The sequence below is a fragment of the Lissotriton vulgaris genome, chromosome 9 (genome assembly GCF_964263255.1).
Source record: "Lissotriton vulgaris chromosome 9, aLisVul1.2, whole genome shotgun sequence".
NCBI classification, from domain to species: Eukaryota; Metazoa; Chordata; class Amphibia; order Caudata; family Salamandridae; genus Lissotriton; species Lissotriton vulgaris.
This window is the reverse complement of record NC_141697.1, coordinates 34,667,362-34,811,540: the sequence shown is the minus strand read 5'-3', so window position 1 is coordinate 34,811,540 and position 144,179 is coordinate 34,667,362.

Below are 144,179 nucleotides of genomic sequence, written 5' to 3'. Positions count from 1 at the left end.
CCAGGGCCCTCCATGTACTGTACCATCCATGGGTGCACACATACACCCAGTCCATGCACACAGCATACACCCACTGTACAGTACTGTACCCTCAATGTACTGTACCATCCACAGGCAAACACACACCCAGTCCATGGGAAACAACACTTACAACGCAACTTTTACAACGCACTACCTTTACAACGAAACTTTTACAACGCAACATCCATTACAACGCATACCATTACAACTCAACCACTACAACGCATGTCATTACAACGCAGTCATTACAACGCATACCATTAAAACGCATACCTACACTATCCAACACTTACCCTACTGGTGCACCCCCTGGAGTTAGAATAATAATTTTTACCCCTACACTATCCAATACTTACCCTACTGTTGCACCCCCTGGAGTTAGAATAGTAATTTTTACCCCTACACTATCCAATACTTACCATACATGCAATGTAATTGTATGCGTTGTAGTGGAATGCGTTGTAAAGGTAGTTTCAAAGAATTAGTTGTAATGGCATGCGTTGTAATGGAATGCGTTGTAAAGGATGTTGCGGTGTAAGAAATGCGTTGTAAAGGTATGCGTTGTAAAAGTATGCGTTGTAATGACATACATCCCCAGTCCATGCACACAGCATACACCCCCTGCACAGTACTGTTCACTCCATGTACTGTACCATCCACAGGTACACACACACCCAGTCCTTGCATACAGCATACACTCCATGCACAGTACTGTAGCCTCATGTGCTGTACCATCCACAGGCACGCACACACCCAGTCCATGCACCCAGGATACACCCCCTGCACAGTACTGTTCACTCCATGTACTGTACCATCCACAGGTACACACACACCCAGTCCATGCACCCAGCATACACCCCCTGCACAGTACCGTTCACTCCATGTACTGTACCACTCATAGCCACACATACACCCAGCACCTGAATTTACCATGCAAACACTGACCTCCTTATGTATAGTACCACTCCCAGGCACACCCGCCAAGCACCTGCACTCATCCTGCACGCACTGCCCTCCTTATGTATTGTACCACTCCCAGGCACACCCGCCAAGCACCTGCACTCATCCTGCACGCACTGCACTCCTTATGTGTTGTGCCACTCCTGGGCAAACACACCTAGCACTTCCATTTCTACTGCACGCACTGCATTCCTTATGTATTATACCGCTCCCAAGTACAACTACACCCAGCACTTCCATTTATCCTGCATTCAATGCACTCCTTATGCATTGTACCACTCCCAGGTACAAATACACCCAGCACTTCCATTTATCCTGCTCGCACTGCACCAGTTATGTATTATATCACACCCAGGTACAGATACAACCAGCACATGCGCTTTTCCTCCATGCACTGCACACTTCATGTATTGTGCCACTCATAGGTACACCTCTAGCACATGCATACAACATGCATGCACTACCCAGTACTGCATTGTCCCTGTATGGGAGCTTCCCCAGGCACTCATACACCTGGCGCAGATACAGCTTCTGAGCTGCACAGCACTTCACACCCAGCTGATGTGGTCCAAGGGTCAGTTAAGCACACAGCAGCCTAACTTAAGAAGGTGACACAGGTGAAAAAGGGCCAGTTCACTCCTGCTGATCACTGCATGGTATGGTGACTCCACCGCGCTCACGCTGCTTAACTCCTGGTGAAGTCAGAAGCCTTCCCTCTCTGTGAGGGTAACCCTCTGGGTGACAAGGAGGCAATCCACCAGACAGGCCTGCGTCATGGCGCACACATATGAACCAGCATTAGGGATCCAGACATCGGTAAAGTGGGTCACTCCGGGCAGGGGTGCACATCCATTACCATACAGTGGATCACCCCGGGTAGGGGTGCACGTCCATTACCATACAGTGGATCACTCAGGGCAGGGGTGCACGTCCATTACCATACAGTGGATCACTCAGGGCAGGAGTGCACTTCCAATACCATACAGTGGATCACCCCGGGTAGGGGTGCACGTCCATTACCATACAGTGGATCACTCAGGGCAGGGGTGCACATCCATTACCATACAGTGGATCACTCAGGGCAGGAGTGCACTTCCAATACCATACAGTGGATCACTCCGGGCAGGGGTGCACGTCCATTACCATACAGTGGATCACTCAGGGCAGGGGTGCACGTCCATTACCATACAGTGGATCACTCAGGGCAGGGGTGCACGTCCATTACCATACAGTGGATCACTCCGGGCAGGGGTGCACTTCAAATACCATACAGTGGATCACTCAGGGCAGGGCTGCACGTCCATTACCATACAGTGGATCACTCAGGGCAGGGGTGCACGTCCATTACCATACAGTGGATCACTCAGGTCAGGGGTGCCATCCATTACCATACAGTGGATCACTCAGGGCAGGGGTGCCATCCATTACCATACAGTGGATCACTCAGGGCAGGGGTGCACGTCCATTACCATACAGTGGATCACTCAGGGCAGGGGTGCACGTCCATTACCATACAGTGGATCACTCCGGGCAGGGGTGCACTTCAAATACCATACAGTGGATCACTCAGGGCAGGGCTGCACGTCCATTACCATACAGTGGATCACTCAGGGCAGAGGTGCACGTCCATTACCATACAGTGGATCACTCAGGGCAGGGGTGCACGTCCATTACCATACAGTGGATCACTCAGGGCAGGGATGCACATCCATTACCATACAGTGCATCACTCCGGGCAGAGGTGCATGTCTAATACCATACAGTAGATCACTCAGGGCAGGGGTGCACGTCAAATACCATACAGTGGATCGCTCAGGGCAGGGGTGCACTTCAAATACCATACAGTGGATCACTCAGGGCAGGGGTGCACGTCCATTACCATACAGTGGATCACTCAGGTCAGGGGTGCCATCCATTACCATACAGTGGATCACTCAGGGCAGGGGTGCCATCCATTACCATACAGTGGATCACTCAGGGCAGGGGTGCACGTCCTTTACCATACAGTGGATCACTCAGGGCAGGGGTGCACGTCCATTACCATACAGTGGATCACTCCGGGCAGGGGTGCACTTCAAATACCATACAGTGGATCACTCAGGGCAGGGCTGCACGTCCATTACCATACAGTGGATCACTCAGGGCAGGGGTGCACGTCCATTACCATACAGTGGATCACTCAGGGCAGGGGTGCACGTCCATTACCATACAGTGGATCACTCAGGGCAGGGATGCACATCCATTACCATACAGTGCATCACTCCGGGCAGAGGTGCATGTCCAATACCATACAGTAGATCACTCAGGGCAGGGGTGCACGTCAAATACCATACAGTGGATCGCTCAGGGCAGGGGTGCACTTCAAATACCATACAGTGGATCACTCAGGGCAGGGGTGCACGTCCATTACCATACAGTGGATCACTCAGGTCAGGGGTGCCATCCATTACCATACAGTGGATCACTCAGGGCAGGGGTGCACGTCAAATACCATACAGTGGATCGCTCAGGGCAGGGGTGCACTTCAAATACCATACAGTAGATCACTCAGGGCAGGGGTGCACGTCCATTACCATACAGTGGATCAGTCAGGGGAGGGGTGCACGTCCTTTACCATACAGTGGATCACTCAGGGCAGGGGTGCACGTCAAATACCATACAGTGGATCGCTCAGGGCAGGGGTGCACTTCAAATACCATACAGTGGATCACTCAGGGCAGGGGTGCACGTCCATTACCATACAGTGGATCACTCAGGTCAGGGGTGCCATCCATTACCATACAGTGGATCACTCAGGGCAGGGGTGCACGTCAAATACCATACAGTGGATCGCTCAGGGCAGGGGGGCACTTCAAATACCATACAGTGGATCACTCAGGGCAGGGGTGCACGTCCATTACCATACAGTGGATCAGTCAGGGGAGGGGTGCACGTCCTTTACCATACAGTGGATCACTCAGGGCAGGGGTGCACGTCCATTACCATACAGTGGATCACTCAGGGCAGGGGTGCACGTCCATTACCATACAGTGGATCAGTCAGGGGAGGGGTGCACGTCCATTACCATACAGTGGATCACTCAGGGCAGGGGTGCACTTCAAATACCATACAGTGGATCGCTCAGGGCAGGGGTGCACTTCAAATACCATACAGTGGATCACTCAGGGCAGGGGTGCACGTCCATTACCATACAGTGGATCAGTCAGGGGACGGGTGCACGTCCATTACCATACAGTGGATCACTCAGGGCAGGGGTGCACTTCAAATACCATACAGTGGATCGCTCAGGGCAGGGGTGCACTTCAAATACCATACAGTGGATCACTCAGGGCAGGGGTGCACGTCCATTACCATACAGTGGATCAGTCAGGGGAGGGGTGCACGTCCTTTACCATACAGTGGATCACTCCGGGCAGGGGTGCACTTCAAATACCATACAGCGGATCACTCAGGGCAGGGGTGCACGTCCATTACCATACAGTGGATCACTCAGGGCAGGGGTGCACGTCCATTACCATACAGTGGATCACTCCGGGCAGGGGTGCACTTCAAATACCATACAGCGGATCACTCCGGGCAGGGGTGCACGTCCATTACCATACAGTGGATCACTCCGGGTAGGGGTGCACGTCCAATACCATACAGTGGATCACTCCGGGCAGGGGTGCACATCCATTACCATACAGTGGATCACTCAGGGCAGGGGTGCACGTCCTTTACCATACAGTGGATCACTCAGGGCAGGGGTGCACGTCCATTACCATACAGTGGATCACTCCGGGCAGGGGTGCACATCCATTACCATAGAGTGGATCACTCCGGGTAGGGGTGCACGTCCAATACCATACAGTGGATCACTCCGGGCAGGGGTGCACATCCATTACCATACAGTGGATCACTCAGGGCAGGGGTGCACGTCCATTACCATACAGTGGATCACTCAGGGCAGGGGTGCACGTCCATTACCATACAGTGCATCACTCCGGGCAGATGTGCATGTCCAATACCATACAGTAGATCACTCAGGGCAGGGGTGCACGTCAAATACCATACAGTGGATCACTCAGGGCAGGGGTGCACATCCATTACCATACAGTGCATCACTCCGGGCAGGGGTGCATGTCCAATACCATACAGTGGATCACTCAGGGCAGGGGTGCACATCCATTACCATACAGTAGATCACTCAGGGCAGGGGTGCACGTCAAATACCATACAGTGGATCACTCAGGGCAGGGGTGCACGTCCATTACCATACAGTGGATCACTCAGGGCAGGGGTGCACGTCCATTACCATACAGTGGATCACTCAGGGCGGGGGTGCACGTCCATTACCATACAGTGCATCACTCCGGGCAGATGTGCATGTCCAATACCATACAGTAGATCACTCAGGGCAGGGGTGCACGTCAAATACCATACAGTGGATCGCTCAGGGCAGGGGTGCACTTCAAATACCATACAGTGGATCACTCAGGGCAGGGGTGCATGTCCATTACCATACAGTGGATCACTCAGGGCAGGGGTGCATGTCCATTACCATACAGTGGATCACTCAGGGCAGGGGTGCACGTCCATTACCATACAGTGGATCACTCAGGGCAGGGGTGCACGTCCATTACCATACAGTGGATCACTCAGGGCAGGGGTGCCATCCATTACCATACAGTGGATCAGTCAGGGCAGGGGTGCACGTCCATTACCATACAGTGGATCACTCAGGGCAGGGGTGCACGTCCATTACCATACAGTGGATCACTCAGGGCAGGGGTGCACGTCCATTACCATACAGTGGATCACTCAGGGCAGGGGTGCACGTCCATTACCATACAGTGGATCACTCAGGGCAGGGGTGCCATCCATTACCATACAGTGGATCAGTCAGGGCAGGGGTGCACGTCCATTACCATACAGTGGATCACTCAGGGCAGGGGTGCACATCCATTACCATACAGTGGATCACTCAGGGCAGGGGTGCCATCCATTACCATACAGTGGATCAGTCAGGGCAGGGGTGCACGTCCTTTACCATACAGTGGATGACTCCGGGCAGGGGTGCACGTCCTTTACCATACAGTGGATCACTCAGGGCAGGGGTGCATGTCCAATACCATACAGTGGATCACTCAGGGCAGGGGTGCACGTCCTTTACCATACAGTGGATCACTCAGGGCAGGGGTGCACGTCCATTACCATACAGTGGATCACTCAGGGCAGGGGTGCCATCCATTACCATACAGTGGATCAGTCAGGGCAGGGGTGCACGTCCATTACCATACAGTGGATCACTCAGGGCAGGGGTGCACATCCATTACCATACAGTGGATCACTCAGGGCAGGGGTGCCATCCATTACCATACAGTGGATCAGTCAGGGCAGGGGTGCACGTCCTTTACCATACAGTGGATGACTCCGGGCAGGGGTGCACGTCCATTACCATACAGTGGATCACTCAGGGCAGGGGTGCACGTCCATTACCATACAGTGGATCACTCAGGGCAGGGGTGCACGTCCATTACCATACAGTGGATCACTCAGGGGAGGGGTGCACGTCCATTACCATACAGTGGATCAGTCAGGGCAGGGGTGCACGTCCTTTACCATACAGTGGATGACTGCGGGCAGAGGTGCATGTCCAATACCATACAGTGGATCACTCAGGGCAGGGGTGCACGTCCATTACCATACAGTGGATCACTCAGGGCAGGGGTGCACGTCCTTTACCATACAGTGGATGACTCCGGGCAGGGGTGCACATCAAATACCATACAAGGGCATTTCCGTCCCAACAATTGCACACCTCTTTCGACTCAATGACAAGTTGCTTATTCTGCAGAGTGACATACTGAACACTCATTGTTGTTTTGTTGACTAACTTGATGAAGTTTGTGTGACAAATTCCTTTTCACTAAGAGCAGGTTTCTCAAAATTCAGTATTAGACTTGTGATGTTGAAAGCGCTTGACAAACAAGTTTACCTTTTTGCAACCGTATTATTGGTAAATGCGTCCAAAATGTATAATTTGCTATCATTTTGTCATTTATAACTGCTGCTACTAACATATTTGTACAAACCTCGATCAGCCATAATTAACAGGCCTCTTGCATCCCTTGCAGCATCTGTAAACACCTGTAGTAAGTTATTGTTCTTGACAAGAGTCATTACAGAAACCAGACACTATGGGCCGATTCACAGAAGCATTTATGTGTTCGGGCGCTAGTGCTACTGACGTGCTCTCACACATACTCTGTCTCTTACTTGGTTTCTGTACCAGCCCTAAAACTCATAATTCCCTGTTACCAAACATGCAAAGAGGGCGCAGTCCTTTCTGTTTGCACAAGTCATGTATCAATGCTCCCTGGATATGGCCTTTTTAGATGTTTTAAGGACAATACACAAAGGCGTGTGGGAGTATGGAAGACGTTTCTTTTTGACTCAGTCCCTAAGAAACCAGGGGCAACTGGTTGCAAAATATGACGCATCTTCCGATGGTCACAAACCATTCATGACAATCGTCACTGTCAGAAAACTTTGAGAAAAGAAAACACATAAGCGGGATCTTAATACAGCCCAAGCAAAAATGTAAACACTGTCATTGTGATCTACTTTGCTGCATTTCCTAAAATCCGTGCACAAGATCAAAGCCGAAACTTGAGCTGGGAGTCAGAACACGTGGAATGAGTTCAGAAATATCATGGCCACTTCTGTAAAACTAAATATCCTTTGTGTAAAAGTTATCACAAGAAACTCACAACTGCAGCTTTCACAGAACAAAAGATGTAAGTATGCCATGGGTCGAGCCATGGACCTCCACGCACTGTCTGTGTCTTTCCAATAGATTCATCAAGCATCCTTTTTGCGATTCTTTATTAGCGAAAAAGAAGGATTCACTAATAAGGAATAGCAAAAGGCAATGCATGAAGAACTTGCTAAAAAAATAGCAATTTCTTTAAATTCCTTAATTGTGAGCCGCAATTAAGGAATACCCCTCTATTCATTCCTTTGGGCCTAGAGGCCTATAGGAATGAATGGGAAGACATTCTCAATTTACGATTCTCAATTAGAGAATCGCACATTGAGATTGCAATTTCAAGGGTGCCAGGGTGTCAAAAGGACACCCTGTTGCACCCCTGAAATCTGCATATGGGTACATCTTGCACGCACAGATGCCCTAAGAACATAAAATGGAACTTTGAAAAATGCACTTTAGTGCATTTCTCAAAGTTTTTGCAAATTACCATGAAGTTCAACTTCTTGGTAATTTGCTCCCCCCATTAGCGAAATCGCTTATTTTTTTACTTTAATGCATTGCATTTAAGGAATCTCAATTTGAGATTCCTTAAATGCAATCGCAATTTAAGTAATCGCAATTTTGCGATTTCTTAAATTGCGATTTTTGCAATTGGGATGATGCATCACAAATGCAAAACTACCGGTCGCAAAGGGGCAGATTCTGAGAATCTGCCCGTTTGCGACCGGTTTTTAGCTTGATGCATTCATGCCTTTGTCCCTAGAATGTTATACTTATGGGTGAATCCCCTTAATGTTTCTAGTCAGTACTGTCAATATCACATTGGTTATATTAAAGCCTACTTAACCGTGTAAGTTAAAAGTTATGGCTGTAAATAAATAGCAACAACACTGGAGAACATCCTACATGCACATGCATAAAATTGCAGGATACCATAAACTATCTTTCATTCCACATATGTTTATGCTGTGGAAGCTGGAAGAAACTAATGGTTTCTGAAAATGCTCCAGTGAGTAAAGGCCCGATGTACAAAATCTCTTTTAATCTTTGCAAACCCTCAGATTCGGTCAAGCCAATCAACGCTTTGGAAAAGGTTTGTAGAACATTAATAGTTTACCAACAATTCAAAGTTGGTGGTAAGCCATTCACAAACAGGAATGGGTGCCCAACAGGGCCCTTTCTCTTTCTAATTGTTGACAAAATATGTTTTTATGAAAAGGATCAGTGCCTACTCCTAAAAAGGATTGTGTAACTTTTCATGTTTTTAAATACGCCCAACGGACAGCATTAAAAAATTGCTTTATTTAAAAGCAGTCACAGACATGGTGGTCCGCTGATTCCAACATGCCACCATGCTTGTGGCCCTTGCCAATCATAGTGGGTCAGAATTGGTGACCTGCCTTATGCAGATTAATGAGGTTCGTCAATTTCGTCCCACTAAGATTCCGAATTTTGTGAACTAACTCATTAGTACATAGGCCGGTTTGCAAAATTCCTTTCCGTTTGCAAAAGATCGTTGTGCAATTAGAGACCGCTTTTAGCGAATGAAAAATTCTGACATCAGGTCCTAACCGCCTTCGCCCGGATACTCTCGCGGGTGACAAGAAGCGCTCTACAAATCTACTGATGGATTGATTGAATGTTGTGGAGCCGTGCATCCCGTACACTACGAGGGTCATTTACTGTACATAAGATTGCAGAATGCAGAATCAAAATCAAACTCAAGAGCATTAGTGGCCTTACCAGACAATACCCCTGTTCTTATATTCAATAATGACTTTCTGAGATACTGAAAAGTGTCAATATCAAAGAAAAAAAGTCAAAATAAACAAAAATAGAAAAAGCCAAATACTGAAATAGTGTTACTCTCAAATTCCCTTTTTATTTCTTGCCTCAATGGAGTCACTCCAACCTTACTCATGCACGCAGGGATGACTCTCCCCAGCCCTACCGGACCACACATCTTTCTCCCACACCTATCCCAGTGAACAGGGTAATGTTGTAGTCCCAGAGGGACACCTGAAGGTGATGTTTACTCTTCCATAAAACAATGAATAGGTAAAACATAACCAGGGACAGCTGAGTGCGGAGCAAAGGGCAGGAGTAGGAAGGGAAGAACTGAGCCCTCTCAGTCTGAAAACAGCAAGGAACAGATTTACAAAGATGCCAGGCAACGCCGTGCAGCACCCCACGTTCCTGCGCCACATTGAGTGACAAGAAGAGATCAGCAAAGTACCACTCTACTGAGATATGGCACTCTCCTCCCCTCTCCTAGCGCCAGCGCACACTCAGGCTGCCGGGCGCCGCACACGCACCCTCGCGCCATAATGCAAGGGTGTCTGCCCGAGTCTAGCATAGGCTTGGTACTGGAAGGGGACCCTCCCAATACTCAATACTATGCCTAGACAAAATGTAAAGCTTTTAGTAATGTATGTGTGTGCTGTACAGTGCAGCATGCATGCAAAGTTGGAAAAGAAAGGACAAATACACGTATTGCTCCTTTCAGTGCCTACTTCAAAGTGACGTGCAAAACCCTGTCTACGATTGATAATATATATGGTTTAGCATGGTGATAGCACAGGAATGCCCATATACCACCCCTGAAATGCCCCTCCGATGCAGAGTAACGCATAGGGGTGTGTTGCGTTGCTTTAATTTACTTGTAGGCAACTTTCCAGCGTGAAACGAGTTTTGCTCTGGAAAGTAAATCCAACAGAAAAAAAATTTGCGCTGGTTTGCGTCACAAAAGCACATAAGGGGCCTCATTTATGAAGGCTTTGCGCCGCCGGTGCGTCACTTTTTCCCCATGTTAAAAGTGATGCACCGGCGGCGCAAGGCCTTCATAAATAAGGCCCAAGGTTTTTAACTCTGGCACGAAGACCGCGTTTGTCTGATCCAGCCCTCAAGTATAAATAGAAAGTGCATGTGTATTTTATGTTTACAATACTTACTGTGCAGGGGCTGACCCTAGATTTATTCTTTAACGTTAAAAGTAGGCAAAATTAAAAATAAGACTCCTAGTTAAGTGGATTCATCCCCAGAACATAGACGAAAATGCCATTATTTTTACTTGTCTGCATTTATGTTTAAATGCCAATAAATACAGAATTGCATTGAACAAGGCACTCGCAGCCTTGCAACGCAGTCAGTCTACTGGCTGTCTGCCTAATCCCTGGGTCTCATGGTGAGTGTGATGGCAAACAAAGGAGGTGTGCACTGTTCAGAGAGGGAAAGTGTGGCTCTCCAGCCGCCGGTGTCTCAGATTCAGAAGGAGTTCCTTCAGATGCAGAAGCAGCCAGAAAAGTACACAGTCCAAAAATAAAAACATGAGGTGTATATTCATTTATGTACAATTTAAACATTATGCAGAAAATCTCGTACTAAAAAAGCACAGAACAAAACAATGGTGTCCTATCAAGGTGGGGCTAATCCCAGGCGCCCCTACTGCCTGCCTCATTGACACTTCCATCCTGAAGTGGATGAGGGAAACCTGCAGGATGAAAAGACCCCTTTCCGTTCTACAAATCTCCTTTTTGTTTTCCTTTACACTCCCCGTGACATCGGCTGTCACTCCTTAGAGGTTGTGTAAAGTTTTGCTTTCGCCAATCTTCGCAAATATATGTAATTATGCTGCCACCTTTTCTGTGATACACATATGTCTATCGATTGCCAGTGAGTTTTATGCAAATATGATACTCATAATAATGAAAGTATTTAATTTTAGCGAAATCTTTTCCTAGAGTCGTTTGTTTCAAAAGAGGTTTATTTGTTAAGATTATACGTAGCAGGCAGAGCATTTCTAAGGGTTCATGAAGCTTTAACACATTTCCTATTTGCACTGATCCAGTGGTAATTTCACAGTCATTTCTCAATGCAAAACTTCAATTACCTCTTGTTTACCGCTTTAAAGGTGATGGACCTTTGCCACATGTATCACCTTCAGGAGACTTTACATAAACACGAAAAATCAAAATGCAATTAATATTTAAGCCAATAAAGAGAGTTGTGAGTATTTGAAAGGGTTTTATTTTCTAGTCAAAAGTTAAGTTTCTCTGACCCTTTATTCACGAATCAATTTTCGATCAGGGTACAGAATTGAAAAATTGGAAAAATAGAATGAATACAGAACATATTATAGATTGCATACAAAGCACTTCATAAAGAAAAGGGAAACCCCTAATTCTATGTCAGTCAGAACTCTTTAAAGTTTTTCAGGAAAAATATAATTTAAGAGTGAGTTTTGAAAGCCTAATCAATGATTAATATTTGGCAAAAATCTCCCATAAAGAGAAATAAATGCATAAGACAAACACCTGTCCTGATCTCTCAGCTGCTTTCTCTTCACTGGTCTGTTTATCTCTCTCCCTCTCTAAGTCTGACAGAGAGGCTGTTCCTTGAAAATGCCCTCCCTTCAGAAGAATGTGATCTGCCTTGCCAAAAATATGACGTGCAAGGACTCTCGGAAACAAATATGGCAAGGCCCCCTCCTCCCTCTGTGCAATCTCCTCCCAGGCTGCCCCCGCGACGTTCCCGGACCTAAACCAAATGATGTCTGGCCAGATCTGCTCCTTCTCCTCTCCCCCTAACACTGACACTCCCCCTAAGGGGTCATTATTTATACTCTAATTCTTGGCTGACTATACTAATAATGTTGCAGTTTCAGTAGAAACTTGCACTGTGATTGGTTAGCACAGGTGACATGAGGGTCTCATCATCCTGTTCTCATTGCAAATCCAACTCATACCGGTTTTAACAAAGGAAGTGTGAAGGCTTAACACAGTCATATGTATCACCATCAATAATCATACAATATTGCAACATTTGATAGGAAAAAATGTATCAGTCTATTTCCTTCTCGCTTTCACATCGCACGCCGGGATGACACTCTCCCACAGACACTGGCGCGTTGGCACGATGACAGGAGTGTACAGTTCACTGTGGCATTGACCCATGTGTCTTCACTTGAGGCACTTGGCAGTTCAGGCAGCTGGCACAATCTTCTGCGCATGCGTCTCTCATTCAGCACACTGCTAACAATTCTCAGCCATGCTGGATTCCTAGGCAGCCATTTTTATTGTGGGCCCAAAAGCAAAACAAACACAAAAGAATATTAATTTATTAAATAAAACCCATTATGTGTCCCTCCCCCATACTAGTACCCAGTATTAGTTATTACCTAGCAAAAGTTATTAGTTTAAAGCAGCTTTTCCATCATTTGTGCACATCATGCAAAAATTTGCAATGTACAACATAGCATAAACATGCACTAGTGCTAATTTTCAAAGTGCAAACAATTAATACATACTCATAGCAACAGGCTCTAATGTTTTAAATAGCTTTTCATGCAAAATGTGTTTGCCCCACATATAGGGGTCGCAAATCGTACGTAGATCTACACTATCGCATAAGCACCGTACCCCTAAATTTAAGGGGAGCACGCAGGCGGTGTATGCACCGTACACGTACGACCTTGGGGGGGGGGTACGGACTGTTCCCCTCCGTACCGTACACCTACATTCATGGGGGTATGCACGGGGACATACGCACCGTACCCCTGTAATCCAGGGATGTACGCACCGTACCCCGATGCACCGTACCCCTGCAATGATAGGGTGTGCGCACCGTACACGGGAAGGTCCGTTTCGTACACATTGCGAGCCGAAATCTGGTATTCCGGATGATTTAAACTCCCGTAACAAAAGCGTAGCACGGAGTGCTGTCGACACGAATCGTACTGGCTGTGTCGGAAAAAGCTGCTTCGAATTGTACGGCGTGTTCCGAATACGATTCGCACGGATCATTTTTTTTTTTTTTTGTGAGCCTTTATTTGTAGCACATGCAGTTAAAAGTATGGGCCTACAATCATCTGCAAGCAATATGTATAGTTATAGCAGTTCGAAACCCGGGGTTATAAAATAACGGTACATAACTTGTAATCAGACACAAACAGAGTGAAATCAGGATTGAAGAAGTTCATTTTCAAATAAGAAACTAAGGAAGAGGTGTTGTACAGTCGTACACAGTCCCGCGATAGTGTGCAAGTCAGGATATTTACAAACAGTGTTAATACGAAGGAATATCGGGGGGGTAAGATATACAAAGCAGAAGAAATGCAGGCGCGACCCCAGCGTGTAGCAAGTTCAACTCCCGCCCCTCATCACCAAACATACCGCAAAGAGCGTGAGCGACGACAACACTAAAAAGAGAAGACAGACTAAAGGGCCATAGAAACAAATATCGCTCAGCCACCCATCCCGCAACCCCCCACCCTGCACACCCGCAGAAGGCCATGGCCTACCCCCCCAGCAGCGTGCCTGTCGCCCTAATAGAGACCCGAAATATAGAAAGATAGAGAAAGAGGAGAAGAAAGGAAAGTAAGCGGAGGAGGGCCCTCATCGTGCCACCCGGCCCCGCCCCTCGCCCCTACACTTCGGAAATCCCAGAAAGGAAGTAATACTGTAATGAAGAACAATAAATCCCAAGCACAATAGCGATGAATTATCGATCGAACATACCCACTGCACCATCTGTCCACAATAAAGCCAATAGACCATGAACCACTTCATCCCTGACCCTGTCTGGTAGCGGTACCGCCAGAAGTCCACTCATTAATCAATGTAAAGCAAAGTCCTCCTGAGGGTCCAAACAATATGGGTGGATCCGGGTGGGGCGCCGGCCCTGAAAAGCACAACAATCCAAGTCCATCGAAATACCGACAGCAAAGATCAGACAATATCAACTTCGGGCTCGGGAACTTCCAAAAGCTCACAGTTAATAACACCATCCAGGAGAGGAGAGTCACACAGTTTGGCCACTGCTGCGACATAACCAGGCCAGTCAACGAGGGAAAACAGCGCTCCATCCCCAGCCGCCAGTTGGACATGTGTCCCAAGGAGACATCCATACGAGCAATCAAGTCGGTCCGCGTGGGCACGGGAGCCCGAACCTTGAGCGGCCACGGTGCGTCAGTGGAGCTGGAACTTCCTCCATGGACTCAGCAGCAAGTTCATCGGCAGATCCCTGGAATCGGACCGTGGCCGTTAGAGAGGGCGAGACAGTAATGGCGTCCAGTCTTTCACCCAGGTCCCAGGCCTGGCAAATCATGGTCTCGTGCAAAACTGTTAGGGCAGCTAACACGTCCCAGGATGTAAACTCCTGCATATGTTGTGAGCATCCCGGCCCCATCCGTGCAACAGCCACCTGACGTGGACGCGGGCCGTAGAGGAGAGCACCAGCCGCCATCTTAATCCAGTCGGCCCCATCCCTCTTCACCACTGTCAGGGACCAGGCCTCACCTCGAGGGCGCCACAGGATGTGTTCCCGGGGCAAAAAGCTGTGAGGCAGGCTTCTGAAAGGAGAGTCACCAAAAGGCTAACATCCCTGCCGGGCCCCGGGAGTCGCCCGCCTATGTCAGGGGCAGTCCTTGGCTATACCCGGGCAACAAAGTTTGGGGAGGGGGCAGGAGGCATGCGCCCCCTCTGATCCTGTGCCACCACACTGCCCCTCAAGGGTCACCGCCCAGCGGACCGGGTCTTCACCGCCAGCAGCGGTCCTTTATGTCAACGGCACCCACCGGCAGGCCCCCCACCGCCATGAACGGCCGCTGATGCTGCAGCTTCGGCCGGAGGCCCTGACGAGTCAATGCCCCAGTCTCGTTGCCGCGTGGGCCGCGGAGCCGTCGGGGACGGTTCTCAGGATCTGCTGCACGCAGGAGCTTCGGGAGCAAACGGTAGGTGCCCGTTTTCTTTCTCCTATTAAGGTATGCCTTTGTGGCTCAGGATAGACGTCAGGATAGACGTGTGGGGCAAGAGGGCTCTCGGAGCCGGGCGACTATGCGGCCATTTCGAATGCCTGCTTGGCTCCTCCCCCTCGTACGGATCATTGAGTTGTACGGTCTTTGGTACGAATGGTACGATTCGTACAGGAAAAGCCTCCGTACAACGATTCGGACGGGATTTTACTGAATCTAATTGGAGTTAGTGGGGGTGAGCAACGTGGTGGGGTTGAGACAACATGAGACAACATGGAAGGGTGAGGGGGAAGATATTGCAGTTGTGGGGAAGCAACAAGCAACATGGCCATGGTTGGGGAGAAGATGGCAAGCAATACAGAGGGGAAGGGAGGAGAAGCAACAGGCAAGAGAAAGGGGGGCATGGGTGCATAAAGCAAAATGGAGGATGGGGGCGGGAAAGAGAAGCAACGGCCAAGAAAAGAACGTAGACCTTGTGGGGGAGAAGCACACAGCTGAGCACGGAACAGGGGGGACATGGAGTGGGTGGAGAAGCAAGGAACAAGAGAGGAGAGCATGAATGCAAGGTTGCAACACAGAGGGAAAGGGTAGGGGGAGAAGCGATGGGCGAGTACAGTTTTGGCAAGAGGAATTACACAAGAGAGAGATGGAAAACACATACACTTCCATGGAGTGCTTACACAAAAAGAAAATTAGTTTCCTGAAAGTGAGCATGAGAACCAGATAATCCAACACATAGTAAAGAGGCAATGCTCCTTGGGTGGGACAAACAGAAAACTGACAGAAAAGCCATCAAATAAGAAGCAGGAAAATGTGAGAAAGTAAGGCCAAGGCGGAGTAAGCAATGGGCGGGCTCCAATCCAAGCCCCTGTAAACTTGTAGTAAACCCACAACATGTCTAATAACAGATAATGCATGCACTGGCCAGTAGGTGTGACTTAAAATCTAGACCAAGTTGTTGCAAACCTGGAAAAGAAAGTAAATGTCCATCAAAATATAAAAGCTTGATTTGCGGCAGAGGTAGTGATAATTAATAGGTGACGTTGCAACTCATGCTATTATATCGCATGCCGTTGCAACGCAAACTTTTACTCTGACTTTCTGTTGGGGGGGGCGCTGGAAGTTGGAATAGATTAATTTTCTATTCCAACTCGTGTGTGCAACATTAGGTAAGGTGTTGGAGTTAAATCCAACACCTTCTACCCACTGCTGCACACCTTTTGCATTGCAACAAAATGCGTTTCCAAGGCATGCGTTGTAATAGTTTCGTTGTAAAGGCTGTCTCCCAGTGATTATTGGTCCAAATAGTTACTACAGTAAAACAGAATCACAGGATTAAGTGACAAGATAAGTGTATCTGAGCATTGCTCTGCCTGGAGAGGGCAGGTCCTTATGAGTGAGCTCTTATCAGACATAGGACACACTCCGTAAGGCCCTAGGGGGCAACGCCTCACAGCACAGTCACTGCTACACTACATGAAATCAGACAATAGTTATATGCAAAGTAATCTATCGCATCAAAAGAAGCGTGCGGTTTCCATCCAATAAACAGTGGAAAAGTACTAGACTTCACAGAAAAAGAAATGTGGATGAATACAAATGTAAAAATATAAATACCATAAAACTGGGTGCTATGATTATACTGCCCAATTGAGCAAATGTGACTCTTTGCCAAAGATCACACCACAGCAAATGCAGAGCCGCCCTTCAAAGTTGCATTTTCTTCAAGCTATGTTTCAAAGCACTGCGTTAGAGTTTACTGCAGAACTGGACCAGGGCTTCATGCCCTGGACGAGGCACTCCTGTTCCATCTGAAATGATGGATTAGGGGTGGTCAATACGTTTACATTTTAAACTCAGCTGACTCTATCACTGTCATTGAAATATTTAACATCTGCATCCTATTCAGGAAACCTGGGTGGTTAGGAGCTGGTTCCTGCTACAGCCACAAGTGGGCGCTGGCCAACCAAGCACTTGGGGGAGGATCTGAGACTGGGCTGCCTTCCTTCAATAAATCATTCATCACCACTTGAACTAGAATGAACAGACACCACACTTTGAGAGTGGTAAAGTTTGGTACCAGAATTTCATGACCTATATAGGATCGGACAAAAATAGTGTCCTAAATATTGTTTACAAAAACACCACCCATTGGTGTTGAAAATAGAAAGCCTGCACCCAGGGGAGTGACATTTTGGTAAATTATACTACAGCCACAACATGTATGTCAGGCAATATTTCTGTTATTGATATTCTGACAGACAGTTCAACAAAAGAGAGTGTGTTACCGGGCCCACATCAGCCAAGGACAGATTGACGGACACCCAGTGTGGTCAGCTGGGTCAGCTGCTACAGACACACCTCAATCAATCAATCAGGAGTTTGTTAAAGCGCGACTACTCACCCGTGAGGGTCTCAAGGCGCTAGGGGTGGGTGGGGAGGGGGGTGCAGGTTCCATTCCATCAAGGAGGGGGTCTGTCGAAGAGCCAGGTTTTGAGGTTTCTTGCGAAGATGGGGAGCAATGTTGTCTGTCTGAGGTGGAGCGGAAGGGTGTTCCATGCTTTGGCGCGAGGAAGGAGAAGGAGCGGCCTCCTGATCTAGTCTTTCTGGTGCGAGGGACCACGGCGTAGGCAAGCTGGGCTGATCGTATGGTCCTTTGGGGTGCATGGAATTTGAGTCGGCTGTTCAGGTATGCTGGTCCGGTGCCGTGGAGGGCCTTGTGTGCGTGGGTGAGCATCTTAAAGGTGATTCTCGCCTCGACAGGGAGCCAGTGGAGTGTGCGCAGGTGCTGGGAGATGTGGCAGTGTTTTGGCAGGTTGAGGACCAGTCTTGCGGCGGCGTTCTAGATGTTCTGTAGCTTGCGGATGAGGTTTTTGTTTATTCCGGCATAGAGTGCGTTGCCGTAGTCGAGTCTGCCGGTGACCAGGGCGTGAGTGACTGTCTTTCGGTGTTCGAGGGGGATCCATTTGAAGGTCTTACGAAGGAGGCGGAGGGTGTGGAAGCAGGAAGATGAGACAGAGTTTATTCTGGCAGTCCATTTTGAGCTCGGATTCCAGGATGATTCCCAGGTTGCGTGCGTGGTCTGTGGGGGTTGGCGAGTTTCCGGGGGCGGTGGGCCACCAGTTGTCCTCGTCCTTAGATATTATGCACACTGCCTCACTTTGTCTTATACCTTATGGACTTGTGGTCTTGTTTTTGCCAAGAGTTCACGATTCCGCGTGAGCGGGCAGTGCTTGTTTTCTGGAGGGTGTGGCGGGTTTTCTGGAGGGTGTGCACATGGCCGGTGCTAGGCATGGGCAGCTGCCCAGGGCCTCGCGCTCAGCTGAAAAACAGCAGGCCCGCTTCACTGTGAAATGCCACACTTTCACAGTTAGCCCACTTGCTCCTCCAGGCCCCCCTGTCGATCACAATAACAATGCAAATGCAGATGTCTTGACCTTGCTTGTGGGGTGTGGTCGCATTCCTGGGGGTGCAGGGGAGGGGGAAAGGACAAACAGAGTGGGGAATGCGCAGCAGCCTGGCCACAATTATGTTGTCTCACAGTGTCAGGGGCAGGGCAATGCCTCTGTTAAGTACCGGCCAATCCGTTTCTGCATTTTGTTTCTAGGCGATTGAAGGACCCTTTGTTTCCAGGACCAGCTGGACACAAGTAAGAAGAGGTGGGGGAGGGTAGGAGGGAGCAGCCAGTGCTTATTTTGATAGAAATCAATTCTGATTAGTAAAGAGAACCCCCAACCATGATATTACATTCTAAATTCAGAGTCTGTGTTTCTTCAGAACAATCATGAGTCATGTGACTCCTACACCTTGTAGTCCTTTGTCATATGTAACATTTCCTATACAGTGATTTACACACGTATGATTGATTGTCTCTGAGTATTGTGTGTGATATAATGTTCTCTGACACCCTACACTGGTATGAGTGGTGCTGTAAATCAAATCAAATGCATCTGAGCAAGAATGTGCTTATGGAGACTTGAGGGGCACTGTTAAAGGGTGGTAGTGAGGGAATCTGTGGCAGAGGTGGTCATTGGGGGCACCAACAAACATTGTCGCATAGGACTCCACCAGCGCTACTACCATTTCCTACAGTTCTAACACCAAATCAAAAATGTTAATTTGAAAACCCCTTGAATCTGCAGCATACCTTTAAGTCAATGGATGATTTAGAAGTGGTCTAGGTTGTTCTAAGTCTTTTTTTATTAATGTACAATCTTTATTTGTTCTGCAATGGTTTCTTGTAATTTTATATTATGTGTGTTGTGTTTTTGCACTTAACATAATTGTTAGAATTGGGGTTCTCTGGTTGGCACAGGTATGTACTTGTGACAAGCAGGGGCCCTCTCCTCTAAGTCAGGGCAAGCGACCTACTCTCAGAAATAACCTCTGCTCACCCTCTAGGCGGCGTGGCGCGAGCAGACAAGGCTAAACTACAGAGTACACAGGGTTAGGCATTTAGTGCAATACACACAATAACTCATCAACCCACCACACAGAGACACAAGACTGTAGTTTTATTAAAAAAAATATATTCTTTATATGTAAACTCTTAAGCAGGCTTGTAAATACAGTCTTTTGGTTTCAGATACAATTCCAGTTACTCTTTAAAATGTTGCCACAGTTCTTGAATATCATGGACAGTACTTAGAATACTTTCAATCACTCTAAAAACGGTTTCCCCGTACTTCCAAAGGGGTCAAGTCACTTTACCAATGATGCCACAATGTTCACAGTAAGATATGGGCCTTAGTTGCCAAATTCGGGGCCGAGAATGGGTTAAATACTTTCATAGCTGGCTCACTGGGCTTCAGGCATGGTTACGATGGTTTCTACGATCGATCGCACACCGCTAGCCTCTCCTCCGGATCTCCCCTGAGCACTCTGGTATATGAAGTGCATGTAGTTTGAAGAGTTGAAACAAAAGTTAATGAGTGGTTCACCAAAGTTGGTGCAAGTAAGTACTTGTGGTTCCCAGGATCTCTAGACCCGGGGCATGGCCCAGGTTTCGGGATAGTTTCACTCATCAGTAGAGACAGGATTTGGGGTGGATGAGAAGGCCGCCAAGTAACCGTCACAGGCCTCGATGCCTCTCCGGCGCGCAGGTGCGTCTCCAAAAGCTCGTCAGCTTATGGGCTCATGGGAGCCCTTTAACAGGAATCTACGATGGATCGCACACCGCTAGCCTCTCCTCCGGATCGCCCCTGAGCACTCTGGTATATGAAGTGCATGTAGTTTGAAGAGTTGAAACAAAAGTTAATGAGTGGTTCACCAAAGTTGGTGCAAGTAAGTACTTGTGGTTCCCAGGATCTCTAGACCCGGGGCATGGCCCAGGTTTCGGGATAGTTTCCCTCATCAGTAGAGACAGGATTTGGGGTGGATGAGAAGGCCGCCAAGTAACCGTCACAGGCCTCGATGCCTCTCCGGCGCGCAGGTGCGTCTCCAAAAGCTCGTCAGCTTATGGGCTCATGGGAGCCCTTTAACAGGAATCTACATAAGGGCTCCCATGAGCCTCCCAACCTGACGAGCTTCTGGACGACGCACCTGCGTGCGGGGCAACAAGGCCCGTGACGGTTACGAGGCGGCCTTCTCTTCCACCCCTATTGACTTTCTCTACTGATGAGGGAAGATATCCCGAAACCCGGGCCATGTCCCGGGTCTAGAGATCGGGGGAATAACAAGTATCCACTTGCACCTACATAGGTGAACCACTTACGAACTTTCAGTAATTCTTCGAACTTCAGGCACTTCACATACCAGAGTGCTTAGGGGCGTCCCGGAGGAGGGGCTAGCGGTGTGCGGTCCATTGCTGTTTTTTCTACATAAGGGCTCCCATGAGCCTCCCAAGCTGACGAGCTTCTGGACGACGCACCTGCGTGCTGGGCAACAAGGCCTGTGACGGTTACGAGGCGGCCTTCTCTTCCACCCCTATTGACTTTCTCTACTGATGAGGGAAGATATCCCGAAACCCGGGCCATGTCCCGGGTCTAGAGATCGGGGGAATAACAAGTATCCACTTGCACCTACATAGGTGAACCACTTACGAACTTTCAGTAATTCTTCGAACTTCAGGCACTTCACATACCAGAGTGCTTAGGGGCGACCCGGAGGAGGGGCTAGCGGTGTGCGGTCCATTGCTGTTTTTTCTACATAAGGGCTCCCATGAGCCTCCCAAGCTGACGAGCTTCTGGACGACGCACCTGCGTGCTGGGCAACAAGGCCTGTGACGGTTACGAGGCGGCCTTCTCTTCCACCCCTATTGACTTTCTCTACTGATGAGGGAAGATATCCCGAAACCCGGGCCATGTCCCGGGTCTAGAGATCGGGGGAATAACAAGTATCTACTTTCACCTACATAGGTGAACCACTTACGAACTTTCAGTAATTCTTCAAACTTCAGGCACTTCACATACCAGAGTGCCTAGGGGCGACCCGGAGGAGGGGCTTGCAGTGTGCGGTCCATTACTGTTTTTTCTACATAAGGGCTCCCATGAGCCTCCCAAGCTGACGAGCTAATGGACGACGCACCTGCGTGCTGGGCAACAAGGCCTGTGACGGTTACGAGGCGGCCTTCTCTTCCGCCCCTATTGACTTTCTCTACTGATGAGGGAAGATATCCTGAAACCCGGGCCATGTCCCGGGTCTAGAGATCGGGGGAATAACAAGTATCTACTTGTACCTACATAGGTGAACCACTTACGAACTTTCAGTAATTCTTCGAACTTCAGGCACTTCACATACCAGAGTGCTTAGGGGCGACCCGGAGGAGGGGCTAGCAGTGTGCGGTCCATTGCTGTTTTTTCTACATAAGGGCTCCCATGAGCCTCCCAAGCTGACGAGCTTCCGGACGATGCACCTGTGTGCTGGACAACAAGGCCTGTGACGGTTACGAGGCAGCCTTCTCTTCCACCCCTATTGACTTTCTCTATTAATGAGGGAAGATATCCCGAGACCCGGGCCATGTCCCGGGTCTAGAGATCGGGGGAATAACAAGTATCTACTTGCACCTACATAGGTGAACCACTTACGAACTTCAGTAATTCTACGAACTTCAGGCACTTCACATACCAGAGTGCTTAGGGGCGACCAGGAGGAGGGGCTAGCGGTGTGCGGTCTATTGCTGTTTTTTCTACTGTTACGATAGTTATTGCGGCTCATTCAAGGTCTGCTACTCCTGTCGCGCTCTTGTGCGCGTCGTGCGATTCCCGGAGAAAGGGGGCTCACTATCTCTCATGCGCCCACATGAGACGCGTACGCCGTAGGCAATACTAAACAGTAGTACGAGTCGTACCAGGCTTGTGCAGCTCGTACTTCGGTACGACTTCAGCATACTGGGCAAATTTAGCAGAGAGAGTGGTGCGAGTCGTTAGATGGGGATGAGACTCGCACTGCACACAGTTCGGGGCTCAGGATACACAGTACCTTATCTTGTGGGGGTACGAGGCGGACGGGTGAGGGGGCCAAGTTCCTGACATCGCGGTGACTTCCACGGAGGCTGCAGCTACGGCTCAAGGCTTTTGTAGATGCGGCGCAGGTCAACGGTGCGTTAAGGGGCAGGCGCACCCGCAGCATACGCTTCTACCCAGGAGGGGGAGCGGCTGCAGGTGGTGCAGGCGGGAGTACGGGTTATAGAAAATGGGACGTACTCTCTCACTGGACGCTCCGCAGCTGTGCGCTTCACAGCAGCGGGGCGCTCTCCTCAGTGCGGTCACCGCCGGGAGATAGAGGGAGGGCGGGGGTCCGTCTTTGCTTTATGGGCGGCGGCTCGGGGCCAGGGGCTCGTGGTGCTCGGACCGGACGGGTCCTCTATACTTTGCAGACGAAGGCTCAGCTTTACGCTCGGTCCAGCGAGGCTGAGCTTTACTTTGCTCCTGTGTTGCGGCCAAGCAGAGGTCACGGCGCTCAGGGGACGGGGGTGCACTGCTTCATGGAATATGCGGGAAGGCTTCCTCACACACTCTGCTTCCCGGGATCAGCACTGTGGGGTCAGATAACACAAACAGCAGCTCTTCCTTCAGGGGGTTTAGTGCCCAATGTTCCCGGGCCGCTGTTCAGGGGGCAAGTTCACCAGCTAGCCCTTGGAGATTGTCAAAAGGCACAAGTTGAATTTAAAAAGTCTTTTAGTCTTTTCTTCCTCTCTCATTCTTGCAGCAAGGCACCCACCACAGGCCAGTCTCTCAGGATTAGAGACAGTAGTCCTCCATGCAGTTTTCCCAGGTCCTTCTCTTCAGGCAGAGTTTCTTCTTGGCGTCAACGGGATCTAATTTCCTAGGAGCAGGGCTCCTTCTTTTATACACAAATTCTTTTGTCTTTACAGGCCAGGGGTCCAGAGGCTGGTTCAAACCAGTTTTGGAGCACTCTGTTGACAGGAAGCTGCCTTCTTCTTTCAGGGTGCAGGGCAGGGACATCAGACGCTCCGCAGGAGGTGGAGCCAGCATTGTGGTGGCAGAGCACAGCCCTATTCAGAGTCAAGGGGCACTCCTCCCACCTATCCTGGGTGTTATCCCTCTATTCACCACCTGGCAGCCCAGACTGTCCCCTGGAATTCCCCAGCCCTGTCACTCACAGAAACCAGACAGCAGATACACATCCTAGCAGAGGCGGGCTGAAATGGTCAGGCAAGCAAATACTAACTTTCTAAAAGTAGCATTTGCAAACACAGGATATTAACATAAACTTTACTAAAAGAAGTATCTTATTATTCTGAGTTCAGGCATACTAAACTTGACTTTCTACCATGTTCCCTGAGCCTGCTGGGATTATATAGTGTAGTAATTCCAGCAGCCCATTCTGGCCTATGAGAACAGGTAGCCTTACAATAGTGAAAAACGAAAAGGGCTGTAATTCACTATTAGGACATGCCACACTCATCAGGGCTTGTCCTACCTTATGCTTACAATGCACCCTGCCCTAGGGCCTACCATAGGGGTGACTCACATGAAGAAGTAAAGGGAAGGTGTAGGGCTGGCAAGTGGGGGCACTTGCCCAGCCATCATGACAGTACCAGACTGCACGCAGGTTCTGCAATGGCAGACCTTAGGCACATTTACTAGGCCGCTTCTGTGGGTGGCACAACCAGTGCACCAGGCCCACTAGCAGTATTGGCATTTACAAGCCCTGGCACTCCTGGTGCACTCTACTGGGGACTGACAGTAAATCTAACGAGCCAATCATGGAAATCAATCACATATACATTTTGCACAGGGAGAGCATATGCACTTTAGAACTGGTCAGCAGTGGTAAAGTGCCCAGAGTCATTAAACCAACAAAAACAGGTCAGGGAGAATATTGGAGGAAGGCAAAAAGTTCAGGGATGACCCTGCCAAGAGGGCCAAGTCCAACAATAATTCTGGCGAGTAAAGAGCCCACACACAAAAAAGATTGTTCTACGACTCTTAGCAGGTGCATGTGGGATACTGGTGAGAGGATTTACGTTAAAACAAATGACAAAGTATTAATGTCATCCTAAGGTGGCACAATAATGGCAGAGAAAGACAAAGGATCTCTCCCCTTTATGCGACAGAACTGGAATGTTTATCATGCACTATCTGGAAACTATCAGTTAACAAGGAGTAAAAAATAACCATCTTTGTAAGACCCACACCTAGCTTTTCCATCCAATGTGACAAATGTAATCCATTTAATACTGTTTTCATATATATGGACTTATTTCACTTGTATATTTATATTTTTGTCCATGTTACTGATATCCACGTTAGGTCTCTTCAGTGATGCCAAATAAGATCAATAGTCCTGCGATGTCACTTTCTGTGGTGTCACTTCTTGTGATGTTACATGTAAATTAGAGGGGCCTCACATCTTCCCTCTCACCCGGGGCCCCAGAAGTTCTAAGACCGGCCCTGGGTGTGCGTCCCCATAGACACGCTGGGCTGTTGCATACTTTACGCAACCAGCGCTGTGTGTAGGCTGCATGCGAGTGCATGTTTCCTTCTTGTCTCTGCAATGTGTATGTGTGTGCATTACTATGAGTATGTTTGCTTTGTGGTTATCTCTTTGCACTTGTGTCTTTGTGTTTGTGTTTATTACTATGTGTGAGGTGTGTGTGTGTTGTTGCATCAAATGGAGAGTCCCTGTCCGGGTGGGGAGAGCGGGATTGAACAGACCCTGTCTCTGAACACCCCACCCCCACAGCAGATGATGGCTACGATGAGCTGGATGTTAGGTAGGGCATTACCTGCATCAGAAACTGTTTCATATAGTGTGACCAGTTTTATTTGTGGAGAATTCCTGTCCCAAATGTCTCTGAAACTCCCTGGAGAATGCATCCAGGATATATAATGGGTATTTTGCAAGACTTACAGGAATTTCTGGTAGTGAAACTATCTTGAAGAGGGTCAATCTAGTTATTATTGAAAGTAGAAGTTTACACCAATGTGCAGCATAATCTAGGTATGGTGTTCAAGTGTTCTACTGTGTCAAGCTGAATCTCATCCCCAAACAATGACTTTCTATCCTTTTCCTCCTCATCCCTTCACTAGTAGGTCGCACCTAATCCAAAAAGCCCGGGGTGCAATAGACTCCCCTTGTGTGTCGTAAGATTCACATCTGTGTGCCTGTCTGCATCATAAGATTCACATCTGTGTGCCTGTTCGCTCCCCTTGTGTGTCGTAGGATTCACCTCTGCGTGCCTGCCTTCTCCCCTCGTGAGTTGTAAGATTCACATCTGCGTGCCTGTCTGCCACCGTCGTGTGTCGTAGGATTCACCTCTGAGTGCCTGCCTGCTTCCCTCGTGTGTCGTAAGATTCACATCTGCGTGCATGTCTTCTCCCCTTGTGTGTCGTAAGATTCACACCTGCATGCTTTTCTGCTCCCCTCGTGTGTCGTAAGGTTCACATCTGTGTGTCTGTCTGCTCCCCTCGTGTGTCGTCAGATTCCCATCTACGTACTTTCTGCTCCCCTCGTGAGTCGTAAGATTCACATATGCGTGCATGTCTGCTCCCCTCACATTTTGTAAGATTCACATTTGCGTGCCAGTCTGCTCCCCTCATGTGTCGTAAGATTCAGATCTGTGTGCCTGTCTGCTCCCCTGGTGTGTCGTAAGATTCACATCTGTGAGCCTGTTTTCTCCCCTTGTGTGTCATAAGATTCACCTCTGCGTGCCTGCCGACTCCCTTCATGTGTCGTAAGATTCACATCAGTGTGCCTGTCTGCTCCCCTCGTGTGTCATCAGATTCACATCTGCGTGCCTTTCTGCTCCCCTCGTGTGTCGTAAGATTCACATCTGTGTGCCTGTCTGCTCCCCTCGTGTGTCATAAGATTCCCATCTGTGTGCCTGTCTGCTCCCCTTGTGTGTCGTAAGATTCACCTCTGCGTGCCTACCTGCTCCCCTCGTGTGTCATAAGATTCAGATCTGCGTGTCCATCTGCTCCCCTTGTGTCATAAGATTCACATCTGTGTGCCTGTCTGCTCCCCTTGTGTGTCGTAAGATTCACCTCTGCGTGCCTGCCTGCTCCCCTCGTGTGTCGTAAGATTCACATCTGCATGCCTGTCTGCTCCCCTCGTGTGTCGTCAGATTCACATCTGCGTGCCAGTCTGCTCCCCTCGTGTGTCATCAGATTCACATCTGCGTGCCTGTCTGCTCCCCTCATGTGTCGTCAGATTCACATCTGTGTGCATGTCTGCCCCCCTCGTGTGCCGTCAGATTCACATCTGCGTGCCTGTCTGCTCCCCTCATGTGTCGTAAGATTCACATTTGCGTGCCTATCTGCTCCCCTCATGTATCATAAGATTCACATCTGCGTACCTGTCTGCTCCCCTCGTGTGTCGTAAGATTCACATCTGCGTACCTGTCTGTTCCCCTCGTGTGTCGTAAGATTCACATCTGTGTGCCTGTCTGCTCCCCTCATGTGTCGTAGGATTCACATCTGTGTGCCTGTCTGCTCCCCTTGTGTGTCGTAAGATTCACCTCTGCGTGCCAACCTGCTCCCCTCTTGTGTCATAAGATTCACATCTGTGTGCCTGTCTGCTCCCCTCATGTGTCGTAGGATTCACATCTGTGTGCCTGTCTGCTCCCCTCGTGTGTCGTCAGATTCACATCTTTGTGCCTCTCTTCTCCCCTTGTGTGTCGTAAGATTCACCTCTGCGTGCCTGCCTGCTCCCCTCGTGTGTCGCAGGATTCACATCTGTGTGCCAACCTGCTCCCCTTGTGTGTCGTAAGATTCACCTCTGCGTGCCAACCTGCTCCCCTCTTGTGTCATAAGATTCACATCTGTGTGCCTGTCTGCTCCCCTCGTGTGTCGTCAGATTCACATCTTTGTGCCTCTCTTCTCCCCTTGTGTGTCGTAAGATTCACCTCTGCGTGCCTGCCTGCTCCCCTCGTGTGTCGCAGGATTCACATCTGTGTGCCTGTCTGCTCCCCTTGTGTGTCGTAAGATTCACCTCTGCGTGCCTACCTGCTCCCCTCTTGTGTCATAAGATTCACATCTGTGTGCCTGTCTGCTCCCCTCGTGTGTCGTCAGATTCACATCTTTGTGCCTTTCTTCTCCCCTTGTGTGTCGTAAGATTCACATCTACGTGCCTGTCTGCTCCCCTCGTGTGTCGTCAGATTCACATCTGCGTGCCAGTCTGCTCCCCTCGTGTGTCATCAGATTCACATCTGCGTGCCTGTCTGCTCCATTCGTGTGTCGTCAGATTGACATCTGTGTGCATGTCTGCTCCCCTCGTGTGTCGTCAGATTCACATCTGCGTGCCTGTCTGCTCCCCTCATGTGTCATAAGATTCACATTTGCGTGCCTATCTGCTCCCCTCGTGTATCATAGGATTCACATCTGCGTACCTGTCTGCTCCCCTCGTGTGTCGTAAGATTCACATCTGCGTACCTGTCTGCTCCCCTCGTGTGTCGTAAGATTCACATCTGTGTGCCTGTCTGCTCCCCTTGTGTGTCGTAGGATTCACATCTGTGTGCCTGTCTGCTCCCCTTGTGTGTTGTAAGATTCACCTCTGAGTGCCTACCTGCTCCCCTCTTGTGTCATAAGATTCACATCTGTGTGCCTGTCTGCTCCCCTCGTGTGTCGTCAGATTCACATCTTTGTGCCTCTCTTCTCCCCTTGTGTGTCGTAAGATTCACCTCTGCGTGCCTGCCTGCACCCCTCGTGTGTCGTAAGATTCACATCTGCGTGCCTGTCTGCTCCCCTTGTCGTAAGATTCAGATCTGCGTGCCCATCTGCTCCCCTTGTGTCATAAGATTCACATCTGTGTGCCTGTCTGCTCCCTTTGTGTGTCGTAAGATTCACTTCTGCGTGCCTGCCTGCTCCCCTCGTGTGTCGTAAGATTCACATCTGCGTGCCTGTCTGCTCCCCTTGTGTGTCATCAGATTCTCATCTGCGTGCCACGTTGCTCCCCTCGTGTGTGTCATCAGATTCACATCTGAGTGCCTGTCTGCTCCCCTCATGTGTCGTCAGATTCACATCTGTGTGCATGTCTGCTCCCCTCGTGTGTCGTCAGATTCACATATGCGTGCCTGTCTGCTCCCCTCACGTGTCGTAAGATTCACATTTGCATGCCTATCTGCTCCCCTCGTGTATCATAAGATTCACATCTGCGTACCTGTCTGCTCCCCTCGTGTGTCGTAAGATTCACATCTGCGTACCTGTCTGCTCCCCTCGTGTGTCGTAAGATTCACATCTGTGTGCCTGTCTGCTCCCCTTGTGTGTCGTAAGATTCACCTCTGCGTGCCTACCTTCTCCCCTCTTGTGTCATAAGATTCACATCTGTGTGCCTGTCTGCTCCCTTCGTGTGTCGTCAGATTCATATCTTTGTGCCTCTCTTCTCCCCTTGTGTGTCGTAAGATTCACCTCTGCGTGCCTGCCTGCACCCCTCTGTGTGTCATAAGATTCACATCTGCGTGCCTGTCTGCTCCCCTTGTGTGTCGTAAGATTCAGATCTACGTGCCTGTTCGCGCCCCTCGTGTGTCGTAAGATTCAGATCTGCGTGCCTGTCTGCTTCCCTCGTTTGTCGTCAGATTCACATCTGCTGGCCAGTCTTCTCCCCTCATGTGTCATCAGATTCACATCTGTGTGCCTGTCTGCTCCCCTTGGGTGTCGTAAGATTTACCTCTACGTGCCTACCTGCTCCCCTCTTGTGTCATAAGATTCACATCTGTGTGCCTGTCTGCTCCCCTCGTGTGTCGTCAGATTCACATCTTTGTGCCTCTCTTCTCCCCTTGTGTGTCGTAAAATTCACCTCTGCGTGCCTGCCTGCACCCCTCGTGTGTTGTAAGATTCACATCCGCGTGCCTGTCTGCTCCCCTTGTGTGTCATAAGATTCAGATCTGCGTGCCCATCTGCTCCCCTTGTGTCATAAGATTCACATCTGTGTGCCTGTCTGCTCCCCTTGTGTCTCGTAAGATTCACGTTTGCGTGCCTGCCTGCTCCCCTTGTGTGTCGTCAGATTCACATCTGCGTGCCAGTCTGCTGCCCTCGTGTGTCATCAGATTCACATCTGCGTGCCTGTCTGCTCCCCTCATGTGTCGTCAGATTCACATCTGTGTGCATGTCTGCTCCGCTCCTGTGTCGTCAGATTCACATCTGCGTGCCTGCTGCTCCCCTCATGTGTCGTAAGATTCACATTTGCGTGCCTATCTGCTCCCCTTGTGTATCATAAGATTCACATCTGCGTACCTGTCTGCTCCCCTCGTGTGTCGTAAGATTCACATCTGCGTACCAGTCTGCTCCCCTCGTGTGTCGTAAGATTCACATCTGTGTGCCTGTCTGCTCCCCTCGTGTGTCGTAGGATTCACATCTGTGTGCCTGTCTGCTCCCCTTGTGTGTCGTAAGATTCACCTCTGCGTGCCTACCTGCTCCCCTCTTGTGTCATAAGATTCACATCTGTGTGCCTGTCTGCTCCCCTCGTGTGTCGTCAGATTCACATCTTTGTGCCTCTCTTCTCCCCTTGTGTGTCGTAAGATTCACCTCTGCATGCCTGCCTGCACCCCTTGTGTGTCGTAAGATTCACATCTGCGAGCCTCTCTGCTCCCCTTGTGTGTTGTAAGATTCAGATCTACGTGCCTGTCTGCTCCCCTCGTTTGTCGTAAGATTCACATCTGCGTGCCTGTCTGCTCCCCTCGTGTGTCATCAGATTCACATCTGTGGGCATGTCTGCTCCCCTCGTGTGTCGTCAGATTCACATCTGCGTGCCTGTCTGCTCCCCTCATGTGTCGTAAGATTCACATTTGCCTGCCTGTCTGCTCCCCTCGTGTGTCGTAAGATTCACATTTACGTGCCTGTCTGCTCCCCTCGCGTGTCGTAAGATTCACATTTACGTGCCTGTCTGCTCCCCTCGCGAATCGTAAGATTCACATCTGCATGTCTGTCTGCTCCCCTTGTGTGTCATAGGATTCACCTCTGCGTGCCTACCTGCTCCCCTCTTTCGTCATAAGATTCGCATCTGTGTGCCTGTCTGCTCCCCTCGTGTGTCGTCAGATTCACATCTCTGTGCCTCTCTTCTCCCCTTGTGTGTCGCAAGATTCACCTCTGCGTGCCTGCCTGCACCCCTCGTGTGTCGTAAGATTCACATCTGCATGCCTGTCTGCTCCCCTCGTGTGTCGTAAGATTCACATCTGCTGGCCAGTCTTCTCCCCTCATGTGTCATCAGATTCACATCTGTGTGCCTGTCTGCTCCCCTTGTGTCGTAAGATTCACCTCTGCGTGCCTACCTGCTCCCCTCTTGTGTCATAAGATTCACATCTGTGTGCCTGTCTGCTCCCCTCGTGTGTCGTCAGATTCACATCTTTGTGCCTCTCTTCTCCCCTTGTGTGTCGTAAGATTCACCTCTACGTGCCTGCCTGCACCCCTCGTGTGTCGTAAGATTCACATCTGCGTGCCTGTCTGCTCCCCTTGTGTGTCGTAAGATTCAGATCTGCGTGCCCATCTGCTCCCCTTGTGTCATAAGATTCACATCTGTGTGCCTGTCTACTCCCCTTGTGTCTCGTAAGATTCACCTCTGCGTGCCTGCCTGCTCCCCTCATGTGTCGTCAGATTCACATCTGCGTGCCAGTCTGCTCCCCTCGTGTGTCATCAGATTCACATCTGCGTGCTTGTCTGCTCCCCTCATGTGTCGTCAGATTCACATCTGTGTGCATGTCTGCTCCCCTCGTGTGTCGTCAGATTTACATCTGCGTGCCTGTCTGCTCCCCTCATGTGTCGTAAGATTCACATTGGCATGCCTATCTGTTCCCCTTGTGTATCATAAGATTCACAGGTGCGTACCTATCTGCTCCCCTCGTGTGTCGTAAGATTCACATCTGCGTACCTGTCTGCTCCCCTCGTGTGTCGTAAGATTCACATCTGTGTGCCTGTCTGCTCCCCTCGTGTGTCGTAGGATTCACATCTGTGTGCCTGTTTGCTCCCCTTGTGTGTCGTAAGATTCACCTCTGCGTGCCTACCTGCTCCCCTCTTGTGTCATAAGATTCACATCTGTGTGCCTGTCTGCTCCCCTCGTGTGACGTCAGATTCACATCTTTGTGCCTCTCTTTTCCCCTTGTGTGTCGTAAGATTCACCTCTGTGTGCCTGCCTGCACCCCTCGTGTGTCGTAAGATTCACATCTGCGTGCCACTCTGCTCCCCTTGTGTGTCGTAAGATTCAGATCTACCTGCCTGTCTGCTCCCGTCGTTTGTCATAAGATTCACATCTGCGTGCCTGTCTGCTCCCCTCGTGTGTCGTCAGATTCACATCTGCTGGCCAGTCTTCTCCCCTCGTGTGTCGTCAGATTCACATCTGCGTGCCTGTCTGCTCCCCTCTTGTGTCGTCAGATTCACATCTGTGTGCATGTCTGCTCCCCTCGTGTGTCGTCAGATTCACATCTGCATGCCTGTCTGCTCCCCTCATGTGTTGTAAGATTCACATTTGCGTGCCTGTCTGCTCCCCTCGTGTGTCGTAAGATTCACATTTACGTGCCTGTCTGCTCCCCTCGTGTGTCGTAAGATTCACATCTGCGTGCCTGTCTGCTCCCCTCGTGTGTGGTCAGATTCACATCTGTGTGCATGTCTGCTCCCCTCGTGTGTCGTAAGATTCACATTTGCGTGCCTGTCTGCTCCCCTCGTGTGTCGGTAGATTCACATCTGCGTGCCTGTCTGCTCCCCTCGTGTGTCGTCAGATTCACATCTGCGTGCCTGTCTGCTCCCCTCATGTGTCGTAAGATTCACATTTGCGTGCCTGTCTGCTCCCCTCGTGTGTCATAAGATTCACATTTACGTGCCTGTCTGCTCCCCTCGCGTGCCGTAAGATTCACATCTGCATGCCTGTCTGCTCCCGTCGTTTGTCGTAAGATTCACATCTGCGTGCCTGTCTGCTCCCCTCGTGTGTCGTCAGATTCACATCTGCTGGCCAGTCTTCTCCCCTCGTGTGTCGTCAGATTCACATCTGCGTGCCTGTCTGCTCCCCTCTTGTGTCGTCAGATTCACATCTGCGTGCATGTCTGCTCCCCTCGTGTGTCGTCAGATTCACATCTGCATGCCTGTCTGCTCCCCTCATGTGTTGTAAGATTCACATTTGCGTGCCTGTCTGCTCCCCTCGTGTGTCGTAAGATTCACATTTACGTGCCTGTCTGCTCCCCTCGCGTGTCGTAAGATTCACATCTGCGTGCCTGTCTGCTCCCCTCGTGTGTGGTCAGATTCACATCTGTGTGCATGTCTGCTCCCCTCGTGTGTCGTAAGATTCACATTTGCGTGCCTGTCTGCTCCCCTCGTGTGTCGGTAGATTCACATCTGCGTGCCTGTCTGCTCCCCTCGTGTGTCGTCAGATTCACATCTGCGTGCCTGTCTGCTCCCCTCATGTGTCGTAAGATTCACATTTGCGTGCCTGTCTGCTCCCCTCGTGTGTCGTAAGATTCACATTTACGTGCCTGTCTGCTCCCCTCGCGTGTCGTAAGATTCACATCTGCATGCCTGTCTGCTCCCCTCGTGTGTCGCTAGATTCACATCTGCGTGCCTGTCTGCTCCCCCTGTGTGTCGTAAGATTCACATCTGCGTGCCTATCTGCTCCCCTCGTGTCGGTAGATTCACATCTGCGTGCCTGTCTGCTCCCCTCGTAAGAGTACAGCCAAGAGTTGGCCAGCCTTATTCTGCTGCAAGTGCTCAGGGAGCATGTCTTGGCAGCCCCATGTGTCATGGAATTTCATTCAGAGGTGGCTCAACCAATAAACCTACAGTTGCAATGGCAACTCTCCCATTTCACATTCCATCATGAGGATTGTTTTTTGTTTCCTCTAGGGTGCATTCCTTCTCCTACTCCATCTGCATATTGTCGGGTATTGGCTTGGGCGTGTTCCCTGATTACAGTTCACTGTGTGTCCCTATCACACTCTCAGGTCGTGCCCTGCCTCTGGTAGTCTGAAAATAAGGCATTGTGGTCTCCTGAGGCCGATTAACCACATTTGTACCCCTAAGTCTGCATGAGTTATGTTATATGATGTTATGTTATGTTATGTTACATTACATTATGCTATGTTCTGTTATGCAGATTTCTAAAGTGCACTTGTAACCAAGATAGAAGATATCCTGGCGCTGAGCAGGTGAGTCTAGGCAAACCAAAGGCCTAGTGGGACTGCTCAAAAAGAGAGGACTTCAGCTTCTTGCAGAATTTAAGAAGTGAGGAGGAGACTCTGATGTGTTGCGGGAGGCTGTTCCACATTTTAAGAGCGATGTAGGAGAAGACACGACCACCGGGCCTGCTTTTCCACTTGCGTAGGATGTGTGCAGGCACTGTCTGGAAGGAATGTATGACGTTACAACGCATACTTTTACAACGCATACCTTTACAACGCATTTTTACGCAACATCCATTACAACGCATTCCATTACAACGCATGCCATTACAATGAATTTTTAAAAACTACCTTTAAAACGCATACCATTACAACGCATACCATTACATTGCATGTACGGTAATTATTGGATAGTGTAGGGGTAAAAATTACTATTCTAACTCCAGGGGGTGCAACAGTAGGGTAAGTGTTGGATAGTGTAGGGGTAAAATTATTATTCTAATTCCAGGGGGTGCAACAGTAGGGTAAGTGTTGGATAGTGTAGGGGTAAAATTATTATTCTAATTCCAGGGGGTGCAACAGTAGGGTAAGTGTTGGATAGTGTAGGGGTAAAAATTACTATTCTAACTCCAGGGGGTGAAACAGTAGGGTAAGTGTTGGATAGTGTAAGGGTACTATGCGTTGTGATGGTATGCATTGTAATGGTATGCGTTGTAATGACTGCGTTGTAATGACATGCGTTGTAGTGGTATGTGTTGTTGTGTCATGCGTTGTAATGGTTGCGTTGTAATGGCATGTGTTGCAAAGCATGTTGCGTTGTAAAAGTTTTGTTGTAATGGTAGTGAGTTGTAAAAGTTGCGTTGTAAAGGTTGTTTCCCGTCTGGAAGGTTTGTGAAAGCAGATGTAATTATTCAGGCACCCTGGGCCAGTGCTATATAGTGCTTTGAAAGTGCAGGTGAGAAGTTTCAATTGTGCTAGCCTGTGAGTCTGGAGCCAGTGGAGCTCTTTCAGGTGTGGTGTGGTGTGAGTGTGGCGTGGGAGGTGGAGAGTACTTCTGGTGCCGAGTTCTGGAGAGTTTTTCGTTGATCCTGCAATAGAATTTGTTCCCTCTGCTTGCGACCAGGGTGCAGAGCGGTCCGTGCAGGTAAGTGCTGTGGGGTGGGGCAGAAGGGGGGGAAGTTGACAGACAACAGAATAGGGAAATTTAAATTAATAAATAATTCCTATTCCGTCATCAGTCAACATCTGCCCCAACACACTTACCTGCACGGACCACTGCTTCCAGGGTGTGTGACACTTTTCCAGGTGCTGATTGGGGTCCATTTGCAAATCTTCATCATCTTCGTGGTTTGTAAGAATGAGGCTGTGATGACATAGACTTGGGCGTCCATGTCGAGTTTGCTGGGGATGGTGATCCCGAAGTTCTTGGTGCAGGTGGTGAGGGTAGGGTATTGGTCCTGGCTGTGTTGTCCACCAGATGGAATACCACAGTGATGCTCTCTTCCCTAAGATCAAGATTCCCATCTTGCCGGTGTTCAGCTTCAGACAGTTGGTCTTTATGTGGTCGGCAATTTCAGTCATGCAGGTAATGAACTCTATCCGGATGATAGGCGTCTTGTCAGTAAGCGCAAGAGAATACGTGGTGTGTCATTGCCGTGTTTTTTTCTCCCAGAGTTTTATATAGCGCAAACTTGGCCCAAATCGGGTATCAGAGCGCTTTACATAGCACCAGCATTACACCAGGACACATTCATTTTTGTTAGGCACGGGGAGATTGAGGGCCCGATGTAGGTAATCCCAGATTACCGATTCTTAAATACCGAATCATACCGATTCGGTATTTTAAGGAATCGGTAATCTACAGATTCCTTAAAATAACGATTAGGTAAATTACCGAATCAGTAAAATGCCTACCTACATCTCATTTCCCAAATACCGGTCGCTAACGGCCGAAATTACCAAATTTTGGCCGTTACAGACCGGAATTTGGCTACCTACATCTGGCACTGAGTGATTTGCCCAGAATCACAGGATGTTCAGTGTCGACCACTCTAGCTGTTTGGCCAACTCCTTTCCCCTAAGTATGACGTATGGGAGGATGTTGCTATTGTGAGAGCAAATAATGTCTCTGTATCTCTATCTACCACCTTGTGCATGTTGTGAGACATCTGCTCGTACTTCGCCAGGTTTAGCCTCTGGTGAGTTCAGGTTTTGTTTTCGGCTGGCAGTACCACTTCGGTTTATAAGGATGCTGGACGTGAATCTGCCCCCACCACCCAGAAGATGCAGCTCATCTGTAGCAGGCAGCTGGCAAGCCCTCGACTCGTCTTCTGAAGTGGAAGCGCCACTGCAGTGTGCATCCCTTTTAATGTATGACATATGGGGCATCACGGTATGTTATGGTGGAATGCACTGCGGTACAGAGCGCAGGCATATATGGCTTAGAGCATAAGGGATGACAGAGCAGAGTTTTAAAACGCAGGCCAATCAGGTAAAGAAAATTCATTAGTAGACAGTAGAGCTTAGTGCAGTATCGAGTTTTAGGGCGTGGGGGCTGCTTGCGGGTCACTAAGGGACATTTCAACCAAAGGTATTGCTGTATGACAATACACTATGGGCATATTTACACACCCCTTGCACCGCCAGTAGGTCCCTTTTTCCCATATTAAAAGTGACGCACCGGCGTCGCAACAGGGATTGTAAATAGGCCCCCATATTTCTGTAAATATGGCACTCTCCTCCTCTCTCCTTTTCACGCAGCAATGAGCAGCCTTTGCAAACGCTGCGCTGAGTGAGTTAGCGGTAATTCTGGCCCTCTGGGGCTTATTCTAAAGCTCCTCGTGTCACTTTATCCCACATTAAAATTGAGGCACCGACGGCTCAAGGGGCTTGTAAATAAGCCCGTAGAGGGCTTTCAAGCGTAGGGCACAGCAGTGGCTGAATGCAAGGTTCGGTTCAGTCAGGTCCTATAATTGTTGCAGAGATGTAAAGTCGTAAAGCTCAAAATACAGACAAATTAATCTGAGAATTAATTAAAAGATTATGATCTAGCTAGACTCCCGCCTCTTTCATCTTTTCTTCGCTAGGATATCTTGATTCAAAATGTCAGTGCTCTTTGGCGTGCGCTCTGTCTCCAGACATGGCCCCGCTGCAGCCGAAAGAGGGGGCCCAACTGCTGGTGACACGGACGATTTAAGGTGCGCTCAAAGCGGGAAACTGTCTTCCCTGCACCCTCAAGGTGCTGCTGCGAGGCAAGAGAGGCAGCCCTGAAGGGTGAAGGCGGTGTAAAAACAGGCTTTTTAAATGTCACCTTTTTAGGTCTCGCCAATTACATCTCGAAGGGATGATAGGCGAGATTTATAGTAAGCAGACCTAAAAGTCTACCCACTGCGGATCGCATACAGTTCATGTGAGCCAGGCGCGTGGACAGCAATTCGCTCCCCCTACCCCTCCCTCAAAGCAAGACAAGACAAGAACATCAAAGCGCACACCATCTGTCCGCCTGCAGGCTGTGGTAGCATTTTCGCGACCGCTTTGATGTTCTCAGTGAGCCGCGCGGCCACTGAGAACATCAAACGGCCGCGAAATTGCTCATCATTTGCCACCCACTTCCTTCATTGGCACTTGTTTTTTATTTGTGAGAGGCCCCATCCTTGCCGAGAGTGTGTTACAAAGCTCAAGGGAATTACCATAACCTGGCTGTGAGAATAGGGGCACTTACACTTATACTCTTATTTTAGATGCATGAGAATACAGCCTGCGTACACTTCTTCGACTCACCAGCGAGTGACATTTCACTTGTCCTAGCTACGTTCTTATTTAATTTCCGCGTAACAGTTTCTCCTGCATTTTTCCGACACATCAGAAAATCTTGTCCTTTTCAGCTTCCGGTTCCCGGTCCTCGCAGAGCGACAGCCTTCCGGTTTTTTTTTGACTCGGAGGCACAATTTAGTTTCCTATGTGGTGACGTCCCGGGGGCAGCGTTGCTCCGCTACAATGCAAGTGTAGGAATGTATCACTATACATCCTGCCAAACTAGAAACATTTGCTGTACACATGAGGAAAGGGTACTGGCCACATCACTCAGAATGTGCATGTGTTTGTTACAGTATCATCATATATGTTGCAACATTATAAAATTGATCCATGAGTATATGCAACCTAATGTATCTTTGCGTATGTTCTGTGTCTACACGAGTAACGCAGCGTCTCAATTTTAAAGAGGGCATGCTGTGCACACTCATTCTTTCCAATATCTGTTTTCTTTTATCATTAAGCTGACAGATTGTGCCGATACCGCATGATAGTCGGTATCTATGGCGTGCGAGTTTGGCCGCAAGCCTAGCCACTTTCCTTCCATACAGAGTCAGGGTGCAACCAGGTATTGACAGCGGGGTGGGGACTCTTTTGTTCCCGTCGGCAGATCTGTGAGCAAATCTGGATACTGTCTGGGAAGTATTCCTGCATCCAGTTCTGCCTCCCGATGCTGGGATTTGACCTCATTCAGAAACCTTTTAGCTGAATGGAGGAATTAATCGATGGGCCAAAAATAGCACGGTACAAAAAATAATGCCAAAAAGCTACATTGAACTTTTCTATTTCTATGTGGGATTGAACTGCGGTGTTATATATTTTAATAGTAAGTTTCCCCCTTAGAATAGAAATCTATTTGTGTGACTCCTTTACTGACTACACTTCACAGATTAGATTGCATCAGTTTTCTCCATGACTTGGTTTCTGGCAGAACACCGATCCAGTTGGGACTTTCGTTTCTCCCTCCATGGCTGTTTTACAGTTCTAAGTGGTGGTAGTTATTAGTGTATGGATTGTTCTAATCTGCAGAAGATTGATGAGGGTCGTAGTCATTTAGCAACTAATTTTTTAATGTGAAAGTTGAGCTTTAGTGTGGGCAAAGCTTTCCTTTTCACACGCTTTCTCTTCATGCCTTCTGGAAGCCTTGAAGGATCACCTCCTTTTGCTCTACCTATGGTAGAAGACAACCCCACCAAAATGGCTTTCAAACAACCTTTCAGTTTTTCTGTAAATCTACATGGGTTTTTGTCACACGCCAAAATCCATAACTTTTTGAGGTTGTATTGTTTTTTCCATGGGATCATGTTTATGTTTACCAAAGACATTTGTGTTTCTAACATGTTTTTTAGGAACCACCACCCCGGCCACCACCACGTCCATCACCACCACATCCACCACCACCACGTCCACCACCACCACATCATCCAACACCACCCCGTCCACCACCACCGCATTCACCACACCCACCAACACCTCCACCATCACGTCCACAACCACCACCTCCACCACCACGTCCACCACCACCACATCCACCACCACTACGTCCACCCCACCACGTCCACCCCACCACATCCTCCACCACCACCACGTCCACCACCACCACACCCACCTACACCACCACCACGTCCACCACACCACATCCACCACCACCAATTCCACCACCACCACGTCCCCCACCACCACCACGGCCACCACCACGTCCACCATGAGGCCACATCACTCTATCTATCTATCGGCCTCACTCTATCTATGTATCGCCCTCACTCTATCTATCTATTGCACTCACTCTATCTATCTGTCACCCTCACTCTATCTATCTGTCGCCCCTACTCTATCTATCACTCTCACTCTATCTACCTATCACCCTCACTCTATTTATCTATCCATCTATCGCCCTCACTCTATCTATCTGTCACCCTCACTCTATCTATCTATCTATCGCTCTCACTCTATCGCCCTCACTCTATTTATCTATCTATCTATGTATCTATCTATCGCCCGCACTCTATCTATCTATTGCCCTCACTCACTCTATCTATCTATCTATCTATCTATCTATCTATCTATCTATCTATCTATCTATCTATCTATCTATCTATCTATCTATCTATCTATCTATCTATCTATCTATCTATCTATCTATCTATCTATCTATCTATCTATCTATCTATCTATCTATCTATCTATCTATCTATCTATCTATCTATCTATCTATCTATCTATCTATCTGTCTGTCTATCTATCTATCTATCTATCTATCTATCTAGCTATCTATCTATCTATCTATCTATCTATCTATCTATCTATCTATGTATTGCCCTCTATCTATCTATCCATCTATCCATTGCCCTCACTCTATCTATCACCCTCACTCTATCTATCACCCTCACTCTATCTATCTGTCTATCTATCTACCGCCCTCACTATATCTATCTGTCTATCTATCTACCGCCCTCACTCTATCTGTCCATCTATCGCACTCACTCTATTTATCGCCATCACTCTATCTATCTATCGATCGCCCTCACTCTATCTGTCTATCTATCTATCGCCCTCACTCTATCTATCGCACTCTATCTATCTGTCTAGCTATCTATCGCCCTCACTCTATCTATCTATCTATCTATCTATCTATCTATCTATCTATCTATCTATCTATCTATCTCCCTCACTCTATTTATCTATCTCCCTCACTCTATCTATCTATCTATCTATCTCCCTCACTCACTCTATCTATCTATCACCCTCATTCTATCTATTGCCCTCACTCTATGTATCTATCGCCCTCACTCTATCTATCTATCGCACTCACTCTATCTATCGCATCACCACAGCATCACTCAGCACCACCACAGCATCACTCAGGGGCACCACAACATCACTCAGGGGCACCACAACATCACTATGCACTACCACAGCATCACTGAACGCCACAGCATCACTCGTCGCCACCACAACATCACTCAGCGCCACCACAACATCAATCTGTGCAACCATTCAACAACAACTGGTTCAAATATGTTCTCTCAATGTTTCAAGCTTTATTGCAAATGTCACAAAAAGATGTTAATATTTCACTTCTGTTCTTGGAATTTCATCACAAAAAAATACACTGAACATAATCTTCACAAAAGTTATTTACAAAAGTTTAATCTATTGCCATTATTAATTACAATAGCGTTTATTTAAGTATTATTAAAAAAAATTAACAGCCATTGTAATTTGTAATATCAATACATCTAAGTCACGTGAATACAACACATATTGCATTACAGATGCTATATGTGTCACATTTGCGAAAGTTAAAACTATTGGCATTGTAAATGACGAAGCTATTAATTTCGCTATTTTCAAAACCAACACATGAATAAATAAAACATTTGTCATTTACAATACCAATAGCTCAAACTTTCCTAAATCGAGACCTTTTGCATTGCAAATGCTTGTTTCAAGTAGAATGGGTGCTGGTTAATGGGTGGATGTCTATAGCCAAGTCACTGTACCCTCTCTTCCACATTTCACAATTTATTTGTCTTCTCTTTCGTTTTTCAGTCCCTACCTTTCTATGCGCTCCCTGTGTGGGCACTAGGGCTGCGAGCTACCTGAGACCATTACTTGTATTTGCTGTGTTTTAAATTGTCATTGCATTTGGTTTTTACATCGTTTTAAAATCGTGCTGAAAATTCTTCTGGGGGCTTTTTATTAGCTTACATTAACTGGGAATTAGTTTAGAGGCACTCTGACACCCCTCTCCACGCTATATCTCCTTTCTTTCGCCTTACCGCTTTCATTGTTTGCAGGCGGCGGCGGGCGCCATCTTGGGTTGGGCTGGGGCTGCGCTCTAGTCGCGCTGGCCTCCCGCCCTCCCAGACTATTTAGCTTCCCGTTTTCAGTCGTTCGCTGCCTTTCTATGCTCTCCCTGTGTGGGCACTAGGGCTGCGAGCTACCTGAGACCATTACTTGTATTTGCTGTGTTTTAAATTGTCATTGCATTTGGTTTTTACATCGTTTTAAAATCGTGCTGAAAATTCTTCTGGGGGCTTTTTATTAGCTTACATTAACTGGGAATTAGTTTAGAGGCACTCTGACACCCCTCTCCACGCTATATCTCCTTTCTTTCGCCTTACCGCTTTCATTGTTTGCAGGCGGCGGCGGGCGCCATCTTGGGTTGGGCTGGGGCTGCGCTCTAGTCGCGCTGGCCTCCCGCCCTCCCAGACTATTTAGCTTCCCGTTTTCAGTCGTTCGCTGCCTTTCTATGCTCTCCCTGTGTGGGCACTAGGGCTGCGAGCTACCTGAGACCATTACTTGTATTTGCTGTGTTTTAAATTGTCATTGCATTTGGTTTTTACATCGTTTTAAAATCGTGCTGGAAATTCTTCTGGGGGCTTTTTATTAGCTTACATTAACTGGGAATTAGTTTAGAGGCACTCTGACACCCCTCTCCACGCTATATCTCCTTTCTTTCGCCTTACCGCTTTCATTGTTTGCAGGCGGCGGCGGGCGCCATCTTGGGTTGGGCTGGGGCTGCGCTCTAGTCGCGCTGGCCTCCCACCCTCCTCACGGCCTATAAATGAGCACCTATAACAGACGGCGCAGCGGGCTGGCGCAGCGGGCGCGCGCCGAAGCCGCGCCAAAGCCAAGCCCGTCTGCGCCCGTCCGCGGCCGGACACGGCCCAGGGCCATGACCCCTGGTCTTTCTGTGCGCTACTCCGCGGACCAACTTAGATTGCTCAATCCGGGCCTCCTCAGCCACCACTGTATTCCCTTACCTCCCCCAACCGATGTGAGTATTAATCCCGCCCCGTGTCCTGGATGTAATTTTCAATTAACATCCCCATTGTTACCCAATTCATTAGTTTCTGACGCCCTCTCCTGTTCGCCCTTCGCCCCATTCCAGGGATGTCGAGCGGCGTTAATTAACACACGCTCTCTCCCTTGTCATAGTCTAGATATTAGTGAGTTTATAATTAATCACGACCTCGACTTTCTTTTTGCTACCGAAACTTGGGGAGATGCGGGCTCGGGACCTGACTTTTGTCAGGCCACCCCGGATGGTTATAGCGTTGTGAGACATGACAGACAAATAGGAAGAGGTGGAGGACTCGCTATAATTTACAAGAATCAGTATTATACCACGCTTGACCCCATCTTATCCACCTACTGTGAAGCTGCAACTTTTGCAATTAACATCAACTGCAAACAAACTTTTAAAGGCATTTTGCTCTATCGACCTCCTGGACCTCGGAACTCCTTTCTTGGGTCCCTCTCTGAGCTAAACGACTACACAATAAGCTCTGCTGATTACACAGTATTGGGAGATTTTAATTTCCCTTTGGAAGAACAGGGAAACCACGACACTGCCCAACTCACTGCTGACCTCCTTACTCTAGGACTCCAACAATTGGTAAACGGACCTACTCATCAGGCGGGACACACTCTAGACGGCGTGTTCACGAACAACTCTCTTATTAAAATGTTAGACACCTTACCTCTTACCTGGACTGACCACAGGGCCATTATATTTGGTATTGATACTCGCCTTGTCAACCTCCCCGCTTCTAGACCACCTACCAGGGCAGCAATTCGTGCCTGGAAGAATGCTGACATCCCTCAAATGGCAAATATCTTGACATTATCCTCCCCTACTATAGGGTCCAATCCTGTCCCCTCAGCCTCTGATTTCCAAGACTGGATCAGGAACGCTGCTGATCAGGTCGCTCCAGAAAAGTCCATCCAACCTAATAGAAGGTCGCCTTCGGCGGCATGGTATACAGAAGAGCTTAGACTTTACCGACAACATTGTCGGAATTTAGAAAGACACTGGAGGAAATCCTATTGCCCCAATGCTAAGCAATCTTACAAAGATGCCTTAACCATATATAAAAAGGCCATCACTACTCGGAAAATGACTTTTTTCTCGAGCCAAATAAACAATGCCAGGAATTCGGCCAGAGAACTGTTCTCAGTGGTCAACTCCTTATCCACACCTCCATCGGGTCTCGGAGTAGAACCCTCCCAACTGTTCTGTAACGCACTGTCCACCTTCTTTACTACTAAAGTGGCAGATATCTATGCATCCTTTGGTGGAGATTCAGGGGCTAGATCCACTGCCAGCAATAAGGAACTTCCCCATAATAACTATGACCATCTTTCTTCTTTTGCTGACACCTCTGAAGACCAAATTAGCAGACTCATTTCCATCACCAAGTCTGGATCTCCTCTGGACCCATGTCCTCCCTCAGTGATGGCTAATTTAAGTGAGGTGATTTCCCACCCACTCATGGAAATCTGCAACACTGCCTTTCAAACCGGATGTTATCCAGCCCCGTGGAAGAAGGCAGTGATCAAGCCTCTTCTGAAGAAGCCCTCCCTGGATCCCTCCGCCCCGGTCAGCTATAGACCAATTGCCTGTCTTCCCTTCCCGGCCAAAATTTGCGAAGCTCTGATGAATATACAGCTCTCAGAGTTCGTCGACACGTACCAACTCTTAGACGAAACGCAGTTTGGCTTTAGGAAGGGACACGGGACGGAGACCGCTTTAATAAAAGCTTCTGATGAAATCAGAACCATCATGGATCAGGGAGGAACGGCCATCTTAATTCTTCTGGATCTATCCGCTGCATTTGACACGGTCGACCATGCTATTTTGGTCGACCGTGTCACAGCTCTGGGGATTGACGGTTCGGCGAGAGACCTTATTTCATCTTTTCTGGCCGGCCGCACCCAGACAGTCAAGTTGGGTAATTTCTACTCTCCCGTCTCTGCACTACCATGTGGAGTACCACAGGGCTCCTCGCTAAGTCCCACGTTATTTAACATCTACGTAGCGGACTTAGCGAGGGTAATAAAGGCCTATGGGGTGCGATTAACTTCCTACGCAGACGATACCCAACTGGTGCTGGCGATCCACAAGAACGGTACAGCAGTGGCAGCCAATTTCAGGAAGCAATGCTTGCTGTCAGCACGTGGATGTCCTCCAACTGCCTAAGGCTCAACTCGGATAAAACCGAGGTTATGACCTTTGGCAACCTCGCCCCAGAATGGTCTTCCATCTGGTGGCCCAAACAACTGGGCTCTCCACCTGTCCCAGTGGCAAAAGCGAGTAATTTGGGAGTCATCTTCGATAGCAAACTAACTTTCAACCTTCATGTTAACAAGGTTGTCTCCTCTGCCTTTTTCACGTTAAAGAAAATAAAGAAATTGCTGCCTTATCTCCCCTCCTCTGCCGGGAAGATTTTAGTTACCACTCTGGTATTTTCCAAAATGGATTATGGAAATGCCCTCTTCCTTAATACCCAGAAATCTGTGCTGTCAAAGTTACAGTCGGTACAGAATGCGGCTGCCAGAACTCTTTTAAACATCCCTCGCCGCCAGCCTACCACCCTTGCCATCCGCCAGCTTCACTGGCTCAGAGTAGAGAGCCGTATTAAGTTCAAGGCCCTCTGCATTGCCTACAAGGCAGTGCATGGCACAGGACCCAAATTCCTGACTGAGGCACTCCAGCTGTACACCCCCAAAAGACTGTTGAGATCTGTCAACACTTGCCTTCTTCCTGTACCTCGCACTAGAACGGCAACTTGGGGAGACCGTCGCTTTTTAGTGGCCACACCAAAACTCTGGAACCTTCTTCCATTAAATATCAAAAATGACCCCAACCTGATGAGCTTCCGGAGGCTCGTAAAGACATGGCTGTTTGACCAGTGAACTCTACTATTATGGTCCTGCTAGCTCACACATGCGCCGAGACACCCCAGGGTATTTGTTTGCGCAATAAAATTCTCAAAAATAAATAAATAAATAAATACCTTCCGCTGCACCCTTCTCTTCTCTTTCTTTCTTCATTCATTCTATCTGCAACTTTTCTATCATCTTTATTGTTTTCATTTCTTCCTATTTTAATATTCTCTCTCTCGCTCTCTCTTCCCACATCCTTCCCCCTTTTCTCTCTTTCTCTGGTTTCTTGTTCTCCTCTTTCCCCCTAAAACTTTATTAACGTTCTCTATTCAATTTGGTCTTTTCTTCTCGTTTTCAACTTTCTCTTTCTTTTCTTCAACCTTCTCATATTTATTGTACTGTTTGCTTGATTTCCCTGTGCTCTTCTTCAGTTTTTCTCTCCTTTAATTTAGCTCTTTCCTTCTTTTTATCTTTCGTTCATATTTCCACTTCTTTCCTTATATTTGTGTTCTTCCTTCTTTTCTTGAATCTTTGATTCCTTTTTATGTTTTTGCTTCTTTCTTTCAACTTAACTTAGTTATTTATTTCTCTTCTCTTTTGGTACGTTCTGTCATTTCTCATTCTTTTATTCCCACCTTCATTCTATCACCCCTTTTCTTGCATCCTTTCTTTCCTCCTTTATTCCAGCTGCTGTTCCCTTTTCCCACATTTCCTCCTTTCTGCCATTTGTACTTCTTTCTACCTCTATTTGTTTCTACTTTCGTTTTTTTCTTCTCAAGCTATTTCTTCATCAGCTCCCTCCTGTTACACAGAAGAACTTTCACTGGTGCAAAAACAATGCAAAATGTTTGGAAGACTTTGACGTCGCACCTACAATCCCCCGTCAAATCGCATTATACGTGAGCATTGCACGCATATAAAAATGGAAGACAGTGCTCGTGCCACGTATTATCACGAACGTTTCTCATCTGGCAGTGATCAAGTGAAAGAATGATTCATTATTTACAATTCCCTAGCTCACCCTGAAGTCGCCCCAGCGAAGAAGCTTTGCTCTGAGTTACCTGATTTCTTTCAGCACAAGATCACACAGTGTCTGAGCTCATTCTCCACAGACAGTCACACATCTCATTTCGTGCAAGCTCTCTCCAGCTCTTCCCGCCCCCATACATCTTGGTCAGCTTTTACAAATATAAATAGGACGTTAATCTGTCCAGACTCACTCAGATGTCTTCTGGGTCTCCACTACATCCATGCCCAGGTATGATGATGACGCTGTATCTTCTTCAGGTGCCCCTGCCATTGCTCCCATCTGTGATGCTTCCCTGTCCTCTGGTAGGGTGCCAGGCCTTTGAAAAAGAGCTCTTAGCACCCCCTGCTGGGAGTAGGGGTGCGGCAGGTGCTGGAGCACCTCCACAAAACCCAGATTTATCCTAACAGAATATTCTTTTCTCTTGCAGCCTTTTGCCTATTCATGCTTGTTCCAAGGAAGCATGTAATCATACCACAGGAAACCGTCTCTGCAAAGTCTGAGCTTCTTGAAACACATCTCTCGGTAAATGGGTTCAGCTAAAAAAGTGTGGGCCTTTGTAGCTTGAAATGGGGTGCCTCTCCCTGGGATCTGGAAGATGCTAAAAGCAAAATGATTATGACAAAGCTCTTTTAAACGTTTCACATTTGCAGGAATCGCTTGCTAGCAGCAATCTTTTGAAGGTGTTTAAATACTTTAAATATATAACCAGCAGTTGAAGTACGGTGCTGAAGTGTGAGGGGAACACATATTTTGGGTTGAGTAAGAAAGCCAGCAAACCTGAGACATTCATTTAACTTCTTGTGATGCGAACAAGATTGAGCTTTTTGTTGGTTTTAAGTATCTCGTTTGTCATCTGACAGTAACGCTCGCAGATTCCAAAAGCAGGGAATGTTATGACACAATTCAGCTTATTCAGTGATACGGGATGTTTAGAATTCCCTATGACTTTAGTGCATTGAAGTCAGGGGCCAGTACCCCCCCCTCTGAAAACTGTTCCTGTGCTTGAGTTTCGCACAACAGGTACAGTTTGTTTAATTAAACATTAGGGCTGGGAAAACAGTTACAGGTTCAATGTCTGAAGGCTGTCTAAATGTACATTTAGGCTCTGTTCCTATATAAAAAATCCTGGTAAGTTATAAAAGTTTCTGGAGTACCATATATTGTGAGGAATGTTGGTTGCTGCCTTTGGAGTTATTTGTCGAAACTTACTACAGGTGGGTTCGACCGCCTGTGGACACAATGTGGCCAGTGGATAACATGTTCAGATTTCCAGCCTGTGGAGCGTGTGATCACTATGTGTGCTAGGTCCTGACTGGCTATATGTTCCTAACTCATGTGGAATCTGACTTTGTGTTGTATTTAGGAGCGTGCATACCCCCTCTAGCCATGTACTTTATTGGAGCAGTCTCCCTTGACCCTTTGTAATGTTGCTGCACTGATCTATGGGATTGATCAAGACTTTCCTGCCCAAGCATTAGCCTGCCAGCTACACACCCTTCCGCCTGTGACCTATCAATCAGCAAACTCAGGCCAATGGCTCAGGGCCTGCTTCACTAAATATTTGTGAGTTGTGATTGATGTAGAGTTCATAATGGGTGATTTTGTTAATAAGAACGAGATTTAATTTTCATTGGTAAATGCTTAGAATTCCATATTACCACTCCGCCCCTTTATGATTCTTCAACTCCACTACCAAACTCATGCATTTAGACAGTTACTGTATTTGGGTCCTGTTGTTACCTCTGATCACTTCTAATCACAAATGCCTTCCAATTTACCTGCATTCATCCCTGTTTGAGAACTGAGTTTTACAGCAGTTGATCCCCAATTGTATAACCCTGCATATCAATAGCAACATAAAGATAACTGGCAACAGTGAATTAAACAAACCGGATATCCATTGTGGGAACCAGAAGAACCAATTTGAAAACAACTCCTGCTCAGGGACACCTCCCTCTTCGTGCATAGTTCTTTGTAGATTGTGCAGTGCTTGAACGGCAAGCGTCTGTATTCCATTGTCCATGTCATTCCCTGTTATGAACGTGCAGCATGCAGTACCGATCTTGGCACAAACCCCTCCCTTTATTGTAGTCATTAAGTTCAGTACATATCGGTGCTGCATTACCACAAGCAAGATTGCTTGCATTTCTTCCTGGATCTAATTGAGGCCGAACTCAGTGCTGTTCAATATTTTGAGCATCTCCCACTAGGTGATTTGGAGCCAGCTGCCATTAGCTTTTGTTTGCAGGGTGAAGAAGGGTATCAGTGCCCCCTACCCCAGCTGTGCTTCAGTGAGCAGTCTAAATTCTTCTGGAATGTCCTTGAACTGGGCCCAGCCAAAATATTCTGCGGCTCTCTTTCACAAGCTTGGTGCAGCAAGGTTGTCTTCTTCCCTAATGGGTGCTGGAAAAAGTCTGTTAACTCTTCTCCAGGAATGACCAGAGTTGGGGTGTGCATGGTGACCAGGGAACACAGTCCTTTCCGTCCCAGGAACAAGCTAAGTGTAAGCGTACTCACTGCATTGCCAATAGAAATCTGTGAGCATGGTGGTGCCCCACTGCATATCTGGAATAAGCAGTATGACTTTGCAGTTAGCACTCATGCCCATCAGAAGCATTCTTTTTCTCTGAAACATAAGGAACACAGAGTTCGTTTTTGTACAATCAGGGGTTGCCCTTTCCTTCTAGCCAAGTGTATCCATTCACCTCGATACCCCAGATTTCCTGAGATGGGGTGCTCAAACTTTTTTTCAATCCTCCCTCACGCAACCCATTCCCCTTTTTATCTCCAAGCTGGATGGCCCTTCATAGGAATTCTATATCTCAAGACCATTTGTTGTTCAAATGACTCCGCCTTTGGCAATAGTAGCACTCTATAATGTCTAGTTCGGCCAGCCTCTCTGGCATCAACTACTGTAACCTGTTTGGAGCTCTGTAAAGTTTTGCAGTGGAGCCCCCATTGAGACTGGCACCATCTGTACAGCTGCGGCCATATCTGATTTCTCTCAAGGGCAGTCTTTTTCAGCTTATGCTGCACTAATTTTGATGTGTCTCTTTGGACCTGTTCCTGCTCCTCTCTATCCTTTTCTTGCTTTTTCTTATTGTAGTCGAGTACATATGCTTGTATTTCCTGCCAGGTTTGGTAGCCAAACCCACTACGCTGTCCTGCCAGCTCTGTATCTCAGCGGGTAAACCCTTTCTTCAAAATATTATAGAAAAATTTAACTTTTAGGTAGGCCGCTCGCGGAAATTGCGATAATTTGACATTTTCGCATTCCGCGGATAGCGCGAAAATGTCAAAACTTTCGCAATCTGCTGCGAAACGGAAGTTTTTTCTTGCTCGCGCTTTAAAAATGCGTTCTCGCGTGCGCACTAGCGTCCCTTCGTTCACCGACGAGTTTTCCTATGTTGCATTGTTGGTAGCCGGTCCCGCTATCCCCAGTGAGTTTGTGATCGAGAACACGTCATTCGAGACCCCGAACAGGGAATAAGTATTGTGAGCGGGCGGGACAAGTGAAAACAAGATGGCGACCGCATGGGCAAGTTGGCAAGACATTTTTCAACGTGATCACGCAGAAAATATCGCGAACAGGCGGGGGAAGAAAACTTCAGCGTCTTCGCGATATTTCCGCGTGTTTGCGGAGATTTTTGTCATTTTCGCGATAATATGCTAAAGTGAATTTCGCAAATTTCGCCCACCCCTACTTTTAGGCTCGTGTTGGCCCATGGCTGTCCGGTTTCCTGTCCCCATCGCTCCCTCATTCTATTTAGAAAATTGTTTATGCTTTTCTCTAGCTTTATGATCTCTGACATAAGCCCTCCTACATATGGGTCGTCAGGGATTATTTCTCTCAGGGCGGTCCATATCCGGAGCCTGTACATATGAAATGCAGCCTGTCATGCTGGGTATTTGTTAGCATTATTTCTGGAATGTGAGCTTGGGTGAACACTTTGTTTGTCTGCTTCCTAATTAGGCTGCTTAGCAGGCTCCTAATGCCACCTATCGCTAGGTTGATACCTGCGGTGTTGCTCTCAAAGCATGTAATCCATTTCCATGACCCATCCAGCAATGATGGTAACTGTGTTCTCGCATGTCCTCGTCGCTGTTCCCCTCCTGTGCACCCACTCGTGCCATTTTGTGTTTCCTGCATTGTCAGTGAGTAAATAACAGGCTACCTTGTTCCCTTATTTCTAGATCAGGCCTTCTCCTTTGTTGAAACAGCGGTGTTACTCTGAGCCCTGCTAGTAGTTTTTTATCTACCTCTGCTTCTTCCCACTGCTGCGCCCTGTCCCTGGTACTGCTTTCGTCATGAAAACCACTGTCCTGTCCTCTTGCTCTAACTCTTGGTTGTTTGCCCTTTCTCTCTCACGCATCAGCTCACGCCTCTCTTCCTAACACCATCTGGCCTGTCTCTTTTGCTCTAAACTATGCTCTGCCTTCATTGGTCTGTCTACACCAGGGGTACTCATAGTACGGCCCGCGGACCGCTGGAGGCCCGGCAAGCCTTCCCTGGCGGCCCGCGGACCTTGCATACATCATACCAGTGTTTTAATTATTTTATTTTTTTAAAGAGTGTCTGCAAACTAAGTTACAGCAGCGCGACTCAGAGACTCTGCTGCTCTGTGGGGGCCGGCCGGGCGATTCCTGCCATAGTTAGAGTGGAGCTGCAGGGGCCTAAGAGGTGAACAACACAGCCTCATTAACATGCTAATGGTCCTTTAAAGACCCGTTAATGCGCTCGGTGCGGCTATGTGTGTGTGTGTGTGTGTGCTCCGAAGCTGTCTCAGCCCGGGCTGACACAGAGGCAGGGTGAGAGGACGGAGAGGGAGGGAGAGGGAAAGAAAGGGAGACAAAGGGAAGGGAAAGGGAGACCAGGTGAGGGAGTAAGAGAGGGAAGGAGGGAAAGGGAGGGAGGAAGGGAAAGGGAGGGTGAGGGTGAGGGAGGGAAAGGGAGTGACCATGAAGGAGTGAGGGAGGGAAAGGGAGACCGGGTGAGGGATTGAGAGAGGGAAAGGGTAGGAGGGAAAGGAAGGGAGGGAGGAAGGGAGGGGGAGGGAGGGAAAGGGAGTGACAGTGAGGGAGGGAAAGGGAAACAGAGTGAGGGAGTGAGGGAGGGAAAGGGAGACAGAGGGAGGGGGACAGAGTAAGGTAGAGTGAGAGAGGGAGGGAGAGGGAGGGAGGGAGACAGAGAGAGAAAGTGAACGAGAGAGAGAGAGAGATGTGTGTATGTCGGGTCTGGTGGCTCAGTGGACGAAGGAGTCCGCTGCAGGGACCAGTGATCAACCTCATGGGCAATTTTTTTATTTGTTGCTCTAGCCCCGCCCCCTCGCCCACTGACCCCGCCCCCACTGGTGCGGCCCTCGGACACAAACCACAGTGTAAATTTGGCCCCCGAGAGAAATTTTTTGAGTACCCATGGTCTACACCTTCAGATTCCCTCCCCGTATCCTCCTCGGCTACATGGGCAATGCCTGCAGCCCCATCCTCATCATCGGTTCCCAGGGGACTGGAGCTCCCTTCCTCTTCTGAACTTGCTGAGTCTCTATCGAGAACCACCACAAAATTTCCTGTTACTCGTTTGCGCCTGCCTGAACAATTTGGAATGTGTACTTTACTTGCCTTTCAAGTGTCACATATTGAGAGTTGCAGATGGGAAATCGAGTTTTTGGGGGGTCTTCCCTAGGGACATGGGCTGCGCTGGGGGCGTCTGGACTCGCTTGCTACTGGTTTCTCGGCTTTAGACCTAACTGACATTTTTTTGCTGGAGGGCTTGTCGGCTTTTATTATTGTTGGATTTGAATAGCCTAATACAGGTATACATCCTATTTATTTCTCTATATCATAGGATCTTACTAAGGTATCTTAACAATCTGGACTCGTAATTGGAAGGGACAAATATAACATAGATCTTAAATTGTCCCTAGTGTAAGTCTTTTGTTGACAGTATGACTTTGTGGGCTTGTTTAGTATTTTGAAACAACATCCTAATGTAGAGTGAAGAGATATCCCTTACTTAAATAGTAATGAAGTCTTTTAATCCTTGTTACTTAGGATTTCTACATTAATAATTGTGCACAATGGTTTAAATTTGGGTCTCAATACCCTATGGAAAAGTGGTCAAGAAGTGAATTAATTGACGAGTTTCAAAGTAAGTTTATGATTGTAGGGATTCAGCACTAATTCTTTGTCTGAAGTGTCAGGGTTATCTCTGACTACAAATCTGTTCTACTTGTAAATGTAAATGTATTGCGATTTATATAGCGCATGTATCACCCGAAGGCATCAAGGCGCTTGCCTTGGGAACCCGTCCTGGTATTCCCCTGTGAGATAACCCCAGCAGGGTATCCACAAGGTGAAAGCCAGGCATCCCGCCGCGAGGGGCCGTTGTGGAGATTAAGCAAGCTATTGCCCAGAGTCGCAGAGTGTGAACCTGTGAGTCGAGTAGGCATCGGAACGAGAATTATCGAGTCCATGGAATTTTAACCCCTGAGCCACACTTCTCCACACTTAACAGGTATTTTGCTGCCCACCAAATATCTAAAACCAAATTTCGAGAAAAGAAAGGATTTGATGCATTTAACATGAGTGTCCTTTTCTAGGTATAGACAATATTGCATATCCACTACTGCCTTTGGCTCTCTTACATGTGCAGATTATAACTAGTATTAACTAAGTTCATACACCTTTTTTACAATTTCAGTCTGTCCGCTTAAGTTTCGAAACGAGGACAAAAGTTTTTCCATATTCGGACACATCAGAGCCAAAACAAGAGAAGTCTCCAGGCTCCTGTGTTACTACGACTCAAGGTTATTATGCTTTTTGTCGCAATCTAGGATTTGCTCTTGGTGTATGGTGTAACTTCATAACCACACTTATTGTTTTCTCTCATGCGGTTCTTTTTTATAATTCTTTATAATTCTTTCCACTCGGAGATCCATAGTATTGAGTGTAACCCTACATTCACAGCCATATAATAAGCTGGTGTGCCTTCCGGTGGGGCTTCTTCCCCTGCATACGAGTTTCCTCTATCTCTCTTAAAGATCGCCCTTAAACGTTTAAAACACTTCATTTTCAAGAATCTACGATTTTCCTTAATTCTCTTCCTTATTTACTTCCCGATGGCGAACCACCAATCCCTGCGCGGCTCTCGCTGACCAGCCTATCCCAGCGCGGTTCTACACCAACCGGCCAATCCCAGCGCGGCTCTACGCTGACGTCACTCGTCCCCTCTGCAGCAGTTCCCCTCCTTTCTCAGCTCGTCTCGCGGTCTTGCATGCGTCTCATTCATACACCGAAAAATGACTACTTTCGACCAAGCGATCACTTTTCTTGACTGTACGTCCACAGTCTAACTGTAATTGTCACCTCAACTGGCGAGACGTCTTCCTCTCACTTCAGACGCTCGCCTTAACTGATAGGTTACTTACACACAGTAAACGTCCAACCAGCGTCCGTTACTCATACACTCACTCTGACATTCCCCCTATCTCGGTCCTGCGGGCGATCAATGGTACCTCATGACCCCCTTTACAATGGTAGACAATTACTCTGGGTGTTCGATACACCCGAACCACTTAAGCCCTTCTCTGGACTTAAGATTTTATCCGGTTGCGCGCGCTCACAACCTTCCCTCAATCACACTACAGGCATTCAACTCCGCTTGACATTACAACACAGGTACAGCACAAAACACCGCAATCTGGCAACGCATGACCCTTATACTCACTCTCGACCGACTCTGCTGCCTTTTCTCTCGCACCGTCAGCACTTTCTTCAGCAGGGATTCTTCTTCTGGTCGTCGATGACTAGGGACCTTGGGGTAATCTAGACCTGACCTAGGTTGCCTTCCTCAAGAAGCCAACCATCTTTCTCTGCTACCAACTGCGGGGAATGAGATTTTGATATCTTTTCTGATCACCTAGATACCTATCTCATTCATCCAATTTTGGATCGATTATTGACTGTCATTGAGTAAAAGGCAAACCCACATAAGTTAAATCAACCCCATAGACTGACACAACTCTGAAGAACCACTTACGACTGGTAAAGTTTAAAAAGTTTAATATAAAACCAGAGTCAATTGCAAATACAATCCTCTCAAGATAAGATTCAACAAGTATACAGGTACTAAAAGGAACATAAATTCCCTAAAGAATCTCAGTCTACAAAAGAATACAATCAAAACTAATTCCAAAATCAGCAAATTGAATAGCATAGACACAAAGTGAATCTGATGCGTCATTTACAGAAAAAGAATGAAACAAGTTAAATCTGTCCCTACTCTATACTAGATGACATCCCTACTAGCAAGTTCTTTTACCTAAAAAGGTGTCAGCAGTTTGACTTCCAAAGAAGTTCAAACTCTCTTAGTCTCTGATGGAAACCTATGTCGAGAAGCAGTACCCTTTCTGCCTACCCATCCGCTCTCTAAGGGTCCTCGGCCTACTGCTCTCTCGTTTCTAAGAGTTCTCTACTCTTTTGCTCAGGCCATCTGCGCTGATCTGCTGCTGCCCACTCTCCCCGGGGTGCTGTCCCTAAATACAAAATCACAGTATGGGTGGAACGCCCCTTTGAGACGCCCACCACGTACACATTTCACGTGATCCCGCTTCTGGGTTTTTCCATAGCTTCATCTCTTCGAGTCGTCTGTTAAGTTGACCTTGCTTCTTAGGCGCCATCTTCATCTTCGTGCTGGTAACCTCATGACATTCCAGTTGACACTTTCAGTCCAAAGTCTATCACCTCAACAGAGCTCTATTCATTACAGTTGTGATTGTAACCTCTTTTGGTCCTGTGAACAGTCACTTCTAAACAAGACCCCAAATTCCAAGCGTCCCTTATCTCATTAGGCCATAAACTTCGTCCAGCATTGTCACTTTAAATTTAACAAGACCTTTGACTCTTGGCTCGCACGTACAGATCAAAGCTATCCCCCTATTCCTGTGAGCCCACTAAATTATATGCAGCGGACTACACTCTTGCGAACCCTTGGTCCGTTAGGTTAAAACCACATATGAACACATCATGCTAAAATTCCTACAAACTCTTCTACGCGGTATGACTTTTAACACACATATATATATAATCGAATTAGAAAATCATTGATTATAATCGAATTCATGTTACATAAAAGTACAACGTTATACTCTTGTTCTTACACTGTGCTATATATTCTGCACATTTCTTCACTTTACATTTCGTCTTCTTTCTCCGTTTTATAATTACATACGTACATTCTCTGTTTAGCACGTTCTACTGTTCGTAAGCATTTACACATTTCTAATTTAGCCCATTAGGTACGGCTTTCCTAATTCTAATGCATTTTCTAAAGTAAATACAGATACATTTCCTATTACTTAAGTTACATATGCTAACTTTACGCTACAGTCTTGTAAATATGGTACGGATATACTTTTCATTCAAATTGCGCTCTCTCAATAGTTTGCATGCACCCCACTTCTCCCTTGATAGCTGTGACATTGTGAATTCACTTGGAATCCCGGTTATGTATTTATACCACGTCATGGAATGTTGTGTCATTCCTTCACCAGCTGCCCTCCTTGTCAGTCACGCTCCATGCAGGCTGTCAGTGGGCATTTGTATTTAAGTAAATAAATACTTTACTTCATCTATTTGTGAACTCGTGCTCTCTTCACTGCTACTTAAATTTGGCGACGAGCATTCGGCGGATTCATATACTTCAAAAGGCCTGCTACAACCGATTTTCAATTTCGGAACTACGGGACTTCAAAGGTCATTTTTGGGGCAAGTTACTACGTCTTTTTCTACCTTTTTGGTGATACTTTTCCTAATGTGTGAACGCGTTATGCGTTTTCAATCTGCTTTGTTTTAGCTCACCTGTCATTGCCGTTGGCAGTTGGAGGTTTCCGTTTAACTTTTGTACCGGCTCATGAGTGGCAGTTGATTAGGTGATGTTGTCATCATCAGAGTCTACGCACATATGCACGTAACTCGACGTGCGTGACTCCATATTGGAAACAGGCAACTCCTAAGTAAGTTTAATGGAGTTTTGCTGATCTGCTGTTACCGATTGACGCTCATGTATTTTCATTCAGCAAACAAAGATATTTTTGGACTTCATTAATAATACTTTATTACGCCAAATATTATTTGATTATCGCGTATGAAGAATCTGTTGAAAACGTAATAAGTAAAAAACATTTTACGCCGTTTGGAAAAATTTTGAAACTTTGAGTGAGTTGAAGTACACTTCTTTCAGAATATTCAAGGAAATCCTAATACATACAAACTTAGTGGCTATGTTTAGTATTCCACATATCAGAATTTTATTATAAATGACATTATGTTTCAAAACTCCGACATAAGTGCGCCAACAGCATTTTCATCAGAACCAGGTAAACCATCTATGAAATGGAAAACTGGCTACATTCCATTGAAAATTACCTTGTAGCTATTGATGGCAAGAAATACGAACCTGAAAGAAAGAAAGCAATAATGTTTGGTTTACTAGGTGTGGCTGGACAAGAGATTTTCAATAGTTTACCTGAATTTGAAGCTGCTCCTGGGCAATGCATTCCTATGGATGAATATCAGGATGCTATCAAGCGGTTAGAAAAGCAATTTGGGGAGGAACCAAATATTATGATTGGTAGACACTGTTTTGCAATACGAAAGCAAATGGAGACTGAGACAGTTGAAGATTACATTGCTTGCCTAAGAGTATTAGCCACAAAGTGTGAATTTAACGAAATGGTTGATATTTATATCCGTGATCAGTTTGTGTTTCATTATTATGAGAAGAAAATACAGGAGAGACTGCTGGCATGCAGGAATCCCACACTTCAAGAAGAAATAGACATTGCAAAGGGAATAGAACGCTCTAGAGAGCTCTAGAGAACTTTCAGCTGAAAGAAATCCAAAGACTAATGTTTTTTTCTGTACAGGATAAAAAGAAAGTTGAAAAATGACACAAGAAACAAAACTGGTAGTTTTATAGATTCAAAATTCTTTGTTTGTTTCAGATGTGGTTTGAAGAATCATAAGGCAGACTTTTCTGGTTGTCCTGCACTCGGTAAGAAATGCACCAAATGTTTAAAAATTGGACATTTGCTGGAGTTTTAATTTTTTTAGACCATCTCGTTTTCAAAAGGTACAAGTTAGTAAAGTTGATGATTTTGATGAGGAAATGTGCTCAAATATTGTCCTTACTGTTGATGATCAGTGCAGTACAATTAAAGGACCATTTGGAGTAGCATATATAGGTAAGGTTGAATTAAATATAATGGATGACTCTGGATCGCCAATTACCAATGTCTCTGACAAAAAGTATGAAGGAAATTGGTCACATGTTGATTTATTAGCTTCAGATGTTAACCCTAAGGCATTCGGAGATTTCGATATTAACATGTTGGGTTATTTCTGGGATGATTTGAATATCAAAGGGAGGTCCATCTTAACCAAGAAAAAGGTAACTGAACATGGGAGAAATCTAGTTGGTTGGAAAGATTTGACTCATTTAGGTATCATTTTACAGCCAGGTGCTGATGATCCTATTGTTCTCAGTGATATTGTTGTTGCATCTGTACATGTTTCGTCTTCTTCTTCTTCTGCGTCTTTTTTTGTTCCATTTGATGATTTAGATCTTGTCCTTCGCGAGTACGATTCACTTTTTGAAGATCGTATCGGATGTGTGAAAGGTTTTGAGCATTACATCAAATTGAAGAAAAATACAATTCCTGTTAAACATAATGTAAGGTCTGTTCCTTTGTCTGTCAGAATTGATTTGCAAAAATCACACAATAAATTGGTAGAGGAAGATGTTATTGAACAGACTGATTCTGCAGAATGGGTTTCTGCCATTGTTATAATAAAAAACAATTGTGATATCCGTGTGTGTGCCGACTTGAAGTCGTTAAACAAAAATATATTGATGGATTGTCATCCACTACCTAAAATTCAAGAGATTTTAGCGGCTATCTCTGGCTCGAGATATTTTTCTTTATTGACCTCAAGGCGGCTCATCATCAAGTTAAGCTAGCTGAAGATTCTAAATATTCCACCACTTTCATTACACCTTTAGGAGCATATAGATTTATTAGGCTTCCTTTTGGGTTAGCCTCATCAGCTAGCGTTTTCAAGAAATTGATGGAATGTATTCTTAAAGGTATCAATGGGTTTGAGAAGTTTCAAGATGATATTTTGATAAATGCAGGCACAGTGGAGAGACATGATATAATTAAAAGAAAGAGGCATGACAGTTGCAAAAGGAAAATGCAAATTTCTTCAAGAAGTAGAGTACTTGGGTCATATTGTGAGTGGAAATGGCATCAGACCAAAACTCGATTTAGTCAAAGCAGTTGCAGATGCATCAAAGCCGGAAGACAAAGATTCCCTGAGATCCTTCTTAGAGTTGGTACACAGTCAAAATATCGAGTTGTAAATATCGACCTACCATAATATCGAGTCTGAAATATCGAAGGTGCATAATATCGAAGGCAAGAATATCGTAGGACAGAATATCGACCCAAGGTAAGTAATATCGAAATACTTAATATCGATGTAAGTAATATCGAAGTAAGTAATATCGATAGCATATATATCGATGTTACTAATTTCGATGACACTAATATCGATATTTGTATTATTGTATAGTTTTTAAATATGTATGTGTTATATGTTTAGTTTAAGTATTTAAAATAATTACTATTATATGTGTATAAATTTTATATAATAATAAATAATTTTATAAGTAAATTTTATGTTTTTGTACTGGAGCGGGTTGTGGGTTTATAGGGGAATAGGGTGGGAAGTAATTTAATTATGGTAAATTATTTAGTAATTAGTAGGATTAATTAATTAATTATAATTAATTGGTAATTATGTGAAAATAATAGGAAAATAATTTTAAATAATTTATTAATTGATATATATATGTTCTGTAGCGGGTTGTGGGTTTATAGGGGAATAGGGTGGGAAGTAATTTAATTATGGTAAGTTGATTAATAATTAGTAGGATTAATTAATTAATTATAATTAATTGCTAATTAATATTGATTAATTGGGAAAATAATTAATTGATTAATTGATATATATTTTCTGTCGCGGGATGTGGGTTTATAGGGGAATGGGGTGGGGAGTAAGTTAATAATAATTAATTAATTAATATATGTTTTTATAAATTTATATTTTATTTATTGGGAAATAATTAATAATAATTAGTTAATTAATTATTATTATTTTGTACATATTTAACATTATTAATTAATTGGTAATTAAATAATATTAATTAGTTACATTAATTAGAGTAATATATTGATATATAATTTTTAATTACTGTTAATTAATTAATTGGGAAAAAATAATATTAATTATTAAATTATAATAATTACAGCAAATTTGCTAATATATTTACTTTTTTTGTTATTGTTCATTAATAATTAATTGCTTATGAAATAATATTAATTAATTTTGAGTAAAGGAGTATTTTTAGTGTTTAGGGTCAGTTTTGAGTTTTTGGGTAAAGGGTTTATTTTAGGGTTTAGGGTCAGTTTTCAGTTTATGGGTAAAGGGGTATTTTTAGAGTTCAGGGTCAGTTTTCAGTTTTTGGGTAAGGGGGAATTTTTTGGTTTCAGGGTCACTTTTCAGTTTATGGGTAAAGGGGTATTTTTAGGGGTCAGGGTCAGTTTTCAGTTTTTGGGTAAGGGGGTATTTTTTGGTTTCAGGGTCAGTTTTCAGTTTATGGGTAAAGGGGTATTTTTAGGGTTCAGGGTCAGTTTTCAGTTTTTGGGTAAGGGGGAATTTTTTGGTTTCAGTGTCAGTTTTCAGTTTATGGGTAAAGGGGTATTTTTAGGGTTCAGGGTCAGTTTTCAGTTTTTGGGTAAGGGGGTATTTTTTGGTTTCAGGGTCAGTTTTCAGTTTATGGGTAAAGGGGTATTTTTAGGGTTCAGGGTCAGTTTTCAGTTTTTGGGTAAGGGGTATTTTTTGGTTTCAGGGTCAGTTTTCAGTTTATGGGTAATGGGGTATTTTTAGGGTTCAGGGTCAGTTTTCAGTTTTTGGGTAAGGGGTATTTTTTGGTTCAGGGTCAGTTTTCAGTTCTTGGGTAAAGGGGTATTTTTTGTGTTCAGGGTCAGTTTTCAGTTTTTGGGTAAAGGGGTATTTTTAGGGTTTAGGGTCAGTTTTCAGTTTTTGGGTAAAGGGGTATTTTTTGGGTTCAGGGTCAGTTTTCAGTTCTTGGGTAAAGGGGTATTTTTTGGGTTCAGGGTCAGTTTTCAGTTTTTGGGTAAAGGGGTATTTTTTGGGTTCTGGGTCAGTTTTCAGTTCTTGGGTAAAGGGGTATTTTTAGGGTTCATGGTCAGTTTTCAGTTCTTGGGTAAAGGGGTATTTTTAGGGTTCAGGGTCAGTTTTCAGTTTTTGGGTAAAGGGGTATTTTTAGGGTTCAGGGTCAGTTTCAGTTCTTGGGTAAAGGGGTGTTTTTTGAGTTCAGGGTCAGTTTTCCCTACTGTTGTACTCTCTGGAGTAGGAATAGAAATTTTTAGCCTTACGCTATCCAACGTTTTATTTAAGTAATTGTTAAAATATCAAATATTTATTTTATATTTTATATTACTTACATTTTATTTATGTTACTCTTTTATGTTTGTAAATGTGTTAGTAAATTGGAATATATTTCATTAATTTATAAATTCGTTAAATAATTATTAATACTTATTGTTCAGTGTATATATATTACATATTTACTGTATATATTTAATTAATGTATTCTTAATATATGTATTATTTATTACTTTTAAATATTATTAGATACTTTTAAATATGTTTCTTTTATTTATTAGTCTTATAGACTTAATTTTACATTTCTATATTAAAAAAAAAAACGATATTTTTAACATCGATATTTTTTACATCGATATTTGTTTTTCGATATTTTTGTACTTACCATGTTGTAGATAGGATGTCGATATTTTTGCCCTCGATATTGTTGACTCGATATTCTTGTAGGTCGATATTTTTGTAGTCGAAATTCTGTCATAGATCCCTTAGGGTTCTTTGAATACTATTCACGTTTCATTGAAACTTATGCAGATAAGGTTGAACCTTTGAGGTCTTTGTTGCACAAAGGTATAAAATATGTCTGGGCTAATGAGCAAGATTCAGCATTTGCTGAAGTTAAAAGTGCTATCGTTAGTGCTCCCACATTAAATCCTTATGATTCTGAAGGTACCAACATTATTACTGTAGATGCCTGCTCAGTTGGTATTGGCACAGTTTTTACCCAGAAAGTGAAAGGATCTGTAAATACTGTTGCTTTTATTTCCAGGCGTTTACATGATACAGAGGTTCATTACAGTACTATAGAGAGGGAAGCATTAGCCTGTGTTTGGGGGGTGGAAAACTCAAAATGTATCTGTGAGGTAAACAATTTAAATTAATTACAGATCACAAGCCAGTGACGTATATGATGGATGGGTGTGGCAGAGGTAATGGTAAAGCCTGTGCCAGGTTAGTTAGGTTATTAGCAGATCTACAAGAGTACAATTTTACAATTAAACACAGATCTGGAAAAGACAATGTTCATGCAGATTGTTTATCAAGATTACCACTTATGTGTTCAGAACCAAAATTTGAAGAAGACACTGAGTGTGTTGTTGCTACTGTAGATATTTCCAAAGATACTGATCAGCTTTGCAATGATAGTGAATGGTTCGATTTATGCGATAATGAATCAGTTCTACTGATAGTGAAGAATTTGTCACAGGAAATTGGCCCGCTGTGAGAAATCTTACGTCTAATCTAAAGACCTACGTCCAAGTCTTAAACTAGTTAAGTATTGTAAATGGCTTTATTTTCCGTGGAGATCTCTTGATTCCACACACTAAGCTAAAAAAACGTTTAATTGAAATAGCTCACATAAGCCCTCTTGGTTCAACTTTAACCAAGAAAATGTTAAAAATGCATTATTGGTGACCATGATTATACTCTGATGTTAACTTGTTTGTTGATAATTGTACAGTTTGCTTAAAATCAGATACGCATTGGAAACTAAGAGTCAATGAAATGCAATTGGTTGCTATTCCGGATTTATCCTGGTACAAAGTTGCAATAGATTTTGCAGGTCCATTCAATATTTTGAAAAGTGGCTGTAAGTTTTTAATAGTACTTACTGATTACTATAGTAAATGGGTCTAATTTGAATTTGTTGCAGCAATAGACACTAATACTGTTATTCAATTTTTGGAGAAAGGTTTTCTGTAGAAGGTTTTCCACTCATTTTAGTCTCTGATAATGACAAACAACTAAGAAAGTTGGTTTCATTTTTTAAACGTTTTGGTATCAAGCAGGAGAAAACACCTCTCTATTCCCCAAAATCCAATGGACAAGTTGAAAGAATAAACAGATTCTTAAAGGAAGGTGTTCGGCTCGCTATTGCTTCTGGGTTTCCTGTGAAAGAATGTATTCAGGAGAGAGTCCACTCTTATAACAACACAACTAACAGTGTGACCGGTCATTCATTTTCCTCATGAGAGGCAGGAAAGGAAACACATTACTTACTCCCAAATTTGCTTTTAATGAGAAAGATAAATCCAAAGTTGTTGAAATTAATGATAATCGACTTAAAGTAAAAGACAAAATGCAAGAGTATCAACTTAAGTATAAAATTTACCATTACAAAATTCATAGAGCTACAGTCAAGCAGGTGAACGAAGGTGATTTGGTTATTGTAAAGAAACCATTCAAAGTTCAAAAAGGAGAATGTAAGTATACTGAACCGTTTGAAGCGGTTGAAGTTACTCAAGGATCTGTTCAGTTGAGCAAGCAAGGTGGGAGAAGTAAAAGTGATATCATCAAACTTAAATCTGGTCAAAAGGAACTGTTGCGAGATTCTAGAATGAATAGCTTAGATTCTAGGAAAGGAAAATTGTGGTTTGAACCAGAGTCTGAAGAATACCCTGAATTTGAGTCACATATAGGCTCCCATACCATGGAATCTTTACCTGGCAACACTTCCAACAATAGTGAATCTAGTGTGCCTAGTCGTACTTTAGTTGAAATGAGTCTGATTGTAGAAGAGGCAATATTGTTAATGAGTCAAGTTTTTCCAATGTTTCTAATTCTGAGTCAAATGTATCAAACGGCAGAAGTGTTTCTACTCATGATTTATATGATGGGAGTTGTCCCGCTACTGGGAGATTGGCCCGGTTCCCCAAGATGGACCGAGATTATGTTATGCATTAACCTTTTTGTTTTTATATAAAAAAGGGTTGAGATGTTGTACCTGTGAGTGGTATAGTTAGTTGGTGTATAGTTTGCATGCACCCCACTTCTCCCTTGATAGCTGTGACATTGTGAGGTCACTTGGAATCCTGATTATGTATTTATAGCACGTCATGGAATGTTGCGTCATTCCTTCACCAGCTGCCCTCCTTGTTGTCACGCTCTTTGCGGGCTGTCAGGGGGCCTTTGTATTTAAGTAAATAAATACAAAACTTAATCTATTTGTGAACTCGTGTTTTCTTCACCGCTACTTCACTCCTGAGGTTTCTTTAAAGTCGTAGTTTATTACTTATGGCATCTCCAGCATAGAGTAACATCCATCATCCTTCGGTGCTCTCCAACTGATCTGTACTAGAATCCTCATGAAGAGAATCTCATACAATAGGATGTCAACACACTCCATGCCGTCGCCACACATCTCCCCTCTACCATAACTGAAAACAAAATACAAGCAATAATAAATAATATAATAAACATTGGTACAATAAAAATATCTGAAATTGTACATAAAATATAAAGATACTTAAAATATAGAAATGATACATTAAATGCAAACTAAGATTTCACGGTTCACATACTTTGCATTCATTACCTAGGCTCCACCCTTGTCGCCATGAACAGAAGAGCCTCCTGAGGTTTCTTTAAAGTCAGGGGGGCATATTATCAAGGAACGGCATTAAAATGATTGCCCTGTTAGCAGCAGGAGACTGCCGCTAAAGCAGGGATAAGGGGCTTGATAAAATGCCCTTGAGAATTCCAATAGAAGTCCAGGTTCTGGTGTTCTCCTGGGCTTCTATGGGAATTCTCTACGGCATATTATCAAGCCCCTTATCGCCGCTTTAGCAGGAGTTTCCTGCCGCTAACGCAGCAATAACTTTAACGCCGTGCTTGATAATATGCCCCATAGTTAATTACTTATGGCATCTCCAGCATTGCCAACATCCATCATCCTTCGGTGCCCTCCAACTGATCTGTACTAGAATCCTCATGAAGAGAATCTCATACAGTAGAAGATCAACACACTCCATGCCATCTCCACACAATGGTACCGCCATGAAGCCATCTTAGCTCCACAGCTACCAGCTATGCTGTTCTTCTTTTCTCCTCGTTTGCTTGCCGGACCTGCAGGCTCCTGCAAGCGACACCTGCTGAACATTTCCCAGTGCAGGAAGTCGCGCACAGGTGGACTGGACGTATCTGTGTTGACTGCATAGGTCTGCATCATCTGCCCATTAGTCGCACAAACAGAAAACAATCTTCTGAATTTCCAACACACATTTGCTGCTGATGTGAACAGGTTATCTTTACCCTTCCAGCATCTGGGCACCCTTGGGTGATCGTGCAGGTTAAACAGTGAAATCAAATCAAATCCTTTCTGTAACAACCGTGTTCCTTTTTATTATTTACTGATCTCCAATGACCTAGCATTGGTGGTCAGCAGAAGTTTGGATGGCTGGGAGATGTGTGACAATGACCCTGCGGCCTCTTGCTTCGGGGGCCGTGAAGGCAGTGGCAGGAACAGAAAGGAATAAGAGCTCTAAAAGCCTTTCTCCCTCGCAAAATGGGTTTTGGATAAATTCTGATTCACGATTAGGAGGTGGTGTGAACGCGGCGTCCTCTTCCAATTGTGAGTCACAATGTATGTATGAATGATAAACCACTGAGCAGTGACCAGCACCTCTGAGGGGGCGGTAATTGATTAGCACATAGGAAGGCGTACTCCTGGGAATTGCTTTGGGGAATGTCCGGGGACCGCTGCCTGCTTCTCCTAGTGTATTCACTTCATGCCTGGAGACGTCCGAGGACCCCTGCCTGCTTCTCCCAGTGTATTCACTTCACGCCAGGAGACGTCCGGGGACCCCTGCCTGCTTCTCCCAGTGTATTCACATCATGCCAGAGGGCGTCAGGGGACCGCTGCCTGCTTCTCCCAGTGTATTCACTTCACGCCAGTAGACGTCCGAGGACCGCTGCCTGCTTCTCCCAGTGTATTCACGTCATGCCAGAGGGCGTCAGGGGACCGCTGCCTGCTTCTCCCAGTGTATTCACGTCATGCCAGGAGACGTCCGAGGACCGCTGCCAGCTTCTCCCAGTGTATTCACGTCATGCCAGGAGACGTCCGAGGACCGCTGCCAGCTTCTCCCAGTGTATTCACGTCATGCCAGAGGGCGTCAGGGGACCGCTGCCTGCTTCTCCCAGTGTATTCACTTCACGCCAGTAGACGTCCAAGGACCGCTGCCTGCTTCTCCCAGTGTATTCACGTCATGCCAGGAGACGTCAGGGGACCGCTGCCTGCTTCTCCCAGTGTATTCACGTCATGCCAGAGGGCGTCAGGGGACCGCTGCCTGCTTCTCACCTGTGTATTCACTTCATATCAGGGGACGTCCGAGGACCCCTGCCTGCTTCTCCCAGTGTATTCACATCATGCCAGGAGACGTCAGGGGACCTCTGCCTACTTCTTCCAGTGTATTCACATCATGCCAGGAGACGTCAGGGGACCGCTGCCTGCTACTCCCAGTGTATTCACATCATGCCAGGAGACGTCCGAGGACCGCTGCTTGCTTCTCCCAGTGTATTCACATCATGCCTGGAGACGTCCGAGGACCACTGCCTGCTTCTCCCAGTGTATTCACGTCTTGCCAGGAGACGTCCGAGGACCGCTGCTTGCTTCTCCCAGTGTATTCACTTCATGCCAGTAGACGTCCGAGGACCGCTGCCTGCTTCTCCCAGTGTATTCACTTCATGCCAGTAGACGTCCGAGGACCGCTGCCTGCTTCTCCCAGTGTATTCACGTCATGCCAGGAGACGTCCGAGGACCGCTGCCTGCTACTCCCAGTGTATTCACATCATGCCAGGAGACGTCCGAGGACCGCTGCTTGCTTCTCCCAGTGTATTCACGTCATGCCTGGAGACGTCCGAGGACCGCTGCCTGCTTCTCCCAGTGTATTCACGTCTTGCCAGGAGACGTCCGAGGACCGCTGCTTGCTTCTCCCAGTGTATTCACTTCATGCCAGTAGACGTCTGAGGACCGCTGCCTGCTTCTCCCAGTGTATTCACTTCATGCCAGTAGACGTCCGAGGACCGCTGCCTGCTTCTCCCAGTGTATTCACGTCATGCCAGGAGACGTCCGAAGACCGCTGCCAGCTTCTCCCAGTGTATTCACGTCATGCCAGTAGACGTCCGAGGACCGCTGCCAGCTTCTCCCAGTGTATTCACGTCATGCCAGGAGACGTCCGAGGACCGCTGCCAGCTTCTCCCAGTGTATTCACGTCATGCCAGGAGACGTCTGAGGACCGCTGCCAGCTTCTCCCAGTGTATTCACATCATGCCAGGAGACGTCCGATGACCGCTGCCTGCTTCTCCCAGTGTATTCACTTCACGCCAGGAGACGTCCGAGGACCGCTGCCTGCTTCTCCCAGTGTATTCACATCATGCCAGGAGACGTCCGAGGACCGCTGCCTGCTACTCCCAGTGTATTCACTTCAAGCCAGTAGACGTCCGAGGACCGCTGCCTGCTTCTCCCAGTGTATTCACATCATGCCAGGAGACGTCCGAGGACCGCTGCCTGCTTCTCCCAGTGTATTCACTTCACGCCAGGAGACGTCCGAGGACCGCTGCCTGCTTCTCCCAGTGTATTCACATCATGCCAGGAGACGTCCGAGGACCGCTGCCTGCTTCTCCCAGTGTATTCACTTCACGCCAGGAGACGTCCGAGGACCGCTGCCTGCTTCTCCCAGTGTATTCACATCATGCCAGGAGACGTCCGAGGACCGCTGCCTGCTTCTCCCAGTGTATTCACTTCACGCCAGGAGACGTCCGAGGACCGCTGCCTGCTTCTCCCAGTGTATTCACATCATGCCAGGAGACGTCAAGGGACCGCTGCCTGCTTCTCCCAGTGTATTCACTTCAAGCCAGTAGACGTCCGAGGACCGCTGCCAGCTTCTTCCAGTGTATTCACGTCATGCCAGGAGACGTCCGAGGACCGCTGCCAGCTTCTCCCAGTGTATTCACATCATGCCAGGAGACGTCCGAGGACCGCTGCCAGGTTCTCCCAGTGTATTCACATCATGCCAGGAGACGCAGGGGACCGCTGCCTGCTTCTCCCAGTGTATTCACTTCAAGCCAGTAGACGTCCGAGGACCGCTGCCTGCTTCTCCCAGTGTATTCACATCATGCGAGGAGACGTCCGAGGACCGCTGCCTGCTGCTCCCAGTGTATTCACTTCAGGCCAGGAGACGTCCGAGGACCGCTGCCTGCTTCTCCCAGTGTATTCACATCATGCCAGGAGACGTCCGAGGACCGCTGCCTGCTACTCCCAGTGTATTCACTTCAAGCCAGTAGACGTCCGAGGACCGCTGCCTGCTTCTCCTATTGTATTCACATCATGCCAGGAGACGTCCGAGGACCGCTGCCTGCTTCTCCCAGTGTATTCACTTCATGCCAGGAGACGTCCGAGGACCGCTGCCTGCTTCTCCCAGTGTATTCACATCATGCCAGGAGACGTCCGAGGACAGCTGCCTGCTTCTCCCAGTGTATTCACTTCACGCCAGGAGACGTCCGAGGACCGCTGCCTGCTTCTCCCAGTGTATTCACATCATGCCAGGAGACGTCCGAGGACCGCTGCCTGCTTCTCCCAGTGTATTCACTTCACGCCAGGAGACGTCCGAGGACCGCTGCCTGCTTCTCCCAGTGTATTCACATCATGCCAGGAGACGTCCGAGGACCGCTGCCTGCTTCTCCCAGTGTATTCACTTCAAGCCAGTAGACGTCCGAGGACCGCTGCCTGCTTCTCCCAGTGTATTCACTTCACGCCAGGAGACGTCCGAGGACCGCTGCCTGCTTCTCCCAATGCACTAACGTCATGCCAGGAGACGTCCGAGGACCCCTGCCTTCTCCTCCCAGTCTATTCACTTCATGCCAGTAGACGTCCGAGGACCACTGCCTGCTTCTCCCAGTGTATTCACTTCATGCCAGTAGACGTCCGAGGACCGCTGCCTGCTTCTCCCAGTGTATTCCCATCATGCCAGGAGACGTCCGAGGACCGCTGCCTGCTTCTCCCAGTGTATTCACTTCATGCCAGGAGACGTCCGAGGACCGCTGCCTGCTTCTCCCAGTCTATTCGCTTCACGCCAGGAGACGTCCGAGGACCGCTGCCTGCTTCTCCCAGTGTATTCACTTCACGCCAGGAGACGTCCGAGGACCCCAGCCTGCTTCTCCCAGTGTATTCACTTCACGCCAGGAGACGTCCGAGGACCGCTGCCTGCTTCTCCCAGTGTATTCACTTCACGCCAGTAGACGTCCGAGGACCGCTGCCTGCTTCTCCCAGTCTATTCACTTCACGCCAGTAGACGTCCGAGGACCGTTGCCTGCTTCTCCCAGTGTATTCACATCATGCCAGGAGACGTCCGAGGACTGCTGCCTGCTTCTCCCAGTGTATTCACTTCATGCCAGGAGACGTCCGAGGACCGCTGCCTGCTTCGCCCAGTCTATTCACTTCACGCCAGGAGACGTCCAAAGACCGCTGCCTGCTTCTCCCAATGCACTAACGTCATGCCAGGTGACGTCCGAGGACCCAACCCTGCTCCTCCCAGTCTATTCACTTCATGCCAGTAGACGTCCGAGGACCGCTGCCTGCTTCTCCCAGTGTATTCACTTCATGCCAGTAGACGTCCGAGGACCGCTGCCTGCTTCTCCCAGTGTATTCACATCATGCCAGGAGACGTCCGAGGACCGCTGCCTGCTTCTACCAGTGTATTCACTTCATGCCAGGAGACGTCCGAGGACCGCTGCCTGCTTCTCCCAGTCTATTCACTTCCCGCCAGGAGACGTCCGAGGACCGCTGCCTGCTTCTCCCAGTGTATTCACTTCACGCCAGGAGACGTCCGAGGACCCCTGCCTGCTTCTCCCAGTGTATTCACTTCACGCCAGGAGACGTCCGAGGACCGCTGCCTGCTTCTCCCAGTGTATTCACTTCCTGCCTGGAGACGTCCGAGGACCCCTGCCTGCTTCTCCCAGTGTATTCACTTCATGCCAGGAGACGTCCGAGGACCGCTGCCTGCTTCTCCCAGTGTATTCACTTCATTCCAGGAGACGTCCGAGGACCGCTGCCTGCTTCTAGCAGTGTACTCACTTCATGCCAGGAGACGTCAGGGGACCGCTGCCTGCTTCTCTCAGTGTATTCACATCATGCCAGGAGACGTCCGAGGACCGCTGCCTGCTTCTCTCAGTGTATTCACTTCATGCCAGGAGATGTCCGAAGACCGCTGCCTCTTTCTCCCAAAGCACTAACGTCATGCCAGGAGACGTCCGAGGACCGCTGCCTGCTTCTCTCAGTGTATTCACTTCATGCCAGGAGACGTCCGAGGACCGCTGCCTGCTTCTCCCAATGCACTAACGTCATGCCAGGAGACGTCCGAGGACCGCTGCTTGCTTCTCCCAGTGTATTCACGTCATGCCAGGAAACGTCCGAGGACCACTGCCTGCTTCTCCCAGTGTATTCACGTCTTGCCAGGAGACGTCCGGGGACCACTGCCTGCTTCTCACCTGTGTATTCACTTCATATCAGGGGACGTCCGAGGACCCCTGCCTGCTTCTCCCAGTGTATTCACATCATGCCAGGAGACGTCAGGGGACCTCTGCCTACTTCTTCCAGTGTATTCACATCATGCCAGGAGACGTCAGGGGACCGCTGCCTGCTACTCCCAGTGTATTCACATCATGCCAGGAGACGTCCGAGGACCGCTGCTTGCTTCTCCCAGTGTATTCACATCATGCCTGGAGACGTCCGAGGACCACTGCCTGCTTCTCCCAGTGTATTCACGTCTTACCAGGAGACGTCCGAGGACCACTGCCTGCTTCTCACCTGTGTATTCACTTCATATCAGGGGACGTCCGAGGACCCCTGCCTGCTTCTCCCAGTGTATTCACATCATGCCAGGAGACGTCAGGGGACCTCTGCCTGCTTCTCTCAGTGTATTCACATCATCCCAGGAGACGTCAGGGGACCGCTGCCTGCTACTCCCAGTGTATTCACATCATGCCAGGAGACGTCCGAGGACCGCTGCCTGCTTCTCCCAGTGTATTCACTTCACGCCAGGAGACCTCCGAGGACCGCTGCCTGCTTCTCCCAGTGTATTCACTTCACGCCAGGAGACGTCCGAGGACCGCTGCCTGCTTCTCCCAATGTACTAAAGTCATGCCAGGAGACGTCCGAGGACCCCTGCCTGCTCCTCCCAGTCTATTCACTTCATGCCAGTAGACGTCCGAGGACCACTGCCTGCTTCTCCCAGTGTATTCACTTCATGCCAGTAGACGTCCGAGGACCCCTGCCTGCTTCTCCCAGTGTATTCACTTCACGCCAGGAGACGTCCGAGGACCGCTGCCTGCTTCTCCCAGTGTATTCACTTCACGCCAGTAGACGTCCGAGGACCGCTGCCTGCTTCTCCCAGTGTATTCACTTCACGCCAGTAGACGTCCGAGGACCGCTGCCTCCTTCTCCCAGTGTATTCACATCATGCCAGGAGACGTCCGAGGACCGCTGCCTGCTTCTCCCAGTGTATTCACTTCATGCCAGGAGACGTCCGAGGACCGCTGCCTGCTTCTCCCAGTCTATTCACTTCACGCCAGGAGACGTTCGAGGACCGCTGCCTGCTTTTCCCAATGCACTAACGTCATGCCAGGAGACGTCCGAGGACCCCTGCCTGCTCCTTCCAGTCTATTCACTTCATGCCAGGAGACGTCCGAGGACCGCTGCCTGCTTCTCCCAGTGTATTCACTTCATGCCAGTAGACGTCCGAGGACCGCTGCCTGCTTCTCCCAGTGTATTCACATCATGCCAGGAGACGTCCGAGGACCGCTGCCTGCTTCTCCCAGTGTATTCACTTCATGCCAGGAGACGTCCGAGGACCGCTGCCTGCTTCTCCCAGTCTATTCACTTCACGCCAGGAGACGTCCGAGGACCGCTGCCTGCTTCTCCCAGTGTATTCACTTCACACCAGGAGACGTCCGAGGACCCCTGCCTGCTTCTCCCAGTGTAATCACTTCACGCCAGGAGACGTCAGAGGACCGCTGCCTGCTTCTCCCAGTGTATTCACTTCATGCCTGGAGACGTCCGAGGACCCCTGCCTGCTTCTCCCAGTGTATTCACTTCATGCCAGGAGACGTCCGAGGACCGCTGCCTGCTTCTCCCAGTGTATTCACTTCATTCCAGGAGACGTCCGAGGACCGCTGCCTGCTTCTCCCAGTGTACTCACTTCATGCCAGGAGACGTCAGGGGACCGCTGCCTGCTACTCCCAGTGTATTCACTTCAAGCCAGTAGACGTCCGAGGACCGCTGCCTGCTTCTCCTATTGTATTCACATCATGCCAGGAGACGTCCGAGGACCGCTGCCTGCTTCTCCCAGTGTATTCACTTCATGCCAGGAGACGTCCGAGGACCGCTGCCTGCTTCTCCCAGTGTATTCACATCATGCCAGGAGACGTCCGAGGACAGCTGCCTGCTTCTCCCAGTGTATTCACTTCACGCCAGGAGACGTCCGAGGACCGCTGCCTGCTTCTCCCAGTGTATTCACATCATGCCAGGAGACGTCCGAGGACCGCTGCCTGCTTCTCCCAGTGTATTCACTTCACGCCAGGAGACGTCCGAGGACCGCTGCCTGCTTCTCCCAGTGTATTCACATCATGCCAGGAGACGTCCGAGGACCGCTGCCTGCTTCTCCCAGTGTATTCACTTCAAGCCAGTAGACGTCCGAGGACCGCTGCCTGCTTCTCCCAGTGTATTCACTTCACGCCAGGAGACGTCCGAGGACCGCTGCCTGCTTCTCCCAATGCACTAACGTCATGCCAGGAGACGTCCGAGGACCCCTGCCTTCTCCTCCCAGTCTATTCACTTCATGCCAGTAGACGTCCGAGGACCACTGCCTGCTTCTCCCAGTGTATTCACTTCATGCCAGTAGACGTCCGAGGACCGCTGCCTGCTTCTCCCAGTGTATTCCCATCATGCCAGGAGACGTCCGAGGACCGCTGCCTGCTTCTCCCAGTGTATTCACTTCATGCCAGGAGACGTCCGAGGACCGCTGCCTGCTTCTCCCAGTCTATTCGCTTCACGCCAGGAGACGTCCGAGGACCGCTGCCTGCTTCTCCCAGTGTATTCACTTCACGCCAGGAGACGTCCGAGGACCCCAGCCTGCTTCTCCCAGTGTATTCACTTCACGCCAGGAGACGTCCGAGGACCGCTGCCTGCTTCTCCCAGTGTATTCACTTCACGCCAGTAGACGTCCGAGGACCGCTGCCTGCTTCTCCCAGTCTATTCACTTCACGCCAGTAGACGTCCGAGGACCGTTGCCTGCTTCTCCCAGTGTATTCACATCATGCCAGGAGACGTCCGAGGACTGCTGCCTGCTTCTCCCAGTGTATTCACTTCATGCCAGGAGACGTCCGAGGACCGCTGCCTGCTTCGCCCAGTCTATTCACTTCACGCCAGGAGACGTCCAAAGACCGCTGCCTGCTTCTCCCAATGCACTAACGTCATGCCAGGAGACGTCCGAGGACCCAACCCTGCTCCTCCCAGTCTATTCACTTCATGCCAGTAGACGTCCGAGGACCGCTGCCTGCTTCTCCCAGTGTATTCACTTCATGCCAGTAGACGTCCGAGGACCGCTGCCTGCTTCTCCCAGTGTATTCACATCATGCCAGGAGACGTCCGAGGACCGCTGCCTGCTTCTACCAGTGTATTCACTTCATGCCAGGAGACGTCCGAGGACCGCTGCCTGCTTCTCCCAGTCTATTCACTTCCCGCCAGGAGACGTCCGAGGACCGCTGCCTGCTTCTCCCAGTGTATTCACTTCACGCCAGGAGACGTCCGAGGACCCCTGCCTGCTTCTCCCAGTGTATTCACTTCACGCCAGGAGACGTCCGAGGACCGCTGCCTGCTTCTCCCAGTGTATTCACTTCCTGCCTGGAGACGTCCGAGGACCCCTGCCTGCTTCTCCCAGTGTATTCACTTCATGCCAGGAGACGTCCGAGGACCGCTGCCTGCTTCTCCCAGTGTATTCACTTCATTCCAGGAGACGTCCGAGGACCGCTGCCTGCTTCTAGCAGTGTACTCACTTCATGCCAGGAGACGTCAGGGGACCGCTGCCTGCTTCTCTCAGTGTATTCACATCATGCCAGGAGACGTCCGAGGACCGCTGCCTGCTTCTCTCAGTGTATTCACTTCATGCCAGGAGATGTCCGAAGACCGCTGCCTCTTTCTCCCAAAGCACTAACGTCATGCCAGGAGACGTCCGAGGACCGCTGCCTGCTTCTCTCAGTGTATTCACTTCATGCCAGGAGACGTCCGAGGACCGCTGCCTGCTTCTCCCAATGCACTAACGTCATGCCAGGAGACGTCCGAGGACCGCTGCTTGCTTCTCCCAGTGTATTCACGTCATGCCAGGAAACGTCCGAGGACCACTGCCTGCTTCTCCCAGTGTATTCACGTCTTGCCAGGAGACGTCCGGGGACCACTGCCTGCTTCTCACCTGTGTATTCACTTCATATCAGGGGACGTCCGAGGACCCCTGCCTGCTTCTCCCAGTGTATTCACATCATGCCAGGAGACGTCAGGGGACCTCTGCCTACTTCTTCCAGTGTATTCACATCATGCCAGGAGACGTCAGGGGACCGCTGCCTGCTACTCCCAGTGTATTCACATCATGCCAGGAGACGTCCGAGGACCGCTGCTTGCTTCTCCCAGTGTATTCACATCATGCCTGGAGACGTCCGAGGACCACTGCCTGCTTCTCCCAGTGTATTCACGTCTTACCAGGAGACGTCCGAGGACCACTGCCTGCTTCTCACCTGTGTATTCACTTCATATCAGGGGACGTCCGAGGACCCCTGCCTGCTTCTCCCAGTGTATTCACATCATGCCAGGAGACGTCAGGGGACCTCTGCCTGCTTCTCTCAGTGTATTCACATCATCCCAGGAGACGTCAGGGGACCGCTGCCTGCTACTCCCAGTGTATTCACATCATGCCAGGAGACGTCCGAGGACCGCTGCCTGCTTCTCCCAGTGTATTCACTTCACGCCAGGAGACCTCCGAGGACCGCTGCCTGCTTCTCCCAGTGTATTCACTTCACGCCAGGAGACGTCCGAGGACCGCTGCCTGCTTCTCCCAATGCACTAAAGTCATGCCAGGAGACGTCCGAGGACCCCTGCCTGCTCCTCCCAGTCTATTCACTTCATGCCAGTAGACGTCCGAGGACCACTGCCTGCTTCTCCCAGTGTATTCACTTCATGCCAGTAGACGTCCGAGGACCCCTGCCTGCTTCTCCCAGTGTATTCACTTCACGCCAGGAGACGTCCGAGGACCGCTGCCTGCTTCTCCCAGTGTATTCACTTCACGCCAGTAGACGTCCGAGGACCGCTGCCTGCTTCTCCCAGTGTATTCACTTCACGCCAGTAGACGTCCGAGGACCGCTGCCTCCTTCTCCCAGTGTATTCACATCATGCCAGGAGACGTCCGAGGACCGCTGCCTGCTTCTCCCAGTGTATTCACTTCATGCCAGGAGACGTCCGAGGACCGCTGCCTGCTTCTCCCAGTCTATTCACTTCACGCCAGGAGACGTTCGAGGACCGCTGCCTGCTTTTCCCAATGCACTAACGTCATGCCAGGAGACGTCCGAGGACCCCTGCCTGCTCCTTCCAGTCTATTCACTTCATGCCAGGAGACGTCCGAGGACCGCTGCCTGCTTCTCCCAGTGTATTCACTTCATGCCAGTAGACGTCCGAGGACCGCTGCCTGCTTCTCCCAGTGTATTCACATCATGCCAGGAGACGTCCGAGGACCGCTGCCTGCTTCTCCCAGTGTATTCACTTCATGCCAGGAGACGTCCGAGGACCGCTGCCTGCTTCTCCCAGTCTATTCACTTCACGCCAGGAGACGTCCGAGGACCGCTGCCTGCTTCTCCCAGTGTATTCACTTCACACCAGGAGACGTCCGAGGACCCCTGCCTGCTTCTCCCAGTGTAATCACTTCACGCCAGGAGACGTCAGAGGACCGCTGCCTGCTTCTCCCAGTGTATTCACTTCATGCCTGGAGACGTCCGAGGACCCCTGCCTGCTTCTCCCAGTGTATTCACTTCATGCCAGGAGACGTCCGAGGACCGCTGCCTGCTTCTCCCAGTGTATTCACTTCATTCCAGGAGACGTCCGAGGACCGCTGCCTGCTTCTCCCAGTGTACTCACTTCATGCCAGGAGACGTCAGGGGACCGCTGCCTGCTTCTCTCAGTGTATTCACATCATGCCAGGAGACGTCCGAGGACCGCTGCCTGCTTCTCTCAGTGTATTCACTTCATGCCAGGAGATGTCCGAGGACCGCTGCCTCCTCCTCCCAAAGCACTAACGTCATGCCAGGAGACGTCCGAGGACCGCTGCCTGCTTCTCTCAGTGTATTCACTTCATGCCAGGAGACGTCCGAGGACCGCTGCCTGCTTCTCCCAATGCACTAACGTCATGCCAGGAGACGTCCGAAGACCGCTGCTTGCTTCTCCCAGTGTATTCACGTCATGCCAGGAAACGTCCGAGGACCACTGCCTGCTTCTCCCAGTGTATTCACGTCTTGCCAGGAGACGTCCGAGGACCACTGCCTGCTTCTCACCTGTGTATTCACTTCATATCAGGGGACGTCCGAGGACTCCTGCCTGCTTCTCCCAGTGTATTCACATCATGCCAGGAGACGTCAGGGGACCTCTGCCTACTTCTCCCAGTGTATTCACATCATGCCAGGAGACGTCAGGGGACCGCTGCCTGCTACTCCCAGTGTATTCACATCATGCCAGGAGACGTCCGATGACCGCTGCTTGCTTCTCCCAGTGTATTCACATCATGCCTGGAGACGTCCGAGGACCACTGCCTGCTTCTCCCAGTGTATTCACGTATTGCCAGGAGACGTCCGAGGACCACTGCCTGCTTCTCACCTGTGTATTCACTTCATATCAGGGGACGTCCGAGGACCCCTGCCTGCTTCTCCCAGTGTATTCACATCATGCCAGGAGACGTCAGGGGACCTCTGCCTGCTTCTCTCAGTGTATTCACATCATGCCAGGAGACGTCAGGGGATCGCTGCCTGCTACTCCCAGTGTATTCACATCATGCCAGGAGACGTCCGAGGACCGCTGCTTGCTTCTCCCAGTGTATTCACGTCATGCCAGGAAACGTCCGAGGACCACTGCCTGCTTCTCTCAGTGTATTCACGTCTTGCCAGTAGACGTCCGAGGACCACTGCTTGCTTCTCACCTGTGTATTCACTTCATATATGGGGACGTCCGAGGACCCCTGCCTGCTTCTCCCAGTGTATTCACATCATGCCAGGAGACGTCAGGGGACCTCTGCCTGCTTCTCTCAGTGTATTCACATCATGCCAGGAGACGTCAGGGGACCTCTGCCTGCTACTCCCAGTGTATTCACATCATGCCAGGAGACGTCCGAGGACCGCTGCTTGCTTCTCCCAAGTTATTCACATCATGCTGGAGAAGTCAAGGGACCGCTGCCTGCTTCTCCCAGTGTATTCACATCATGCCAGAGGGCGTCAGGGGAAGGCTGCCTGCTTCTCCCAGTGTATTCACATCATGCCGGGAGTGTTGGGGACCTCTGCCTGCTTCTCCCAGTGTATTCACATCATGCCAGGAGATGTCAGGGGACCTCTGCCTGCTTCTCTCAGTGTATTCACATCATGCCAGGAGACGTCAGGGGACCGCTGCCTGTTACTCCCAGTGTATTCACATCATGCCAGGAGATGTCCGAGGACCGCTGCTTGCTTCTCCCAGTGTATTCATGTCATGCCAGGAAACGTCCGAGGGCCACTGCCTGCTTCTCCCAGTGTATTCACGTCTTGCCAGGAGACGTCCGAGGACCACTGCCTGCTTCTCACCTGAGTATTCACTTCATATCAGGGGACGTCCGAGGACCCCTGCCTGCTACTCCCAGTGTATTCACATCATGCCAGGAGACGTCAGGGGACCTCTGCCTGCTTCTCCCAGTGTATTCATATCATGCCAGAAGACGTCAGGGGACCGCTGCTTCTCCCAGTGTATTCACATCATGCCAGGAGACATCTGAGGACCGCTGCCTGCTTCTCCCAGTGTATTCACATCATGCAAGGAGATGTCAGGGGACCTCTGCCTGCTTCTCCCAGTGTATTCACATCATGCCAGAAGACGTCCGGGGACCTCTGCCTGCTTCTCCCAGTGTATTCACATCATGCCAGGAGACGTCAAGGGACCGCTGCCTGCTTCTCCCAGTGTATTCACATCATGCCAGGAGATGTCAGGGGACCGCTGCTTCTCCCAGTGTACTCACATCATGCCAGGACACATCTGAGGACCGCTGCCTGCTTCTCCCAGTGTATTCACATTATGCCAGGAGTGTTGCGGACCTCTGCCTGCTTCTCCCAGTGTATTCACATCATGCCAGGAGACGTCAAGGGACCGCTGCCTGCTTCTCCCAGTGTATTCACATCATGCCAGGAGATGTCAGGGGACCGCTGCTTCTCCCAGTGTACTCACATCATGCCAGGACACATCTGAGGACCGCTGCCTGCTTCTCCCAGTGTATTCACATTATGCCAGGAGTGTTGCGGACCTCTGCCTGCTTCTCCCAGTGTATTCACATCATGCCAGGAGACGTCAAGGGACCGCTGCCTGCTTCTCCCAGTGTATTCACATCATGCCAGGAGATGTCAGGGGACCGCTGCTTCTCCCAGTGTACTCACATCATGCCAGGACACATCTGAGGACCGCTGCCTGCTTCTCCTAGTGTATTCACATTATGCCAGGAGTGTTGCGGACCTCTGCCTGCTTCTCCCAGTGTATTCACATCATGCCAGGAGACGTCAGGGGACCTCTGCCTGCTTCTCTCAGTGTATTCACATCATGCCAGGAGATGTCAGGGGACCGCTGCCTGCTACTCCCAGTGTATTCACATCATGCCAGGAGATGTCCGAGGACCGCTGCCTGCTTCTCCCAGTGTATTCACGTCATGCCAGGAAACGTCCGAGAACCACTGCCTGCTTCTCCCAGTGTATTCACGTCTTGCCAGGAGACGTCCGAGGACCACTGCCTGCTTCTCACCTGTGTATTCACTTCATATCAGGGGACGTCCGAGGACCCCTGCCTGCTTCTCCCAGTGTATTCACATCATGCCAGGAGACGTCAGGGGACCTCTGCCTGCTTCTCCCAGTGTATTCACATCATGCCAGGAGACGTCAGGGGACCACTGCCTGCTTCTCCCAGTGTATTCACATCATGCCAGAAGACGTCAGGGGACCGCTGCTTCTCCCAGTGTATTCACATCATGCCAGGAGACATCTGAGTACCGCTCCCTGCTTCTCCCAGTGTATTCACATCATGCCAGGAGATGTCAGGGGACCTCTGCCTGCTTCTCCCAGTGTATTCACATCATGCCAGAAGACGTCAGGGGACCTCTGCCAGCTTCTCCCAGTGTATTCACATCATGCCAGGAGACGTCAAGGGACTGCTGCTTGCTTCTCCCAGTGTATTCACATCATGCCAGGAGATGTCAGGGGACCGCTGCTTCTCCCAGTGTACCACATCATGCCAGGACACATCTGAGGACCGCTGCCTGCTTCTCCCAGTGTATTCACATTATGCCAGGAGTGTTGCGGACCTCTGCCTGCTTCTCCCAGTGTATTCACATCATGCCAGGAGATGTCAGGGGACCGCTGCTTCTCCCAGTGTACTCACATCATGCCAGGACACATCTGAGGACCGCTGCCTGCTTCTCCTAGTGTATTCACATTATGCCAGGAGTGTTGCGGACCTCTGCCTGCTTCTCCCAGTGTATTCACATCATGCCAGGAGACGTCAGGGGACCTCTGCCTGCTTCTCTCAGTGTATTCACATCATGCCAGGAGATGTCAGGGGACCGCTGCCTGCTACTCCCAGTGTATTCACATCATGCCAGGAGATGTCCGAGGACCGCTGCCTGCTTCTCCCAGTGTATTCACGTCATGCCAGGAAACGTCCGAGAACCACTGCCTGCTTCTCCCAGTGTATTCACGTCTTGCCAGGAGACGTCCGAGGACCACTGCCTGCTTCTCACCTGTGTATTCACTTCATATCAGGGGACGTCCGAGGACCCCTGCCTGCTTCTCCCAGTGTATTCACATCATGCCAGGAGACGTCAGGGGACCTCTGCCTGCTTCTCCCAGTGTATTCACATCATGCCAGGAGACGTCAGGGGACCACTGCCTGCTTCTCCCAGTGTATTCACATCATGCCAGAAGACGTCAGGGGACCGCTGCTTCTCCCAGTGTATTCACATCATGCCAGGAGACATCTGAGTACCGCTCCCTGCTTCTCCCAGTGTATTCACATCATGCCAGGAGATGTCAGGGGATCTCTGCCTGCTTCTCCCAGTGTATTCACATCATGCCAGAAGACGTCAGGGGACCTCTGCCAGCTTCTCCCAGTGTATTCACATCATGCCAGGAGACGTCAAGGGACTGCTGCTTGCTTCTCCCAGTGTATTCACATCATGCCAGGAGATGTCAGGGGACCGCTGCTTCTCCCAGTGTACCACATCATGCCAGGAAACATCTGAGGACCGCTGCCTGCTTCTCCCAGTGTATTCACATTATGCCAGGAGTGTTGCGGACCTCTGCCTGCTTCTCCCAGTGTATTCACATCATGCCAGGAGACGTCAGGGGACCACTGCCTGCTTCTCCCAGTGTATTCACATCATGCCAGGAGACGTCAGGGGACCTCTGCCTGCTTCTCCCAGTGTATTCACATCATGCCAGGAGACGTCCGAGGACCGCTGCCTGCTTCTCCCAGTGTATTCACATCATGCCAGAAGTGTCAGGGGACCGCTGCCTGCTTCTCCCAGTGTATTCACATCATGCCAGAAGACGTCAGGGGACCGCTGCCTGCTTCTCCCAGTGTATTCACATCATGCCAGGAGACGTCAGGGGACCGCTGCATCCTCTTCTCAATTTATTCATAAATGAACTTAAGTAACAGCAGTTACTTTAATAAAATGTTTCCCAGTTGGGAAAGCAACTTCCTTGAAGACCGCTGTTCCTATGCTTGTTGCTAAACACATGGGGTCGCAATTAACGACCTGCTCATTAATATTAAATAGGCAGGTTTTTATGTGCCTCCCTGCGATGGGCATTTCATACCACATAGGTCGCATCCCAAATCAGAAAGCCAGTGTACATTTTGCCATCACTTTTTGCAACCTTTCTCTTAGTACACCGGGTACCAGAGTCTTATGGTGTGGGTGCACAGCCGACACAGTATGTGTATACTCCTCCCCAACCGTAACATAGTATGAAACACTGCCCACCCGTAGCATAGTGTGAAGATACATTGCCAAGTATAGCACAGCTAACCATCTGTGGCCTAACATAACTTGACATGGCAGCCTAGCACAAAACACATTGTCTTATAAACAAGCACTGACAGACGCCAAGCAGGAGCTCTGCTTCGGTGAGGAGCCTTCAGCCTGGAGATACCTGACATTTGAACACAAGAGATGTATTATCTTTTAGTTTTCTTGGATTTGTGCTGGAATAATTAAAGACATCAAGAAATACATGATGGCTCGCTCTTGGGTTATGACCATTTAAAGTACAAATACAAGCTGCGAACTTGTCAAGAAAAGAAGATACAATATTTTAAAAAGGAATAATTGAAAATCTTATTGACACACGGCTTTTTAGCTCCCTCCATCACTTTTCCACGAACTCGAAAATAATAAAAATTGTCAACTTCTGATCATCTCTGGAGTGAATAAATCTTTGGGTACTTTAAAGAATACATGCGACTTGGATCTTGTGAAATAGATGACCTATACTTTTTGTTTTAAGAAACAGACACCAATGTTAAACAGCAGGGACAACCTTTACACGCTATGGGGTATATTAGGATGGCGGGCGGATAGCTGCTGCCGCTCCGGCGGTGGCCATCGCCATAGCGGCGGTGGCCATCCAACCGCGATCGAAACCCTGAACACCGCCGGTCCGATTAGCATCGCAGTCGCGACCAAGGCAGTGTGATTTTCCGACCGCCACTTTTCCACCCGTTGCGGTCCACCCGGTTGTCTGGCAAGCGGAGCTGGACCGGTACAATTGTTGCGGATAAGGGCATTACACCGCCGGCACGATTATGATGCCGGCGATAGCCAGCCTTTCCGCAGCTGTGGAACCGCCATGGAAAAGCATGCAGAGACATGTTCGCAGAGCCCATTGCGGGTCTCCAATGTGTTGGGGAGGGTGTGGGCGCACTGAGGGGGTACCCATGATACCCCCCGACATTTCCCCCGTGCCAGGTGGCAGGCACTGTGCAGTGCCTGCCACGCAGTGCAGAGAGCTGCAGGACATGCTCTTGTTAACATTGTGACCGCCGCAATGTTAACGGCCAAAATCCAACCACCGCAATCGGATTTCCACTGCTGAGCATCCTAATTGGACTGGCGGTTATGCCGGGGTCCTAGCAGGCGGTGTTTTCCCGCTACCATGGCGGTCAGAAGAATTTTCTGACTACCATCCTAAAAGACCCCTTAATATTTATACAACTAAAATGACTCTAAATAAATATTGAGCCATGCTGAAACCTTTTAGGTTGGGTCTGTCAGATAATGACAGGATTTTGTAGCTGCGGCAGCCCAAGCAACTAACTGTAAAACACATATTACACTGATCTACCCTAACTAACTGTAAAGCATTTATTACACTGACCTACGGAAAGCTTGATGAGGCAAAAAATGGGTCATACTAATAATGTGGAACAACAGCAATTGTCCTAATGAGGATGAATTCATTATCAACATATATGACCACGCATTATCTGAGAAGGGTTTTAAAAAAAAGGGGCATAGCCTATATATTTGAGAACATATGGACAGCATACCTTGGACAATGTATATAGTGCCTTTCACATTATGCAGCACTAGGTGTGGTTGCTTCTGTCTCGCTATCGTCACCTTGTCTTTTTCCCTTCTCCTGGAGCGCAGCCCATGCACTCGTCTTCTACCCCCTTATCAGTATTCAATGATAATATAACTCCAGAGGTAAACGTGTATGTGGTATGGCCGCTTCTATTAACCTATAGCATAGATTATCTTTACTGCTTTCTTTAGAATAGCCGGGGGAGCTAGTAGTACAATGCGCCTACCTTTTCTAATGTTGATGTAAGCTTAATAATAACTAAACACGTATGTGGACACTGTGTCTAAATTTTCAATGGTATATACAGAAAAACCTTTTTTAAATGTATGATGTCATGTGGTACAACACATCACAGCACCAAATCATGAGAAAGAGGTTTTATTTGCGTTAAAGACATCTTGACCTTTACGCCTGAAGTCACATCATTAACAATGGAATGTCTGAATGAGAGGGAACTGAGAGAAAATAAATATTTCAAACCTGAAGTTTTGTTTCACGTGTGTGTAAGGGGCGGGTATATCAAGGTTCAAGCGTGTGACATGTTAATGGGTAAAGGTAGTGGACAGTGGTTAAGCCATATAGAAGAAACCTGGTGGCATATCAGCAAGGCGGCGCTATGAAATTATCGCCACTTCTGCGTCCGTTTTCGGGCGAAAAGCGGCGATAATGTCATTGCTTTATCAGCAAAGACGCACTATCGCGTGTTTGGCTGATTTAGTGTCCCTTACAACAACGCCCAGCTTTGCATCTCTAATGAGATGCAAAGTGGGTGTTCCGCGCCAAAATAACTGTAGAAATGTCGCTAACCAACATTTATCAAATTATCAAGCTGCATGCAAACAAGCAGAGCGATAAGAAAAGAAGGGCTAACCACAGTTAACGCTACTTTCCTTACGCCTGTTTATAATCTGACTTAGCCATGTAATCCAATAGGAGGTGGATTACATGGCTAAACCCACCCTACCCTATCAGCAAGGTTTCGCTGGTCGCAGTGTGATTATCGCTGGATTCCCAGTGATAAGCACACTGTTTTTCAGCTAACGCATGGATTCCTATCGCTTGGGAGAAAAGCGTTGCTGATAGCACGCTATCTCTGCTATAGAATCAAGCATTAGCCTGCGATAATTATCCTCGCGCTAAAAGCGCTGAGCGATAATTATCGCAGGCCCTTGCTGATATTTATTTATTTAACTTATATAGCGCGTTATAACCACCGGGGTCTCTAAGCGCTGTTTGTCCAGATTTACATAGTGAGGTATGGCATTCACTTGATCCCACTTGTGTGCCTAGGGTCTGCTCCATGCTTGCTTGAAAAGTACAGTTTTTAATTTTCTCCTGAAGGATAGTAAATTGCTTTCCTTCCTAAGTTCTGGAGCCAATTTGTTCCACAAGGCTGGGAGTGTGTTGGAAAAAGCACGACCCCCCACCGTGGTCAGTTTGAAGCGGGATTGGGACAAAAGGGTAGCGTCCGACGAGCGCAAAGTCCTGCCAAAATTTCTCACTCCAAGGGTTGCCCGAGATGGTAATGGGCAACACTTCCGTCTTATCCGGGTTGACTTTCAAGGAGTTCTCGGACATCCAATTGACCGTGGCTTTAAGTATGTCCTGCAACCTGGTGGATGCTCCCAGGCCTTCATCCAGCCGAATGATTATCTGGGTATCATCGGCGTAGTTATACACTAGGCAGTCCATCCTGTTCAGGAGAGCGATTAATGGCTGCAGGTAGATATTAAAAAGTAGGGGTGACAAGGCAGAGCCCTGTGGAACCCCGCAGGTAATCGGAGCAGAGGTGGAAAGTAAATCTCCCAACTGTACTTGTAGCGTCCTGCCCTGCAAGAATGATGTAAGCCATGCATGTGCTGTACCCCTGATACCAAAGGCTCTCAACCGCGACAAAAGCTGTTCATGACACACGGTATCAAACGCCGTGGAGAGATCCAGTAGTATCAGGGCGCTCAGTGTTTTTACATCAGCCCGAGTTCTTAGTTCATCTAGGATAGATAGCATAACTAATTCCGTGCTATGATTAGCACGGAACCCTGCCTGATTGGTCTCCAGCAGGTTGTTACTCTCTAGATGACCCGAGAGTAAAGCTAACACATGCTGCTCAATCACTTTAGCCAAGAAAGGTAACTGGGAGATGGGCCGGAAGTTTTTCAAACACTTCGTGTCCGATCCAGGTTTCTTCAATAAGGGAATCAGGCGAGCCTCTTTGAAAGCTAGAGGGACCTGTCCTGTACGAAGGGAGGTGTTCAATAAATGCAGAACCTCTTCCTCAATTCCTGGTACAGCCAACTTAAATACATCAGGAGGGCATGGATCCACCAAGGAACCCGATTTGACTCGGTCCATGATTTTGAATAATTCCTGTTTAGAGATTGGGGAAAACTCAACTAGTGGTGAGATATTTAGCGGGACAGTAAGGTCCGGTGGGCAGGGACATTCGAGGGGTGTAGTTGCAGCAATTTCGCCCAGAATATCGGAGATCTTCTTTACGAAGAAGTCCTGGAACCTCTGGCAGTCATCCTGGGTGAACTCAGTACTTTGCTCTTTGTTTATCCTGAGCTCGGCCAGGACCCGAAAGATTTCCTTTTGCGGATTTCTTGCTGCAGCTATTCTTTCCTCGAAGAACACAGCCTTCCTGGTTTGTATGGCTAGTTTATAATTAGCTAAGGATGAGATGTATTCTTTCTTGGCAATGGCGTCATATTTTTTGCGCCATGCCCGTTCTTTCTTCCTCACCCCACGTTTCATCTCCCTTAGGGAATCATTGTACCAAGGAGCCCCAGCTCCTCTCGCCACCTTCTTCACCCTGCGAAGGGGAGCCACCACATCAACGGCACTCCCCAGTTTATGCTGAAGGTGACCACAAAGGACATCAATATTGACATCCTGCTCCTTTGCTGAAGGGGAGTGTTCCAAGAGGTGGACCAATTTCTCTCCGTCAAGATTTCTCCACTTCCGGGCCATTTTCCAGCCATCCCCAGGCTTGGACAAGTGGCCCCTCAGTAAGAGTCTGCCCTTTATTAAAGAGTGGTCAGACCATGCACAAGGCAGGATTTCCGTAGCACCCTGGGCTGGCATGGTAGTCCAGACTAAGTCAAGCACATGTCCTTTCTGATGTGTCGGTCCCTTCACCTGTTGGGTAAGACCTAAGGAGGAGATAGCCTCCTCGATCTGTAGTGCTTGTCCCTCTTAAGGTTTTTTTCCCAGTGATAGTTAAAGTCCCCGGCAACAACCATTTTATCATATCTCGTGCGCAGGTCCTGGACCAGTCTCGTGAAGAGGGTCGGGAAATCTGGCGACGCCCAAGGCGGCCGATATACCACCAAAAACACCACACATACCGCTCCCCGCCTGAGCTTAACCCCCATAACCTCTGCTCCCCCTAGGGTTTCGGAGAGAAACCTTTCGGCGCGGAGACGTGCCTGATAAAGAAGAGCTACTCCCCCTCCTCTCTTAGTTCCTTCCCTGTTGAAATGGAGTGCCAGATAATTGTCTGGAAGGGCCGCCACTAGATCTGGCGCCGAGCAATCCTCCAACCATGTTTCGGTGAGCGCAAGGACATCTAGCTCCCCGTCTTCCAGGAGTGTAAAAACCTCCGACTTATGGCTCTGCAAAGAACGCGTATTCAGCAGGCCATAGCTCAGGGTATAGGTGTTAGAGTCGCGCTGTCGCGCTCTAGAGCTCTTAGGTGGGATCAACAAGCCCTCATAAACCAGCCGATGTATAGTATCCAGCTCAAGATGAGACTTGCCCCCATTAAGCTGCAATATGTCACCTCTGGAGTAGGGCAAGTTTTGGCCAGGGGTTCTGGCCCCGGGCCCCGGATGGTCACGGATGGGCAAAGATGGGCTCGCCTCTGGCGAGCCTCCGGCGCGCCTATGGCTCGCCCGCTGCGCGTCTCCGCTGCGCGTCAGCATAGGGGCGTTTAAATAGCACCCAATCGTGCTATGTGTGCATCAGCAACTAGAGCGCGAACAAAGATGGCGTCTCTTGCCGGCACTTCCCCTCCCAAGATGGCGCCTAGCCCCTAGTCCAACTAACGGGCAGCCAAACAGCGGTGTAAATCACGACCAATTTTAGGTGCAGGTATGTCCTAAGAAACCCCCTAATAGCAGCCTAGCCAAAAGATGACATTTTCTATTTAAAATGCGCTACAAATAAAACGCACAGACCGCGCTAAACGCGCCAGCATGTGGTACAGTTTAAAACAATTACAAGCTCCACGAGTGGAATTATTATTCAGCAGGTAAAAATAGCAAGCGCAGCAGCAGGGAGTCAGAAATGCTTCGCCTACACTGGCGCTTACCTGATATGCCCCCAAGTAGGGACGAGGGCCAAAAACCAGAGAGAAAAGGCCAGCAAACCGGGGGCGAGCAAGTCCAAAGAACCAGAGAAAGGAGGCTAACAGAGGAGAAAAAGCTGAAGACCAAGAGAGATGACAACAAGGAGGGAGAAACGAAGGATCCAGAGAGAGGAGGTGAAGGGACGAGGAAAGGCCAAAGGACCATAGAGCTGACACCAAGGAGGGAGGAGCCAGGGAACCAGAAAGAGGAGGTCAAGGGGGAGGAAAGGCTGAAGAACCATAGAGATGACACCAAGGAGAGAGGAGCCAGGGAACCAGAAAGAGGAGGTCAAGGGGGAGGAAAGGCTGAAGAACCATAGAGATGACACCAAGGCAGCAAGAGCCCAGGAACCAGAGAGAGGAGGTGAAGGGACGAAGAAATGCCAAAGGAACATAGCGATGACAACAAGGAGGGAGCAGCCAAGGAACCAAATACAGGAGGCCAAGTAGGGATCAGATACTAAAGAGCTAGAAAGAGCCGTTCAATGAGATAGGAAAGATCACAGAACCCTAGAGCTGACACCAAGGAGGGAGGAGCCAGGGAACCAGAAAGAGGAGGCCAAGGGGGAGGAAAGGCTGAAGAACAATAGAGATGACACCAAGGCAGCAAGAGCCCAGGAAGCAGAGAGAGGAGGTTACGTGGGGAGGAAAGGCTAAAGAACCAGTCAGTTAATACTAAGGAAGAAGAGCCCAGGAAGCAGAGAGAGGAAGTCAAGGGGGAGGAAAGGTGAAAGAACCTTGGAGATACCAACTAGGAGGGAGCAGCCAAAGAAACAAAGACAAGGAGCCAAGTAGGGATCAGGGACCAGAGAGCTAGAAATAGCCGTTCAATACGATAGGAATAGCCAAAAGAACCAGTCAGATGACACTGAGGAGGAACTATAGAGGAACCAGAGAGATCTATAATGAGCAGTTCAATAAGATAGGAAAGGCCAAAGAACCAGTCAGATAATACTAAGGAGGGAAGAGCCCAGGAACCAGAGAGGAGGTCAAGTGGGGAGGAAAGGCCAAAGAACAATAGAGATGACAACAAGAAGGGGTTAGCCAAAGAAAGAGGCAGCCATGGAGGGTTCTGGGATCATAAAACCAGATAGAGAGAAGGCAAAGGAAGGGAAAAAGAACGAGAGAAGTGAGGCAAAGGAAGGGGGAGAATAGGAGCCCAGGCTCAAGAGTGCCAGAACATGAAGGATTACCTTGCCCAAAGGGAAAACAGTTAGATTCAGTTTGTGAGCATCCTACGCCAACATAAAACAACGTCAGACCGTCGAAGCATAATGCAGCATAACATTGCAAAATAACATAACTACCAATACATTATCATAGCATAGCACGGCGGTGCGGCATAACACACGACAGCAGCATAACGAAGCAAAACGTCTCAGTATGACAACAATCATGACAGCGTAACATAGTAGTATAGAATCAAAACATAACAGAACATAATGTAGCACAGCATTACATTCCCTTCCGTACTTTACTTATTTCTTTATATTCCCTTTAGACACATCAACACCATATTCAGGAGAGTACACATTGGGGAAACATGCACTGTTTTTCGACTTTAGTCTGGCTGTGGCCCTGCTAACCAGGACCCCAGCCTAGCTGCTTCCTCTCTAAATTGATTGCATGCACTTTAGGTACATTCCAGATTGGTTACTGGGTTACCCTTGTGAGTACCTATTATATGGTACCTTAGATACTGAGGGCATAGGTACCCCAGATGCCTACCAGGGGCTGAAGCATGTATTATGCCACCCCTGGGAAGCCTTCCAAAATGGCACCACAGGTCTGCTACTGCAGCCTGGGTAAGATGGTGCATGCACCCCTTACTGAGATAAAGGTTACCTATATCTACCTTATATCACTGACACATATAAACCTATAAGTCACTCATATGGCAGGCCTTATCAATTCTGTAGGCAGAGTGCTTGGTTTTGTGTGAGAGGGTGCCCATGCATGAACAGGACCCCTCTGTAGCTTTCCGAATCACTTCTCTGTAGCTGTTCTGTGATGCAGCCAGACCATATACTCTTGAGTGCATAATAACCTTGCGGATGATGCTAACTTTGGAATGGCTGCATGGAAACATGTCGTGTTTGGTGTCCCTCCCCCCTCCCCTCCCCTCCCCCACCACCCACCCTTCCAGAGGGAGAACCATGTACACACTGGTCTAACTTGTAATAGTTTTAAAGAGCCCTGGCATCACAAAATGGATGCCACAGACACGGATCTGACCTCCTGCTGCTGGATGAAACTCCAGCTGGGGAGGCCTGGACAATAGGTTTCCTGTCACAGGGAGGTGTAACCACCTCCCAGACAGGATTTAGTGTATTGTGGCTCGGTGGGTGCATTCATAGAATGCTTTTCAGACAGTGCTGGGGGCACACTTGGTGTCCCTGTGCATACCCCAGTTCAACCTGGTTGCAGGGGCACTCAGCCAATGCTCTGGTGCGAAGCTGGACAAAGGGAAAGGGGTGTAGTCACCCCCTACATGGGTCCTCCCATAGGTGGAACCCTCGAGTAAGTCCAACCCCTAAACTTAGTATAAGTATAGGAACCCAGTACTTAGGACTTTGGATTACCCTGGACGAAACTCTGCAACATATATCCTGGAACTTCGACATTCTATCTCAACTAGAAGACGGAAAATCTCCCTTGGGGTCAAGGAGTGACTCCCCTGTTTAAACAGGCACCAAAGAATCATCTTGCTGTTCTGCATTTCCAAGGTGACTGCCGGATTCCGCCGGATTTGCGACACAGGACCCAGACTTCCAGACTTCTCAGAGGCCGACACGAGATCCCAGCAAAGCTGAGATCCGCAGCCCTCACAAGTGACGTGGAACCGGAACCCCTGGACACCGGGCACATTTGCTAGTGCACCTACTTCCTGAGCTTTCCCGAAGTTGTGCATTGGGCTACTTGTAGTCCAAACCCCGAGCACCATCTGCACCAAAGATTGTGGGCCTACACTCCATGAGTGTTCCGTGAGCCCGCTTCTCGCAATTCTGCTTGAGGCCCCTTCACGATCGATGGTCCGTCAACTGGTGGGTCCCCACGCAGGTAACTCTCCTGTGTCTTAGGCTTTCCTGTTTCACCAGATGTTCCCTGACTCCCCTCCAAAGGGCGAGTCCCTCAGACCATGCTGGTCTGCCCCAAAGCCAATCTTTGTTTTCTGCGTGGGTTGCTATTGCCAAGGCTTGTTGGGTCCAATCCGGAGCACTCGACATCCTTAAAGGGACAGCTCGAATCCAGCTCCTGGTTGTCCTCGACGCCTTCTGGGCCTCGTGGCTGAAGTCAAGCTTCACCTTCTTCACCTGAAATCACCCAACATCGGTTGGCATCTTCTCCTCGCCTTCCTCGTCACTGGCTAGTGACCCAGACTCTGTCCCCTCTGCTTTCAGGTTCTTCAGATCTTCGATCCACCCTTGGATCTACCCGGACACTTTCAACTTGGTCGCCTGCAGCACTTTTCAGCAGCTCGCCATTGAAAACGACGACGAAACCCGACACCAAAAGACACCTATGCACCCAGTTTCCCTGGGTGAGGTAACTCGAGAACTCCGGTGCTCCCATAGGTATTGACTCTAGAACTGTCTACTTGTAAAGGGGTTTGCTTCAAGTCCTCTTCTAAGTGCCCTTTATTTGTAATTTTCCAACCGCGACTTTCCCCTTAGAAGTTAATGGTGATTCGCGGCTGTGTTTAGACACTGCACGCGTACCCCGTGGGTCCCCTGTGTCACTCCCTTGGGTGGTTCCTGGTGGCCCTAGGCCTTGTATCTACATCAGTCGTGGTTCTTATACCACTTTATTAGTATATGGTTTGTGAGGCCCTTAGAGCTGACCATATATTCTGCTAATTTATTGTTTGCTAAATAAGCTTAACTGAAAGTACTTTTGCCTCTAGCCTCATAAAGAAGTGACCAGGGTTGTGTTTAGAATAAATACATATATTTTATATATATATATATATATATACCTGGTGTGGTTCTCCTTTAATTTGGTCATTCCTGAGATTATAGACTAGTAAAACAAGCTGCTTTACATTCCTTCAAGACTTTGCCTGAAGAATGCTCTCCACAGCTACCACTAGGATAGATTTCAATAAAGGTTGTCTTTAAACCTACCATCAATAAGTGTCCTTTGGACTGGTGCAAGGTGCCCACTAGAATAGTGGACAGCATATGCCAGGCCATTTTCTCACACTCATCATCTCCCATCACTCATCATCCAGCGTTCATCTATTATTCCTAAACCATTGCTCATAGTCTTTCATCCATCATTCCTCGTCCATCGTTCATTATTTCTAATCCACCATCCCTTGTTGCAGGGATTCTGCTGGGAAACAGAACTGTGCCTTGGGATGACAGGATATCAGCATGTTGGGACTGAGTCACGCTACGTCAGTACCTGTGGAACCAAATCCTGGCTGACTCACAGTGCCTCACCTATACTAACCTTCCCAGACTGTCAGGTGATTTTGGAAACCTAGAACATGAACCTCTTGTCCGCACGGGAACCGTGGAAACAGATCCTCCCTTTCATTACTCACTCACTCTAATGCATGTCCATAGTAAACATCAGAGAGACACAAGAAAGTTTACAGTACATTTATTGAAACTGTCTGTCTATTATGAAGCACAAGTGTTGTGATCATTAGGCAGATGAAACTAAGCAAAACGATTAGCATTACTATCAGGCTGTATAAAATAAACATCCCGCTGTGGCAAATGATCTCTCTGTCTGGCCTACCCTCACTGTGTGAGCACAGGGATATTATACGTGATGTCTGGGATTGGCAATAGACCCCTACCTGATATATATAGTTAGGTGGTCAGAATCATGAGGGTAAACTCAGTTTACACAACGCTGCATGTCAGGCTGTACATGCGTTCGTTCCAGGACAGCCTTCTCTCTGCTTGAAATCTCCTCTCTGCCCTGCCAGGGACAAAACACAGTTTATACAATAGTCCTTTTGTGTTGGAAAACGAATGTGTTGCAAAGCTGCAGCTATGCCACTGTGTTATGTCTAAAACATCAGGATCTGTTGCTAAAACGAACAAAGAAAACAATGTACCGCGTTCTTGTGCACAATCAGGTAAGCTTCTCGATGTGCAGACTGGAGAGTCCCTGATTAATGAACAACATGGTACTGTGTGCTCTCAAAAACAATGTCGCCAAGCAAATGTATTATGGATGGGTGTGCAGAGCAGAGGCAGAGTAAAACATCTAGGGCCCGATTCACAGAACTAACTTAAGACAAAATCCTAAACGCACTACTTTTGGTATTCACAGAAGTTAGGATTTAGTCTTAAGACAGACTTAAGACAGACTTAAGACAGACTTAAGTTAGGATTCTGTCTTAAGTCTGTCTTAAGACAAAATCCTAACTTCTGTGAATATCAAAAGTAGTAAGTTTAGGATTTTGTCTTAAGTTAGTTCTGTGAATCAGCCCCCTAATATGTAAAACTAAGGGAGAAACAAAGGAGGGCCAAGAAGGGAAATCACTACACCTTCATCCAAACTTTCTGATTCCCAATCCATTGCCCATCATGTTTCTTACTTCATGATCATTCCTTATCCATTAACTCTCAACCCTGATCCATCATCATCATCTTCCATCACCTTCATCACTCCCTCCTCTAGCATCATTCATCCATCATACCTTACCCATCAATCCTCATCCTTCGTCCTTCATTCATCCTCCCAGTTCCTCATCCTTCCTTCCCCCTTCCTTATCCCTTGTTCATTATCCATTATTGCACCTCTATCATTCTTCCATAATCCTGCATTCACCAGTCCTCATTCATGATTTTTCATCCCTCTTCGCTCAGCCATCATCCACCTGTCATCAGTGGTCATCCATCATCCCTCATTTATTTATAATTTATTTATAAAGTTTTAAGTATAATAAATAAATCAGTTAAACATTCCCAGGATTGTTACAATGATGGGGCCAGTGTGGTCTGAACATTATAAGACAACAGTAATGTGGCTCTTGTGAGATGTAACACACCTAAGACATGTTCCTTTATGTTTATTCATATGGGAACAAGAACCAAGCAATATGTAGCGCAAAGAGCTCTGGGTATGCAAATATCTTCTAGGGCTGTGGCTCACTCTGGTGATTGCACAGGTATTCGTGTCTGCTTTCTGAATGCGTCTTTCACTTTCCTGTTTGTAAAAGTATTTTCCTGGATGAAATGCTGGTCTGTGTTGGGCACAACAACTCACACCTGTTCACTGGTGGAGAAAGGAATGAGCAGGAATGGTGAGGAATATGGAGGGAGGGATGAGAGATAGGAGATGAGGGCGATGATGAATGAGGGATGCAGGTTTCCTAAAATGGACCCCTCAGTTTTATCAGACTGGTATCAGTGGCAGCTGGTGACCTTTAAAAGTTGTGCAGCATAATTCGAATTTCAATGAGCTACTTTTTCAAGGGGTCTCTCACACTTTCCTGTACTAAGGGCCTAATTTCCAATGATTTTGAAGGGGCAGTGCCCAATTCTTTGTGCTACGCTGCCCCTGAAAGGGCGGGAGTGCGCTACATCTACAAGATAAGGTGCATTCCTGTCCTTTCAATCAGCGCCGGCGCACATTATGGTACCTAGCGATAACACAGGCACCCTTGTTTTGGTTTGTTGGCAGGAAGGGGCACCTTCCTGCACAAAAACAATCCACGGAGGTGCTGTCCTCGTTTTATGTGTGCTGCAGAATGCAGCACACATGGAAAGGGGAAAAAGCTAGGAGAAATGAAAAGATTTCTCCTTGTTGCGTCTTCTCTGGGGAGGCGCAAGGTTTTATTAGAACATTGGAACTTCAGCTCGGGCCTTTAACGCTGGAGCGGGCCTTTAATTGCCGGTATAGCCCACTACGGCGGGCTAGAAGGCTATAGCACTGCCCTAGGTTTACATGACTTTGTGAATCCGGGCAGTATCAAAATCAATGGATGTTACATGGGAACACCCACCAAACCGCCCATGTAACGCCCCCTTGACTCAGAGTGAGGTATACAGTGCTTTGCGCTGCCTTCTCTTACTCCAGACCTATGAAGACATGCAAAGCCACGCAATGTGGCTTTGTGTTGCCTCATAGACATGATTGAGAGCCCTGCGCACCATGAGAGTCTAAAAAATGGAGGGGCCGATTCACAGAACTAGCTTAAGACAAAATCCTAAACTTACTACTTTTGGTATTCACAGAAGTTAGGATTTTGTCTTAAGTTTGTCTTAAGACAAACTTAAGACAGACTTAAGACAAAATCCTAACTTAAGTCTGTCTTAAGTTTGTCTTAAGACAAAATCCTAACTTTTGTGAATACCAAAAGTAGTACGTTTAGGATTTTGTCTTAAGTTAGTTCTGTGAATCGACCCCGGACTCTCCAGCGGCGCAGGCTTCTTGTAAATAACCCCCTAAGCTTACTGTCTAAATTTGACTCAGTCGGTCACACTAATTCATGCAGTTTCCCTCATTCAACTCTGACCCACTCTGTCTCACTCAGTCTGACTCATTCTCACTCGTTCTGAATTACTGCGTCCCACACTCAGTTACACTCACTGTCATTCCACTTCACTCATTCAGATTCATTCTAAAGACACTTGTCCTTACTGGCACTCATTCTCACTCGTTCTGAATTACTGCGTTCCACACTCAGTTACACTCACTGTCATTCCCCCTCACTCATTCAGATTCATTCTAAACACACTTGTCCTTACTGGCACTCATTCTCACTCGTTTTGAATTACTGCGTCCCAAACTCAGTTATACTTACTGTCATTCCCCTCACTCATTCAGATTCATTCTAAACACACTTGTCCTTACTGGCACTCATTCTCACTCGTTCTGAATTACTGCGTCCCACACTCAGTTACACTCACTGTCATTCCCCCTCACTCATTCAGATTAATTATAAACACACTTGTCCTTACTGGCACTCATTCTCACTCGTTCTGAATTACTGTGTCCCACACTCAGTTACACTCACTGTCATTCCCCCTCACTCATTCAGATTCATTCTAAACACACTTGTCCTTACTGGCACTCATTCTCACTCGTTCTGAATTACTGCGTGCAACACTCAGTTACACTCACTGTCATTCCCCCCCACTCATTCAGATTCATTCTAAACACACTTGTCCTTACTGGCACTCATTCTCACTCGTTCTGAATTACTGTGTCCCACACTCAGTTACACTCACTGTCATTCCCCCTCACTCATTCAGATTCATTCTAAACACACTTGTCCTTACTGGCACTCATTCTCACTCGTTCTGAATTACTGTGTCCCACACTCAGTTACACTCACTGTCATTCCCCATCACTCATTCAGATTCATTCTAAACACACTTGTCCTTACTGGCACTCATTCTCACTCGTTTTGAATTACTGCGTCCCAAACTCAGTTACACTTACTGTCATTCCCCTCACTCATTCAGATTCATTCTAAACACACTTGTCCTGACTGGCACTCATTCTCACTCGTTCTGAATTACTGCGTCCCAAACTCAGTTACACTTACTGTCATTCCCCTCACTCATTCAGATTCATTCTAAACACACTTGTCCTTACTGGCTCTCATTCTCACTCGTTCTGAATTACTGCGTGCAACACTCAGTTACACTCACTGTCATTCCCCCCCACTCATTCAGATTCATTCTAAACACACTTGTCCTTACTGGCACTCATTCTCACTCGTTCTGAATTACTGTGTCCCACACTCAGTTACACTTACTGTCATTCCCCCTCACTCATTCAGATTCATTCTAAACACACTTGTCCTTACTGGCACTCATTCTCACTCGTTCTGAATTACTGCGTCCCACACTTAGTTACACTCACTGTCATTCCCCCTCACTCATTCAGATTCATTCTAAACACACTTGTCCTTACTGGCACTCATTCTCACTCGTTCTGAATTACTGCGTCCCACACTCAGTTACACTCACTGTCATTCCCCCTCACTCATTCAGATTCATTCTAAACACACTTGTCCTTACTGGCACTCATTCTCACTCGTTCTGAATTACTGCGTCCCACACTCAGTTACACTTACTGTCATTCCCCCTCACTCATTCAGATTCATTCTAAACACACTTGTCCTTACTGGCACTCATTCTCACTCGTTCTGAATTACTGCGTCCCACACTTAGTTACACTCACTGTCATTCCCCCTCACTCATTCAGATTCATTCTAAACACACTTGTCCTTACTGGCACTCATTCTCACTCGTTCTGAATTACTGCGTCCCACACTCAGTTACACTTACTGTCATTCCCCCTCACTCATTCAGATTCATTCTAAACACACTTGTCCTTACTGGCACTCATTCTCACTCGTTCTGAATTACTGCGTCCCACACTTAGTTACACTCACTGTCATTCCCCCCCACTCATTCAGATTCATTCTAAACACACTTGTCCTTACTGGCACTCATTCTCACTCGTTCTGAATTACTGCGTCCCACACTCAGTTACACTCACTGTCATTCCCCCTCACTCATTCAGATTCATTCTAAACACACTTGTCCTTACTGGCACTCATTCTCACTCGTTCTGAATTACTGCGTCCCACACTCAGTTACACTCACTGTCATTCCCCCTCACTCATTCAGATTCATTCTAAACACACTTGTCCTTACTTGCACTCATTCGCACTCACTCTGACTTACTCCTTCACTGACTCTCTCTTAGTTTACCCACACACATAGTCACACAGACATGCTCACAGTGCTGGAATGAAGCAGGCACCTTCATGCACCAGTCTCAGCAATCAAACAATGCACTAGCTGCCTTAGTGAGTTGCTGGACCCGAAGCGGTGTGCATTTTATTTTTATTGTACCAACAGTGAATAATTATTCAAAACATTTTCAATTGAAATGACCTTTGCATTTGCAGAGTCATAACGTTTTACTGTGCACAAACGATAATGTATGGAAATGTCTCCACCTAGTGTATTGTTTTGATCGTATTCAAATATTTGTTATCACCACACTTCAGAGTTACAACAAATATGTGCTTTATTTGTACCTTCCTGATTCTGATGTATTCTGAAATATCAGCTCAGTTTATTCTTGTTGTGTGCTTGAAAAAATAACTTCCTACACCCTCTCCTCTGGCCAGCCGTGGCGGGTGCAAGCAAGCACAGTGGGGCGGGTGGGGAGGTAATTGACAGACAACTATGAGGGAACATAACATATTTAAAAAAGGAAACCACTTACCTTGCGCTTGCCTCATTGCCAACTCGGCGATGCGGAGAGAACAAGGTAAGTGTTTTTCTTTTTTAAATGTTATTTTCTCTCCTAGTCGTGCATGTGGCTCCTCAGGAGAATTGTCATATGAATTCTCTCACTTTGAAGTCAAAGAATGAAAAGTAAACACCAAGCTCCCTCAAAAGACAGAGCCTGACATTTGTCCTCTGACTTTAAATACACAGCAAATGTGACATGGTAAGAACAAGATTGAAAGGTTTGTTTACAGGGGGCGTGGCTAGCGCCCAAGAAAGATGGCGGTGTCCAAGTGGTTCTCCTTGGGACAGCGCGGGTTCTTCTTGCTTCACCTGACTGCTGACTTTCGCGTTGACGACATCGCGAAAGCAGAGGGCAGCTTAGGTCGAAGCTGTCCTCATTTTAATCTACCTCGAAGCCGTTCTTTTTCTGCAATGTGGTTTCCTCACAATGCCATCCGCCATTTTCTAATGACGAGACTCCTGCTACGACACTGCTAATAACGTGAGGGTCCTTTTATCAACTGGCTAAGGAGCCTAATATCTCTCATTGCACGAATGCTGAAGGTAAATTGAGCCATTATCATCTTCACTCCTTCTCATTGAGACTCTTCAGTTTTTTCTGTCTGACTTTGACGAGATTCATGCTACGGTGTTGCTAACAAGTAACAGCCTTTATGCCAGCTGTCTACGAAGACTTATGACTCTCACAACTCAAATGCTGGAGGTAATTTGATCCAATATCATATTCGCTACAACTCATTGAGAGTCTTTAGACTCCGCTCTGTGACTATTTTGACAATGCTGCCTATCATTTAGTAGTGTTGGACTGTTGTACGGCTCTCTTTGTGAAGTACATACTCACCTCTACCTCTCAATTATTCATCATAAGCTTTTTCTTCACCCCTCAGAATTAATGATAATTTTACCTTTTTTCCACCCTTTGGCTTTTGACCCACAGGCACTGTTGGGTAACTTCTATACATGGTTGTGCAATCTGAAGAGCCTTTCCCTTCATTCCTCCTCTTATGGACAAATTGAAGAAAGCTAAATCTTTACTAGCCCCCACTGCTCTTAAATTCATAACTCACTCAAATTTCTTCTTACACCTTGCGACAATGGAAGATTCTATGGTCTCCTTACATAAGGGTGCTTCTGCATCAGGTCTAATGGAGCATCTGGGAAGATATCTACCAAACGTGTAAAGAAAAGATTTACCTTCTCCTCCAAAACCATTGTTGGTTGTCTCTAAGGACCTTCTTCTAGAGGAGATACATGCTTTACGCCCCTTCATGGAAGAAACTAATGCTAAACTACAATGCCTAACTGATAGATGGTCATGCATGGAGGAAAGGCTTACTACTTCTGAACAAAATATTTATTCACTAGAATCAACTACTCTTCATGTGAATATTCTTCAATATCATGTGTTGTCTCTTCAGTAACAGGTTACAAACCTTGAGAACAGAAATAGGAGGAATAATCTTTGTATTTATAGCTTGCCTGAAGGCTCAGACCCTATTGCCTTCTTTAAAACATTTCTTCCAAAGGTTTTGAATCTACCGGATGGTGCCCCTCTCAAAATTTAACGCGCTCACAGATTAGGTCATATGGCTGCGTCTGCTTCCACTACGAGAAGACCAAGAGGAGTTATACTGTATTTTTTAGAATATACCGATATCCTTAAGGTCCTTTCTGCTGTTCTGTCCATGAAGTGTGTTTTTATGGTCAGGCAACTCTTTGTTTTTCTCCCAAGATTCTGCAAAAAGTACAGCTGAGTGCCTTGCATTGGAACCGGATCTTCGTTCTCTTGGTGCACGCTTTGGCCTCTTTCATCCCTGCTTGTTCAAAGTCACCCACAACAATAAGACTGTCACTTATGAGGAATCTATTAAACTGAAGAGGTTTCTTAATACTTGTAGGATGGACACCAGGGATACCTCTACACCGTCCACCACTTGATTCGCTTGATTCTTCTTTCTTTATATGCAGCAATAAATGTTTTCATGTGATCCATTCCTACACAACTGTTAGAGGAGTAGTGTTGTGTTAAATGAGTTATTTTATTCTAAAAAAAAATGCTCTCCTTACATGCATTCTTTCCCCATTTTGTGGCTGCCTCACTTTTTGTGTTTTGTGTGTTCCGGCTCCCCCCGCCTTTTCCTATGGAGTGTGGACTCGTCATCTGTTCCATGTGGCCTCATGCCTCCCACCTCCCTACATTCAGATTAATTGTAGGTATGGTCTACCCTTCTCTCTTAAATCTATCACTGTGTTTCTTCATTTTTCAATCTCGATTATCTTCCACTTTCTGATATCTTTTGTACTCCTCCTCCTGCTACTTCTCTCTTTTTCTTGTCCTTTCCCACTTCCTATTTCCAGTGTATTGCTTTTTAATGTCATCTTGTCTTTACTGGTTGTTTTTTCGGTATAAGCTGCATATCCTCTATATTTTGGCTGGTTTTGTTTTGTTGTAATTTCCATATGAGCGTTGTATGTCCCTGAAAGGTTTGTTTACAGTAAATGAGCACTCGGGAGGATACGATAAGCAAAGGATGCTCTTGGGTGGGGCCAAGTCAGACTGGACAGCCTAAAACAAATAAAGCCAACAAAAAGAAAGACGGCAACTGTGAATTACAAACCACAAAGCCAATAGTAAGCAATGGGGTAAATGCATTCCCAGGGAAGCTTTCCGAATGCCCACTAGAAGTCGTAGGCAAACCAGTCAGCTGCGCGGTCTCACTGGCTTCGACTTAAGAAGGAGTATCTGCTTTAGTTCAATCTCTTTTGTGCAGAGGTGTGAGCTTTCAAGTCACTGCTTCCTTGGTTTTACCTGACGAAATCCTTGTCCTGTCCTTACTATGCATATGCCCTTCCCTGGTAGAGACCCGAAGAACGGTCCTTAGGGAAGCCTTCAGGAAGGAACAAATACTGTCATGTAGAGCAGCCGTCATCCAATGCCTCGGAGAGCTATTAATCCAACTGTCCTGTACAGCAATACAATTCCTCAAAATGGCAGCAACCGAACTGGAAAAAAAGGAATTCATTAACTAATTTAATAAGTTCCAGCATACCCACTAACGGCATTGTCTAAATGTTTTAAACTCTTCTGTTTTTAACTTCAAAATGTACATTTTACTAATGGTGGTTCCCCACCCTTTTATGATTTTTAAATGAAATTAAATAAAAGTATTTATGACTGACTGACTTGTCCTGTCCTTGCAATGGTTATGATGTTTTCTTATTACAGCTGCCCTGACATTACTCTTACAGGGTTGTAAATATGTCAGAAGCACCCTTATGTAGGGAGACCATGGAATCTTCCATGAGTTTCCATTTAAAATATTGTCTTTTAATAAATTCTCTATTTTAAAAAGTTGCTGAAAAATACAGCATTTTGTCCTCTTTTTCCGAAAATATTCTCAGGGGAGAGCCTCCTACAACCGATTCATTGACATTTGGACTTGCTCACACCATCACACTCCTCAAAAACTTTGACACCCCACCACTTTCATAACTCTATAAGATGGGGGATCTCACCTGCGCTCCAAGTATCTAAATTAAGGTAGACCTAGTATAGGTTCAAAAAACAGTAGAATCGCACATCGCAAAGCTATAACGAATAACAGAGTTATAACAGTAGTGTCATGACCATAAGTAACTGGTCAAAGATGGACAGTGTTCATTCCTCCAATCCTGGTCAGAAACTTCAATGCATCTAAAATAAAAGTTCAGAATTATAGTCCACAACTGTATATTTGGTCGTAGTATTCTTCTTTATTCTTTAACTTTTGTTACTTGATGTGTCAAACTCCAATACAGTCAGTTCACAGCCAACACGTGTTTCGTCTGGCCTAATACAACGGCCAATGACTTCATCAGGGCTGTGTTAATAAACATCAAATAAATATATATGAGTACACTATTATTATTACAAAGTTTTTGTAGTAACCGAAGGTAGATAGAGATAGTAAAGATCCACCTAATTTGTCTCACTTTCATAAGGGAAACAACCATTATAACGCAACTTTTACAACGCACTACCATTACAACGCAACTTTTACAACGAAACATCCATTACAACGAATGCCTTTACAACGCATGACATTACATAGCAGATGCTATTACAACGCATGCCATTACAACGTAAGTATAGGTAAGTATATCATTTTATTTAAACATTTATTTAATTTAAAACATTATTTAATTTATTTAATACATATTATTAATAAGTAAATATATTAAGTTAAGTAATTTTATAAAATAAATTAAATATATTATTTTAAGTAATTTTAAAAAGTATTTTTATTTTTAGGGTTCAGAGCTAGGTTTGGGTTATGGGATACAGGGGTATTTTTAGGGTTCGGGCTAGGTTTGGGTTTTGGGGTACATGGGTATTTTTAGGGTTCAGGGCTAGGTTTGGGTTTTGGGGTACAGGGGTATTTTTAGGGTTCAGGGCTAGGTTTGGGTTTTGGGGTACAGGGGTATTTTTAGGGTTCATGGCTTGGTTTGGGTTTTGGGGTACAGGGGTATTTTTAGGGTTCAGGGCTAGGTTTGGGTTATGGGGTACAGGGGTATTTCTAGGGTTCAGGGCTAGGTTTGGGTTTTGGGGTACAGGGGTATTTTTAGGGTTCTGGGCTAGGTTTGGGTTTTGGGGTACAGGGGTATTTTTAGGGTTCAGGGCTAGGTTTGGGTTTTGGGGTACAGGGGTATTTTTAGCGTTCAGGGCTAGGTTTGCGTTATGGGGTACAGGGGTATTATCAGGGTTCAGGGCTAGGTTTGGGTTTTGGGGTACAGGGGTATTTTTAGGGTGCAGGGCTAGGTTTGGGTTTTGGGGTACATGGGTATTTTTAGGGTTCAGGGCTAGGTTTGGGTTTGGGGTACAGGGGTATTTTTAGGGTTCAGGGCTAGGTTTGGGTTTTAGGGTACAGGGGTATTTTTAGGGTTCAGGGCTAGGTTTGGGTTTTGGGGTACATGGGTATTTTTAGGGTTCAGGGCTAGGTTTGGGTTTTGGGGTACAGGGGTATTTTTAGGGTTCAGGGCTAGGTTTGGGTTATGGGGTACAGGGGTATTTTTAGGGTTCAGGGCTAGGTTTAGGTTTTGGGGTACAGGGGTATTTTAAGGGTTTAGTTTTAAAAATAGTACTTTAAATAAATTAAACAAATTAATTTAAGTAATTTTAATATTAATTAAAAAAAGTTCACAAAAAAATAAAAAAAGTAATTTTTACCCCTACACTATCCAGCACTTACCCTACTATTACACCCCCCTGCAGTTAGATTAGTACATTTTACCCCTATATTATCCTGCACTTACCCTACTATTACTCCCCCCTTGTGTTATAATTTTATTTTTAAACACCTACATTATTTTTAATATATATATATATATATATATATATATATATATATATATATATATATATATATATATATATATATATATATATATAAATACATTAATATAAAATTAATGTATTAATAAAAACTAAGTAAATATTTATTAATTACATTTCTTTTAAAATAATATACGTACATATACTTACGTTGTAATGGCATGCGTTGTAATAGCATCTGCTATGTAATGTCATGCGTTGTAAAGGCATTCGTTGTAATGGATCCTGCGTTGTAAAAATTGCGTTGTAATGGTATGCGTTGTGAAAGTATGCGTTGTAACGTCATACATCCCTTTCATAACTCACCAGTCGTCAATGTTCATTCTAAAGGCCGTGATAGTTACAAAGTAAAAGCTAAAAATGGCCCACTTATGGCTAGCTATGCTGGTTATCTATGCAGCCATGATGTAGGGCTGATCTGTCCCAGATCTGTAAAAAGGCTGACAGAAGCCTACGGCAATGGTCTTCACGGCACTTCGGGCCCGATTCACAGAATGAACTTAAGACTCAATCCTAAACTTATTACTTTTGATATGCACAGAAGTTAGGATTTTGTCTTAAATTTGTCTTAAGACAAACTTAAGACAGACTTAGGACAAACTTAAGATAAACTTAAGACAGGCTTAAGACAGACTTAAGACAAAATCCTAACTTAAGTCTGTCTTAAGTCTGTCTTAAGTTTGTCTTAAAACAAACTTAAGACAAAATCCTAACTTCTGTGAATGCCAAAAGTAGTAAATGCATTCTGTGAATGCCAAAATAGTAGTAAGTTTAGGATTGAGTCAAGTTCATTCTGTGAATTGGGCCCATCCAGTAGGGTTTAAACTACTGCATGGCAAACCTCTAACATGTATATGAAACTTACACCTTCTATCTAGGCCAATTTTTGGGGAAGTTTCTCACATATTCTCCATATTATGTCAAACTTGGCAAAGTTATGTTTGTGCTACTGCATAGCGGGCACCAAGCCAATGTCTACAGAGCGCGGCACACGCTCATTTTAATCAGCAGTAAAGAAAACTCTTCTGTAAACTAATGGTTTCACGAAACATAAGGTATGGCTGCCACAGGCGTGCATACGTTTACAGGAACGCACATATTTACACACGCACACACAAATATTCTTGAGTGTCTAAATAGACAGCAACAAACATAAGGGCACATTTATGGATATATATATATATATATGGCTATGGGGCATGCTTCTCCCCCAGTGACGCATGTTTACATGTGGGCTGGTGGGAGGAGCATGTCCTCAGGGGGGAACATAAAGCCCTGTATGACCGCCATGTTGTACGTCTATGGAGATTTATAGACGATATATTTATCATTTGGAAAGGCACAGAGGTAGAGGCAATTGATTTTATGGAGGTTATCAATAACAACTTATGTAAGCATCATTAGTTTCCTTGACATTCAGGTAAATATCAAAGCAGGGCAAATAGAGACAAGTTTGTTCCAGAAACCTACAGCAGGAAATACCCTGCTTCATGCAAGTAGTTTTCACCCGAGCCACACAATAGCTAGCCTACCCTATGGCGAATTCCTCAGGGTAAAACGAGCATGCAGTACGACCTCTGCATGTGAGGAAGCACCCACCTTAACTAAACTGAGATTGTTAGAGAGGGGTTATAAAGAGAAAAACTTAACTGCCACTTTGCGCAAAGTTGCCTTAATTAACAGAGAAACCCTTTTACATCCTAGGGTAGAAAGTAATATCCAAGAAATCTCCCTCACAATGAACACATGTGAAGAAATAGAAAGACCTAACAAAACATGTAGGTTCATTTCAACCTTCAGTAGGCAATCCAAGATGATCAGAAAAATTGTAAATAAGGAATGGCCAATAGTTATGACTGATGGTATCCTAAAAGATATGTACACAAATAAGCCCAATTTCACTTTTCGCAAAGCCCACTCTATGAAATCTGACTTGGTGAAAACCTGTCCTGAGACTCTTCATAAAGATAACTGGCTTTCTTCCCGCAACGGCTTTTTCAAGTGCTCCTCTTGCCGAGCCTGTAAATTTGGCTCTAATACAACATCATACACAAGTGCATTCTCAGATCGGCCCATAAAGATAAAAGGATATTACACCTGTAAAACTGAGTATGCTGTATATATTTTAACTTGTGTTTGTGGATTAAGATACGTCGGAAGCACCAAGCTTCCGGTACAAGCAAGGATCCTCCAACATCTGAGGGCCACAGTAAACTCGGACACTACGAACCCTGTTGCCAGGCACATAAAAGCTGAACATGGAGGCAATCTCAATGTTCTCAGCTATTTCGTAATAGATCATATTCCTGGTACTAAAAGGGGTGGAGATAGGGAAAAACAACTTTGCCGATTAGAAACCAGTTACATAGTGAAACTAGATTCTAAGAGTCCACGGGGCATTAAAATTTGCGAAGATTTACACCACTTCCTGGGTTGATTCTTAGACACTATGAATATTTAAACCTGCACAGGATCATTTTACATGCGGAGATATTTTTATGGATACAAAGCTTTTATATTTTGTAATACATGAAATATTTCTCACAGATGTAAGATTAGGTTTTAGTCTATTTATTTATTTATTTTTTATACGGTGTTCTAAATTGATGGGATACTGTGTAGTAAATAAACGATATTATATTATTCATTGAAACCTTAGATAAAATACAGGAAACAACATTATCTATTCTAAAGGTTATGTTTGTTAATCTCAGACTGAATTAATGTACAAACCAATTGGAAATGATGTGGTGATTTATAGAAATTCGAACCTGAACTTTGGGTCATTGCAACACTGTATAACTAAGATCACAAAACCGATAATATAGGAACCATCGATGTTTTTCAGTTTATTGGATTATATAATGTATTTGTACAGTTATAAATTTAAGTTATCAGACCAAGAGTCATCTGCCTCCTTACCCTTGACTCCCCCTCTATGTTCAAGAATTTCGAAGCTCATATATGACCCTGCCTTCACACACCCGGCTGGGAGTAGGTATAACAGAAGTTCGATATTCAATGTTCTTTTAACCAAAAGTTTTGCACTTTGCACATATTTAGGTGAATTCCATGGACACATGAGCATTTCTAACGACAAAGCATAATAATTGTTGTGATACCGGACAATTAAATCGCAGAAAATAGGCTATATGTGATACAACAGAGGAAATGCAAAAAAATGTATAATTACCTGTGTGTTGATACGTGAATTGGTTTTCCGTTCAGCCTTCTGACAGATTTTCATAGAAAATTATAATGTTTATGAATTGATAATGTGAGCAGGCAGCTTTTCAATAGCTGGGATCTGTTTTCTGTTACTTTTATCTCTGTTGGACCAACCAATGCTTTGAAGTATGTCGTTTGTTTCTACTGTGTAATCATGGCCAATCACGTAGGTTTTAGGTTTTGGGTCTTTTGAAAAGTAGGAGGGTTTTTTCACAAAAAATACCAGCAAGCAAGGCGTCAGGGAACGCCGAAACGCGTTTGGTTTTTGGCACAGTAATGCACGATAAAATGATTGAATAAAAAATACTAGCGGCTGCTAAACGAAACAAGAGTCCGTCTCTCTCAATTTTGGTGAGCGTTGTGGGAAATGCGACGTGGAGAGTGGAACCAGGATATATATATATATATAGTAAGTGCGCCGCAATTTGCCCGAAAGTGAACCAATTTGAAGAAACCCGTGAAAGCGAATAGGGCAAGCAGGCGCTACCAAGAACCTCCCTGGTATGGCTTTCCTGCAATGTCGAAAGGAGGCATGCGAAGGACCAACAGTAACCTGTTAAAAGTGAACATTGTAACAATCACGGCATAACCCACTGGAGGGCTCGAACATGCACCACAAATCCCAGAATGCTTAGTAGCAACAAAAAAACGAACGCCCACTGGAGGGCTGTAAAAAAGTTTAAAAGGAAATTACCTTGTTGGTGTTGACGAGATGCCGACGCAGACAACCTCAGAAGAAATGTAGCGTTCTAGTGTATTTACGTCACGTCGACGTGACGTACGGCGGCCATGTTGGCGCCGAGGTGCACGCGCATGATTAGCGCGCCGATCACGGCAGAGAGCACAGCGCCGGCCGGCGCTCCTCAGCAATATATATTCTTGTGCAAATAAACAAGAGTTACTTACCAATAACTGGCTGCATGTCATTATTAGACAACATTACAGTGGCGACGAGGTCGGGAGAGGCGTCCAGACTGACACGAGGAGCACAGAAGGGAGGTTGCACCCCACGTGGCAGCCACGAGGCACAGAAGGACTCACACACACGGTCTCCAGGCCCACCCAGACACCAGACAGGTCTACCTGGTGCAGCACGGTCAAGGAGACGACACAGCCAGACACAACAGGACGCACTGAAGTACAGTGAACCCGAGGAGCGTGGCAGAGCCACAGCCTATCACAAAAGCGGCATATAGGCCAGAGAGGCAGCGCGACCACAGCATAGTCAAGAACTCACGCGCCACTTTCCTGCAAACCCACACCTAAGGGGTGTAGCGCTGGCTACCAAAGAGGAGGAGGTGGGGACTAGCAACAAGAGTCCCCAGAGGAACACGCACACGGGGAACAAGAACAGCACCCCAGGCAGCCCCCCAGGTAAAACCACCGACATAACAGGCACCAGGGAAGTGAAGATGAGTACCCCGGCGGGGTATGCGATTTCGCCTGTGCAATTCCTGCCGAAGCCCGGAGATCCACTGATGAAGTGGGAGGACTGGAAAGAATATATAGACAATTTCATAGGGGTCCTAGAGGACGAAAATGAAGAAAAGTTCACTCCTCAGAGAAAGAAACGTATCCTATTGCTGAATCTAGGTCCAGAGGGGCTCAGAATCTACAAGAGTCTAGTACCGAAAAAAAGGGAAGACACAGACGACGACGTGTATGCGCATGCTGTAGAAGACCTAGATGAACGTTACCGCCCCACCATCTGCGTTTCAGTGGACAGATATAACTTCCAGCAAAGGAAACAAAAGGCGGGAGAAACCATCGAAGAGTATGTAGCGGCGTTGAGAAAACTGGCAGCCACGTGCAAATACGCACTGTGGGAAGATGAATTCATTAAAGACCAGGTGGTCATGCACACCACGAGCGCAAATGTACAAGACAAGTTGTGGGCGAGTGGCGACACCACACTCAAAGAAGTATTGGTCATTGTGAAGAGGGCAGAACTCGCAAGGAGGTGCGCCAATGCAACCAAGAAGGAAGTGGCCACCCCAACCATGGTGAACAGAATACAGGAAGAGGAACACCGCAAGGACCAAAGAAACAAGCAACCAGGGACCAAAGGAACCAGCAGATGGCAAGGGAACAGGCGAGCAGCGAGAACAAGAGAACGTGCTACAGATGCGGAAGTTGGTCCCACGAAGCACACGACAGAAGATGTCCGGCATTCCAGGCAAAATGCCTGCACTGCGGCATCGTAGGCCACTACGAGAAGGTATGTCGAAAGAAACAGCAAAAGGGAATGGTGAAACATGTTGACCAAAGTGAAGAAGACCTAGAGGACGTCATGGAGGAAGAAGTGGTCACCGTCTTATGCATATACGACCAAGTGTTGAGCGTGGACGGGAAGAGATCAACCAAACCAGTCCTAGACATGTCCATGGGCGGCATTACCATCACAGTAGTGGCAGACACCGGATCTCCATTCACCATCGTACAAAGGGCAGTGTGGGAAGTAGAGTTCCAACCCAAGTTGGGCCCAGAACTGGAGAAACTAGACATACGGCCAGTCACCTACAACGGAGATCGCATTCCCATGTTAGGATTCCGACACCTATTGTTTGAGTTTAGAGGCCGATCAGCGTGGTGCAAACTATATGTTGCAGAAAAAGGACCCTCCGTCCTAGGATGGTTAGACCAGGGCGACTTGGGAATAAAACTCGACCCAGGAGGGAAGGAACAAATTCTACTTACAGAACAGGAGGAATGGCCGGACAAGAACAAATGGAAGGAGAACTACCCGAAGGTGTTCGGAGGTACAGTAGGAAAAATTGAGAAATTCCAACACAAGATCGTGCTTAAGGAAGGAGCCATTCCAGTAGCACATAAGGTGAGAAACGTACCAATTGCAGTGAGGGAAGCGGTCCAGACGGAACTCCAAGAACTGGAGAGGAAGGGCATCATAGAACCGATCACATGCGCCGAATGGCTGGCGCCCTTGGTAGTCGTAATGAAGCCCAACGGGAAGGTCAGGCTCTGTGTGGACCTGAGAGAACTTAATAAAAACATTGTGGTGGAGAAATTTCCCCTTCCCAGAATTGAGGAGATGCTGGCCAAGACCAGAGGAGTAAAGTGGTACTCCACCATTGACCTGACATCTGCTTATCACCAAATAGCACTGCACCCGGACAGCAAAAGCCTAACATCTTTCATCACCCCGTTTGGGTGCTACCGATTCTGTCGCTATGCCGTTCGGACTGGCCTCAGCGGCAACAGTCTTTCAGAAGATGATGCACCAACTATTCAGAGACTGCGAGGGCGTCCAGTATTTCCAGGACGACATTCTTGTGATGGGGTGTGATAGGAGGGATCATGACCGGAAACTGGATAAGGTGCTACACACACTGGAAGTCAAAGGCCTCACGGCAGAATGGTCAAAATGTCGGTTGGGCCTGCAATCAGTGACTTACCTAGGCCATGAAATCGGTCAACAAGGGGTCACACCAAAGGCAGAGAATGTGAAGGCCATCGCTGAGGCACCGCCCCCTAAGAACAAGGAAGAAGTCAGGTCGTTCTTGGGGATGGCGGAGTACTATAGTAAATTTGTGGTACACTTTGCTTCAAAGACCTACAACATGAGGCTGCTGACCAGAGAGAGCACGGCGTTTCAGTGGACACCGGAAGCCCAAGCAGAGTTTGAAATCATCAAAAAGGAGGTCTCGGGAGCAATACCGCTCAAGGGGTACGACCCACAAGGCACCACGGTGCTCACCACCGACGCCAGTGACAAAGGGCTGGGCGCCGTACTTATGCAAGACCGAGGAAGAGGGAAAATGGAGACCATCAGCTTCGCATCCAGGGCATTGACGGATACCGAGAGCAAATACAGCGTCATCGAGAAAGAGATGCTAGCGGTAGTGTGGGCCATGACGAGGTTCCGACAATTCTTGTGGGGTACCCGATTCCTGCTCAGGACTGATCACAAGCCGTTGGTGAAGGTATTAACATCGTGCGGACACGCCAGCGCCACACCCAGGATATCCAAAATGTCCTTAAAGTTGTTAGAATTCAGATATGATGTAGAATACATCCCCGGGAACAAGAACCGAGTGGCGGACTACTTGAGTAGAGCAGCGGCCATGGAGCCCGGAGAGGAAGACCCAGCAGACGGAGGAGAGATGGTAGCTCTCATAGAAGACCAAGAGAAGATAATCAGCCAACAAGAATGGACCGAAGCATATGAAGAAGATACCGACATCAAAGATGTGAAGGAGCACATCATACAAGGATGGCCAGAAAAGAGAAAGGTGAAGACGCACCTTATACCATTTTACGAGGTGAAGGAGGAACTGTCAGTAGGAGACAAGGGTATATTCATCTACAGAGGAGACAAGGTGATTCCTCCAAGGAGTCTCATCAACAAGTTGCTGGACTTACTACATGAAGGCCATCTTGGCATAGAAAAACTCAAGGCCAGATCGAAACAAAATTACTGGTGGCCAGGTATGGATATAAGGGCAGAGAGGCACGTCAGGGAGTGTCCCCAATGTCAAGGGGCCGACAAAACATTGAGACCACTACGTCCAGCTCTTGGAAAGTTCGACAATCCCTCCAACCCGTGGGAAGAGTTGTCCATAGACATTTTAGGGCCTGTGCTTGATGACCAGAGCACGCAGAGATATGTGTGTGTCCTCATAGACCGTTACTCCAAATGGCCAGAGCTAAAAGTGAGCGAATCCATGGACACTGAGAACATTCTGGAGTTTTTATCCGAAACGTTCACCAGGGAAGGAATTCCCAAGTCCATCTTAAGTGACAACGGGCCACAATTCACCTCGGAAAGATGGAAACAATTCATGGAGAGAAATGGCATCACCACGAAACACACGGCAATTTACCACCCAGCTGGAAATGGCCTGGTAGAACGATTTAACAGAGTAGTAATGGGAGCCATACAAGCGGCCATCTCCAGCAATAAAGATTGGAAGAAAGCGCTGGAGAACATGGTGTGGGCCTACAGAATAACTCCCACAAGCACGGGGTACAGCCCGTTTCAAATATTGAGAGGACGTGAACCTTTCACGCATGACAACAGGATCTGGAAGGAGAAGGTGGTAACCAGTGAGTGGTCTCCTGCTGTGGTAAGGGCCAACCTAGAGAGGGCGCAAACCATCTACACCAATAACTACAACAAACGGAGGAATGTGAGAGAGACTCAATTGGAAAGGGGAGAGTGGGTGAGAGTAAAGCTAGCCACTCTACAAAGGAAAGGAGACAGCAAGTATAGCAAGCCTATGCAAGTCAAGGAAGTATACAATCGGGCGGCCCTGCTGAGCGACGGTAATGTGTGGTCGCAGGACCGCATGGCCCGGTGCAACAAGATATTGAGATGGGGACGAAGGAACTCGGAAGGTGAAGACATGGATGACTTAAACGTGGAAAGTAGGCCCAGCGGAAGTGAGCAAGGGGATGGAGCAAGTGCAGTGGAGGAGCGAGAAGGTGAAGAAGAGAGCGAGACTCCGGGAGCAAAGATGGACATGTCGGGAGGAAATATGAACAGTGATGGAACGGTGAGCGAAGGAATGGAAGGTACGGGAGTGCAGTGTCAAGGGACTCGAGAGAACACTGGTAAGGTTACCCGGAGTGGAAGGCAAGTCATAAGGCCCTCCAGATTTCGAGACTTTGAACTAGACAACGAACTGTAAGTGACTGAACTTTCTGTTGGTAAAAGAGGGAGATATGTAGCGTTCTAGTGTATTTACGTCACGTCGACGTGACGTACGGCGGCCATGTTGGCGCCGAGGTGCGCGCGCATGATTAGCGCGCCGATCACGGCAGAGAGCACAGCGCCGGCCGGCGCTCCTCGGCAATATATATTCTTGTGCAAATAAACAAGAGTTACTTACCAATAACTGGCTGCATGTCATTATTAGACAACATTACAAGAAAGTCGGAGAACCACTGAAACGCGTCAGGACTGCCAAAGTGAATGAATAAATTTAAGAAAATTGACTGTTGGAGTGCGGCTCGTTCTCTTTTCGGTTGGGGAGAGAGTGGAAATTATATATATATATATATATATATATATATATATATATATATATATATATGTATATATATACACATACACACATGCAAATACGCTTTTTTTAAAACACGTGTGAATAAGTAAATACACATGTTGAGTGTGGGGGTGCGACCTCAAAACGTGGAACCAGGCCCATAACATATCCCGGCCTCTGACATGTGTGATCCTGGACAAATCTCTTATTCTTCCTGGACCCCTGAAACAAAGGGATGTGTCACATGGTCTGTTTCATGGTCTGTTTCTCTTTAAAGCGCTCAAATGCACTTGGGCCAGGCTCGAGCCTCAAAAAAGAAATTGCAAAAAATGGAACACCTCTTGCACGTATAGATTAGACACGCTCGCTCTTCTTTCTACGAGCTGCACCCTACACGGATCCCTCCATACACTTTGCAGATGCAGCACGGATAGCAAGGAGAGGCGCGGCTGCCCTCTGCTGGCTATCTCTAGTACTGTCACCGTACCATGAGATTCCACAGCTTGCTTCACTTGCATAGGACGCTAAGTAGTGGGTGGGGAGGGGAGAGGCCGGGGGCTTTGATTGAAGAGAGTGCAAATGCAAAGCCATTTCGCGTGCCAAGCCGAGGTCCCAAGTGCTCATTTCACCGTTGTGTATTTACATAGTTTTTGTACAGCGCAGCAGGCAAATATGTCGACAGGGAGGCATTTGAGAAACAAAACATTAGGAGAGAAGCCACATATTTACGTATGCATGTATTTTTATGTGGCGCGGACATTACCCAGAGGTGTAACAGCATAGTGGGTGACAAAACATATAGCCACTTCGGTTACTCAAGGGGAGAGTTTCATGTTTACAAAATACAGATTCACTACAGATTATATATTTAAAAACGTTAAAGCAGCTAAGATTACACAAATACATATTACATATTTACAGATACAGCTACTCACTGTGCCTTCCTAGGCCGGGACGCCCCCACGCTCCTCCTGCTGCTGCTGCCAGTTTCTGCCTCCTGTTGTGAATTTTCCACCACTGCAGGCGACTCAGCCGCCGCTGAGCCGCCCGCACTCGTGTTCCCGCTTTTCCCGCCGCTGCCTCCCTGCGGCCCCGCCCCCCGCCAGCCGATTGGGCACCCGGCTCCCCCCACCCAGCGGACCCTCCCTCCAGCTCCCTTCTTATGACGCCTCCTCGCACGCGCAGTGGTCACGCACAGCGGGCGCCCCGATTGTGCGCCAAAGGCAAGCCCGTCTGCGCCCATCCGGGCCTGGACCGCGCCCAGCGCCAGGACCCGCAGCCTCCGCAGAGGCCATCCTATCCGCCGGACCTACGACGCCGCAACACTCAACGCACTCAACGCCGGCCGAACCCCTGGATGCTACCGAGCCACCCCGAGACGCACCCACGGACCCGTCTGCTGCCGATCCTGCAACTTCTCCTGCATCCGGAACTGCACCCCACCCGTCAAGACGATCACCAGCAGTAACCACCTGAAGTGCATCCTGCTCAACACCCGCTCCATCCACAGACTTGCTGTGGAACTCTGGAACCTCCTCGACACCGCATTTCCAGACGTCGCCTTCCTGACAGAAACCTGGATGAATGCCTCCTCAGCGCCCGACATCGCCATTCCGGACAGATACAAGATCACCCGGAAGGACCGCGTTAACCAGACTGGAGGAGGCATCGCCATCGTCCACAAGAACACCATCCGCATCATGACCAACTCCGACGACACCCTCACGGAGGCCGAACATCTTCACTTCGAGATCCACACCGACCCCAAGACCACCCTCAGAGGCACCCTCATCTACAGACCCCCAGGACCCCACAATCCAATTCAGCGAAGACATCGCCAACTTCATCAGCCCGCACGCCCTCCCCTCCGCCGACTATATCCTCCTCGGGGACCTCAACTTCCACCTGGAGAACAACAACGACCGCAACACCACCACCCTGCTGGACAACCTCACCAACCTCGGACTCAAGCAACTGGTCAACACCCCCACCCACTACGCCGGCCACACGCTTGATCCAGTCTTCTCATCCAGCAAGCACATCACCTTCAGCCACTCCACAGGACTTCACTGGACCGACCACAGCTGCGTACACTTCAGCTTCAAAAGAACCACGACACACCACCACCCGCAACAGGTTCCCCACAGGAGCTGGACCCTCAGTCAGAACCCACCCGCCAGCACAACGGACCCCACCGAAGCAGCATGCAACCTCACGAAGGGGCTGACCGACTGCGCCGACGACCTCGCGCCATTAAAGAACCCTACCAGCAGACCCAGAAGCAAGAAAGCCTCCAGGTTCACCGACAAACTCAAGGACTCCAAGAAAAACTGCTGCACCCTCGAGAAAGCCTGGCTCCTCGACCAGACCACAGACAACATGACCGCCCTCAAACACGCCACCCGCAAGCACCACAAGCTTATCCACACTACCAAGAAGAAATCACTGAAGGAACGACTGGACAACAATGCCCACAACAGCAAGGAGCTCTTCAGCATCGTCAAGGAGTTCTCCAACCCCAGCACCGGCAACAACGACATCACTCCCTCACAAGACCTCTGCGACTCTCTCGCCTCGTTCTTCCACCGCAAGATCGCCAACATCCACAACAGCTTCGGCGCACCATCGACGCACCCAACCACCGAACCAACGACCTCCACCACCACCCTCCGCTCATGGACCACGGTGACCCCCGAAGACACAGCCCGCACGATGAACACCATCCACTCCGGATCTCCTACCGACCCCTGCCCCCACCACATCTTCAACAAGGCCGACTCCATCATCGCACCCCAACTACGGGACATCATCAACGCATCCTTCAACACCGCCACCTTCCCGGAGAGCTGGAAGCACGCCGAGCTCAGCGCCCTACTGAAGAAATCTTTGTGTGTGATACTTTGTTATTAAACTGCCAACTTACTCGCACTCTCTGGCTCTTCCACAAACAGCACGCTGACGCTGCAACGAACCACCTGATCCGGGTCGCCAGTCTCGAGGGCGAGGTGTGCCACGTGACACGCCCCCTCGGTTGGCCACGCCCCCCTCAAAGACCTGACAATTCTGTATAAATTATGTGCCTTGGGAGGAAGCGCAGCGGGCGCGACGATTGCGCGCCGAAGGCGAGCCTAAGGCAAGCCCGTCTGCGCCCGTCCGCGACTGGCCTGGGCCAGGGGCATGTCACTCTGCCCCGCGCATCATCTATTCCCCGGACCAACTGCGAAGCCTCCAGGGACCTTGGCCTATTATGGCCTCTACACTCTCTCGCATCTCATCTCTTGGTCTTTCCCCCACCATCTCCCTTTTTATTCCCCCTCCCACAGCTGGGACCCCCCTCTCGCCCTGTTGTACTGTTCCCTCATCAACCCCTAAAGCCCTTACGGTTTTCTATCTTAACACCCGGTCTGCTGTCGCCCATGCGCATGAGCTTTCGGTCCTGTTAGATCTTCATGCCCCAGATCTTCTTTTTCTAACGGAGACCTGGTTCTGCGATGGCTCCCTTCCTGCCCTATTATCCACTCTACCGGCCACCTACTGCAAAGCCGGGGGCGGTGTAGCAGTCATCGCACGTGCCGACCTACCTTTCCAAAGTCTATCTCTGCCTGACATTGCGACCTCCGAATTTTTGGTTATTCGCACCACCTCCACTTCTCCTCCGTTGACCTGCTTTCTTACCTATCGACCTCCTCAATCCCTTCTACAGTTTCTCTCTGATTTCTTGGATGTCTTGGCCACTATCACGATCAATAATTCCTCCATTCTGCTTCTTGGAGACTTCAATTTCTGGCCAACTCACCCACCCACATCAAAGGCCACACGCTTGACCAGATCTGCTCCCTGAACTGCCCTGTGGAATCTCTCTCCATCTCACCTTGCCCATGGTCTGATCATCATTTGATTTCCTTTTCCCTCCCTATCCATTCCCCAACTAAGCCCCCCCGCCCCAAAAACACCTGGGTCCGATCGTGGGGCCGAGTTAACCTAGAAAGTTTTTCCTCCCTTTTGAGTTCTTCCCTCCCTTCCCTGCATGGCCTCTCTACTCTTTCCCAGGTGGATGCCATAGATAAATGGCTCTCCTGTGGCCGCGACTCCGTTGCCCCGCTCAAACGCATCACCTCCAAACGGGAGAAGGACGCCAACCGATGGTTTAACGTCGAGCTTAAGGCCACCAAACTAAAAGTACGCCGCGCAGAACGGGGTTGGAGGAGAAACTATTGCCCCACTCTAAAACTGGAGTATACCAACATTCTTACCCAATATAAAAAAGCCATCTTGGAGGCCAAAACATCATACTTCTCCTCCAAAATCCTAGCCGTGGAAAACCAGTCCAAGGAGATATTTACAATCGTTCACAGCCTGGCGTTCTCAGACAGAACAACCCTCAAGCCCGCCCCGTCTGAAGAACTCTGTCTTTCTCTTAATAACTATTTTATTAATAAAATTACCACCATCAAGGCCAACATTCCCCCCCATCCCCTTCCTTTGTGGACCCCCAATGTCCCCCTCCCAAGGGTGAACTCACCACCCTCCCACCCATCACTAGAGAATGTCTGGCCACCTTAGTGCCTTTGGTCAAGTCTGGTTCTCCTCTTGACCCCTGCCCGGCCCACATTCTCCGTCATATCTTTGCTACCTGCCCAGATCCCCCCCTTCACCTCCTTAATAGTTCTCTTGCCCAAGGCGTAGTTCCCAACTCCTTGAAATCGGCGGTTATTGTGCCCATATTGAAAAAACCTGGGGCTGATCCCTCTGTCCCTGCCAATTTCCGCCCCATCTCCCTCTTGCCATTTCTGGCCAAGGTGCTAGAGCGCCATGTCACCCGCGCTCTGAGCTCCTTTCTGGAGACGCATGGAGCCCTTGCCCCCCGCCAGGCCGGCTTCCGCTCCGCACACTCTACGGAGTCCATTGTCATCTCGGTCCTGGACAACCTCAGGGAGGGTATGGACACCAATCAACACCAGGTCCTTGTGCTCCTCGATCTTTCAGCCGCCTTTGACACGGTAGATCACACCATCTTATTATCCCGTGTCAAGGCGGCGGGGATCGGGGGGACCGCCCTGGTCTGGTTATCCTCCTTCCTGAGTGATCGCACCCAGGCTGTCCGCCTGGGTGACTTCACAGCGGACGTCCGGAAAGTTCAGTGCGGGGTCCCCCAAGGCTCTTCCCTTTCCCCCCTCTTGTTCAATCTCTATGTCGCCCCTCTTATCTTTTCCCTTCAACAGTTGGAGGTCGCCGTATTTAATTATGCGGATGACCTCCAGCTTGTCTTCAACCTATCCTCTTCTCCCTCCTCTGTGCTAAACTTTCAATCTGTCATGCTCCATATTAGGGACTGGATGAACCACAACCACCTTAAACTCAACCCTGATAAGACCGAGCTGGTGTTGACGGGTGGTTCATCCAGCCCCTGGTCCTCTCTCTTCTGGCCCCCCTCTCTTGGCCCTTCCCCCGCACCCTCCCCCTCTGTTAAAACCCTAGGCATAAAAATCAATTCTCAACTCACCCTTCACTCCCAGGTCAGCTCTGTGGTATCTTCCTCTTTTCTTTCCCTGCGCACTATTCGCAGAGTGTCTCGCTTCTTCACTTTCTCTGCTCTCAAGCTTATAATCCTGGCCATGGTGGTGTCCCGCCTGGATTACGGCAATGCTTTATATGCTGGCATCCCCGCTTACAGCTTGCGGCGCCTACAACAGATTCAGAACCAGGCGGCCCGCCTGGCCTTCAAACTTCCTAAATTTCGCCATGCTACCCCCCTTTTGAAATCTTTACACTGGCTCCCTGTGGGTGCCAGGGTCCAATTCAAGCTTGCAACCATCACCTTTCTGGCCCGACTTGGCTTGGCTCCGGCGTTTATCTCGTCCGAGATTACTCCATACGTTCCCACTAGGGAACTACGCTCGTCCTCTCAATCCCTCCTCACTGTCCCCCGTTTCCGGAGAAAAAAGTGGGGAGGATCTAAATTCGCCACCCTTGCCCCGACCCTTTGGAATTCCCTTCCACTTGAACTTCGTACCATTACTCTGTACCCACAATTCCGTAGACACCTTAAGACTTATTTGTTTACGAAGTCTTTTGATTAATTTTCCTCCAACCCTCCCTGCCTATTAGCCCCGGATCCGGTTAGAGTTAGCACCAAGAAACCGCTGGTATACGTGCGCTCTAGAAATAATTTTAAATCAAATCAACAGCAGACCCCACCGACCTCAAGAACTTTCGCCCTATCTCGCTCCTCCCCTTCCCTGCCAAAGTCATCGAGAATACCGTCAACAGACAGCTTGCAGCCTTCCTCAAGACGAACGGATCCCTCGACCCCTCGCAGTCTGGTTTTCGAGCCAACCACAGCACCGAGACCGCTCTCATCGCAGCCACCGACGACATCAGAACCCTGCTCGACAACGGGGAAACAGCGGCCCTCATCCTTCTGGACCTCTCTGCAGCGTTCGACACAGTCTGCCACCGCACCCTAGTTCAATGCCTCAGCAACATCGGTATCCAAGAGAAGGCACTGGAGTGGATCATCTCATTCCTCACCGGAAGAACACCGAAGTCATCTGCGGCGTCCCGCAAGGATCATCACTCAGCCCCACCCTCTTCAACATCTACATGAGACCTCTTGCAGCCATCGCACGCCAGCACAACCTCAACATCATCTCCTACGCCAACGACACCCAACTGATCCTCTCCCTCACCAGAGACCCCGCCACCGCCAGAACGAACCTACACAAAGGGATGAAAGACGTCGCCGAATGGATGAAGAACAGCCGCCTGAAACTGAACTCAGACAAGACGGAAGTCCTCGTCCTGGGACCATCGCCCTCCACCTGGGACGACTCCTGTTGCCCCCCCCCCCCCTGGGCGCCACCCCAAAGCCAACAGACCACGCACGCAACCTGGGCTTCATCCTGGACTCCTCCCTCTCGATGACCAGACAAGTCAATGCCGTCTCCTCATCATGCTTCAACACCCTACGCATGCTCCGCAAGATCTGCCGATGGATCCCGACCGAAACCAGGAAGACGGTCACCCAAGCACTCGTCACCAGCCGACTGGATTACGGAAACGCCCTCTACGCCGGAAACACAGCCAAGCTACAGAAAAGACTTCAACGCATCCAGAACGCCTCCGCCCGACTCATCCTGAACATCCCCCGATGCAGCCACATCTCCGGCCACCTGAAGGACCTGCACAGGCTCAGCAAGAGGATCACGTTCAGGCTCCTCACCCACGCACACAAATCTCTCCATGACCTGGGCCCCAAGTACCTCAATGACCGCCTGACCTTCTACACGCCCACCCGCCAGCTACGATCAACAAGCCTCGCCCTCACCGCCATACCACGCATCCGAAGAGCCACCGCTGGTGGCAGATCCTTCTCCTACCTGGCGACCAAGACATGGAACTCTCTCCCCATCCATCTTCGGCTGACCCAGGACCATCTCGCCTTCGGGAGACAACTCAAGACCTGGCTGTTCGAGCAATAGCAGTCCCCTTCCCCCAAGCGCCTTGAGACCCTGCCGGGTGAGTAGCGTACTATACAAGTGTTATGATTGATTGATTGATTGACTAAGAAAGCCTTTCATTAAGAGTGTGTATTACTGAAAATCCAGGGAAGACACGAGTGAAACTGAAACAACTGCACAACTTTATGAAATGTTATTTTTTCTTTGTGTGTGTCTTGTTCATCCAGCCCCGGTTTTACCCTTCACCTTCTGGTAATGGTAGTTTTTCTTTCACCGTCATAAACACAGGACTACACTTACCGGAGTGCCGAGAAAAGACCCAGGACTGAATGAGCTACTTAACAAGTGAAGTGGACACACTTTAACTCGTTTATCACTTCCTTGAGTTAGTCAAAACATCTGAGACCTCAACCAAGAAACAAAGCGAAAAACGGATAAGGAGAGGGGATGCAGAGTATACAGCAGTCCATTTGGTAAGGTGACAGATTTTTTTCATGCCATTATTGAAAGTGCAAAGCCCATTAGCATACCTTTTAAAAACTCAACATATTTAGGGAAATAATCTTCCCTTCATCCAGTGTACTTTCGCCACGATCCCTACAAAAACAATTTAATTTAAAATAGTCAAAACTCAAAAAATCTTGCATTGTAATCCTCTGTTGAGTCTAACAAAGAAACATATTCAATGTGCTTAAAGGCCTTCTTCTATACTTATTGAAGTACAAACAAGCATGACCGCAGGAGAGCTTCTCATCAATACTACAAGAACATCACACTCACAGTAAAACACCAGTGTCTAGTGATTTAACAATTCAATCTTTACCTTAGCTCTGTCAACAGATTCCCTATCCTGTTCAAACAACATCTGAACCTGTTCTTATGTTACTGACCCCATTCCAACTCCAGGATTGTCATCCATCTTATAAATTTCAGAATTAAAGAAAACACAAGAATCCGTGACTATCTTTTAAACCTCTTGGTATTAGCAAATTCAGTCAATCAATCCACCAACTTTTTCTTTGTAAGAGTTATTGGGTGTTGTAGGAATCCCGCCTTTTCTATGTGACTATCTCTGATTTTTTGCTTTTTGCTGGCTTTCGAACTCTGCGCACTTTACCACTTCTAACCAGTAGTAAAGTGCCTGTCTGACTTCTTCGAACAGAATGATATGGGTATACTCCTAACTGGCATATTTAGCTTACCTATAAGTCTCTAGTATATGATACAAAGTGTACCAATGGACTGTAAGTTAAATGTTACTAGTGAACTACAGCACCTATTGTGCCATCCACTACAGTGGCAGTGCAAACATGGCTTCAGGCCTACCATTGAAGCCTAACTGTTGCAGTATGAAAACTGTGATTCAACCTGCTAGAATAAACCCTCTTGACCGGTCATACCTTCCCTTTTACACTATGTGGGCCTCTTAGCCAGAAAGACAGGGTGCATAGTATTTATAAGCAAGACAAAGGGGAAAGTTAATGTTAACATGTGTTTACAATGAATAGCATCCTAAATACTAATTTTCACTGTGGCAGGCCTAGCAGTTCTATGTTATGTAGAAAAACACAGTACAGAATTAAATCCTAATACTGTATCTCGGGAATAGGATCAGCTAAAAAATACTTAAACAACTATTTTAATAGTTATTAAAAATCCAATTCAATTGTGAAGCCTGATTTGTAATTAATATTAAGGAAAAGTAACTTTTAGAAAGTTACCTTTTTGCTGCCAAAAGCTCATAGAAGCTAATTTGTATTTGCTCTCAAACATTTGCCAGCCAGAGATTAACATCTAAATAGGTGAGGAAAAAAGTTTGAAATGCCGCCTAGAAGCTACACAATAGGTCACTGTAAATGACCGGTCAACCTGATTGGGCAGGGATGACTCATTTGAGAGCAGCAGAAGGGTGGAGGCTACACACATCCTTTTGACATTACATGTATCAAATTCTGTTGAAGTGTCAAACCTTGCCTAACAGTTTTTTGGGGATTTACATATAACATATTGGGTACACTTGAAGTAAACAGGATGTAAAGACAAAGCAGGGTTGTCAAGCAACCAGACAGAGAATACACAAGACAATTCGTGTGTATTCACTCGTTGCTGGAAAACCCTGCTTTGTCCTACCAGATGTCTGTCTAAGGGCTTATTGTGGTACAGTGGTTGCTTCAAACTGGATTTTTGTGTTAGATGTGGGAGGACACTAAGATTACCATAGTACACTCTCCCCTCCCCCCACAAACACATAAACACATACCCCGGCCCTCAGAGCCCAGGTTTCCTGTGGCCAAAGACTTTTGGCACCTGGTAAATTCCCAAAGGATCGAGTTGGTCCTGGTAACTTTTATTCCGTAAATTAGGGCGTGTCCAGGAGTCAAATCCACCCACTAGCTAGAGCCAGGCATAAATGTAGCACCTCCAGGCATCCACTTTAGAACACTCCTGGGCCTGAGAAAGAACAGAAGTGGTTGGACCTGCTCCTCCTTGTACCCAAGACAAAGAAGTGGACTCCAAAGTAGAGTTGCCTGGTCTCCTGTGTGGCTTCAAGGAGACAACAAGCCAAAAGAGAGCATTCCTGCAAATACCCAGGTGGCCAGTGGCAAATGAATCAGACCTCCACCCAACTTTTGACCTCACCCTGACACCTATTGAGTTTCTAAGTGCCTCGCCCGAGGCCTTGAGGGGCTTTAGATGTGTGCTCCTGTGTTGGATTGGAACTTAAAGGCCTAAAATCAAAAGGTAAAATCTATGACCAGAAAGACCCCGTTTGGTGTATTCTACCCACGCTCCATTGCCGCCAGCCTCAAATTGCAATGAGGTCCCAGTCTACCACAACCATTGATTATCAATGGCATTTTGTACTTCTTAATGCTATTTCTACTTAAAACTTGTAGAATTCATATCTATTGTTCCCCTTATTAGATATTTTGTCATTTTGGGATCAATTTCATTACTGCATTTTACTCTATATTGTAATTTGGTTTGCGATTTTTATTGTTTTGCATTTTGACTTTCTTACTGTTTTGAGACTGCATCAATATTCTACACATTGTCTTAGGTTAAGACTGTGTAGCTACCAGGGGGTTGTTCAGGTAGGTGGGTAGTCACCAACCCCAAACAATAATCCAATTTGTTACAGGTATTTTATCCATACATTAATAAACTTGCAGACTGGCTTGACGGAGGACATGGTTGTAGGAAGCTGGCTTTTATATGCTATAGCAAAGTAAGGTACAGGGTGCACAGACTCCAGCGGATCCTCAGAGGCTTTAGAGAGGCTAAAGTAGATAATACTAACACTCTTTTTTGTGGTACTGTGGGCGATCAGTTCGGCTTATCAGAGGGAGGTAGTGCTGAGCATTTGTTACACTCACAAAGGCAAGAAATGAGACACACACTCAAAGAATAAATCCCACACCAAAACCAAGTTTTAATTCAAATGTATGTACTGTTGTCAATACCAATATGTACAGGTAAGTAAACCTTTTAAAATTGTGCGCCTTTACGCACAATGCAATCTAATGGAAGGAAAATTCAGAGAAGCATAAAGGAAGGTGCAGTCGGTTTTAGGGTTCGGAGTTGTAATGGGCAAAGGTCCAAAGTACTACCAGCAGTTCTTCTGCAACCGCCTGGGTTCCACTGGGAGCAGGGTGCTGGTGAGGTTGGTAGCTGGAGCTCTATGGTAAACGAGAGCCACCCAAAAATGGGGAACATCCTTTTCAACGCAACTGTTACAACGCATGCCTTTACATCGCAAGCCTTACAACGCAAGCCATTACAACGCATTGCGCTGGGGGGCACTCTAGGATAGGGAATAGATTTAATTTACTATCTAACACCTTCCCTACTATCCACGGGGACTGGAGTTGGAATAGTAAATTAAACTTTTCACTATCCAGCACCCCTCAACACTATGCGTTGTAACAGCATATGTTGTCAAACCTGCGATGTAAAAGCATGCGATGTAAAAGCATGCGTTGTAATGGCATACATCCCCCAAAAACAGGCTACACAGAGGCACTTGAGGACAAGTCCAGGAGCTCCAAAATGGGGCTTGAGTCATAGGAGGTCTTGGAGCAAGATGGCACAGCCAATTTGTCAGGACCTGGGGTGGGTGGTTCGGGTGCAGAGGGGTTAGGTCAGCTGGGCTGGAATAACAAAGATGCACTGCGCAGGGGCAAAATCAAGGCCTCTGGGGCTCTCACTGTTGGCGTTTGGTGCAGGGAAGCCCATACCGTAGAGGTTGGTACTACACGGCTCTGGTTGGTCCTGGTGCCTTTACACTCAGTGGGGAGACAGATCTGACCTTCCAGAGCACGAGGACCTTCTACTGGCCATCTGTGGTATCAGTCGGGCCAAGGAGCTGCAAGGCGGTGGACCGGACTCTGCTTGTTGGTGCCTGCAGACTGCAGGGCAGTAGCTCCTCTACTACAAGGGACATTGCAGGTGATTGTCGAAGTGCTGTCAGTCTACCCAAGGCTTTGGTAGTGTTCCAGCTTGAAAGATGAGTCAGTCTGTCGCGATTGTCAAGAGAGGGCTGAGGACAGGCAGGGTTTCGTGCCAAAGTCCACAGTCCTGCTGCAGTTCTCACCAGGCACTGCCTCCTATTCATCCTTGTTCTCTTGATCCACTGAATCTGAGTTCTTGGGTTCAGGGGTGCCACCTAAATCCTCAATTTAGGGGCATTTACGGAGAGTGACAGGTAGGGGCCAATGGGCTACCTACCTTTAGGAAGTCCACATCGTCTATATGACCACTTCCTGTGGGAAGTGGGCCTAATCCTGGCTCCAGAATGCTAATTCTGTCCAAAACAAGATGGAGGAATCTGAAAACTGGGGTCAACATCAGCTGGCTCACCCTAGGGGAGTGCTGGCTGAATGTGGGCACACCTCCTAATATTACTAATTTTCCAACTTGTCTTGCTGCCAAAAAGTGTGGTCGGGACAGCTGAGTTTCAACTCCACTATCTGGAGACACCCTGGGCCACATAATAAAGACGGCAGGGCCTTTGAAGTTTGACACCCTGGAATGCACCTCCTGTGTAAAGGGCAGGCTTTGTTACTGGCCTTTGAGAGTGGAGGCTCTTATCTCAGGAGGTCAGAAACCTATCTATAGTAGCTAACCAGCCAAGACTGGTCATACAGAACACTAGTAGTAGGTAGGCTTTCAAGAGGCACCTCTGCGGTGCCCTCTGGCTGCATTGTTTGATAAATCCGGCATCAGTTTGGGTTTATCAAGAAGAACAACCTTCTTTAGTTCCAAGGCCCTGGGTACCAGAGGTTTTTGTTGTTGTTTTTTTAGAGTTTTATATAACAAGAAATAGACCTGAGATATCGGCTATCAGAGCGCTTTATATGAGCACCAGTTTTGCTACAGAAGGACACATTCATTTTTGTTAGGCACGGGGAGATTACGTGATTTGCCCAGAATCACAGGATGTTGAGCGTTAGTTTCTGAGATTCGAACCCGGTTTCCCAGGTCCGAGGTCGACCGCTCTAGCCGTAAGGCTGCATCCTCTCCCCTACGGTACCACTTACTAGGGACTTACAGGTTTGCCAATTGTGGCACAATGGTTTAGCTTAGGGAAAGAACACTGGTACTGGGTAACTGGTTTGCAGGAACCCAGTACACTTTCAGTCAAAGTTGCACCAGATACCAGGCAAAAAGTGGGGGTAACCATGTCAAAAGGCGCACTTTCCTACAATGGTGAAACCACATCAAAGCAGGGATACTTCACCGGGAATTATGTACCTACAGGTAAAGAATGCATCAAACGTCTGAAGTGGTGTAACCACATCCTCTTCACATGTTTCCTGCTTGTCCTTAGCTTGTGGCTTAAAGCCCAGTGGAAACACTGTTTCTGCAGTGACCTTTGCTGCCTGCTGTAGCTCAGTTCTCTAGAGGAGGCTGGGAGTTGATGTGACAATTTAATTACACATTGTGACAATGGAAGGTGAGCTGGACAATGAGACAATGAGACCCCTACTATAACTAGCTGGCTCTGCAGCACTGGGACACGCAATGTCCAATCCTGGCTTACATTTAAACAAAGCAGTGCATTCTGGGGGTCGTAGTCTTATTTACTTGAATGAATTAAGCCAACTGGACAAAAGCAGCTAATACCAATGATTTGAAAAGGGAACTCTTTGGACTGGAAAATCTTTGTTCCTGTGACAGCGAGTGATCTGATAACCACAGATTTACTGCGATTGTGGCGGGGTAAGGGCCCAGGTTACGCCTTGTTAGGGTACAGAGAAGCAAATGCAAAGATGGCCCAAAGAGTGAGATAAGTAAGCATGGGCGAATTTTGCGAATCTGGCGTTCGTGAATTTTGCGAATTTGCGAACTCGCAATTTGCAAAATCCGCGAATTCTCTCGTATTTGCGGATTCTTTTTCTCATTTTGTGTTTGCAAGGGTTTCTGCCAGTTCGCGAGGGTTTGGTACTAGTTTGCAATTGCGAACTTACTTGTCGGCTCGCAACGTTCGCAACTATGTTGCTTCTACGTCTGGTTCATCATCACAGGTTCCCAGCACGCTCTGTTTCACCACTGCCACCCTCTGTTTCACCCATGCCACCCTCTGTTACATCAATGCCACCCTCTGGTTCATCATCACTGTAGATTATGGGGGGGAAAAGCAAGCACACCTGCCCTGCTTCAACTGTCATGAATTAATTTGGGGTTAGTTTATTAATGTGTCACTGTTTTAAAATTCCAGGTCTGGCACCTGCTTCCTTATCAGTAATTTGCTTTCTGTTGCAGTGCAATTTTTTTTCCAGGACCTTTGTGGCCTACTTGTAGCTATTCTATGAGCCTGCTGTGAGGGTCAGAGCAGGGTCATACAATTGTTGCAACTAGCAACTGAACTCTGGAGGGGCCCCAGTCAGGAAGCACTACAGGGAATGGTTACTAATGATGAGTTGGAACTCTTGCACCTGCCGAGTGCTTTCAGTTTTGCAAAACTCGTTTTTCTGCAATTTCGCGGAATTCGCGGGGCGCGAACACGCGCGAGATCGGATTCGGAAGCGGTGAATTCGTGCGAATATGCGATTTGTTTTTTTGCGGTGTTTTAGTTCGCAAGGTTTTGTGCGTTTTCGCGAGCCGCTTGTAGCGCAAGGCTCGAAGTTACCCTCGCGGTCGTTCAAGGGCGCGGCCATCTTGTTTGCATGACGTATTTCCGTTTCCGGGCGCGAAGTGTAATCCCGCAAAGTGTGCGGCTCGCTGGTACAATTTCGCGAGTGTTCGCGAGGAAAATCTTGCGCGAACTTACCCGCGCGGTCGTGAACGGGCGCGGCCGTCTTGTTTCTCATTCATTGCTATGGTTCTGGGCATGCTCTTTGTATCCTCTCTAAATCTCTGCCATCCTTTGCTTGTTTGAAGTTTTTTTAATCTATTTTACTTATTATCTATCCCTCTATTTTTCTAGCCCTATATTTTTGTGTTTACTGCTACTTTTGGTTAATTTTAAACTACTTTTTTAAACTCTTTTCTTTTCTTCTCTTCCCTATTCTATTTTCTTTATTCCTTTCCGCCCAGACCATGGTGAAGGGAGCCGGGAAGCATCCTGAGAAGGGGAAGGGTCCCGCACCCCGTGCCCGGCTCCCGTGCGGGCGTTTGAGGGGGGAGCAGGTCGTACCCAGGGAGATCTTTAGCCCGGAGGAGGTGGGCGCACTCATTTTTTATGTTCAGCGCCGCCTCCCCAGGACCATCATGGCAGGCGGCAGGATCGGTGTCGGGTACGGGATCCGGGAGTGCCGGGAGCGGTGGGATAAGGTGTGCCGGGCCATGTATCACCACTCTCGGGTCTGGCGCACCTACAACCAGGCCACCCACCACTGGACAGATGTCCTGACCCGTGAACGAGATCTGCTCGACCTGCTTGGCCTCGAGATCCCCGGGCTTGGTGAGTAGTAGTAGCTATTTCTTTACTACTCTGTTTTCTCCTGCTGTGTTATTATATTGCAAATTCTTGTTTTTTACCAAGAGCAATAATGCTGCTCATTACATTGTAGGTAAATTATATTTCAAAATCTTCTGTGCATTTCAGGTGCACTGCTCTCCTTCTCAGTAGTGTTGCTACTATGCTTATTTGTTTTCGATTTTGTGTTCATTTCATTGGCCTGTGAAATTATGTATGAGTGTAGTTTTAAAGAACTGCGTAATGCTACACACTAAGGTTCAGATTTTTAATTACGGGCGCATCCCTGCAAAGTAGCAGGGATGAGCCAGTAATTGTGCGCCACGCCACCATCACCCATGGTGCGCCGTATTTACAATGCGGCGCACCATGGGCCCAAAACGTCACCAAAGCGTTACGCATCTGTGCCGTAAAGGCGGCGCATTGCTGGAGTTGCGTCGCAACAATGGCGCAGCTCCATCAATGTCTGGGGTGCCCTATCTCCCCAATGCTGCCTCAAGCCGTACGTCTGCTTCAAGCAGGCGCAGGGTTTGAGTCACGCATCATTGTCGTTAAAGTGAGTGATTGAAATCTTGTAGATTTCCCTCAGCCACTTTTAGGATGCGTTCCTGCTCAGGAACGCCCTCCCTTGCGCCGGAACGCCCCCTGATGGCGCAGGGCTTTACAACGTGATGCATCTCCCATATGCGTCACGTTGTTAATATACGCCGCACCATTGCGCCTCTTTTGTGCTGCCGCTGCGTCACAAAAGTCACGCAACAATGGAGCAAAAGAGCCGCAAGGGGCTTCTAAATCAGCCCCTACAGACTCAAGTCCAGTCCTTCCTTTGTACACATGGCGATAAGAAGAAATAGTGGTGGTGGATTGATAGTTTGAGTATTTTAATGACTGGTTAATGTAGTAGGAAACTTTAGTGTTGTCGCTGATCTGCAATCGCGATGGACTTTGGCTGTCACTTCGCGTGCTGCGGACTGCTGCCTGCCAATCCTAGGCAAACCTTTTTAGTACTTTGTGTAGTGAGTTACATAAGAAGTTTCCAATTCGACGGTCCGCAAATCAAGCAATACTAATAACGTAGTAGACCACATGAGATTGGTCAATAATATATCCCGTGGAATAGTTGTCTATTTGCTATTTTGCCAAAATATTTTGTTAGTTCCTTTGAAATGTTTGATTTGGTTGACAAATATCATCCATGTTTTCTGTTTTTCTTTCTTTCATGTTGTACATCAGCTTCCCCCAGGGGCAAGAGGAGGACACAGGAGGAGGAGGAGGAGGAGGGTGCTGTTGAGGATGCAGGCCAGGATCGGGCAGGCGAGGGCTCCTTTGCTGGCTCCAGTAAGTTTTAATTTTAATATAGAGTACTTATTTTTCCCCAGCGTTCCTCATTCGATTTTTTCTAAATCGTCTTTGATATTCTTGTAGACTGGATCTAAATTCTTATCCTGCCTCGACTATGACTCTGTGTGGTATTACTAGATTATTCTTATTAGTCTGTCTGTGTAGCTAACTAAGATTGCACATTTGGCAATTCCATTGGACTCCCATTGTAGTCAGCAATAGCTCTATGCACAGAGTGCAGTCCTCTGGGATTGTCCATAATGTCTTTTCAAGTCTTCTAAATGTTTATGCTTTGACAATTGCCAACAATAAAAAGGTGAATGACCACCAAGAAAGAATAAGATACTACTTTACTTTTGGTTTGGATAGGCGGACAATCCATTCTACTACTGTTGCAGGGACAAATCTGCACAAACAGAACTATGGACACTAAATAATGCATTGCTTAGCTTATCAATTATAATAGGTGCTGTTAGACTTTCCACATACCTCAGTGATAACAGACTTTGTAGTTGAACCCCCAATCTCCTTACTGACTAGATAGTGTGGCAGAGTCATTTAGCTCCCAAAGTCACCCATGATTATGATTATTCCCCAATGATGTCAGAGGCACGGACTCATGCTTGCAAAAATTGCAAAACCTTTAGCTCATCCACTCTAGTCTGGAGGACCAAAAACCACAGAGTCTATTTAAGTTTAAAAGCTTTATTAAAAGTAAAGACATTTATTAAAATCAAGTTTGTCATAAAAGTAAACGTTTAACTGAAAATGGAAAAGTGCTTAGTGCTGACGATTAATTGGACACATTTCTTGTGGTCGAGCCGAGCTCTCACCTGGTTTGAACTTGATCCTGCTTGTGTTCTTAGAAGTCAAGCTTCTATCTGTTAGGAGAAAAAGTGGTGCGTGTTAAAAATAAAAAGCAAGCATTCATCAGTTGTGCCTAAAAGTGCAGCAAGACAACAGCCTTCCCTGGAAAAAGGGAAATTTTTACTTTAGAGTAGACAGTCACAAATTATTAAATTGTATACTGTTTTTTTCACATTTCTTTCTTCCTCCTAGACCAAATATTATATAGTAGAGAGTGGTGTATTCTAACATTATTAAATGTACTTTGTAGGTGGAACATCTGGAGGCGGGGCCAGCGTGGAGGTGGTGGCGGCATTGGACGAGGAGGACAACTCTGGGGAGGAGGCGGTGCAAGTGCCGGACAAGGACATGCCTGTGAGGGATAACACGGTGGTGGCGGGCAGAGGAATGCTATATATTCCTTACTCATTGAGATTGAAGACTGCAGAGTGTGCTTTCTGCACGGGTGTATTATAAATAAACCAGGTAGTAGCCTCCTCTAAATGTACTTCGACTTAGCTGCGAAGTTTTTGGCGAGAAGAATCCCAATGAGATCTGAGATGAACTTGATGGATGGGATGAACGAAAAGCAAAAGAAGGGTGTAAGTAAGTGTGGAAGGACGAGAAATGTAATGATGACTGGCAAAGAAGAATGATATGTGTTTGCTTGGTCCCCGAGGTGGCTGGGAAGGAAAGAATATGGTATGGTGCATGGCTGGGTGAATGATGAAGCAAGGATGGGTGGCAGGAGAACAGCCTGGGTGGGTGAAACAGAAACTGTATGTGTGCATATACTTTGAATGGATGGATTCCTGGATCATTCATGGTACTATCTGACTCTTAGATAGCATATGTGTATCTAGAGAGAGTAGACGGTCACTGGATGAACTAAGTGTTACTTTGAAGAGCACGTAACACCGCACCCGCACGTCCGTTCCAGTGTAGGAAAGGCAAGGAAAAGAAGTTGTAATTTTGTCCAAATACTACCATGAATAGTAGCAGTAGTTTGTATTGCAACTGCAAGCACAGCATATATCCGGTTATTACGGTGGACACTCCCTACCTCTCTTAATAACTTTAGTTTGGTAGTAGTACGTCATTCATGTGTGGGTGTATCACTGTTCACTCAATAATTAGCAAAGCACCTAAAGTCATCCCATATGTCATCAAATACATCCCATGTGAAGTGATAGATAATCAGATTATTTAGCTTCTTCATTTTCCTTTTCTAATACTCATTTGCACTGTAGGGTGAAAGCTAAATTAATTAAGCAGTAGCCCTTTTAACAGAGTATTCTCAGTGCCACACGTAATAGAAAAGTAAGAGCTTCACCACCTGCATGTACTGGACCGGTACAGTAACGCAAGTCTGTCTCACTCACCATGGTGTGCGTCTGTTTTTCTCGGGTGCAAGTTCACTGCGCTGGCATTATGCCAATTTTCCTAAACAAGAGAGAAGAAGAAGAATAAGACTGGTGTACTGTCATAGTCGACTGTAATGGAAGTCCATAGTGCTCGTAGATTTTGTTCCTTAAACTCCCACTAATGTTAGAGCAAGGATGAAGAAGTCGGAGGTTACATAGATACTGTCCTCAATAGTTATGTACTGTGCTTTCAATTTGCTACTTGTACTGTGACAACTTTCTGCTCAATCATTTTGTGTTAATCTTAAGGAGCATTGGTTACAGACTATGTCTTTCTTTCTTCATATAGTTGCTCCTTCCAAATCCAAGAGACCATCAAGGAGGAAGGAGCTGGCTCGAATGGCCCGGCAACGGAGGCTGGATGCCACTGTCGCTGAATATCGGTGGCTGGTGGCCCTGGAGGAGGAGGAGACGCAGTCTGGTACTACAACAACGTCCACTGGGACAGCTGCATCCTCCTCCGTGCGTGCTGCCAGCCAGCGCAGTGCTCCAGCGGTACGGAGCCGGGCTACCAAAGCCAAACGCCACCGCCGAGCAGCAAAGACAGCAGCTGCCCCCACAGGATTTGCAAGGCACGCCGGCGCCGCTTATCCCTCAGACTGTCCTACCTGGAGCAGGAGGTCCTGAACTATAAGAACTTGGTGGAGGGCCTCCGCTTCGAACATGCCACCCTCCGCAAGGAGCATGATGCCCTGGCTGCTAAAGTCAACAGCACCCTGCCATAGTGTCCCTTGCCCCTTTTTTAGAGACTTTTGGGGGGGTGGGAATTGGGAGTTGGGTTTTTTGGGGACTTTTGAAGGACAATCGTTGGGGTTAGGGAGGGTCTTGCAGGAGATTATTTTGTTAGGGCTATAAAAATATACTTTTTGAAACTTTATCTGACCATACCTGTTTTTTACTGCTTTTGAGTCTGGTGGGTGGGGGTTTACCAGTAAGTTTGTTTTCCTGAATAGTCCTAGGACTTTAGTAGTACTACCGTCAATCTCTCGTCTCTCCTAATACTCCATTATACTACCTCCAACCAAACGCTTATCTTACCTGTAATTTCTGTTTGAAAGTAGGGCTAGGCCCAGGGCTGGCTCCACAGGAAATGGCGATTAAGGTTGCAATCCAGGGCGGCTGAAATTTCCTCCTCATTGCGGTGGTACTAGTGGTGTGACACAGTGGCAGTTGCATGGCTATGGAAAAAAAGAAAATGAAACCTGGTTTGTCCTTACTGTAGCATTACAACGGTACGATAGAGAATATAGCAGGTGACAGTACACTAGACTACAACAGTGCCACAATGTAGCCTAACAAATGGTAAAGTATTGATAGTATAACTTGTACTTGTGTAGGATTTCTTTGACATTGGCTACTACTACAAGAAATAGTACTGAAGCTGATTAAGTCTAGAATATATCCTCGGATTCCATCACCAGCCTGTTGCTATGACCTTATCCTCCCCAGCAAGTGTGTGGAATTATTGATGTAATTTAGTCACACATCAAGCAAAACCACACAACCCGGGGGAAGAGGGTTAGGGTTTGTAAAATGGATAGGAATGGGGGTTTCTTTTTGGGTAGGTTTTGTTGAGAGAAAAAAAAGCACAGCATGGACAAACAATAATTGAACATAAAGACATTTTTGGGTGCAAAGCTAACCATAAATCTTTTACGTGACATAAAGGAAGTGCATGCACTACTGAATGCATTGTTACAGAAAAGTAAGTAGTACTTTCGACAACCGTGAATGACAGAATGCAACAGTACAGGGCTACATTAAATTAGGTTTAAAAAATAGCCGAAGTAAAACCTATAGAATGGCTGTAGGGATCAATTTAGAAGCAGAGAGAAATCCAAGAAATGCAGTCACACACACTCATTGAATAAAAGAATGGATACTGTATCTGTATTGTTGTAGCTGTCCTGTTGAATTTGGTAAGTAAGTTGCATGCAGCAAACAACTCCTTTTATTAGCGGCACTCCTCCATTCCAGCTGACGCTTCGTCCATCAATGTTGGTGACCAGAAGACACCCTGTCCACTGCCTGCCTGGCGGATGCTGAATTGCGGCTCGCTAATGTGAAGCCTGACTCCATCCTTTTTTTCCCATTGCAGACTGAAACCCGGCCTGTAATTATTGAACGAAAAACAGCACTGATAAATAAATATAAGGTATGTACGCTGTGTAGCGCAAAAAGTCACACTTTGATTTTCCTAATAGACAGTACAACATTTTTGAAAGTGCGTATTCTGTCTGAGTCACCTTTTCAAGGATAAATAAGTATGGGCAAATTAATTTAGTGGATCTTTCCCCTCAAGCTAGGTGTACTGTAAACTGTGTTTTAGAACGAAATTAGACCTTCTCAGCAGTGCTTCCACCCAGACCCTTACTAAAGCCAGTTGCAAAAATGTAGAAGACCCCCAATCAGATCTCAAAAAACGAGGCCTAGCAGAAAATTGGTGACAAAACGTACTTTGAAAGTAAAAGTAGGCCCAAATACCCCCTTACCCACCGTGGATTGTATTCAAACCACTTGCAAGCAAGCAAAAGTATCCATAGCCAGCATCGCTCCAAGACTCGAAAACCCCCCCACCCAAACACATGCAATAGAAACACTGCTAACCCTAACGAGCCCTAAGTTAAGAATAGTGGCAGAGGCTTTCTTTAACTATGCCAAATCCCCCCTTTCCCACCATGGATTTTCTTCAAATGACTTGCAACCAAAATTACAAATTCTCACAAGTGCTCTAAGACCCCAGAACTCAGTTGCAAAAATCTAGAACACCCCAAAACACATGCAATCCTGCTGTTAGGGCTAACCCTAACGAACCCTAAGTTACAAAAAGTGCCAAAAGACTTTTCCTTATGGATTTTGTCCCAACCACTTCTATCCGGTATTAGACCTTCCCAGGAATGCCCCAAGACCCGCCAACCCACCCGCCAAAAAGCAAAACACCCCCTAACAGCCCAAAAGCAAAATCTCATACTTACAATATTTCTCGGCCTTTGGTCCAAACGCGCAGTGCAGCTAGGCCATTACTCCAGTTTTCCACCACGGATTTCCTGAAAAGCAAATGCAATCAAGATTAGAGTGTCCCAGCTGTGCTCCCAGACCCCAAAACTCACCCACAAACAGCCGGAACCCCCCCAAAGAGCACCTCAAAGGCAAGCAAGTCAGCAAAAACACAAAAAGATTTCCGCCTCCGATTTGGTCCAAACCACTTTTATCCGGTATTAGAGCTTCCCAGCAATGGCCCCAGAGCCGTCAACCCAGGAGAAAACGAGTAGAAGACCCCCAAACAGCCAAAGAGCAAAAGTACAAAAATGGGGACTTAGTCATTTTTTTGCCAATTTCCCAAATCACTCCGCGCGCGCTCTGCAGCTAGGCCCTAACTCCCCTCTGCCACCATGGATTTGCTTCAAACCTCTTGCAAACTAAAGTATCCGTAGCCAGCATTGCTCCCAGACCCCGAAACCCACCCACAAACACCAGGAAGCCCCCCAAACAGGCCCCCGAAAACGCTACATTGAGCAAAATGTCAGAAATAGCAACAACAAAAAATCAGCGTGGATTTTGTCCCAACCACTTCTATCCGGTATTAGACCTTCCCAGGAATGCCCCAAGACCCGCCAACCCACCCGCCAAAAAGCACAACACCCCCAAACAAGCTGTGCAGCTAGGCCATAACTCCAGTTTTCCACCACGGATTTCCTGAAAAGCAAATACAATCAAGATTAGACTGTCCCAGCAGTGCTCCCAGACCCCAAAACTCACCCACAAACAGCCGGAACCCCCCAAAGAGCGCCTCAAAGGCAAGCAAGTCAGCAAAAACACAAAAAAATGTCCGCCTCCGATTTGGTCCAAACCACTTTTATCCGGTATTGGAGCTTCCCAGCAATGGCCCCAGAGCCGTCAACTCAAAGAAGTAGAACACCCCCACAAGTGCTGAGTCTTTCCTCATTGGGCGTAATCCAGCCCTCTGCTTTGATGGAAATAGGAGTCTGGAGGAGGAGGATAGAGGAGCATGTTCTTCTGAACTTGTGAACCTGAGGAATGCAGACTGCGGCACCTTCAAATCAATAAGCAAACAAGTGAAGACAGTTCTGCTGATGGGCTTGTTTTTGTGATTAGGTGATTAAAGTTTGAAATATATTAACTGTGCACAACAAAGAAAGACAGACACACAGGAATGAAATAAGGACAAAAAAGAAAGTTATTGATTCATTGTCTCATTTTCAGGGCTCGTTGTTAAGGTCCAGGAATAAGAATAAGGCTTTGTCATCATACTCTGCGAATTCAGGCAGGGTGAGCTCTGTGTCACCTGACAGAGTAGAAATTCCCTCATCTACGTTGCTGTCCACCTCGTCTTCATCCGGCGCGCTTTCTCGTACTCTGTAATCTGGTGGTATGAGGTGCTGATTCATCTTGATCATTTTTAACCTCTCTTGGGCGAGAGGCGGCTCCGTTTGGGAGTTACAATGGCACCAGCAGCACTGAAAACACGTTCAGAAGACACGCTTGCGAGTGGGCAAGACAAGTAGTTTAAAGCCAGGTTGGAGAGCTGTGGCCACAATTCTTTTTTCCCATGCCAATACGCCAATGGGTCATTCAGATAGTCCTTCACCATCGACTGAAGGTCCTCCTCCAAGGTTCCTCCACTTTGCTTAGCTGTTGCTGTGACCTTTTGAGAATCCAAACCCAAGCCGAGCTAGCCAATCCTCTTCAGCCTCCAATGTTTCTGTTGTGTCTGGTGCAGATGATCCGGTTGCCGGTGTCTTTAACGGCTGAGAGGTCACTTGTGCCACAGCCACAGGTGCAGAAGTGGGTTGTTTTGACTGGGGATGGCCTGCTGATGCTGATGTACTGCCTTTTCCTTCAATTTTCTGCTGTTCTCTTTCAAACCTCTTGGCTGACAAGGCTAGCCAACGTTTGTACTTTGGAACATGTTCATCATCAAAAGGAAAGAATGCTCGGCCTGCCAGCGCTTTTTTGTAGCGTGGATCCAGAATAGTAGCACAAATGTAATGCTGGTTTGAGTGGATCATTTTAAGACGTTCATCACCTTGTAGGCGCTCTAATAATTTCTCCGCCAAAACAAAAGGGTCTTTGTTTTTTTTATCTTTTTGAAACACAGAACACACCCCCTTCAGTTGGTGCTCCAACATGTACAACAATGGGATAGCTTTTCCCAAATTACAGTCCTCCTTGCTGACTGCACGCGTGAAGACCTCAAAAGGACGAAGCATGCGTGTCAGGCTTTTAACTATGTCCCATTGCGCCGCACCCATCATCAGGTCCTTCTGAGCTGTACCCTGTGTTAAGAAATAGTGATCGAGTACCGTATACTGCTCATACAGACGCTCAAGCATGTAGAAGGTTGAGTTCCAACGTGTTGCCACCTCCTGGATGAGTGCTTTCACTGGCATTCGACGTTCATGTAGCAGGCTCCTCAGATGCTTCCGGGCCTTAAAAAAATGGCTGAAATGGAAGCACATTTTTCGGCAGGTCTCCACTACCTCGTACGCTGGACTGTCTTTATCACTCAAGAATTTTTTGACAACCAGGTTTATACAGTGCGCCAAACACGGCACTCTGAAATACTGACCCAGCTCCATGGCCTTAACTACATTGGCGCCATTATCCGTGGAAACATAACCAATCTGGCAATTTTTTGGGGAAAGCCAGTCAAGGACCTTTGTGTTAAACTCATCCAAAATGTTTTGTGCTGTGTGACTTTTCTCCAAACCAAACATGGCTAGTGTTGCATGTTTCCGAACAGCTTTAAAAACTTGGTCCGGGTCAACACCTGCGTTTAGCTTTGCTTTAACCCCTGAAAAAGAGACCCAGTGTGCAGTGATGCACATGTAATCAGTGCCTGCGCCACTGATGCACATGTCTGTTGTCAGATGTATAGTGTGAACAGCACTCTTCTGCAAAGCTGCCCCAATCACCTCCAGCACATCTTCATGTAGTGCTGGAACCGCAACTCTGGCAAAATAAAACCGGCTAGGAACCTTCCATTTAGGGCAGAGCGCTGCCACTAATTCTAGAAAACCAACCCCTTCTACAAAAGAAAAAGGGAGAAGGTCCAGAGCTAGCATTTTAGCCAGCTTAGTGTTATACAGACGTGTCAGTGGGTGGTTGCTTTCATATTGCGCTTCTGTAAACAACATCTTTTTAATGTTGCCCTGGACCAAGCATTTACGGGATGATGATGATATCTTCGACCCAGTTACGCTCGCTGATGAACTTTTTCGCATTGGTGTTTCACTCTCTCCCACACTCTTAGTGTGGCTCACATGGGGTGTGCTGCTGACAGGGGTACTGGGTGTAAGAGAAGTGTTTGACACGTCTTCTTCCTCCTCGTCATCATCAGATGAAAAATCAACGTTTTCATTATGTGCAATTAGGGCTTCCTTGATCGCCTGTAGGTGCGCAAACCATTGGACAGGGTGCTGTCTCTTAAGATGACCTCTCTGGCCTCCGGTACCATAGTTGGTACTAAACTTACCATGACTACCTGCAACCTTACAAATGCTACAAAAGGCGACGTTTTCCCTTTTTGGGCTAACACTAAAGAAGTCCCAAGCTGGGGACTTGAATTGTCTGTGGGGGTCGGAGGAGGCGGCGATACTGGTGGCGGTGGTCTTGCTGCTAATGCCAGATGAAGTGGAGGATGTGGATTGCCGAACTTTAGTACGTTGTGCACTTTCACCACCACTAATTGAGGTCGAGGTGGATGGAGGTCCCTTCTTGCGAGGAAGAAATATGGAAGCGGTAGGTGTTGGTGTACTAGTTAACTCCAATGATTATTGTGTTTCCATTGCCTCCTCGTCGACATCATCATCACGCTCAGCAGCTTCTCGGGCTAGGGTCAAAATGTCTCTTTGCTGCATGCCCACTGGGGCTGCAGTGACCTTTATGATGACTGGCTCGTCGTCGTGAGAGGCTTCATCAGCAGCAGTATCCGCTACTTCTTGTTGAGCCTCATCACACTCCATAACTATGAGTTTTTCGACGACCTTCCTTTTACGCTTAAGTACCTTTGTCAGATCATGGTGTGCCTCACTCTCAGACGGCCGTGATGGTTCCCAATCTTCATCCAGATCATCAGAAGGAGGTGGGCTTGAAGAAGATGTAGACACCCCCCTTGATCTTTTCCTTGCTAGGGATGTGGAAGACAATGAATGATCATCAGGAGGAGTGGCTTCCTCAAATGATACCTCGGTTTGATTGTCGATTTCCTGATGTGCCCCTACTTCGGGAGGAACAACTATTGTGGGCACTTGTGACCCTCCATGCACCTCTGCTTGCGCATCTCCTTGCGCTGCCTCTCCTTCCACATGTACTTGGGCTTGTACTTTCACATGTGGTTGTTGTTGCGGCTGTGGTTGTTCAACACTTGTCAGATGAGTTACAACAACCTGTGTTGATTCAGGGACATTGCTGCTACTTTCTTGCGATGAGCCAACATCACTGGTCGATGGTGATTGAAGAAGTACACTGACTGCCTCTGCAGCACTCAAGGGCTTGGACTTAAGTTGGCGTGGTGGTGGTGGTGGCGGCACTGAGCCTAATGGAGCGGGGGTGCTGCTCCCAGCTTGGTCCCCAGCAGATCCCGCTGCTGCTGCAGGCGTACTTTTTTTTTTACTCCCAAAAAACATGGCGGCCGGCACACTAGCCTCCTTGGTAACTTGCTTCTTCTGCTCCTTACTGGCAACTTTCTTGCTAGAGGAGCTACGGGGAACTCTTTTTGGGGCCATCTTCTTCAGAGCAGGTCAGAACAGCAGGCCGCAGTTGCACGAGTTGCAGAGTTGTCTGTGGCCAGACGTGACGTCGCGTGACGTTATGCTGCACACACACACCGCTGCAGGACTTCTTCCTGGCACTGGTGGTTCTCTTGAGTCTTGTGCACCTAAAAGCAATGGAAGACAGAGGAACATCAGTTCAGTTATACACCCCAAAAAAATCGAAAAAACACAGAAAAATCAGCACAATCCCATGCCCTCCATGATGTTTAAATTCAAGACACCCCACAGAAAGACTAGGCACATGCAACACTCACTACCCCTGGGCATAAAGGTTGAAAAGTAGGCAAAATGGTTGCAGGCCTAACAACACTGACTGCCTTCAAAATGGCCACTTGGCTCCCAGCACATGGCCTGCCTGTACCAGCACTCAAAATGGCCCCCACCCACATGGCCTGTCCCCATGAACACCCCAAAAAATAAAAAAACACAGAAAAATCAGCACAATCCCAAACCACCCAGGCCCTCCATGATGTTTAAATTCAAGACACCCCACAGAAAGACTAGGCCCATGCAACACTCACTACCCCTGGTGAAAAGGCCACAACAACAGGCCAAAAAAACGAAAACCACAGAAAAATCAGCACAATCACAAACCATCCAGGCCCTCCATGATGTTTAAATTCAAGACACCCCACAGAAAGACTAGGCACATGCAACACTCACTACCCCTGGGCATAAAGGTTGATAAGTAGGCAAAATGGTTGCAGGCCTAACAACACTGACTGCATTCAAAATGGCCACTTGCCTCCCAGCACATGGCCTGCCTGTACCAGCACTCAAAATGGCCCCCACCCACATGGCCTGTCCACATGAACACCCCAAAAAATAAAAAAACACAGAAAAATCAGCACAATCCCAAGCCATCCAGGCCCTCCATGATGTTTAAATTCAAGACACCCCACAGAAAGACTAGGCACATGCAACACTCACTACCCCTGGGCATAAAGGTTGAAAAGTAGGCAAAATGGTTGCAGGCCTAACAACACTGACTGCATTCAAAATGGCCACTTGCCTCCCAGCACATGGCCTGCCGGTACCAGCACTCAAAATGGCCCCCACCCACATGGCCTGTCCCCATGAACACCCCAAAAAATCGAAAAACACAGAAAAATCAGCACAATCCCAAGCCATCTAGGCCCTCCATGATGTTTAAATTCAAGACACCCCACAGAAAGACTAGGCACATGCAACACTCACTACCCCTGGACATAAAGGTTGAAAAGTAGGCAAAATGGTTGCAGGCCTAACAACACTGACTGCATTCAAAATGGCCACTTGCCTCCCAGCACATGGCCTGCCTGTACCAGCACTCAAAATGGCCCCCACCCACATGGCCTATCCCCATGAACACCCCAAAAAATCGAAAAACACAGAAAAATCAGCACAATCCCAAACCATCCAGGCCCTCCATGATGTTTAAATTCAAGACACCCCACAGAAAGACTAGGCCCATGCAACACTCACTACCCCTGGTGAAAAGGCCACAACAACAGGCCAAAAAAATGAAAATCACAGAAAAATCAGCACAATCCCAAACCATCCAGGCCCTCCATGATGTTTAAATTCAAGACACCCCACAGAAAGACTAGGCCCATGCAACACTCACTACCCCTGGTGAAAAGGCCACAACAACAGGCCAAAAAAAACGAAAATCACAGAAAAATCAGCACAATCCCAAGCCATCCAGCCCCTCAATGATGTTTAAATTCAAAACACCCCACAGAAAGACTCAGTGCACCCACCACTGAGTACCACTGGGCAAAAGGCCCCAAAAACAGCCCAAAAATCAAAAATTCCAAAATTGTAGTTGCAGCAACTGTAATGCCCCGAACAAACTTACTTGTGAAATTTCTAATCCAAAAGTGATCCAAAGAAAGTCAAAAAGGCCTCAAATCCAAATATCCAGCAGCATCCCACAAAAAGTAATCCTTCCAGCTCCAGATCCAAATGAAAAGTGACCAGGAGATGGACAAAGCACTGGGAGGAGCCTGCTGGACAGGAACAGGAAGTTGAAGACTGTGGGGCACTTCCTTCCTTCCACCCCCCCCTCCCCAAAATGGACTCCTCGCAAAAAAAGTGCAGGCAAATGTGAACCTGAGGAGTTATTCAGATAAAAATCATCATTTCCAGAAGGTTTATGCGGCTTGCTGGTGGATTTCTTGTGCAGAATTGCAAATTTTGTATTTTCGCGAGCGCGAGATTGTTGCTGCTCGCCGCATCTACAAGCTCGCAATTGCGAAGTCCCGCGATACGTCATCACGGCGTAATCGCGTTGACAAACTCTTGCTGTGCAAGTTGGCAAGCCGTGATTACGTAATCGCGCTTGCCAAATTCCCGCGGGATCCCGCAGCAAGATCCAAAATGGCGCAGCACTCGCAAAATATCAAGAAAAACAACTCGTCAAACGCTGAATGACGGTAAGTAAACGCTGTGCGCTGCAGAATTGTATCACCAAAAAAAAATCCGCTGCGTGCGAATTTGCGGATTTTTGGTAAATTCGCGAGCGTTCGCGGATTGCGAATTTAACGAAAATCCGCAAAATCCGCGAGCGTAACGGATTTTGCGCCCATGCTTAGAGATAAGTGGGTCCCAGGCACCAGCCATTGAAAACACATTCCTAGGCCACATTAATCCTGATGTGGTTGAACTATGCCAACACTATTCCTAGTGAGTATGCTGTATCATTTACTGTAACTTTTTTCTGGTTTCATCACAAACAGACAGAGCGAGACTTCTTCAAGGCAGGCAGAAATGAAGATAGTAAGGGAAGCTAACGCCATGTTTGTTTCTAGTAACTCATGTTCAATATCTGTTTTAAATTGAAATATCGCTGGTATATGTTCCAGGATCCTACTTCCAGAGTGGCAATCATTTATAAAAACCCATTATATTTTGTTATTCCGGGAAACGTGGGGCATTGCCCCAACGGTTTTTGAAGGTTTTGTATGCTTTTCTCAACCCGCAGTACCCTCTACGTCTGGGCGACCATCCGAGGGTCTTTCTATCTAGAGAAATTTGCTACTTGATGGTAGAGCAGAGGCTGTAAAAGTAAAGGAATACATTTCCAAGCAGTAGTACATGGTGGGGAGGGAGGGGGAGCTTGGAGGTATACCTTGGGAATTTTTACAACATTGATTTCCACAATATTCACAACAAAAACTCTCCAGTCGCATTTGATTTTATTTCCACCTTATTGGAAAAAAGGGTACATGTGGTTCAAAAATTATATCTTTGCTTGGCGGGGGACTTCAATGCCAAACTCCCAATTAAAAGTAATGGTAACATCACAATGGGTGATGTGGGAGGGGGCACACAGGGCAAACAATTAGAGGCATTACTTAACTCAGCCGATATGCATAATGCTTTGTACTAATTTATTTATTTGTTTTTCTGTAACTTGACAAACTCTTTAATGTATGGCACCATTATATCCCCCCACTTTGGTGATCATAATCCTATTGTAGCAGCATTTGACATCCCAGTTAGAAAGACTCCCAAACTTGCAGCTGGTCTCAGCTCAATACGTCCATCCACTGATCCTTTCAGGTTGTGTTGGAAACTGTCTGATCCCTTGCAATCTTTGGAAAAGGTCATTGCAGAGAATTCCATCTTAGCCCTGGGCTGCTTAGAAGAGCAAGTGGAACAGGTGCCCCTGTAGGCTTTTGTGAGAAGCCTACAAAGGCGTACTCTTAGTACGCCTCATAGACCTATGTTAGAAGGTCCACGGTGGTTTAACCATGTGTGATCACTTGCTAACCGATTATTACGCAGAGCCCTGTGTAAGAAACCTAGGGGCATATTATCAACAAATAGCGATATTTATCGCTAAGTAGGCTTAGCGACAATTTTTGTATCGCCGTGCATCGCCGGATTTTATCGCAGAGATAACGTGCTATTAGCAACGTTTTTCTCAGAAGCGATAAAATTTCCGGCGATAGCAGCGAAATGCGTGAATATCGCGGAGAATACATAATACCCACCTCCCATTGGATATAATGGCTAAGAACTGGTCTGAGCAGGCGATAGGTTTTGGAGATATTCGCGCTTAGCGTGAATACTTCCATCGCTACTCCTGCGTTGATAATAGGCAATAGCGATGTTAGCGACTGTTTTTAGTCGCTAACAGGTTGGGTACGCCCACTTTGCATGTCATTAGCGATAAATATCGCTGACATGCAAAGTGGGCCCCAAACCGCTTGCTATCACCTAAAATCTGTCGCTAACTGCAAACGGTCGCTAAAGCGGCGATAATTTCATTTTGCCTGCCTTGATAATATGCCCCCTAGAGATCATGCTGAGGTGGTGCGTATGACGAAAGAATATAAAACTGTGGTTCCTCATAGAAGAAATGAGGCCATCACTCAGGAGTGGAAGGTTTTAGCTGATAAAGCACATACAAAGGACAGGAATCTGTTTGGAAAGCTGTGATCAGTATGCGTCCTTTGACCAGACATCAACTCTCATTGGCTGCCATATGGAGAGCGATGCGTGGGTGGACTACTTATCTAAGATTTACTTAGATGATGCTACGAATTCTTTGGTTTTATCAGATCAGGTTCCTATCTCTTTTAAAGATTTAAACCTCACTCTGGAAGTCACAGCAGCGATTGTGCAGAGTGGAGGGGTAAATCACCGGGCCCGATGGAGTCCCCATCAATTTAATAAAATGCAATTTGGCCATAAGGGCTCCCCTGTTGACAAACGTTTTTAGTAGCATGACGTCCTCTACAATACCAAGTTCCTGGGTGAAATATATTACAGTTCCCATTTTTAAAAAAAGGCAATCGTCCGAAGCCCAACTGTTACCGCCCAATTTTTTGATTCCATAGACCGGTCAAAATTTTAACAGGATTCAGGATTGAGTAAGCGAAAACCACATCTTGGATCCATGTGAATACGGTTTTCAGGCTGGGATTGGTACGGTGGAGCAATGTTTAAATTTGAATTTGTTAATTGGCAAGTACACGGTAGCCAAAGAGTCCAATTTGTCTTTGGGATCCATCCATGGCCTTTGACTGTGTAAATCGAAACAAGCTCTGGCAGCATCTTTACGCCATTGGACTTACCAGGAACCTTATTTATTTACTGACTGCCCTTTATTCCGATACTTCAGCAAGGGTAAAATATGGACAAAAAGGCGAATTGTCAGATATTATTGAGGCACATCACGGAGTGCGGCAAGGATGCGTACTTGCTCCTTTATTACTCATTCTTTATATTAACAACTTGAGCACTCAACTGGCGGCTAGCACTTTAGATGTCCCAAAGAAAAATGGCACTCCTCCCCCCCCCACTTCTGTATGCAGATGAAGCGGTTTTAATGGCCTGCACACCAAAAGATCTAAGAATGTTAGTCCATACTTTTGTGGAGTTTATGTTAAAGCTTGATCCTTTAACTAATTTTCCTAAATCTTATGTAATGACGTGCAGGCCCAAAAGATATTTTGATTTTAGAATTATATTATAATTGGTCCAAATGTTTTAGAGAGC